This window comes from Thunnus albacares, chromosome 15, assembly GCF_914725855.1.
Source record: "Thunnus albacares chromosome 15, fThuAlb1.1, whole genome shotgun sequence".
NCBI classification, from domain to species: Eukaryota; Metazoa; Chordata; class Actinopteri; order Scombriformes; family Scombridae; genus Thunnus; species Thunnus albacares.
The window spans coordinates 28,226,338-28,358,837 of record NC_058120.1 but is presented as its reverse complement, the minus strand read 5'-3'; the positions used below and the strand labels follow the sequence as shown (position 1 = coordinate 28,358,837).

General features: G+C 38.0%; 1 protein-coding gene across 1 annotated transcript; it reads left to right on the top strand.

Annotated features, from left to right (window-relative positions):
- Positions 1–53,334: 53,334 nt before the first annotated feature.
- On the top strand, positions 53,335–107,044 carry prkd1 (protein kinase D1). Its single transcript, XM_044375859.1, has 21 exons — positions 53,335–53,691; positions 71,048–71,186; positions 80,154–80,285; positions 81,127–81,296; positions 82,260–82,283; positions 82,718–82,928; positions 83,922–83,999; positions 84,954–85,155; positions 85,250–85,373; positions 86,459–86,536; positions 88,745–88,912; positions 89,218–89,329; positions 91,039–91,091; positions 96,141–96,213; positions 96,531–96,637; positions 97,284–97,445; positions 98,483–98,581; positions 101,916–102,076; positions 102,156–102,262; positions 106,035–106,120; positions 106,738–107,044. Exons 1-21 carry the CDS (start codon positions 53,425–53,427, stop codon positions 106,966–106,968), a joined length of 2,784 nt encoding a protein of 927 aa, XP_044231794.1. The 5' UTR covers positions 53,335–53,424; the 3' UTR covers positions 106,969–107,044.
- Positions 107,045–132,500: the final 25,456 nt, after the last annotated feature.

The following is a 132,500-nucleotide window of genomic DNA, read 5'->3' as shown; positions in this document are numbered from 1 at the left end:
TTAAAATACAACACATTGTTAAAGATGAAACCAGTGGTTTCCAACCTTTTTGTCTTTTGACGTCTTACAAAAAGCAGTGTGTAGTCGAGGTCACATTTCACATGTCTATGAGTTGTTAACAGCTCCACCAAATAGTGATTTTTCCCTCTAAACTTCTCACATGCTTTCATTTCAATAAATGTTCAAATGATCCAATATTTCAGCAAAAATCAAAGATTAGAGAAAAAGTCCAAAAACTGAAAACAGATTTGTGTATCAGAACTTTGTTTTTTCTTCTTTCCTCTCCCATTAATCATCTCACGACCCCTCAGATTTATCTGCTGACCCTTTGGAGGGGCCCAACCCCTAGGTTGGGAACCACTGGACTAAACTAGCTAACAGTAACATGCTGCTCTAACACTGATGCTTCACTATTAATAATCTAATGATGTCATACATAATAATACATCAGTCAGAGGGACCAAACCACTACTTTTACTGCAATACTTTAACTACATCAAGCTCATAATACTTATGTACTTTTACTTATGTAGGATTTTTCATGCAGGACTTTTACTTGAAATGGAATATTTTAGATTGCTGTATTGGTACTTTTACTGCAGTAAAGGATCTGAGTACTTCTTCCACCGCTACATACAGTAGATAATGTAGATTTTCTCACTCAGACAATGATTGACAGGTAATCTAACACTAGACAACAACTAAACCCATTCATGTTTTCTGGTTTAATATGGCACAAATGTTCACATATACATTATTTTTTTTATAACTCACCATCTTTTTAATCTCTTTCTGTTGCACAAACCTGAACACAGATTTTTAAAGTTTAACATTTTTCCGTCTCATTAATCTCAGGTGGACATACAAGGTTTCAAGGCATGAAGCGTGAAGCCTGCAGAGGGCTGCGACACCGAGGCAGTTAATTTGTCTGCAGGCTGATGAAGCTGTTATTAATGTTGTCAAGCTTCACTGCACTGTGATGCACAATATATTAGTCACATTACTGAACAGGTTCCCTCTGGTATTCACTGACCTGTCACACACAGACGCTGCCTCCCCTCAGTGACAGCACACATAATCATAGGTATGACACGGTGACGATGCCTTTAATCAGACCTGTAAAAGAAATGGAGAGGAACTTTTTTTTTTTTTAAATGATAGTGGGAAACTGGCCCTCTGCCCCTTTCAAGATCTGCCAGTTCAATTCCCATCTGACACGACACATCTGACCATATAAAATAAGGTACATAATGATATGGATGACACGCTCAGTGGCAGGTGGAAACCACACAACTGCAACAAAGGCATGTTCTTCTGTGAGGAAGAAAAAAAAACATACATGAAGATTTAAACAAACCTAAACCTTAAATAAAGAATCTCACCCTAAAAATTTCATAAATACAAAAGTGTTTACTTTTTAAATATTAAAAAAGCAGATAAGTGTTTATTTTTCTGTCGTGGCGGCAGAATAATATGTAAGACGGAGGCTGACAGGGCTGCTAATGTTGTCAAGCTTCGGTGTTAATGCGGAGATGGGATACGGACGCTCTGGGGGAACAGCTTTGCCTTCAACAAACACATGTCATCTCCCCGCTGACATTGTACCCCGACACCGACATATAGACGATGACAGAGATTAATGCTGTCAAGGCTTTTATTGGCTGTGGTAACATGGGCGGGAAATAAAATCAATCTGCAGATCAGACACAAGTCAAAACCACAGAGAGTCTCAAGACTTTACATTAAGGTTTAAAATGAATTATACAACTACTGAAACTACTGGGTTAGGGTAGGGGTTTAGGGTTAGGGTTAGGGTTAACAACTACTGCAACTACTGAACTATTATACCCTACTGAAATAATTGATGATTAATATTTGTAGTCTTTCTGGCAGAATAACTGACAGACATGATGATGATTTCAGTATTTCTACAGGTTTTCCTTTATGAATGATTTTTCAAAGCAAACTCTGTTTTTAGACTGATTTCATTCCTTCAAAGTGTCAATTTATTGCAGAAACTGTAAGATTGCTGCAGATAAATAATCTATAATTTTCATTATTGTCACAATTGCATTATCATTGTGGTCAACTAAATGCAGAATAAGGATAAAGAATAAAGTGAAACTTGACTGGTTTGTTATTGTTTATTTCATGTGTAGTTTGTGTTCTTATTCATTTATATTCTGCTGTGTCACATGACTTGTGCAGCCGAAGGGTCATGCCGGGGTCGTAGCTACCACTGAAATTCTGTTCTTTGTAATATCTTTGCAAATTTGAGGGCTTTGATACCAAATTTAGACTGTAGTGTAGGGAGACTGAACCATTAAATTAATTTAAAAAGAAGTGTAATATTCAGATTTTTTTTTAAAATACTCACAAAATTATAGAGTTTGGTGCGTGGTTTGTCAAAAACTGATTCATTGTGGGGTAAAATTGTGATTTAAAAAAAAATATTCACAAAAATTGTACAAAGTTTGGTTTGTTGTTTGGTCATCAAAAACTTCAGGTTGGTGTAATACTGCGATTTTTTTAAAGTCACCGGCTACAAGTACAGAACCAGTGTAATAATTTACCGACTACTGACACAGAATGGGAACAGTAGTTCACAGGTTGTTGGTCTGGACTGGTTTTCCGTGCCAATAGTAGTTTGTTCTATTGGTATGGAATGGGTTTCCAGAATTTATTACCAGACCTCTTGGGCATTTTAGTGCCGTTAAACCGGACATTTTTCCCACATTTTACTGTTTTAACCCAAACCATGATCTTTCCCTAACCCTAACCAAGTGGATTGGTGCCTAAAAGTAACCATTTTTGAATTAAAAATACATGATCTTGTGCAATCAATATCAATGTGCATGCGTAATAATTCCATATCATCAATAAACAGACAATTGACACAGAAGAATCCATACAAACATACCAACTACCAACATAACAGCCACTTGCTGTTATGTGTGAAAATTTAAAAAAAAAAACTAAAATAAAGCAGAGAGAGGGAGTAAAATGTACCAGAACAGTAAAAAAACTGCATGATTTGATTAAAAATAGTAGTTTCAATACTTTGTGTTTAATCAATTTTTTAACAAACTAACTGTCTTGCAGCAAATGTTTGAAGAAATATTTGTTGTTTTCAAGCAAAATAAACTGGGGGGAACATGTGTGTGGGGGGTTCAAGGGGTCCCATGGCTAATACTTGCGTCGGGGCCCAGTAGCAGGTGAATCCAGCCCTGTATGAATGACGGGGGCTCGTCCATCCATCCAGACAGAACAAATTTATATCTTATATCTCTATAATTTCATATAGACAATACATCACCAAAATACTGATGAATAAAAAGGTGAACTGCAATTTTAATTATGCTCATCAAGTTGCGGTGTTTGTCATTTAACATGTTATCCTTTTTGGATCTTTTATGTCTGCAATTCATAAATAAATCATATCATATCCTGTTTGTTTTTTGTCTTTTAGTAGCTTCATGTGTGCTTCACGCTCTTCTTCCTGCCATTAACATCGGTCCACTCAGCTTTTAGTAACGCCTGGTTGTGTTTCTTTCTCTGGGAGGGTGTCAGGTAATAACAAAGGGCTGTTTCTGTGAATTTGAGGGGTTTATTTTATATTCTACAATTACAAACATTTTCCACATGTTTGTTTTTTTTAAAGGCTGATTCTGATATTTTCTGATTTTTTAGGATTAAATATAAGCAGAGAAGGCTTTGATACAACATTTAGACCATGAGATATATGCAGAACTGTTAAATGACTGAAAACAATGTGTGATATTCAGATTTTATTTAAAATATTCACAAATTTGCACAGAATCTGTTCGGTAGTTTATCTATAATGCCTCAGTCTGGGGTCCTGCTGGAGGAATTTCTCACTATTTCTCAGTTCCAGACTAAAGCAGCTGCTGTTGGTCAAAATATGAACAGGCTTGATATTAAACTTCTTCCTGCTGCTTTCACATTTCTGCTCCTGCTGTTTCTGTAACATGATTCAGATTTTATTTTGAGCTCTGGATTTTTCTGCATCATTTACCGCCCTTCCTGTTTGCTTTAGTCACTGTCATTCTGGTTAAATACAACAACCCTAAATAAAACACACAGTAAACACATGTTTCTCTGCAGCCTGTAGATGGCAGCAGAGAACAGAGAATGAACCATCTTATATTGACACATGTATTCAGGTATATCTTACAATTATAATTTATTTTAAATGCAACATTAAAAACAAAGATTAAATAGTGTGAAATGAGCATGTTATGCTAAAATTACATTAGATTGTATACATTTCATATACTTCATTAGCTTATAATACATAATTACTTAATCCATTTATTAATATAATAAAAAAAGTGAAAGCAAAAACAGTGAAGCATTGCCAGTTCAAACTCTACAAAAAATATTTAAACCTTAAATATATTCATGGTGAAGATTTGCATAAGTAAATGGAGCATACTTATATAAAAATGTAATATTCAGTGCATACATATAATATAAACATTTATACCAATGTTATATAATGTCATATAAAAAATAAATATAAATCAAAGTGATAATAAATCTGTACGCATTGATATGTTTTTGTTCATATAATATCCTACCATGCAATTATTAATTACTACTTGTTATATTTGACACATAATTAATATGTTTAATTATATTTAAATCTGTCAGAATAGAAAATGTATATATACATTTACATTTTTATATATATTGATATGCAAATATCTGATATTCATATATTATAGGCATATTTACATATATTAAAAATATATGAGAAATAAATATATTTATTTTATATTTTTAATAAGTTCAAATAAATGATGCATGACTGTGTCTTTATCTAAATACACGCAGAATAGAATATGTACATATTAATAAATATATATTTCAAATGTAAATTAATATTTCTATTATATAAAATAATATGTATTATATTTATATTATAGATACATTTATACATATTCTAAATTATATAACAAATTATATTTAAACATTGCGTCCATTATTGTTATGTGAAAATGTGTGTTTGTGTATTTATCTAAATACATACATTTTAACTGTAGTGCATATGCAAATGTTTATATACAGTATGTATCTATTTTATTGTGCAATAGTATTTTTTTCAGGGTTATTATAATTAATTTAATTGTTTATACATCTTTTTGCAGAATATGCTCTATATCTACAGTTTAGAATCTACAGTAAACAGGAATATAATATCTGTTCATTGCTGGTGTGATTTATTGTGTCTGGTTTAGACGACAGACGTGGCTGAGAGAGAGAAAGAGAGAGAGAGAGAGAGACGGAGGAGGGATTCAGTTTGTTGTGTTCTTCGTCTCTGTTTCGTCCTCTATCGTTTATTTTGTGTGTTTACAGTCAGATGGAGTAAACATCGCTGCTGTTTGTTCCCTTTACGTTTACAACAAACAACGAAGCCTGCAGGCTGCTGCTGCTGCTGTCACTGTGTTTGTAGTTCAGACGTCCAATTATTACACAGCACCAACCTTCATCCAATTATTACCCAGCACACACACACACACACACACACACACACACACACACACACATACACACACACACACACACACACACACAGTCTATTATCATCTCTCTTTATGTGACGGCACTGAACAACAAGAATTATACACCTTAATTAACCAGCCAACATGTCAGTGTATTTATAATAACTACTGACACAGAGAGAGAGAGATTCAACAACTCCAACACACACACACACATACACACACTGTCAAACACACTGTAAAATACAGTTAAATATACTGCAAAAAACACTAAGCCTACACAATACACTGTAAAATACACTGTAAATCAAACTAATAAAACTACACTGTAAAAAAACAACCCGAGGAACATACTCTATGTCTCAATTTTATACTAAATACTAAAACAATAATCTGAACACTATGTAGCTCATTGATGGCTGTTGTTCAGCCATGCGGTGAAACAATGGACCAATCAGAGATTGGTGGTGTAACTGAACATAGAAACTCAAGAAACTCCTGGATAATGTGATGATCCTACAGGTTTATGACCACCAGTTTTATTTACAATTACAGTTATAATTTTTCATTTAGCAGACACTTTTATCCAAATCGACATACATCTGAGAGCTGATACAACACAAGCAGGGATCTAGTCAGGAGAGAATAACACGAGTAAGAGCCATAAAGCTAAGTTTGAGTCCAATAGGATGTAGATGCCAACAGATGGCGCACAGAGGCAATGCATAGAGTGCATAGAAGCAGATTTTTTTTTTTGTTTTGTTTGTTTTTGTCTCTATGTTCAGTTCATCAACTGCAGAGGCGTTCATGAAAGAGCTGGGTTTTTAGTATTAAAGACTGAGAGGAACTCTTGTACCACCACCTTTCATTGGCAGAGCATAGTGAGCAGGAGGGAATGTAGACCTGAATGAGGGAGTTCATTACACTTTAAACTTTGTTGTTATTTACACTTTATTTCTGAGAAATCACGTTTTGTCCGTTATTTTGGTGGACGGCTAACAATATGACAATACCCATGAACCTCAGTGGCTGTTGCTATGGAGAAGGAACCAGTCAAACTGTAATCTTTAGCTTCTGCACGCTGCTAGCAACGCACGTAAACAAATATTAAGCTCGGATTGGATATTTCTTCCAAAAAAGCATCTTGGGAGTCATAGTTAATGCCTACCCCAAAACTTTGGCACTTTATGCTCGAAAGAGGAGGACCGCACACAGACGTTTCATCAACTTCTTCTTTATTCAAACAGCTTTAAAGCCCAACGTTTCTACTTACGTCTTCATCAGGGGCCAAACAGGAATAATGGGTTTAAACTAGGACTGTCAATTGATTCAAATATTTAATCATGATTAATCACATGACTGTCCATAGTTAATCGCAAATTAAGTGCAAAATTTACAGTAAAGGGACATTTTTCAAGTGTTAATACTCCCAAGATATGCTTGCTTTATGCAAATGTATGCATTTATAATTGGAAATCAATTAACACAAAACAATGACAAAGATTGTGAAACCCCTTACAGGTGCAGCATTTAGCTTTTTAAAGATTTGCTCAAATCATAACTTATAGCAAACTCAAGCCCAAAAGGCAACAGATGGGCACATTGGCCGGACAAATGTTCCATTACTTCAGTACTGATTGAAGATCACTCCCTGGATCCCTCACTTCAAAAGCAAATCACACAATGTAACTGTGTCCAACCTCACATGGGAAACATAAAGGCTCACAAAACATCCCCTTGTGCTGCGGGATAAAAACAGGATAATACAAAATAAACCAAACAAATAAAGTGAGCAGGAAACAGTGAGAAGGGAGAATAAGAAAGAAAATTACTCTTGCTCTCATCTCACCCTCCACAATGGCCTGAAAGCTGTAGCTCCCCATTTAGCTATTGCTGCTGAAAGCTTGATGCTTGTAGGTTTGTCAGTGGGTTTCCCTCACACATTATCAAGCGTGGTTTAGCAACACTAATGAGGCTGCTTACATTAGCATTAGCTGTGTTCTTCACTAACAAATGGTATGTAAGACTCAGTACAAATCAACAGTATTAATTAATAACTTTGGTTTTGTCGACAGACCCATCTGACAGAGCTGAACTTCTCATTCAAAATACCTTTTTCTTCATCCATTGCTTCTTGCTAGTTGTCATCCGACTTAAAGCTAGACGGCTAAACTACAGGTGAGGCAAAGGCTCAACATAACAGGATCCTTTTTCTTCTTCTTCTTCTTGTTTTACAGCAGTTGGCATCCAGCTTATCGGTGCATTACCGCCACCTTCTGCCCCAGACTGTGGATCAGACAATAGACATAAAATCTAAATCCCCATAACAGAACCTGCTTTAATGGTGCCAAAAAAATTAGAGGCCTTCCAGGAGATTTTCATGACGATCCAAACAGTGGAAGAGAGAAATTAACTGTCAATTCAATTCAATTCAAAATACTTTATTCATCATCAAGGGGCAATTTGAGGCAAGTGAGTTTGCAAACAAGTACACATATGCAATTAATTTACACATAAATACACTCACAAATACGACAACATTAGAAATAATTGAAATACATACAGATTAATGCCAGTGGCCGGTCAGTAGCTGGCCAACAATTTCCAACACCACAAAGGCACTTATCATGTCAGAAGAGTCAAAAGTGCAAGTGCATGTTTCTGTCTATAAGGTAAACTGACCATTTCTTGAATGGAATTTTTACTTTGGGAACCAGGGGCGCCCAAAATATCTCCTCCCACTTCGAACTCCATTAAGAATCTACCTACAAACCTACATCTGTGAGAATCTATGACAGAAAAAATGGCCACAAAACTGGCAACAAGCATGAGAGGCTAGCAGCTTTACGTGTTTTAAGTTGACAGGATAATAATAATAATAATAATAATTTTGTACAGATGTAGATTTATTATACAAGATGGATGGAAAACCCCAGGAACGTGAATAAAGTCTTGTATGAGAGATGACCCCCTTGTGGCCATTAGTGGTGGTGCATGTTGATGAAAACTGTACAACACATGCTCTAAGAAAAAAAAGACATATTGCACGAACACTTATAAGAGAGCAATGAAACAGCATGGTTAAAGAGGATGTATCACACACATTTCCGGCTCTTCCAGCTCCCCATATTCTGGAGCTCTACTGGAATATTTTTGCATGATTTACAGTTAAAAAAACTCCTTATTTATCTTCTACTGGTCCTTTATGCAGCCCCTCAGTTCAGCCTCTGTCTGAAACAGGCCGTTTTAGCTCCTATCTCTTTAAGGCCCCGCCTCCTGATGAGCCCACTCTGTTCTGATTGGACGTAAACAAACTATAGTAGCAGGATTTCACTTCTTTTTCTCCTTCTTTACTCCAAATGTCAACTTCTAAAATCGATGCATACATGTCAGAGCTGAATCACATCTGAAATATGAGAGTGCACAACGTGAACAACCTCAGCAACAAAGATTACAAAACAAATAGATGTTCATGGACATGTGTAACGAGCTGATGTCATCTTTTTGGAAAGCCAAAAAAACCTTTGCCCTGGATTTTGACTTGCAGGCAACATTTCTAGAAACATTCACCTCAAGTTTTGGAACTTTAACCATATTTAACATCCGACATCAGAACAGAATATAAATAACAGACAATCACAAAAAAAAAGCAGAGTATATCTCCTTTAAACAGGTTCTACAACCCACTTTTCACAATATGAACATACAGTGCTGTTGTCACGGCAACGAGGGGAGTTCATGCACACGCTGTTGTTAACAAAGCTGAGAAGACGAGTGTGTGTCTGTACACAGGTCAGAGAATATTAGAGTTGGTTTTGACAGTTTAGCTAACACACTCATTCTCACACACACACACACACACACACTTAAGGTTGGCTTAATGCTTAATGGCTATGCCAATTAAAACTGACTACATATGTGTAAATAAATCTATAGTTTGCATAAATAAACAGAAGAAATCACCAGTATGCTCATATACAGCTGCATCTTAACAGACACAAAGCAGTTTTGTTTATTTTGCTGCTATACTTGAGTTTAAGATCATCTCACTTCCTTTACTTGAGACGGGGGTCATTCAAAAGCTTAAACTAAAAGGAGATCAGTTTGAAAGAGAAAGCAAACCACAACAACACAAACAACAAATAACCCTTCAATAACATAACAACAGTGACAACAGCTACAACAAAAACACAACTGCAAGGATACAAAGACCCTTATTGTCACCACAGTTACATTTATACTTTTCAGTTCAAACTACATATAATCACATGACATTGCATTTCCCTGTGCTTTGGTGATATGTTAGTGTAAATGCAAGAAGGTATTTAAACTTTAGAAGAATTTAAAATTACAGTTGCAAGAAACGATATTCAGCTATATCAGTTGTCAGAAAACAACTATTTGCCATGTAGAGATATCGCAGAGTGATTGCGTCCTAACCAGTGAATGATGCCGGCGTCGGCCACATGTGCATGTTAGTGCATGTGAGCGTGCATGTGAGTCCCTCTGTGTCCTCCCATGGATGTATAATAAGAGCTGGACTGCTCAGCCTTGCAGCCAATTTTTCCCAGTGGTCACTCGCGGTATTGCAGCGAAAACCATTGTAAAAGAGACGTCTGTAAAACTGCTGACAGGACGCCTCGAACTGCAAACAACATCAATTATGTCTCTTTCTATGATGAACTTTTGATCCATGGAGGTTTTATGTTTGTAAAACTTTCCTCGAGCCGAGAAAAGCGATTTAAAAATCCATGACATCATCACAATGTAAAGTCTATGGGCGGAGTGGGAACTCATGGGCGGGGCCAGCGGGGGAAACACTACTGTGCATATTCAGCAGGCCGCACAACGCAGAAGCAAACCCAGAAGCTAGAAACTTTTTTTTGGTGTATGCGCCAGGCGAGCAGTTCTTATAGAATGGGCGCCATTTTTAGTGCGGTATCCAGCTCTTAGAATACATCCATAGGAGGACACGGCTGTTTCCAAGATTTTGCAATGTCAAAAAGTTGTGTTACAGTATATAAATATTTAGTTTCACAAATTCAGATAGAAAATGTAAGTATCTAGTATTCATATTTTATGTTTTATTAAAACAATTCAACCATCCATTAAAGTTCTGGTATGACGGTAAACAAGTCGACTCCCAAACCGTCTGAGCGTTAATGAGATTATAACTGTGATGTTATTAATGAATTTCAAATTGTCTCTTAATCCCTTAAACTATTATTACTGAAAAAAGTAATCACATTACTGTTACACTGAGCTAACATAAGCTGAATACAGCAGCTTCACTGATTTGGTGAACAGAAAATGAAATGTAAGAAAGATTTTGTGGTTAAACTCAACCTGAGCTTCGTAGTTTTCTTTGTCGTAACTTTTACAAAACATGAACATTTGACATCACAGAGATTTAGGGTTTTATCTGTGTGTGTGTGTGTGTGTGTGTGTGTGTGTGCTGTTAAACACAATTATCCCCGTTTTAACGTCTTTATTAATGTTTGCAGCAATATTTCATGTTTTATGTGGAGAATGTTTGAATTGATTCTTTTGCTGCCATAGCAACCAGAACAAACAATACCATCTGGTAATTAATTTATCTCTTATTTTTGTATTACTGTGTGATATTTACCTGTCACAGGTCACGTTGCATTTAGAAGCAGACGTGTGTTTTAAATGAAGGACAAATTAAAGTGTAATCAATATCTGTGTGAATGATACTTGATTATATATTATATATTATATCTTAATAATCTCAGTGGGATGTATTTAACCTGTGTGTCGACCTTTATAAAACACACAGTGATGTACATGAACATTTTAGTGAATCCCATAATTTTAATGTTTTAAAATAAACATGTAAAAATATCTTTCTGTATAACTCTTCTTCAAATGTAAATATCCGTGGATCACAGGGTTGTTTGTTCCAGATGTAATCAGGCTGCTGTGACCTTTGACCTATTGTTGCTTGAGGAGTTGGGAAAGTGCAATGACTGAACACTACTAATACTGGCATTTCACTGTTTTCTTTTCAAGTCTTTATAGTATTATATAAGTCTTGAATTGTTTTAAAAACGCTGTCATATCACTGACAGAACAGTTGGTGGCGGTAGTGCGGCGTTTCATTGGAAAAGGAGGAAGACGAAAACAACAACAACAACAACAACGATGGCGGGCGACTTCATGCGAGTGTTGTTCTGTTTGTTGTCTACGTTGACAGCTTGTTTAGAGGTAAACGAAGCGTTCTACCACCTTTTCTCTGCTCAGACTGTTGTAATCTGCTGTAATAAACTAAATGTCAGGAAGTCGCCATGGAAATGGAAACATTTTCTTCTTTGCTGGTTTTCTGTAGCTGACATCCGCACGTGCTCAGTAGGAGGAGAATTACCTATTTTAATGATTTAATGTGGGCAGAGATGTTTGCAGAAACGAACTCCTGCTGTGGATATATGTGGACGTTTTTGCTTGAGAACAGTGTTTTAGAATATAGCGGCTTAATGTAGACATGGTGTTAATGCAGCTCTGATACAGTATTATGTATTGACTATATCAAAATGTCGATGGATTACATGCTGTCTACTGTGGACAGGCAATCTGAATGGACTCCACAACTACTGGTTAAATTTTTGTTTCTGTCGTGTCAAGTTTGTTCTTATGTAAGTTTGTATTGTCTACTGTTTCAGTTATTTTTTTCTCATCTTTATATTTGGCTTGTTTTGCTTTTTTCTTGTTGTATTGATCGATAGGTTTTTAAATGACAGTTGGTTTTATTGGTGCTGTTGTTGTTGTTGCGTGAACACCAGGAAGACCAGCAATCACTTTGTGGAAGCTGATGGGATCCAAATAAAGAATAAAGTGTAAATACATTGTAGAAAAAAATGCAGATCATAAATAATTTTAAACATTAAAAACAGTAGCTAATTTCATGAAAATCTATCGGAAGGATTATAACTTTAAAGCAGTCATAAGAGCTTTACTGTCATGTTGTTGTCATAGCAACGTCATCCTTTCCCTTCATTGATGGGGTTTTATACTGTTAGCATCATGTCATCTGTGTTAAAAGCCAAAAACTGCTTTTAAATGCTTTTCTTCATCGAGTAGTTATTGATAGATAAGATAGATTACATCAGTTTGTTCATGTATAAACACTAAACTTTGTCTTAATAAAAAGTCTCCAGCCTCCCTCCTCCTGCTGCGTCAGGTGACTCCCAGCCCATCTGTCTCCTCTCCGCTGGGAGACGGAGGTAGGAGGAGGGAGGAGGAGGGAGGAGGAGGAGGAGGGAGGAGGAAGAGGAGGAGGAGGAGGAGTGGAGGTAAATGAACAAGTTGCCACATGTTTCAAGGCTGCGAGGTGAAAGTGGCTCTGATGCTTTTAATTACACCTGGACGTCAAATCCCACAGTCTCAGTGTAACCAATGACAGAGAGAGAGAGAGAGAGACAGAGAGAGACAGAGAGAGACAGAGAGACAGAGAGAGAGAGAGAGAGAGAGAGAGAGAGAGAGAGAGAGAGAGAGAGAGAGAGACAGAGAGAGAGAGAGAGAGAGAGAGACAGAGAGAGAGAATCAATGACTAACGTTAATGAAAACACACACAAAAAAACATTGAATCTGAAACTGTCTCCTAAAAAATGTTGATATAGGACTAATTTTTTTTTTCAAATATGTTTTGTAGGATGTATAATTCTGCCCAAATTACTTTTTTTATCAGAAAAAAATGACTTTTCCTACATTATAGCTGCTGTCACTAGTTATGAACTAATCTGGCAATTATTTTTTTATTAATTGATTGATTTTTTGGTCTCTAAAATGTCAGGAGATCATGATCATCACAAGTTCAAATCTCTTATAAATATATAAAACAGAAAAAAAACAGCTAATTCTTATATGAGAGAAGCCGGAAACATAATATTTTGCTAGATAAATAAATGAATGATTAACTAAAATCTGTATATTGTTTGTAATTAATTTTCTTCTACTGGCATCTAAAGTATGATGAACGTCTTTACGGTTCTGTTGACTCAAACTCAGAGCGCTACACTGACGTCAACTCGCGGTTTAAATAAAATAAAATGAAATGGTGACTTGATGAATGAGACATGAGGTACACATCAACTTTTTCAAACTGTGTTGTGGAGAGTTAGATGAGAAGATTGATTCCTCTCTCATGTCTTTACGCTTAATATGAAGCTGCAGCCAGCGGTGGGTTAGCTTAGTTTATCTTAGCTTAGCTTATCTTAGTTTAGCTTTGACTTTTCCCCTGAGGTTGGTGTGACGCCATGTGATTGAATGACAGAGTTTAACAGCTGTGATGCTAGTAAAAATTAAATAAAATTATAAAAATCTATATATTAGTCTATAAATCTTTTAAAGTTTTGTCTGCAGGTCACATGACCTCACATGTGAACCGACTAGCCAGTAAAGCTTCAGCTTCAGTTCAACTGGACTGAACTGAAAGAAAAAAAATGAATTTCCAGACTTCAAATGTATTTTTTTAAATGTTTTCTCCTCTATATTAAAGTTTACACAGCTGTGACGGTTTATTCTGTTACAGGTTTGAACTTCAGTCTGTTAAATAAAACTTTACTTTTCGTCTATTTTTTTCCATCCATCCCTCCTTCAGTTTAGGCTTTATGGTTGTCTGCTGTTGTTTTTTAGAGCTGCAACATTACTTTTTAAACAAAAATGAAAAATTATTTTCTGGTTCCAGCTTCTCAAATGTGAAGATTTTTTGGTTTTCTTGGTTTTCTGTGATAATAAACTGAATGTTTTTGGGGTTTTTGACTGTTCTTGGCCTGTGGGACATTATATCAAGCAATTTTCACTATTTTCTGAAATTTCCCCGACCAAACGAAGAATCAATTAATATTTGGATGATTGATTGATAATTCATTTTATGAATCACTTTAAATAAAGTTTGCATCTCTTCCTTCTCTTCTTCTTTCTCCCTCATTCGGTCCTTTTGTTGCTTTATTGTTGTCTATCATTATTTTTTGTTGTTTTTTCAAGCAAAAAAGCAAAATATTTGCTGTTTCCAGCTTCTAAAATGTGAGGATTTTTTTGGTTTTCTTCATCTTTTGTGATAGTAAACTGAATATCTTCGGTCGGACAAAACAAGACGTCTGAGGTCATCGACTTGATGATGCTGTGGGAAATTACAAAGGTCATTTTTCACTATTTTCTGAATATTTATAAAAGTAATTGTTAGTTGCAGCCCAAAATAATGCAAAATAGTGATCATAAATAGAGTTTACGTCCTCTTTACTGTTTTTAATCAGTCTCTTCCTTCTCATCTCTCCACTTCTCCTTTCCTTCCATCTCTTCCAGTCTTTTCATTCACTCTGATATAATTGGTCTCAGTGTGTTTTTCTGGTCGTATGCTACATTAATTATCACAGCAATCAGACCGGGGACAATATGGCTTTATTTGTTCCTGCGGGAGAGCAATGTCAGAGTGTGTATGTGTGTGTGTGTGTGTGTGTGTGTGTGTGTGTGTGTGTGCAGACAGGTGATATTCACATGCATGTTAGATACAGCTGAGCACTTTTATGGCTCATTATAAGCTCTAACAAGGCTTCAGTAGCTGTATGTGTGGAGCCTGCTGGGAGCTGCTGTGAACACCTTCTCTCACACAGGGCAGCTGAAAACACACACACACACACACACACACACAAATAACACACAATACACACAATACACACAAACACACAATGGTAAAGAAAACAATTACAGTGAGTCAGTGTGTGTGTGAGAGAGAGAGATGTCAAAAGTCTGCAAACAGTTTTCAGATTTTTCTCTTGTTTTCTTTCTGAAATCTCTCACAAAACATGTTTATATGCACTTTAATATGAACTCTTATTATATTTTGCTATTTGTCTAAAACTTGTTTATTCGTATACAAACCTCACCTGAGACGACACCTGAGACTGAAGCGATGTTTTAAAGCACGCAGTTCAACACTTGACGCTATTTTTCTAGTTTTGTTAGAGCTGGTTTGTTAGAGATCGGATGAGTGTGATTGGCTGAAATACCTGTCAATCATAGCACTTTTTTTTTTCTTCCAAGAGACATATGTGGACCATCCATCCAGTTCATACTCTGACAGAGCAGAGATGTACAAAACCTGATGGTTCAACTCCGTCAGTCTCCAAGAAATTTATATTTATATTCTACTAAAGTGCAGCAGCAGAAACGTTTAGAAGGAAACATAATGCTGCTTTACTTGACTTTACTTTTGGTTCAACTGTTCTGTTTTGACGTCCCTCGCTGTGCTTATGGCTCATCTCATAACTGTGACCGCCGACATCCGCGTTAGCCGTGTGCTAACATGTAGCTGCTAACAGTTAGCGATGCACGTGTAACGATCCGCATCGTCTTCACACAAATACAGTCTGCTGGATGGTAATATGAGTCTCAGCTCTGTTGATGTAAGCTACAGATTGGTGAGATAACAAGCAATGACAGAGAGGCTGATAAATACATGTAGAGTTTGGTACAGTTTGGATGCGTCTGGTATAAATGTGGACACTGTTAGTGGTAATTGTGACCAAAATAAACTCAGTTATGAGAGGGAGTTTGTGTAACCTAGTTTTATTTAGCAGAGACATAAAGAAGTTAACAGTCACTCTTAATGTTATTTTATTTTATAGCATCTTTTAAAAGTTTCATAGTTTTGCTTTAAGGTCTGGTTAACTTTAGGAGACCTCTGTCGTCATGGTTACAATAATAACAACGTAGGGATGACTGTGGTCATGTTTTTTTTTTTCTTTTAATGTTGAGAGTCAGTAGGAAACAGGAAGCGAACAGTGATGTTGTGTAAAAGCGGATGTAGCTGGAGGAAGCTTCCTGAAGCCGACCAATCAGAACAGAGCGGGCTCATCAGGAGGCGGGGCCTTAAAGAGACAGGAGCTAAAACGGCCTGTTTCAGACAGAGGCTGAACTGAGGGGCTGCATAAAGGACCAGTAGAAGATAAATAAGGAGTTTTTAACTTGAAATCATGCAAAGATATTCCAGTAAAGCCCCAGAATATAAATATAGAGCTGGAAATGTGCAGAATATGTTCCTCTTTAAAGTCTGATCCATCCATCCACAACAACCTCCTCCCTACGAGGACTTTGTTGCTCTATAATAACTTAATTAATACGACTGCTAGAGGGCGCTGTTACTTGAACATAAATATACAGTATGATGCTTTGGGTTGTTTGCTGAAACTACCAACTATCATATTTCTCAGGAGGACAGTCTAACAACGATGCACAGAACAGAAAAAAAGGATAATACTTAGCTGTTCGTCAGTGAACATCGATTGTAAAATAGAACGATTTTTGGAAACAGAAGAATAGAGCAGAAGAAGAAAAACATAGATAGATAGACACTCATGTGCTGCACACACACAAACACAAACGCACACACACACACTCCAACACTCCAACACCTGTGCTAATGAAGCTGAGCTGCAGCACACATCGTCCTTGAGTCTGTCAATCAAGTGCTTACTAATGGGCCCCTGCACACACACACACACACACGTACACTTAGTGAGACACGTGCAAACACTCAGTAACATGCACACACACTCTCACAGCTGTACCTTCCTATTGAGAGAAGGATTTCATTGAAAAGGCTGTAATCTGCCCACACAGGCTCTCAACCAGCAGGATAATAAGAGAGGGGAGAGAGAAGAGAGGAGGATTCATTTAACAAAATACTGTGAGATAAAATGAAAACATGTAGAGAGAGAGAGATAAATAAAAGAGATATAAAGAGGAAGGAGGATGTCAGAGTTACAGTCTGAGATTTGAAAACCACATTCCTGATACTATTTAGGGTGAACGTTTTATCAGCAGCAGCCCTTCAATGTATTTAAATTCTGCAACTTCACCTCTATATAGTGGTTTTCATTGTTACTGGCAGACTTAAATGACCATATCAGTGGTTTTGGATGTTTAAATGAGAACTTTTAGCATCGAACCAATTTAGCATTGAACTTCTATAACGTTATTGGACCCACAATGAACAGGTTTTACAGAAAAAAAGTATAATAATTGATGCAGCAGAACCACGTCATTTTTATTCCACATGTCCTTCTTCCTTGTTAAAACCTGGTGCCTACATTTCCCACAATGCAACTGGAGATTATAGTGTATTATGCTAGTAGCGGCTAACCTAGCCTGGAGCTGCTAGCCTCTAGCAGAGAGGAGGAGCTACGGAGGTCTGCTGACCTCACTTCCTCCTAACTCCACAACCCCAGATTTTTTTTCAAACTTGTAGTCTTCAGCCCCAACCGACAGCGACTCAAGTGACATCACTTGAGGTAATTTGTCAGATTTCCAACTCCGTGTCCTAGAAATTATTGTTCAGATACGACTAAACTGCAACAGCAAGAAACATTTTGCTAGAAGTTTGATGCTGCTGAATTATGTTTTCTCTCAACATAATGAGAAAATTCTGTTAATTGACATATTTGGCAAGTTGCAAAAAAGTTGATACTGAATGTTTGGTGTCTGTCCCCCATCCACCGCAGCCTCACAACGATATATTAAATGTGAACATAATCCAGGCAGAGATTATGTTTGTCAAAGCAACATAACTGGGAAAACAGTTTAGTTGTATATGAACATAATTTCTCGGAGACGGAGCTGCAGATTTCATGTGGAAACATGCTGAGGTTGAAAATCCCTGCAGTTCTCCTTTATGCTAAATAGCTAACATGTGTTTAGACTACAGGTTCTTCTTTAACTGCCCAGTAACGGCAAAAAAAGTGCAAAAAAACCCCCCAAAATACAGTCTAGCAGTCAAACTGAATGTCACAAGTCAAATATTCCCTTTGTGCTGGAGGAGGGAACACACGTGTTGTTATGCGTGTGCAGTGATCGTTTCCCTGTTAGCGATGAATGCTGCATCAGAGGACACACAGAGCGAATCTCGAATGCAAAACATCCGTGTGAATGAATTGTTAAACCGAGCGCACAGACTGGCAAATCGTGACCTCCGTCCCGCCAGATATTAAACACAAAGAAGGCGAAAAAATATATCCAGCATACTTGGATCTGCAGCAAACAACATAAAAACATGTTTGCATTTCATACAGATGCGGTAACAGATGTTTTGTAGCTGCGCTTCTCTGTGATCTCCCATTTTAAATGTCAATCCAGCCGGTCTCGCATCTCATTAACTTCAAATACAACTTAATATAAAAAATAAAGCTGTTTATTTTGTCCGACGATGTTGTGATCTTATAATAATGATTTTAATTTGCAGCTCAGCAGCTCGGCCGTTACTTCTGGTTGACAAAATTTCATACTTTTTCTCTTATCTGACAACAGAAATAGAAAAATATGTAAAATTCAGCTGCTTTAAAACCAAAACAGCAGCTTCCACATCTCGAGTCTGAAGTATCTGAAAGATGCTTTGAAACTGACTCCCGTTCAAAATACTTCAACTTCTGAAATACTGACACAGTCGTTTGTTTCAATGAGTCTAAATCTCTAAATTCAGGCCCTCTAATAAATGCGCTGGTGGTCATTTTGAAAGATTAGAAAACTTTACATGCAGAATATGGTTAAAACACAGTATATATGATCACAGAGAGCAGAGGGTTAATAAACCTGTTGTATGAGCAAAAACCCCACATGATGTCTCTCACTCTGTTTCTGTGTCCTTTTGTAAGAAGCAGCGAGAGATAAAAATAACAGAGAGATGTTAATGGGGTTCTCAATATATGATGAGAAACTCAAGAGCAGCGTCTCTCTCTCTCTGGCATGGTTCAGCAGAAGAAAGTGAGTGAAAGAGAAGAGATCAGAGAGAGAGGAAGGATGTGTGCGACAGTGGCGGCCGGTGACTCAAAAAATTGGGGAGGACGGGAGGAATCTTACAACAAGCCGCATCGAACTATATCGTTGACCCACCTGATGAAATCGGAGGGGTGGGGGGGCAATTTTATATGCCAATAAAACAATTTGCTTGAGTGGTGAAAAGGCTGTAAAGACATTTAGCATCAAAGAAGTGCTCATTTTAGCCGTGGAGTGGTTCAAATGTGTCATTTTACCTACAAAGTGAAATTCAAATTTGTAGTATTGTTCTATTGTTACAACAGATTTATGTTCTCATCAAAAACAGACAAGATATCACATGATTTACACTTGTTTCCTATATATTTTCTTAGTATACAGAAATATAAAAAGTAGCATAAAGCTTATAATGTGATACAGGAACAGATCAGTGCTGAATACTAGAAATATTCACAGATCTAAAAGTGTATGTTCACATCAGAAAGTATTAATGCATGTATCAAATACATGACTTACACACTCTTATCTATGTGCACGACATACAAAATTGCATTTAGCAAGGAACTTTTGCCCCTGGTCTTAAATGAAAACAACATTTAAGATGTCCAATGTTTAAATAAAATAAAATATATAAAATATTCAACGCTCAGTTATTGCAATATGAGACATGATACCGTCCTCTTTTAAACAGTGAATGTTTCACACGCTGCCCTTTCTCCTCCCGCCCTGCAGGTGTTGCTGTTGAAGCATTTTAAACAGAATTTCACTTATGGATTTTTTTCCAATGAAGAGAGAAAAAATACTTTATAAATAGTATAAATAGTAGATTTGTAATGGTTTATTTCAACCAAATATTGTTTTTTTAATATTTTGATCTCCCTTTTGCCTCTCAAAAAACTAGAGGATCAACCTCCTCTGCCTCTATGGACCAGCCTCCACTGGTGTGCGAGCTTGTTGAAACACACACTAACACACACACACACACACACAGAAACAGAGTGTGTGTGTGCAAGCTGTTTGTGTGACAACGCGACAGTTTTGGTCGTCCTGCTGGTGTGTTGTCGCACTTTTCCTCCGACACACAAACATCATCAAAGATCCTGAAAGCTTTCAGCCGCCGTATGCACTCAGACATCAGACTGAAAACAGGAAACAAACTTCCAAACCTCAACACGGAACTTTTCTAAGATGTTCTTTGGTCAGAGAAACAAAACAAAGTCACCTGATGATGCATCAGCTGATCCATGCCGGAGGTTTTGACTTTGTTAGATCTTCATTTGTTCTTCATCTGAAACCATAATGTCAGTATAATAGAGCCGAAGTGAAACTGGAACTTCCAGGAAAATTATATAAGGTGCGTTTCTGTCAATCTGTTTTATTCACATTTTAAAATTCAGGCATAAAAGAACTAAATGGAAACGCAAAAATTCTCAAAAATCCTGAAATATTGCAAAAAGTGTTTCCTGTTGTCTGAGGTGTAACATCAGCACAAATGTAAACAGACTGAGTGAATAAATGATGACGTACATGAATCATGTGACTTAAACGACACTGAAGAGCTGAAAACATCAGATCTGTGTGGAGCGATGATGAGGAGACTGTAACCTTCCTCACATCAATACATGAAACTAACAGAAACATCATATTTCCATCATTTTTTCCATCATTTGAGCTTTGACTGTCGCTCTCGTGTCGTCTTCTTCTTCTGCGACGGTTTAATGGCACCGACTGGAGAATTAGCGCCACCAGCTGCTGGCTAGTGATATTAGTAGTAACATCCGATCTAATATCGTTTATTTAACATTTCTACAATCTAGTAGCCTTTACCCAACAGCGTTTCCCATTAATCTCTAGAACACAGCGGGTTAAACATCACAGCTGGGTTGATGGGTCACAGTTAGTTCAGACGTGTCTGTAAAAACAGCAGACTGAAAGAGACTGTCATCCCAAGAAAAACAACACAACAGGTCGTAATGTCAGTCGCCAAACAATGAGATATAGTTACGTTTGAGTGACAGCTGCAGTGCTGCAGCTCAGATGACGTTTATATATGTGGAAAGATTTCCTCATTCGGAGGAAGAGGCTGGATGGAGGCAATAATTAAGTTTTCTAATTAAAAAGCTACGATCGCCTCCTAACCTCAACCCCGTGGTTATTATTGTAGCCATGACGACGAAGGTGGCCTAACTTTAAGGAAGTAGTAACTTTAACCCACCACATGTGTCTCTAACCTTAACAAAGTGATCATTTTAACCCCAAACCATCATCGGTCCCTAAACCAAACCAGACTTTAACCACAGCGTCGTCACATCATAAAACATCGTTATTGTTTAACAGTGACGTGTGACGGTTTTGGATTAGAAAACGCTGCTATGTATATGTGTCGTTCTGGAGTCACGTGATCAAACCGCGTATCTGGTTGTTTAAGTTGGAGAAGTTGTTGGAATAGAAACACGATGAGAGAGTTGGTGAATTTTCTGGATGTGACTAAGTAACTAAGTTACGATGATGCAAGTATTCTGAGGTCGTATATTGTAATGGGAACTGTAGTTTTTTGTTGTTGTTTATGCATATTAACGGTTGTTTACCTTTATTAAAAGTGGAGACGATAACTGTGCTGAAGCACACAAAAACAAACATGCTGAAGTCTAAAAAAAGAGATAGATTTCTTTATTTTTCACTATTTTGTGTCATTATTTGACAGATGACACGCTTGTGTACGTCTAAATCTGTGGGGGATGAAGTGGGATTTATTCTCATTTTCATATCATTACAACAATTAAAAACATGATCAGAACTGAAGCTAAACTCTAAACGACACACAAAATTCTTCATTTCAGATTTTCATGAATATATATTTCCATATTCATGCTCCCCGGAGGAGGTTAAACGTGTTGTTTTCAGTGACTTCCTCCCTGAAGCTTTTTAACAGGGCGGCGCCTCGTTCAACTCCCACACTGATCCGTATCGGTACACAACAGCGCTGCGTTTGCTCAATAGATTTTCTGAGTGGGTGTGATGGCGTGTTTAAGAGTACAGCGGCCGCCTGACAAACAACAACAAGACGGCTTTAATGACAGAGAGAGAGACACACAGAGAGAGAGAGAGAGAAGTGGCAAAATGGCAGGAAAAGAAGGCGAGGAAGTGTGTGTGAGAGAGAGAGAGAGACTGAGTTTAAAAAAAGTAAAGGAGGGTTGTCATGGTAACACGGTAACATGGTTGGTTGTTTAGATGTCAATCAAGAGGGATGCAAGGAGAAGAGAAAGAGAAGATTATAGAGGTTTTAGCTTTTATTTTAAGGCTATTTTGGAGGCTGTAGTTTGTGGTGCTGTTAGTAATAATAATAATAATAATAATTATAATAACTTTATTTTTGTGGCACCTTTCATACAGAAAAATGCAGCTCAAAGTGCTTCACAGAAAAGGAAATTACATGAAATAAGTGCTTCACATCAAGAAAAAAACATAAATGGCATAAATTGGATATAAAAATAAGAAAATGTACATAGAAGGATAAAATAGAGTGATGAAATAAAATAAAATAACATAAAATGAAATAATTAAGAGTAAAATAAAGTTAATAATAAAGTTAAGACAGAATACATAGGATGTAATAAATCATTCAGTGACTTTTTGGATTTATATTCTTGATACTTCCGTCTTGAGGATTTTGGTTTAAAGGTTTTTTTTTTTGCAAACTTCCACTCCTGAACCTGTTACCTGTCACTTATTTATATTTATTACATAATATCCTGGTTCACTCATTTGTCACATCCCGCATTGACTATTGCAACGCCCTCCTCACCGGACTCACCTCCAAACTCAACAGCAACAGACTGCAAATGATTCAGAACTCGGCCGCCCGGATCATCACCACTGTTCTCATCCAACTTCACTGGTTCCCTGTACGATACCGCATCCACTACAAAAACCTCCTCCTCACCTATAAAGCTCTCCACAACCTAGCCCCTACTTACCTCCGCGACCCTCCGCTCTACCTCTACTAGACTCTCATCCATCCCCACGTCACACCTCAGTACCATGGGTGCCCGAGCCTTCAGCTGCTCAGCACCCAGGCTCTGGAACCCCCCCCCCCCACCCCCTGTTTTTATACTGATGTTTTGTTTTAATTGTTTGTTTTTCTATTATTCTTTTATGCTTGTATTTCTTGTAAGGTGACTATTACTATTATTAATATTGTTAGAGATGTGGAATGTATTTGACTCATGCGTGGCGGTTCAGTCTTTATATAAACACCAGAAAACGGTGACAAATGTCCGTCACAGTTTCCTAAAGCTCAAGGTGACGTCGTCAAACCGCCTGTTGTCTTCAACCAACCGTCCAAAATCCCAAAATATTGAATTTAATGTCACTTAAAACCAAGAAAAGCAGTAAATCCTCATGTTAACGATTATTTTTCTGTTTATTGACTCATTGAGTTTTCGACTAATTGTTTACTTTCGACTTTGTTTACTTATCTCATTATATATCTCACCCTCAAATATTTATATTTTACTACAAATAATTTAAAATATATTTAGTAGGAAGTGTGACTGTGATTTTTTTTTCAGGCTCTGATTTAATTGTATTTGGCCTTGATATGCATATTTTACAACAAATACTTTATTATTAATTTGGATACACTCTGTGGGCACTGATAATGTATTTCATCTTGTTTATATATGAATGTTTATGTATGTCGAGAGGATGGAAACGAAACCTTTTTCAATCTATTAAATATTTCAGTGGCTAAAATCCAGTGTGTACATGTTTCTATTTCTCATCTCATTTATACTGTTTTAATTAGAGCCGACTAATGGATGCATCAGACTTAATAAGCTCATCATATACAGTATGTGTTGTATGCAAAATCTTAATTTGTAAAGGATGCTGCTTTGGCAATACTGTACATATGATGACAGTATAATGACAATAAGTATATATATATATATATATATATATATATATATATATATATATATATATATATATACATATAGTGAGATAAGTGAGACAGAGACACAAACAAGAAGAAAGAGAGAGTAGTAATTGGTGTGAGGCTGTTTGGGAGGCAGATGAGAGCAGACTTAACGAGCTGAGCCTCCAGCACCAATTAACCAACAACCTACAGACGTGTATAGAAGACAGCCACCACAATTAAACACACACACACACACACACACACACACACACACAAGGTGAGGTGTCAGGAGGAGGATGTTTCTCAGCTGGTCAGATGAGTTTTTTTTTTTTTCTTCTGATCAAACTAGAACAAAAAGATAAATGAAAAGTCTTTGAAACTGTACGAGACTCTACGAGCTGCTGCAGGAGGACGAAGCTTCACCGCATGAAAGTTAAAGTCATGTGATCATATGTTCATGTGTTCATATGTTTATGTTTTCTGGTTTACTGGTTTTGCTGGTTTTCACTTTCAGTCTCTACTTCTATTTCTCTGCTTCTCGAAGTCTCTTCATACCTTCAAATATGAGAGTTTTGTTTTTCTCAGAAGAACCAGCAACTATTTGAAAATGAAATAAATACTTGATGTGAATTATTCTATTTAATATTTATGATGAATTATACATATGTAGCACTTAGACTAAAATATTAATTACAAAATGCTTTTTTATGTGAATTCTGACGATGTCGAGCAGAAACACAGAAACACAACAATGAGCTTTAACAGCCTCATAATCTATAAAAAAACAACAAATACAACACACATTTTACATTTACAGCTTCACGTTTGGGTCTCAGAGTCGCTGAGGATCATATGTCGAAGGTTGAAGATGATGAGCTAATAACAGTTAATAAATCATTTTGTCATGTTCTTTACATTATCTTGTCTACTGAAAACAAACTGTTTTGTTGTGTTTGTGTCTTGTTTATCACTTTTTGACTTGTTCCTGAAGGCAGAAGCTGCATTTCGTCTGTCTCGTCTGTCGCTCGGTTCGCAGCAGGAGGCTGGAAGTTCGTCTGTTAGCGAAACAAAACACCAGGACGCTGTCAGGAAGAGAGAACGTTTAAATTCAGCCGTCGTTCTTAAAGATAACAAGCTACTCTGTTTTCCTGGTCAGCCGATAAAACGACAAACATTTTTTCTCCTCGATGGATGCTGCAGGTTTTTATATTCTGACCTCCAGTTTACAGTATTTTCACTTCGTTTCTGAGTTTTGACAAACGGCTAAGAATACGACAATACCCATGAGCCTCTGCTGCTGCTGTTGCTATGGAGAAGAAGAAGCCAGTCAGATGAATTCAAAGCGCTTCGTTGTTGAGGTTGTAAACAAAACAAGTCACCATAGTTACCAAATTCACTCAAAAGTGACCCAGAAATGAAAGGTGAACCGATCAAAGCTGCAGATTGTAAAACTCGTTTTCTCAATATCATAATTTTTTTAGCGGCACATGTGACTGAATTTTAAGCTCGGTGATTGGCTCGGTAGCTTTTGTACTGATAATTCAACCAGGAGAGTTTCACGCTGATCTGAACTGTAGAAGACAGAACTGAGTCATGTAACGTTGTTCAAATGATGTGATTTTTACTTCATTTTTACTCTATTTTCACACGAGTGAATAGGCGCCATCTTTGAGTCCAGCATCCAGCTCCTGTGGTCAAGACGGCTTTCTATTGGTCAACTTTACGTACTTTATTTTACTGATCATACTGATCTGATTTCATTGGCAAGCTGATGTGATCCGGCTTTTTATCTGAAATATTATATATATATATATATATATATGTATATGTATATAAATACATGAATAAAATATATAAATTCAGTCGGTTAATTTGACTAATTACTGGAACATAAAGACGACACACTGATCATCTCCTGTATGTCTGCTTCACTGACTCCACTCTGACCTGAGGAGGGCTGAAAGCTCTAATTATCACCACTGCTGTGTTACTGTGGATAAAGGTGTGTGTGTGTGTGTGTGTGTGTGAGAAAGAGAGAGAGAAATGATAAGGGCCTGTGGGAGAGATAACAGTTATTATGGCTCTCTGTGGACACCCCCTGCCCCCCCACCCTCCACCCTCCACACACACACACACACACACACACACACACACTAGGCAGGTCAATTTACAGCTAGCAACTGTAGACTTGCTCGTGTCCCGGCGGGCTTTATTACTGTGTGTGTTGGGCCGTGGACTGATGGCTCACTATGGCCTTCACACACACACACACACACACACACACACACACACACACACATACATGCACAAACAACATGGGCATTGTGGGCACGGAGGTGGGTAAACAGCATGCAAACACACACACGCTGACAAGCAAGAAAACATGTAGAAACTTATGCAAACATGCAGTAATGTGTGCACACAGTCTGGTAAACAACACGTGTGTGTGTGTGTCCAGGAGCAGAGGTGAGTAAACAATCATAAAACACTCACACATAGTGACAACTAAACACGCGTGTAAACCAGCAAAATAAAAACACACACACACACACACACACACACACACAGAAGCTCTTTATGCACACCACCTAACAAACATGTTATGTCATCGTACCGCTCGGCATCATGGGATGGCGCTCAGCCTCGCCGCTAACCTGCTTCCTCCTCGCTGATTTGTTCAATTACTCCGTGTTGATTCAGCTGCAGCAGAGTTCTTATTCTTATCATTATTATTATTATTTTTAAAGCACCTGAGTGAAGAACTTTTAACGTGATTATAACAGCTTTTAAATTATTCTCATGTTTTGTTTTTGTTTGTAAGAAACATATAAAATAAATAAATAAAGTTAAGTTTTAAGAAGTGATTTAAAAGATGTTACTGGTTCCACAGCCTCAGTGTGTATTTTTATACCACCACTAGTAATAAGAGGAAACTTTATTTATAGAACCTTTTAAAACAGTGTTATATGAGAAAAACAAAAACAAAATCAGCACAAAAAATTTAATAAAGTCCAGAAAATAAACAGAGACTAAAACAGAATCAAATGTCAAAAAACACAATAAAATAAGAGAAAATAAACAAATAAAACAACATAAAACAGCAGAAGTGGAGACAAAAACATTAGAAAAGAGGTTTTATTTAAAAAGATGAGTTTTAAGAAGTGATTTAAACGATGTTACTGATTCTGCAGCCTCAAAATGCAGCAGCGTGTATTTAATACAACCACAAATAATAATAATAATAAGAAGAAACTTTATTCATATAGTAACTTTTTAAACACACACTCTCTCACACACATTCATACACGGATGGCTGCCATGTAAAGTATCGACCTGCTCATCAGGAGAATCTAATGCATTCACACACAGCAATAGAATAAAATGTCAAAACTACAATAAAATAAGATAAAAACAGTAAAATAAACACATAAAACACGAGAAAAGAGATTTTATTTAAAAAGATACATTTTAAGAAATGATTTAAAAGATGTTACTGATTCTGCAGCCTCAAAATGAGTCATTGGAAATGATGCAGCAGTGTGTATTTTAATCTTAGACTGTAAAAACAAAATATGGATGTAGCCACTGTGACGTCACTCGTTGGTTTGTGAACTGCTGTTCTGAAGCCTCAAGTTTAACGATTGACCATCGCCATCTTGGATTTGACCATCACCATGTTTGATTTTTGGAGCCAGAAGTGACCATATTTGGGCGTTTACAACCTAAGGTTAACAGTCTTAATGCTAATGCTAATTTCGGCTATAGCGAAAAAACAGACCCGAAAACCATTAAAACAAAATGTGTTCACCGGAAAAACTGATCATCCGACTCCTTAGAGGATCTTTAATCACGACCAAACTCTGAACAAGACTTTTTGTAGGCGACAAAAATGTTACAATTAATTTTCATGAACTGGAAACACACTGTGAAATAGAAGCAGCTTCGCCTTTACTCTGTGAATCTGGGGTTACGCCATAGTTATGTTACGTAATTAACGTTGTCACCATGGTAGCAATCACAATGTAGCCACGGCGTAAGGCATACACTGCTTTATCTTCAAATAAACGGAACCATAATTTACATAACGAACATCATGCTGTATTGAATAAGACTTGATACTAGTGATTGAGACCATAAACTCGTTAGGAAACAGTTTACTGGGGTAATAAATCAAGAGAGAAGAAGAGTCATTTTCTCATAGACTTCCATACAACCGGGGGAGTCGCCCCCTGCTGGCCAGTAGAGAGAATGCAGCTTTAAGGCATTTCCGCGTTGGCTTTGCTTTTCAGACCCGATTGATTGATTTTAATACACAGCCATCACATTGCATCGTGGGTAATGTAGGCACCATGATGTGTGGAATAGAAAAGACAATCCCGCTGGATAAAATATTATCCTTTCTATTTTTATTATTTCTTATTGTTCATCAGTGCAATGCTGAATCTGTGGAGTTCAAATTATCTGATCATGTTTTTCAGGTCTGTTGGACCGGATCACAGGTACAGGTGTTTCCATTATTCTGTCCACCCCTTCATTATAGCTGTTATCATCTCCTCCATCATCATCTGCACCATCATCATCATCGTCATGAATATTAAATGTGTGTGTGCGTGTAGATAACTGACAGTTACAACTTGATCTCTCTCTCTCTCTCTCTCTCTCTCTCTCTCTCTCACACACACACACACACACACACATATACACATACACACACACACACACACACACACACAGAGGACCAATTAAAGTTGTTTGTCAGAGAGGGAAAATAATTAAAGATGCTTTGTTGTTGCTGCTGCGGATGTCGCTCTGTGTGTGTGTGTGTGTGTGTGTGTGTGTGTGTGTGTGTGTGTGTGTGTGACAATATGGTTTCATCTGGCACTCTTATTCAATTTACTTCCTGTCTGTCTCACTTCAATTCAAATTCAACTTTAGACACAACAAATAAGTTTTTAAACTTTCTTTGCTACACAGACGAGAAAAAAATCATCCAGATTGTTTTTTTTTTTTTTTAATTATTGTCTGTTACTATTTATTTAATGTCTTATATGTAATTAGTTTTGTAATTTAATTGTGTTCGCTGTAATTGTGATTTTGCATTTGTATCATTTATTGTAGTGTAAATTTAATTGTCATTACATATACATATATGTATATACATATACTACAGTAGCTTGTATGAATGTTATTTATAGACATTCAAGAGAAGCGTCAACAAAAAAACTGATGTGACAATGATGCAGTTTTTGAAAAAAATGTGTAAAATGAATCATAATATTCACAACATTTCAGGATTGGTTTTGTCAGAAGCTGAATAAATCAGTTGTATAAGCTGTTTACATATTTAATCTTAAAACATCTTTATAATATTGTTTTTTCAGTAACATGTTTTTACCTTACAGTTATTTTATCTTTTTTTATTTAACTTTATCCTATTTTATTGCATTTATCAATGTTTTATTGTTTTATTGTCAGTTATGATTCTTTTCTTTTATGTTGCATGTATTGTGCATGAATTGTGCAATAAAAATAAAGTTTATTATTATTATTATCATTATTATTATTTAGAACCATGTTGATATGAAACACAATATCCTGATCTTTATTCTTTAATTAATCTGCAAAAGTTATTCATCAGTATATAAGTGTAATAAAGCTTTGTCTTTTTTGCTATTATACAAACACACACACACACACACACACATACACACGCACACACACACACACACACACACACACACACACAGATACACACACACACACACGCACACACATACACACACAGTGAAATAAATTCATAAATCATGTGTTTGTGAATTGTTTTGACGGAAAACAGTTCTGTGTGTGTGTGCGTGTGTGTGTGTGTGTGTGTGTGTGTGTGTGTGTGTGTGTGTGTGTGTGTGTTTCCAGTGGGAGGTCTGTTTCTTAAGCACAACACAATCACTCAAACATTCATAACAGGCTGATTAAAGCGTCACCTACCCTTTATTGTTGTTGTTGTTGAGTGAAAATGTTAAATATTCATTATGGATAAGAAATATATAATTCAATATCTCTACAATCACAGCAGGCACCAAATATTCTGTGAAAAAAACTGTAGTTTGTCACATAAAGTTTAATTTTATGTGGAAACAGTCATTCACCTCCTGTTTGAGCCTCTGGCTTTGTGTATTGAAATATGTATCAGTGTTTGTAAATTGATAAATGATTCCCAGCAGGATGGATCGCAGTCTGCAGCGCACACACACACAGCAGGCTCATCAGCTGATTTATGTTAGTAAAGAGAAACGTATATGAATCGTACAGGATGTGCACATTTTACACTCCTGTGAAGCCTCTGCTGCTGCTGCTGCTCTGACAGCAGGACGCTGCACTGAATGTGAAACTTTAAGGACTGATGACTGTCTTTTATAATTTTCATTTTCACAGTAAGCATGAAAACAATGATACAAGAAAGCAAATATACACATACATACTAGGGACGTGCAGAGAGCCCAGTATTTGTATTTATATTTGAATAAAAGTGGACAGAGGCTTAAAAATCCTGTTTTTGTTTTTATTACGCTTTTAATTTCAGAAAATTAAAGTGTTACATTAAGTGTTCATGAAGCGTGTGTCAGTAGTTCCGTTTTATCTCTGGGGAACACTCCCAACTCTGGGACTGATGTCCAAATTAGGAAATGTGCGTCATGCAGCAGGTGGATGTGACTCCCCTCATTGAGACCTGCTGATAGACGTCATTTGTATGAAACAAATATTCGTAAAAAAAAAAAAAAAAAAAGCCCACTATTTGTGCTTTGCCGAATAATGTATTTGTATTCAGGCACACCCTACTACATACAGTATATTAGCGTATACTTTGTATTTACACTAATATTTGTATTAGTGTATGCTGTACATGTAAACCACTTTGATCAAAATTCCTGCGCTGCACTGTATGAGTTGTGCTATATAAAGGAAACTGAATTGCTTATTTTTAGTTGGACCAACCACAGAGCAGCTCTATCACCCCCGAAAGTCTGTCCGTCACTGAGTCTCTGAGTCTCTAGGCATCCTTCAATATCAAGTACGTCATGTTCAAACTAGCGTACTTGCTAGTTCGGACTCGGCAAGTTCGACTCAGGAATACAAACTTCTGAGGACGGGAAGACGCAGTACGATCATTCTGCAACTGGAACAGCAGCTGCTCAGTTTCAACACAACTAGCTGACTGTACTGTGACAAAATAATCTCAACTCGAAGCATACAGACGGAGAGGAAGAGGAGGAGAGAGGAGCTCAGTGCATCATGGGAAGTCCCCCAGCAGTCTAGGCCTATAGCAGCATCACTAAGGGCTGATCCAAGGCGAGCCTGGTCGGCCCTAACTATAAGCTTTATCAAAAAGGAAAGTTTTAAGCCTACTCTTAAACATAGAGAGGGTGTCTGCACCCCGGACCAAATCTGGAAGATGGTTCCACAGGAGAGGAGCCTGATAGCTGAAGGCTCTAAAGACTGTAGGAACCACCAGTAAGCTGCATTCTGGGAGCGCAGTGTTCTAGTGGGATAATACGGTACTATGAGCTCTTAAAGATATGATGGTGCCTGACCATTAAGGGCTTTGTAGGTGAGGAGAAGGATTTTAAATTCTGTTCTTTATTTTACAGGAAATGGGAGAAATGTGATCTCTTTTTCTAGCTTTAGTCAGAACACGTGCAGCTGCATTCTGGACCAGCTGGAGAGTCTTTAGAGACTTGTTAGGGCAGCCTGATAATAAGCAATAATCCAGCCTAGAAGTAACAAATGCGTGGACTAGTTTTTCTGCATCTTTTTAGGGCAGGATGTGCCTGATTTTTGTTAGTGTTAGCTCCACTAACACTGTTTTTCTCACAAAATATAACCTCATTGACAGAGAGATGCAGTGAATTGTTATTCAGTCTGTAAACTGTTGCTTCATAACATAAAACACAATTGAATACAGACTGATCTGTTTATTTTAATACATTTATATTTATATAGATGTGTGCATATGGAGCTCCAGAGGCAGCACTGTTGTTCTGTCCAGTACAAACATGAAGCTTCACTTTACATTCAGACAAACTAATGCGTCAGCTACAATTGTTAGATTTCTTCCATGAGTTTTTAACTATATCTTTTAACCGGATGAAGGATTTTAGTCATTAGATATCTTACCTTTCAGAGAAACAAGCTGAGCAAACGTTAGCAGCAGCTCGGCTAACAGACGCTACCAGACGTCCTGTTCCCGCTGAACAGCGTCAGAGAAACACTGATTTTTCACGTGAAACTGCTTTATTCAGTGTTTTAATCACCACGTCTGAACACTGTAGTAATCCTAACCCCCCAACAACTCCCATGATCCCACGCTAACACCGTCATCACACTCCGTCTTTTGTTATATTTTGATAGAGAGACACCATAGTGGCTAAAATTACATATTGTGCTGCTTTAACCTGGCTCAAAATCTCTACCATTGCTGTCAGTTGGTTTGAAATGCATTCTGGGATACTTGGCTGTCTCAAGTCCACACAAGTCAGCTCCTGATGTATCCTCGATAAACAGCGGAGCAAGAACACATCTGGCTGCGACTGACGATGTTTCACAAGAACACAAGAACGCAGATTGACAAACGCCTACTGAGTCTCTGACTGAGTGATGAAGTTACACGATTGGTCAGACGGTCGAGTGCTGGAGTTTCCCCATTGGCTGTTGCTCTTTCATAATGATTTAGTGTGAACAGTTTCTATTATTTTTTACAGCGTGAGCTCTGTGATGAACCGTTGTGTCGTCTGCATGGTTTGCTGCGTATTCACCAGTCTGTCTGCTTTGCTCTGCAGGTGGCTTATTGGCTCAACTGGGAACACCTGGCGCCAGTGTTCGAGCTCACAAAGCGGGCTCATCGGGAGGCGGGCCTTAAAGAGACAGGAGCTAAAACGCTAAGGGGCTGCATAAAGGACCAGTAGAAGATAAATAAGGAGTTTTTCACTGTAAATCATGCAAAGATATTCCAGCAGAGCTCCAGAATATAAATATAGAGCTGTAAATGTGTATGATATGTCCTCTTTAACTATAACACACAAGTAATTAACATAGTGTTCATTTACTATAATTAGTAGCTATATTATCATTTCTGTCAAAACAAATTTGCACTGAAATACATAAGACAGATAACAGATCAAATGGCAGCAAGTTACCACATTCCCTCACTTTTCTTACCTGATGTTTATGCATTTTATTTAGTTTTTGTTTTTTAAAATGTTTTTTTATCTTGTTTGTTTGTACTTGATGTACTAAATGTCTCATAGTGACGCAGTTTGTAATGTTTGTTTTGAAAAGTGCTTCATAAATGAATCTTTACTTATGTGAGTGAAATCTGGCTCACACAGTTCATCACCATGTTTTGTTTTTTCCACATGAAAAACTGACAGGTTGTTGATTTCAGTCATTTTAATTATGCAGAGATTATGTTGTTGTGATTCCATCATGTTCAGTCCGACGTTCGGAGGTTGTGTTTGTGTGTCTGAGCGCCGTCATTATTCTCTCTCAACAACAGCACGTACTGCAAGTTTCTGAATTACAGCAAACAGAATTTCTAACCTTAACCTGTGTGAATCCAACACACACACACACACACAGTCATCATTGTGTGTGAATATATCAGGGTGACAATGACGCCCACTCCTCCATGCTAGCTGTTTCCCCCGGTGAGTTTTATGTAAATATTGACGAGTGTCAGCGCCTGCAGCCGAGCCGCAGTGCAGGAACTGTCAGCTTTCATGTTTCATTTCCTTTGACATATGTTGATCATGGAGAGGATGGAAGTGGCGCTGCAAAAGGTGACAAGTCTCGTAAGTAATTTTATCTTGTGTTGAAACCTGTCAGGTTGGTTTACAGCTTTTGCGGAGAAAGACAAGTAGACTCTATTCGTCTGTTTCTTACAAAGTGCAACTTGAAGTCGGTTTTCCTCCTTTGTGACTGCAGGAGTCCACAGCCGCCTGTCAGAAATAACACAACAAGAGCGGAAGGTTTCAGCACAGTCACTCTAAAACACTGTAACATGACAGTATAGACGGCAGAGTTTCTGCTTTCAAAGGACTCACAGCACTGTGAAATGCTCCCATTGAAAAATATTTGATTAATTCTACAGGTCCTTCAATTTTATATTAATTTTGTGGAAAAATTTCAGGGTAATTTGCAAGTATTTTATGGTTAATTTTTAGAACATTTTTAAAGAGAGAGTGGTGTAGTTATATACAAATTATAAGAAAAAAACATAATTCTTAATAAAGACAATTATTAACAAACATACACAGGTTTCAGTTTGTACTTTTATGTGTCAAATGATATATTAGCATGTGAGTTTTTTTCAGTAATTTCCTAAAAGTAGCTGCTTTAACTTTTCATTCTTTGGACATTTCTTTGAAAGCGTTACGTAATTTGGTAGCATACAGGAAATGTGTTCATTTAAGAGTTTTTAAGAAAAACGACCTAATATGCTAATGTATTGTTTGACACATAAAACTACACACTGAAAACCAATTTATAAAAATGATTTACAATTTAACGGCATTACGGCACTTACCAACTGAACCAGCATAACAACATAATTTGTACCAAATTGCACCATCATCTCTGTAAAATCTCCTACAAATTAACAATGAAATACCTGAAAATTACTCTGAAAATATCCATGAAATTGGTATAAAGTTAAAAGACCTGTAAAATAAAACGTTACCAAGTATTTTTCTTTATTTTTATCAGATGTTTCTGTACCTGATGAAACATTGTGTTCTTACTAAGTGCACTGAGGAAAAATATCTTTTTAAAGGGAGCATTTTACAGAGTCTTGAATCCTCGGGAATTAAAAACACAGAGTTATTGTGTAAACCGCTGCAAGACGCTTCTCAAGCTGATTGTCTAGAAGAGTGTTAAACTCCTGGACTGCTGCTGATTGATTTTTATGAGTGAAAACACAAACGTGTTGGAGAGTGGAGAGTTTTCAAAGCAACAATAAACCAAAAACCATCAGTCTAATCATTCATCTCACCAGCTGATCTCACTATATATATCTTGTTGTTCCAGATCCTGGTCGCTGAGCCTCGGAGACGCAAACACGGAGCTCAGTTCTGCCTCTTTCAGAGATTTATTCAATTATTTTGTTACCTCGGTGATATTTTCTGTCAACAATTTAGTTTTTTTTTTTTCTTTTTGCTCGTCCATTTTGGCAGTTGATTTTTCTTTTGTTTTTTATGAACTTGAGCACAAAAAGAAAAAAAAGAAAAAAGTAAAAGTGGGATTTCAGCCAGGAAACTTTTGTCAACCCTGATTGGTGGACAACCTGCTGCCCGTCCTGAGTCAACCCATTTGTTAAAACTGTTTTCTTTTAATCCAATTTTTTGAATTGTGCTTTGTTCTAAATGCTTTTACCATGAAGCACTTTAGTTTGAGAAGTGCTATATAAATAAATCTTTACTTACTTACTTTTTCATTGGAAAGGGCATTTCAGAACATTTTTACTATTAAGTACTGCATTTACCTGAAGTCTGGCTCATGTATGGTCGACCCCGGTTGGTCTGATGTCGACATGCTGCTCAGAATGTAAATGTGAGAATTAAATGGAGATAAATTTAGTGAAAATGTAGCACAGACTTGTGGATTTTGCCTGATAACAGTGGTTTTGGTGTTTTGTAGGTGAAAATACATCTAAAAATGGACTAAACTAAGTGTTCTAAATTATAACTTTCATTCTAATAGCATTTCATAACTATATTTTATCCCCCGGTAATGTTTTTTTTCTTGGCAAATGTGGCTAGAAAGCAAAAGGCTTTTGCAGAAGTTACAGTGAAGTGAATTACCATCACAGTAATGGAGGTTTGTTTACTTCCACAGGAAAACTGCTGTTTGGCAAACCGGTCGAAGTCCAGCTCGTTTTTTTTTTTTTCAAAACTGTAATGTTATGGTGTGTACTGTTGCCATGATGATGAAGATTGTGTAACTTTAAGAAAAGTATTAAAAAAAAAACGTTTCAAGTGATCATTTTAACCCAAACTGCGATCTTTGCCTAACCCTAACCAGGTCTTAACCACAGCGTTGTCACACCATTAAACATCATTATTTTAACAGTGATTTGTAACGGTTTTACAGTAAATAGACAGCTAGTTTATTATTATTTATTTAGCTCTTTATCCTCATATATGAGATGATGGTTTTTCATCACAATGTCCTTGAAGTCTTCAGGTATTAAACTGAGAAAAACAACAAATCTTTAGCAAAGTGTGAACCATCAACTGTATGTGTTTAATACATGACTTTAATTAATTGATTTACTACTAAAGTAAAACTGAAAGCAGTGAGGAACACTTTTTTTCAGATGTGACTGTTATTCCAGAGTAAACAGCAGGTGAAGTTAAATCATCTGCAGCTCGTCACCTTTTACAGCGTAGGTTTGGGGATGTGATGCTGCGACCGACAGCACGGAGAGGCGACAGTCTCAGAGATGATTAAATAAAGACTGTTTAGTAATTTATTCCAAAGTGTTGCGGTGGAACATATGTCGTGAGAAAAATGTTGTTTCTCCTGAGGAGGCCTTTTGTTACACACTCGTTAATATACTTTAAAAATAACAAGTGAGGACGGAGGTGCACGCAGAAATCCCTCCCATCGAGCCTCAAACCGCCCGTGACTGTGAGTCGAATCAGCCTGTAGAGAAATATTCAAACAAAGAACTGTGAATCATCCACAAACTCTCTGTTATTTAGAGTTTTTTGATCAGTGACCTCAGTGTGAGTCACAACTTAGATCTTATTTATCACAACTTAGATCTTATATTTGTAGCTTCTACTTGTGTAGTTTTTGGTTGTATATCAGTTAACATAATAACATTATACCTACAATGTTTTTAGGAAAAATAGCCATCGATGGACACAGCAGCAGAACTATTTGGGTCCCTGCTGAAAGACTAGAACGTGGCGCTACAGAGCTACACCAAAAAATAATCAATTATTCTTTTACTTGTTATTTCCCTTTCCGTCTACATTGATTATATCCTTAAATTTTAATCCAAAGTAAAGAAAAAAATGGGATAGTTTACACAGAAATACACAAAAAAAACTGGAACTTTTTCTTGACAAACAACCATTTTTTATCAATACTGAGACTATTGTGACACTATTTGTGACATTTTATTCACCAAAAGTTGTTTAAATTTCTCTAAATCCATATTTCCTTAAAGCCCGGATTCCCCGCTGTCCTCCAGGCTGCTGCCGAAACTATTTACATTAAAAATGTGCATAATTAATGAGCACCTACTCCAGTTGGCTGGAGGTGTGGCCCCCCCATCGCTTAATGAATAATGCAGCACGTTTACCTGGAGTAATGAGTTTGTAAAGAAGTTCACTCTTTGGCATCCCTTCAGCTGATGGGTTTATAAAGCAGCTCACTATTTGGTATCCCTGCTACTGATGGATTTATATAGCAGCTCACTTTTTTTTTTGCATCCCTTCTGCTAAATGGATTTTTGAAGTGGCTCACTATTTGGCATCCCTTCTGCTGATGGGTTTATAATGCAGCTCACTATTTGGCATCCTGCCTGCAAATGGGTTTATAAACCAGCTCACTATTTGGCATCCTGCCTATTGATGTGTTTATAGAGCCACTCACTATTTGGCATCCTGCCTGTTAATGGGTTTATGAAGCAGCTCGCTATTTGGCATCCCACCTTTTGATGTGTTTATATAGCAGCTCACTATTTGGCATCCTTTCTGCTGCTGGGTTTATAAAGCAGCTCACTATTTGGTATCCTTTCTGTTGATGGGTTTATAAAGCAGCTCACTATTTGGCATCCCTTCTGCTGATGGGTTTATAAAGCAGCTCACTATTTGGCATCCCTTCTGCTGATGGATTTTTGAAGTGGCATCCCTTCTGCTGATGGGTTTATAAAGCGACTCACTATTTGGCATCCCTTCTGCTGATGGGTTTATAAAGTGACTCACTATCTGGCATCCCTTCTGCTGATGGGTTTATAAACAAACTCACTATTTGGCACCCTGCCTATTGATGTGTTTATAGAGCTGCTCGCTATTTGGCATCCAACCTGTTGATGTATTTATAAAGCATCTCATTATTTGGCATCCTGCCTTTTGATGGATAGCAGCTCACTAATTGGCATCCTTTCTGCTGATGGGTTTATAAAGCAGTTCACTATTTGGCATTCCTTCTGCTGATGGGTTTATAACGCAGCTCACTATTTGGCATCCTGCCTGCAAATGTGTTTATAAAGCAGCTTACTATTTGGCATCCTGCCTATTGATGTGTTTATAGAGCCGCTCACTATTTGGCATCCTGCCTGTTAATGGGTTTATGAAGCAGCTCGCTATTTGGCATCCCACCTTTTGATGTGTTTATAAAGCAGCTCACTATTTGGCATCCTGTCTTTTGATGGATAGCAGCTCACTATTTGGCATCCTTTCTGCTGATGGGTTTATAAAGCAGCTCACTATTTGGCATCCTTTCTGCTGCTGGGTTTATAAAGCAGCACACTATTTGGTAGCCTTTCTGTTGATGGGTTTATAAAGCAGCTCACTATTTGGCATCCAACCTGTTGATGTGTTTATAAAGCAGCTCATTATTTGGCATCCTGCCTTTTGATGGATAGCAGCTCAGTAATTGGCATCCTTTCTGCTGATGGGTTTATAAAGCAGTTCACTATTTGGCATCCCTCCTGCTGATGGGTTTATAAAGAAGCTCACTATTTGGCATCCTGCCTGTTGATGTGTTTATAAAGCAGCTTACTATTTGGCATCCTGCCTTTTGATGGATAGCAGCTCACTATTTGGCATCCTTTCTGTTGATGGGTGTATAAAGCAGCTCACTATTTGGCATCCTCTCTGCTGATGGGTTTAGAAAGCAGCTCACTATTTGGCATCCTTTCTGTTGATGGATCTATAAAGCAGCTCACTATTTGGCATCCCTTCTGTTGATGTATAGTAAATATTAGCATGTAAACATTTGTTTATCTACATCATGTACATTTTATTATGACAACACTGATCTTGTATATTTTAGATGCTGAATAACTTTGGAAAGTTACATTTTTAATAATATTGTTTATTCTTTTTCAGTAAAAAGACACTGAAGGTTTGAGCTGCATGAGTGTGTGTGTCAGTGTGTTTGTATTAACACACTGACTGGAATATATTATGTTAATGAAGGTCCTTACAGGTACATATAAGTATAAACATGTTTGTGAGTTTGTTTGTGTTCAGTGTTTGAAGACGCAGTTTCAGCAGTGAACCAAGGAGGGCGCTGTCACATCAGACAACCTGGAAACAAATAAGATATTTATCAGGAGGCTTTCAGGTTCATTTACAGACAAACAGGCTGAACACACACATAAACACACACACACACACGCACACACAACAGTACACAGAGTCATGTAAACTCAAACCTACACACACAAACACACACACCGAACCTCACACACACATACAAACCAATAAGTGCTGTTATTTTGGTTAAACAGCACATATTTTGTGTCTACATTTACACACATGTACAAAAATGAATCCTTTTGCGCGCGCACACACACACACACACACACACACATGCCACAGACTCATGTTCATGAGTAAACAGTAACCAATCAGCACTGTTTCACTATTTGTTGCCTGATTCAATGTTTTTCACTAGTTTTTTCCATCCTCGCTGTCAGTTATGTAAATGTTTCATTAACCAGCTTCATGTCAGAAACGTTGCAACTTGACAGATGAGACGTGTGAAAAACTCAATTATTAAAGTTTTAGAGGTGATGTAGTCAGGACTGCTTCAATCAATCAAACACTAATATTAAAGGGATCCTTTTTAAAAAAAAAAACTTTTTAGAGCGATGACAGTTATTATCAGCACATTTGTTAACATTTCAGACCAACATGTTCAGATGAAATCTACACATATATGTAATTATATATGTACATATACATACATGTACAGACAGGTGACAGATTAAAGGAAAAAACTGGTCCAGGTCTGAATGCTGGACTCCTCAATACAAAGTTATTCTGACTGATCGGCTTTATCCTATGATGAAACATTTCTATCCTGATGGGAGCGGTCTCTCTTCCAGGATGATAATGCACCAATTCACAGCACACGAGGGGTCACTGGATGGTTTGACGAGTATGAAAATGATGTGACCAGTCACCAGATCTCAACCCAGGTGATCATCTATGAGAGATTTAGGGCTGACATGTTAGACAACGTTCTCCAGGAGGGATGAACATCATTCAGGTTCGGTGTCAGTTTCAGTTTTGTGTTTTATGGTTGAAGCAGTGTGTCCAAATCTGATGAGAAGAAAACATTTTTCTGTCTGTGGGAAAATAAACCCACACACGGCATCTCAACGACGCCACAAACATGTTTGTGTTTTTTTAATGTTTTGTGAAAGTGAGGTACAATTTCTGAGAATGTGAAAGTAATTAAGACAAACTGTAACATGTGGGAGGCGTGACCTGTGACCTGCAGACTGACACGTTTGGGCTTCCTGCGGCGGGATCCAGCCTCCTCCCCTCGCCCCCCCGCCACCGGTGCCCTCTGACTACTGTTGTACCTCGCCATGCGCCGGCGTCGGCAAACTTCCCCTCAAAACATTTGCACAACAACATACAACAACGACACCAAGTTTACTGGGAAGAGACGGCGGCTTTTTAGCACTTTGCCGCATCTCGCACACCCTACGGTGACGGGAATAGCACCCATGGAGGGAGGAGGGGGCTGTAAAAATGTAACGACGGGTGGTGGGTGTCAAATCTGTCAGAGTGTGCGTGTGTGTGTGTAAGTGTGTGAGTGTGAATGAACAGTGTGTGTTCGTTTTGCCACAATGGTGTGTGAATAACTGAGAGTAACTGAGTCGTGTGTGTTTGTGTGTGTGTGTGTGTGTGTGTGTGTGTGTGTGTGTGTGAGGTGTCGCAGAGATGCAGATCATTCGAGGCAGACAGACGCCATGTTGGAGGAGAGAGAGGAGTCAAACCAAGATGATATACGGTGATATTTTTCTTACTGTCAACAAATACCTGAAAAAGAGCAAACGACGTATCGCTCAGTACCTTTTAACCTCTGTACTCTGAAGATGTAAATCTTTAAAAACAGCTCACAAACATAAAGTTTAATGTTTTAAAAAGCCTCAGTAATTTCCTAAAACAGCTGTTCCCTGTAGTTTTTATCCAAAAAACAAGAGGAAATAGAGCATTTGCTGGGGACTATTTTCAGCGGCGGATGAATCCACAAATCCAATTCGATGCTCTGGTGAGCGTTTCTGGCAGCAGGACAGTGTGTGCTGGACTGAATCTAAATAAATTACAGTGTGTGTGAAACAAGAATTCCTTAAATATTTCTCCTTAAGTTACCCTGAAAACACATTAAACCCTTTAATCTGACGTTAGAGTCCCTGAATGTGTCCTTTCATTGAAAAGGCAAAACCCAAAGCTCATAAAACTCCACATGACTACATGACTTTCCCTTCATTTACTAGTTAACTTGCTGCTGATAACATCAGATTTATGTTACATCTGTTCTCTGTTTTGTCTCCTGCACAACAAATCTGTAGCAAAATGTCAAGTTTATTTACAGAATAACATCACATGTAAATGTGTAAAAGACATCAAATACATTTCCAAAAAGTTTCAACATGAAAGGCTCAGCTCTAGAGCGGGTTGTCCGCTAATCGGAAGATCGGCCGTTTGACCCCCGGCTCCTCCAGTCCGCATGTCGGAGGCAAAATACCGAACCCCAAATTATTCCTGAAGACTGTTCCATCGGTGTGTGAGTGATTAGAAAATCCTCCTGATGAGCAGGTTGCCACCTTGCATGGCAGCTTCAGCCATCAGAGTGTGAATGTGTGTGTGACTGGGTGTATGTGTGTTTGAATGTGTGTGAATGTGTGTGTGATTGGGTGAATGTTGCATGTAGTGTAAAAGCTCTAGACTAGACTGGAAAGACGCTTTATAAATGCAGCCAATTTACCATTTACCATACACATGATGTAATGTAAATCGACCATGTGATTAATTCTTTTAATTTTGTATTATTTCATATTCCTCTTGTAATTTGTGTTCTTTAATAACTCTTCATGTATACATCTTATGCAGCTCACCTGTTTTTTACTTTTGTTCCACTTCCTGTTTTGTATCTCAACTTCCTGTTGTTTTTTTTTTCTGACTATGGAAATAAAAGTCAAATAAAAGTCAGAGCACATGTTTGAGGAGGTCATGTGACCTGACAGCAGCACAGACATCAGATTAAAAAGACATCCAGCGTTAACTAATTAACAGCACAACTAGCGAAGTTTATATTGCAGCAGCAACAATATTGAACTGATAATTATAGTGATGATGCAGGTTATTAACAATATTTCGTTATGTTAACTAATTCAAACTTTTCCCCAACTAATATAACATAAAGTATTGATAACATATGTTGGAATAATCATCTTGTTGCACATTAATAATCCCTCATCATGTGAATCTGGACTGTGCTGTGTAATAATGTGACTGTGCTCTCTGTGTTTTGGATGAAGAATTATTGTATTAACATGTTTTGACAGCTTCTGTTCTGATATCATATTGTTATAAACACATAATAAAACACAAACACATTATGAGAAGTCACATGACTGTTATAACAGTGACATTATCAGCTGATCCCGGTGCTTTGTGGGAGAAATGTTTGTCAGACTGCTGTAGAATAAAGTGTACGTTACTTTATGAAACAGGTCAGATATAGAAACATATTCCTACTTCCAGCACGTCCTTGGTCAATAGGTTTATTCCTATATGTATATCTGTGTGTGCTAACAGACCGCAGCAACGCTAAGCTAACGGAGATCTGAACAATAAACAATAAGGTGAAAATAGTTTGCAGTGAGGTGAAGTTCTGTTCTGATTTTCATCCTGATTTATTTGGTTTTCTTGCCGTCACTCATGTGCTCCGGCGTCTCCTCGGTGTCTCATAGTTGTGACTTTCGGTCGATGTGTTTTTCACACACACCGAGCAGCGATGTCAACGTTTCGTGTCCTTCAGAGTTTCTGGACCCGCAGATGGACGGAGAGTTCAAACTGTGTCTGTCTGGTCTGAGCTGTTAGCGTCACACTTAGAGTTCACACGTTTCACACTATGTGGAAACAGTTCAGCGAGGGTGTAGATCTGGTTTTATCTCCGGTAGGAACATTTACTGTCAGACAGCCTGGAATAAACAGTTGTATATGTAGACATGTACACATAAAGAGTCTAACTGTGCAAAAAGTCAACTTTATTAAATATGTATTTGCTGATATAACTCACCTGACACCAGACAGCTTTTTAAACTCCACCTGAGATTCTGCAGCTCTGTGTTTCTTTCAGTTTGTTGATTTTGAGAGAGAGCTGCATCAATCCTCAAACCTTCTTTAAATGATTTCAAAAACTTAACTTCTACTTGTTTTATTTTTAACTGGCCAGAACATTCAGTCTGACATCAGAGCTCACCTGTCTGAGTCTCTGATATCACACATTCACAATAAAATCAGTTGGACGGGCTGCGGCTAATTTACCTTATAAATAATGTTCATGTCATAAATGATATGAAGTTAATATAACTAGGGATGCTCGATATTGGATTTTTTGCCGACATCTGATATGCCGATATTTCCAGCTCATTGTGGCCGATTGATGCCGATATATGCACATATTTTTTCCAGCTGGCTGAGGAGACTATTATGCATGCAAGCATAGATTGTACTAAATATGATCAAGAAAGACAATATATGAAGGAAGAACTGAGGAAGACTGGAGTTCAGGAGCTCAGCATTAAAACTTTAATGAATCTGCCAAGTGGGAGCAGCAGCAGAGTTTTCTTTGAGTTTATTAGACAGACAGGATTAATGTGCAGGATTTAATCTCTGGTTCACACTCCGGACCAGAGTTGGCGGTAATGCACCTGATACGCTGGTTGCCAACCACCGTTATAAACCAAAAGGAAGAAGATGAAGTTTTTTATGTTTCAAACAGAGTGGTACATCCTGTCAGCCGAAGGATTTCTTATCAGTGCAGCTGATAAGACCTGCTGCTTCTTCCCACTTTAACCTGAATAACGAACCGGGGCTCAGTGGTCCAGTTGGATCCAAATGGAGAGCCGGGGCTAACGTTAGCTGAGAGGCTAGCAGAGCGTTAGCCGCAGCATGACCAGAGGAGCCAGCTAGCCTTCACTAGCCTCCCAGCTAACGTTAGCCCTGGCTCTCCATGTGGAGCACCGAGCCCCGGTTTGTTATTCGGGTTAAAGTGGGAAGAAGCAGTGGGTCTGACGGGCAGCTGAGTGAAGTGCAGCCTGCGGAGGAAACACCGGGACCGTCAGGGTGAAACAGTCCATCAAGGGAGGAACAGTCAGGCGGCGGAGGACATGGCGACATATCGGCCTTTCATAATCCGCAGAATTTGCAGATGCCGATATTTAATTTTAGAGCTTTTATTGGCCGATACCGATGACGTGCCGATAATATCGTGCATCCCTAATTATAACTCAAGTTAAGGAACAAGACCACACCAAGCACTCTCTCACTGATTCAAACACATGTGCCTGTACCTTGTCTCAGTTCTCAGGACCCTCCAACCCAAAACACCATTCTCCTCCTCTCTCTCCTCTCAGTGGTTTTGCACTGTAGCCTCACAGTAAGAAGGTCCTGAGTTCCATCTCCGGCCGTTCTTAAGTCGTGAGTTTGCATGTTCTCCCCATGTTCACGTGCATTTCCGCCAGGTGCTTCAGTTTCCTCCCACCATCAAAGACATGTTGGGATCGATACTTCCATCTCAGGAGTTCCCCTTCTCCCTCTTTCATTACAGGAACCACTGGGAGACGTGTCCACACACTGAGTCTTGACCGGCAGGTTCCTAGATGCTCCAGCCACATCACAACTCCACTTGCTTCCCGTTCATCTGCATCCAATCGACCCCTTTCATCCCACCGTGCACAACCTCGAACAAACTTCGGCTCCTGTTCATGTTCATCTTCTCAAATCTTCTCGACCAAGGCCTATATAATAACTCGACTCTCCACTAGTTGAAAAGGGGAGCGACAGCTTTAAATAGTAAATATTTCTCCTAATAATTTCAAAGAAGATGAATGTTTGGATTGATTACAGATCATCTTCTGCTTTCAAAAGGTCCTGAAGTATTCATTTGCATTAATAAAATTAAATGTCTGAGCAGCAATCACAAACACCTCAAATTTAAATATAATATCAACTGATTATCGTATCGAATGTCGATCGATATTCATCTGTTTCATCCAAACACACAAACCTGGAAACTCCACATAGATCTTACTGTTAACATCATGTGGATCCTTTGAGTCTGATCAATCAGCTGATTGGCTGTTTCTCTCGTGGATGATCACCTGACTGAAATGATGCAATAACGTGTCGGAGGACAGTTACAGAGACAGAGGTTTGAATAAAGGGCAGCCCTGACAGGATAATAATCATCTGCATTAATACAGCATGACCCACATACACACACACACACACACACATACACACACACACACACACACACACACACACACACACACACGCAGTTGTTAGGATCTCCATAGCAACAGCTTCATTGAATTTATTGTCTGTCCTATAATCTTTTGAGCTGCATTTACTGCTCCAAGAGCCGCAAGACACACACACACACACACACACACACACACACACAATCTTCTGATTTTTTTCTGACTATAAATTTTTTTGTTCAGCAGGAAACGGTTATTTCATAGATTTATGAGCGCAATAATCCGGCTTGTTGTGAGAAATAAAACAACACATTACAGAAGCCTCTGAGCAACAAGCGACTTGCAACAAAACAAGTAAACCATTTCAGCACAGCTGAAGTTATCAAGGTCTGCTGTCAGAACGGTGCCTGAACACAAGAATGAATCTGTCTAATAACACTTCTAACAGACACCATTTGTTCAGCCTGCAGCTAAAGATTAGTGTCCAAACACCATGAAGCCGACTGCAGTGATGTTCTGAATATCTTATTCCTCTGTGCCTCCATTAATCCATTAATCTATCAGATATATCAGATATATATAATACAGTTTTATTAACATCAAAATTTAAGGCAATTAGAAAGAACATTAATTCGTTTTTGGGGTCTCTTTTTTGTTGCTGTCTCTGTCTTTTCATAGCCTTTCTTGTCCTTTTCTGCTCCCACATTTACTTCTCTGGGATTCTCTGTGAGTGTCTAAGCCCTAAATGTTTGTCTGTCATCACTGTATCTGCTGCAGGACTCAAGTTACAACGTTAAACACACACAAATGCAGTTAGCAGCAGGTGCCTTTTTGCCTTTCATTGCTGTCATTTTTTAAATAGTCAAATGATCTTAAGTCACTAATAAGGACATTAATTATTGCTAACAACCGTGCTAACTGTGTAATTACCGTATTTTCTCTAATAGTGGCCGGGGCCTTTATTTACCTCAACTGCAGAGGGTACCAGGCCTTTATTGGAAGCAGGCTTAAATTAGAGAGAGGCCTTTATTCCTAATTCCCTCTGTTTGATAAGTATATTTACTCATACTCATTCTTGTTACTGCATTATGCTATTAATAAAATTAAAAGCTTTCATTTCCTGACTTTTATTGTGAAACATTACACAAACATTTCAATATAACTTATGTGAAGTATGACCGGTCAAGTACGGGAGGGGAAATATGGCCAGTGTCAGTTAAAAGCTAAACAAATCTGAGGTAACCTTACGCTGGATATAAACATTAATAGCCAGTTAACAGCACAGTCAAATATCAAATATCAATCAGCTGTCTCTCTAGCTCCAAGCTAACTTTCTTCCTCCCACCTCCAGCTAGCCGTGCTCTCCTCTTGTCAGCTAACAGCAGCTCACGCTTCTGTCTTTTCCAGTATCTGATTCTTTTCAGGTCAGTGTCAAAATCTCTTGCAGCTTTCGCTTCTTAATTTTCCTCCGCATATCGCAAAACTCTCTCTTTGAATTTGACGTCAAACTTCCGTCTAGTGGCTGCCATGTTCACTCTCTACAGTGTTGTGGCATCGGTGTTATGGAAATTTTAGTCACTGACACATGCACAGGTCCTATATGGTACTTCAATTATAGCTACCGCCATCTCGTGGCACTTGTACCTTACTACAAACCACAGTCACATTATAACAGGCACCAAGAGGAGCGGGGCAGACATTTCTCTTCATCTGATAACATTAAAAGTAAAGTTAGGCTTTTGCTGTCTAAAAAAGACAAGAGAAAAAGAGAGAGAGGGGGCTAGAGAGTGAATGAAGAGATGGAGCTGGTGAGAAAGCAGTGAATCAGATCAATAAAAAAAATATCTAATTGTTTCACAGCGGTTACTTTCTAGAGCAGAAATAAACACACCCACACCCCCCCCGCACATCACCGTACAACCCTGCAGAAGTGTGCAGCAACACCTGATTTGGTCTGAATACAGCCTTAATCCACCCTTGTTTTTTCTCCCCCCCCGGTCTGTAATTGGGGCCGGCCTTTATTTGTTCGTGTCGACCACACCCCCAACCATTATTTAATTGAATACCGGCCACTATTAGAGAAAATACGGTAAACTTTGCAAGCTAGCTGACTAGCATGTTAGCTAAGACGAGACGAGACTATTGATCCTCAGAGGGGAAATCCACATATTACAGCAGTGCAGGAAGAACTATGAGTAATAAAATACAAAGTAAGAAGTCAAGTAAATGGAATTAAATCTATATACATTATAAACATTACAATACTTAGGCCATATACATGAAGTTGTGGATTGTGAAAATGAAAAGGTTAATATGTGCAGAAGTTAAGGTTCTGGTAGCTGTGGCTAGTTATATATGTAGATGTTATATAAGTGAAGTAGTGAATCAAAATATAACTAAAATATATACAGTAGTATTACCTACACAGACCAGCTATATTTCTACGTATTGTAGTTTGTGTTCAGTAGTCGAGTCCAGATAAGATAAAATCTGACTTTAACTCCATTTGTGTTTGTATCAGAGTCATTCTGAATGATTTAGATAAAATAATCAATTTGGAGATTTTAAAACTTCAGATCGCGCAGCATTTCATGATATTTTCAGCTCCTTTAACCACAGTCACAGAGCAGTGAGGTCACATGGTAGAGAGGCGGAACATGATTGGTCCTCCTGTCTACATTTCCAGCACTGATCGGTTCTTTGCAGATGATAGTGTCAAGTTTGAGATTGATTTTTATGATAAAAGGGGCCAATAATGCAGAAAACAAAAAAATAAACCTACACAAACTGGTGATAACTTGTCAAAGAATAGTTTCAACTCATTTCTTGATAAAAACGACAGATAGAACCTTTTAATTCTAACCCATGAAATGTGTCCCCACGTTTAGATGTTGAACTTGAAGTTACAATAACTCAGATATGACTTGAACTCGACATCGTGCCTCCTCAGGTAAACCTCCTCTGTCCTTGATCATCAAGCAGAAATAAGGGAATTGGAACGTCCTTCATGATAGCGGACGGGGGTCAAGCGAGGAACGATGAATCAAGAGAATGTGGATGTTCTCAGTCAGCCGCCTCCAGTGTCCCAGTCGGACACTTCATCAAACTACTTCTGCTAAAAAACATAATTCGTGCCTCCATAAACAGGTTTCATGCCAGGAAAACGTCCTTCTCTCCTCTCTCTCTCTCTTTGCCGCTGACAAATAAAGTTCTCCGGTTGTGAAGTTTCCTGCCAAAGCTTCATCTGCTCTGAGTCACCATCATACCGTTTTAACACACGGCTCTATAAATAAAGGACGATTACTACACTGTACATTTTCAGCCTGGGTGGATCCACAGGGGAGCTGAACCCTGGCAGAGTGAATCACTGACAGGAAAAAAACAAGACGGCGGATCTGTCTGGTAGCTGCAGAATTTACAGCTTTGTATGTGATGATGTATCGAGATTACTGGATCTCAAACACACACACACACACACGCTGTCAGCAGATCTTCTGATGGGATTACTGCTGCACGTCACGTCCTCTCAGCTGTAATCTGATTCTGGAGCAAAAACACTCCTGTTTAATGTGTCATTCATTTGGTTTACGAGAGAGAGCGACAGGTATACTTGAATCTGTTCCTTGTTGACGTTATTTCTTTTTCAGGTATTATTACTGTATGTATGGATATTTAAAGGCAGCAGTGTAGGAGTGGTGGATGTGGGGGAAGCTGGTGGGAGGGAAGATGTGCACAGTGAAGGTTTTTACCCAAGAAACAGTAAGTTATGACTTTATTAAGGTTAGAAGACCTTCGTCATGATGGTTTTAAAACAATGTTGACTCTCGGTTGGAAACAGGAAGTGATGTTTTGTTCAATAAAAGTACACATACACTGATTATGAGACATCTTGAAATGAACAATAATTACATGTAGATTATATCTAAGAAGGTTGAGTCAGGAGCAACTGGACTTGTTGTAGATTCTTGAGGATGTTTCGCTTCTCATCCGAAAAGGTTTCTTCAGATCTGAGACGTCCTCAGATCGAGTCCTGTTGCTCCTGATTCAACCTCGTTAGATATATTACGACTTCACAGATATATTCATAGATCTGAATCATAGAGTATTTTTTTATAGGTGAGGAGGGGATCTTTAATAAAAATGAAAGTGTTCATATCATATTAGAAAGAAAGTAGCGATGAAGAATATTTCAGTAGCTGTCAGTGAATTTTACCGTCTCATAAAAACACGTCTTTGCCGCTTAAACGTTCAAGATACTTGAGTTGATATTCTTGATTTCTGATGTTATTTTTATTATATTATTGACTCTGGAAATAACCAAAGGACCAGAATTGGAGAAAAAGACATTTTTTTATTGACAAAATATAATACTGAAATTATATCAAAGCATTAAAAATAAAAAAAACCTCTTATTTAAAGTTCCTTTCCCTGCTGCTCTCAGCTCATTGGTTCCTACTGAAGACTTTAAAAACAGATCATAAATATGTAGTTTCATTTTTTTCACATTATCTTTTATCAAACAAACAAACAGGAGGAAACGGTGCATTTGTTGGGGACTATTTTCAGCAGCGGATGAATCCACAGTTGGTGCTCGAGTGAGTGTTTCTGGCTGCAGGACGGTTTGTGTGTGTGTGTGTGTGTGTGTGTGTGTGTGTGGGATTGAGTCAAAATAAACCACAGTGTGTGTGTGTGTGTTCACGATGATGAAGAACATGTCACCCAGTGCAGCGGTGACTGACGTGTTTTTAATTGTTTTTGGACAATAACGAAGCTCAGATAGAAGATCATTACCAGATGTTTCCTTTAAGCTATTAAGAAGTTACTAATATTAAAAGTGATATTTGAGTTATGACACTATCAGCTGTTTGTTCTGTTCTGCACACACACACACACACACACACACACACACCATATGCCACGATTCTGGCATCATCCTTGGTAATAAATGGAAGTAAATGGAGGCAAGGTTGAAGCGTAGGAGGGTCGGCAGAAATGTTGTCTATTGTGTGTGTGTGTGTGTGTGTGTGTGTGTGTATGTGTGTGTGTCTCCTAGCAACCAACACCCTTCACTCTCTGTCTGTGTTGAGCCGACAGCAGCAGCGCTCTGAGGAATCTGCTCTCAGATGCAACAGGTGTGTGTAATAAATTCAGAAGTGAGCATCTGCCTGCCTATAATATATCTTTACATAGAGACGCAGGCTGTTTAGATACAAAACCCTGCGTCATTCAGTGCAGTTGACTCGTTTTTCTCCTCGATATGACTCGTCTCTCTGCAGATCTGAACTCAGAGATCCTACTCAGACCAAAGACCCTTTACAGGAAGTGGTTTCGGTCTATTAGTTTGTGGTAAAAACGTGATCCCACCTCCATCTGATGGACTACAAGGCTGCAAGTTTGTGCTATACAAGCTCCCATAGCCAGATGCAGCTTTGCATGCTGGGATGTTGTTGATGTGTGAAATGAATCAAGAGGTTTCCAACAGCAGGTCTGTGAGCCAATAGGAAGAGAGGAGGGACTAAAGATGTGAGGTGCATCACTTCCTCATCTGTATTAGCATCAGTACAAACAGGAAGCTTCTTCTACAGTTAATTTAATTCCCTTTTCTCTCAGAACGAGAAGCTAACAGAAGCTTCTGTGTAAAAAAAAATCTGCTACATGTGAAATAAAAATGCAAGAAAGTCACATAAAGAGTGAAATGTTCAGTTATTACTGGGCAGATATAACTGTTATCTTCAGTCTTTTATAAAGCTGTTTGATGCTAACATTAGCATTTTAACATTAGCAAGGCGTGGAAAGAGGAAACGACGAGATGACGTCATTAAAAGAGCGACGGTCAAAGCTCAAACGACGGAAAACATGATGAAAATATGACATTTCTGTTAGTTTCATGTATTGATGTGAGGAAGGTTACCGTCTCCTCATCATCGCTCCACACAGATCTGATGTTTTCAACTCTTCAGTGGCGTTTAAGTCACATGATTCATGTACGACATCATTTATTCACTCAGTCTGTTTACATTTGATTTTTATCCACATGACTACTTTTACACCTCAGAACTGAAATTTTTTGTTTGTTTTTTTTTGTTTGTTGTTTTTTAATTTCCAGCTTTTCCGTCAGTTTTTACACGTAAACAGAAAAATGTGACAAAATGTTGCAGTTAAAACTTTTCACAATTTCAGTATTTTTAGATTTAGATTACTTTTAGGCCAACAAAATACATAAATGATAAATATTAGATAGTATTTTATTTATTTTGGGGAATAACATTATAATGATTATTTTCATTATTGATCAATCTGTAGATTATTTTCCCGATTAATTGATTAGTTGTTTGGTCTATAAACATGTCGATCAGTATTTCCCAAAAGATGAAACCTCACATGTCTTGTTTTGTCCACAACACAAAGATATTCAGTTTAACTGTCATAAAAGATTAAAGAAACCAGAAAATATTCACATTTGAGAAGTTGGAATCAGAGAATTCAGACTTTTTTTTCTTTAAAAAATGACTCAAAACGATCAATCGATTATCAAAATAGTTGGTGATTAATTTAATAGTTGGCAACTAATCGATGATCGAATCTAGCTCTAGAAATAAAACAAGTTGGATTTGTTTTATTTTGCGATTCTGTAACTTCCTGTTAATAATGAACGATGTAATTTGGTGCTAATAGTCGAGAAATGGAGATAAAGTTTTAAGACATTTATTTGAGTTTGTGGAGTTTATAAGAGGGATTTCTTTAAAAGAACTACTTTGTTGTAATAAAACTTGCAGGAAGTAGAACTGGACACTGAACTCAATAAATAAAATGTGAAAAATCCAAATAATTGTAAAGACTTTTTTGTTGCTGTCTTCTGGTTGGTTGATGACTCATGACGTCAGTATTTATAAAATCTCCTGAATCTAGAGGTGCTGAATATTTTTAAGAGTATTTTTTCGTGAAATTGAGGAAAATAACATAAATTAGCCTAATTAATTAAAAAAATAAAAGAAAAATGTTCCTTGTTGAAACTGTTTTGGTTGCAGATTTTAGTCAAAAGGCAAAAAAAAGATGAAAAAAAAAACAAGTAAAACTCACTTTGAACTCACAAACTGAGAGTCAAGTCTGCAAATGAAAGCATCTCTGGATCAGTTTATGAGCATCTGTCCATCCATCATCCATCAGTCCTGGAGGTTTCCCTCTCTCCTCTCCTCTCCTCTCCTTTCCTCTCCTCTCCTCCCTCCTCCTCCTCCTCCTCTCCAGCCACTGTTGACGTCCACGGCTCTGTCACCCGCATCACCGGTTTCCACGCTGCTCTCTGGTCCAGTCATGTAGTCATTATGGCTCTTTTAATTCCCTCCGTATCCACAACCCTCCTCTGTTTGTCTCCTCTCTTTTAGTTTTGTTGTAGTTCGCCATTTCTGTCGGAAACTCTTTGTTTTTTTTTTTGTTTTTTGTTGTTGTTGTTGTTTTGTGCGCTTTTCTGACGCTTTGGGGAGTTTTTGGTTCTGTGCGTCCGAGCATCCCGCACCTCTCCGCGGTTTGAATCCCTCCTCCGGCTGCTGCTCCACCTGGCTCCCCGCTCCCGCCGTTCATTACCCTAATCAATCACCCGCGCGGTCATTGAGGCAATCATCGCCGTGATTCCTAATTGTTTCTTGGCAGGGTTGGAAACCACCGGGGAAAAGGCTCACATGAGTGCGCCTCCGCTGATCCGTGCGCCCAGCCCGCTCCTGTTCTCAGGGGGGACAAACAACACCAACACCGGCACTGGGGGAGGAGGAGGAGGAGGAGGAGGGGGAGGTGGAGGAGGTGGAGGAGGAGGAGGAGGAGGAGGTGGAGGTGGTGTGATCTCCTTCCACATCCAGATCGGACTGAGCCGGGAGCCGGTGCTGCTGGACGCCGCAGAGCTCAGCCTCAGCCAGGTCCGGGAGGTGGCGTGTTCCATCGTGGACCAGAAGGTAACCAGAGAGGGTCAAAGTGCCAAAAATACTTTTAACTCCTGGAAAAGTTATGAAGTCTTTCATTCCAGTTGATGGTCAAGTTAAACTAAACGGCAGTAAAACATATTGAAGTATCTAAAAGAGCTCAGTGTTAAATGTCGGTGCATTAAAGGTGCAATCAGTCATTTTTTTTAAACCATAAAACCGAGACAAGTCCTGCAAATTAAACATTAAAATATGTTGTTTGTAACTGTCCTTTAGAACAACATCAAGAAGAGTTTTCTGAACAATATTCAGCAACTTTTACAAATCAATCTGTTGAAAAATTCACAATATGTTTTACGATGTGACAACACTGTGGTTCAGGTCTGAGTAGGTTTAGTTAAACATCCGGTTTGGGTTTAATTGATACTTTGTTAAAGTTAGGGGACATCTGTTGTCATGGCTACAATAATAACCGCGAGGTGAAAATGAAAAGAAACAGATGTTGACTGTTGGTTGAGAACACGTCGCTGCTAGTTTCTACTGGTGGTCACTGGCGGTATTGCAACAACAACAAAAAACAACATTTTCCCCAAAGACCTCCGTTATAAAAGAGACGTCTATAAAACTGTTGACACCTCCAACTGCAGAAAAGGTCAATTATGAATTTTTAATCCACAAAGATTTTATATCTGTAAAACTTTCCTTGAGCCTAAAAGTGATTTTAATTATTCTGTCATCCTGATGTAAAGTCTGTGAGCCGAGCGAGAGAAACAAATATTCATCAGCTCGCACAACGTGGAAACATTTTTGGTTCATACACCAGGCGAAGAGTTTTTATTTGAGTCCGATATCCAGTTCTGATAAGATAAGAAAAGACTTTATTGATCCCAAGAGGGGAAATTCCCATGTTACAGCAATGCAGGAAATGAGGAAAAGAACTAAGAGTAATAAATACAAACTAAATAAGAAGTCAAGTAAATGGAATTCAATCTATATATGTTATAAACATTACAGTACATAGGCCATATACATAACCTGACTTGTGAAATGTAAAAATAAAAAAAGTTGTGCAAAATATGTGCAGAAGTAAAGGAAGTTTCCATAATACATCAATGGTTGGAAACAGGAAGTGAAGAGCAGTCTCCTGTGTTAAAGTCACAGTGATAATAATGTCACCGGAGTCATAATTACAATGCTGCTGTCACTTTAATGTAAATATATGTCACTTTGGGGTATTTTCTGAAATTGAACATCACAGCAGGAGGCGGAGAATGAAATGTTCTCTGTGCTCTTCGGTGACTGAACTCGACGTTTTAACCATCAGGACATGAGAGGATCTGCTCTGTAATGGACATGAAACACATATTGATATCATCCAGTGTGATTCACACTTCCCGAGGATTCATTATCTCTGATGTTCATCACTAATAAACCTCCATAAATCCACTTAGAAACCAGATAAACATCACATTTTGAAGTTTTCTTCAGTATCAAAATAATCCAGTGATAGTTGTCTGTACATCCATAATAACTAATTCAGCAGAGATCTAATGGAGAATATTTGACGGATGGTTTTATTTTTTTCTGTCATCATATTGGTTCACAAACAGGCAGATATGTCGGTGTTGTAGCGTGTTGTAGTGGAAGGACGAGCAGCTCCAGAGATCAGGATTTAGAGTTTTTAGAGAAAAACAGTCAGACGTTGCAGCTGAATGATTACTGGGGTGAAAAATGAATGATTGGATTAAAATCACTGACCAGCAGGTGATATTAAAATCACCACAGCTGCCCTACAGACTCAATGAATCCAGTCTCATATTCATTCATTCACATGTAGAATTAAAGAGTTTAACATCATTAAATGGAGTTAAAGATAAGTTTATTTGATTAAGTTTCCTCCATCAGACTTTGTTCTTTACACTTAAACATAATTTGAACATTTGATCATTTCTGTCATTTTTCTACTGAAGATGGAGTATTGTGTCTCAAATAGAAACCATCATCTCCTGAAGCTCTTTAGTACTTTATGCATCTAATCATCAAAATATCAGCCGAATGACTTTATAGTTAAACCTTTCTTGTCCTGTAAAAGATTTAACAACATATTTAAGAACTATTTAACCTCCAAAACGTTGATATTGGCCTTTATCAATTTGCAGAACGTGATATATATTAAACAGAGAGCAGAATAGAGGACGTGTTTGTAGCCATTTATACCCGAATGATGAACAACTTCGAAATTAACAATCAGCCTTGACGTTAAAAAAACATTTTGCATCCTTGTGTGTGAAGAAAATTTGTTTTTATTACCAGAAAGTCCACAGCTGGAAACTTAAGACCGACATTTTCCCCAACATGAGATGGCATACTGGGAAATATTGTGTATATGAGGGCATGCTGGGAAACATTATGTATATGAGGGCATGCTGGGAAACATTATGTATATGAGGGCATGCTGGGAAACATTATGTATACGTGTATGAGAGGGGGGAGAGAGAGGAATATTCAATAACTGACATGTATGGATAATGTGCCACAGGCGCTGCCGTCTATAGTAACAACTCGCTGTCAGTCAATGACAGAACTTTAACCTCTGTGACCTGCTGGACCTTCATACGGCTGCAGATTTACTAACTCCGCATGTGGAAAATGATCTCCGGCTTCACTACATAGGGAGGGATGTGCAGAGATCCCAGTATTTGTATTTGTATCTGTATTTGTCGAGGCAGCAAAATTATTTGTAAATGTATTCGAATAAAAGTGGAAAGAGGCCTATAAATACTGTTTATGTTTTTATTACGCTTTTAATTTTAGAAAGTGTCAGTAGCTTCAGGAGTGATGTCCAAATTAGGAAATGTGCGTCATGTAGCGGGTGGATGTGACTCCCCTCATTGAGACCTGCTGATAGACGTAACAGTGGAGCAGAGGAGAGACACTGAGATAGTGATGTAACTGACCTGCATGCAGTTTTTTTTTTTTCTTCCAGAAAACAAATCATTTTTAAAATATTTGAATGAAACAAATATTCGTATAAAACCCCACTATTTGTGCTTTGCCGAATAATGTATTTGTATTCGGGCACACCCCTAGTGCATAGTGTTAAAAACAATACAGGACATTGATGAGGACAACGTGGTTTAAAATGCATGAATACAGCAGGAATAAAAATAAAGTACAATAAAGTAAAATTAGAGAAAGTTTATGGAAAAAATAAAACCATCAAGAGAGCAAGAAGACAGTGAAAGTTACACAGAGGATGATGTTTGACTCTTCTTCATCTCATCTCACGCAGCATCTTTGACTCACCTTCAACTCTCCGGCTATCCTGCTGAATGTCCATATATATATTACATATATTACAGACCAGATCCCGTCATTTCCTCATGGTTAACATACCGTCCAGGAACATGAGTTCAGTTATTTAACCCTCCTGTTGTCCTCGGGTCAAATTTGACCCATTTTCAAATGTTTTTATATCAGAAATATGGATTTCTTTCATCTTATTGCCTGAAAATCCATACCACACACTTTGCAATAAAAGTAATGATCACTACTTTCATTGAATTTTGGGTGTTTTATTAAAATTTATAGCATCTGTGGACTTTTGTCCTCCCGAGTCAAAATTGACCCTGGAGGACAAAAGTTGTATTGTTGACGGGAGGACAACAGGAAGGTTAATTCCACGCCTCCCTTTGTGATGTTCGTCTTGTCTGAACAGAGCTTTAAGTGTCAAAGTGCAGCAGGTGTGAAGGATCATTTATAATAATCTGGGAAGCTTTACTCTTTATATTTAAATCATTTTGTCTTTTTTCAAGCGTATAGTTAAAAAGAGAGTAACCTCGGGGACTAAAAGTTTCCACTGCATCTCATCATCAGTACAAAACAGGCAAATTATTTCAAGATTTCTTTTAAAATTTTTGGAGTTAACCTGCCGATTTTTTTATGAGCAAATAAAAACAGCTGGATGGAAACGCATCCCAGATTCGGCACTTTCATCCGGCCCACGTACCGCGTGGAATGATGTCACCATGGCGGTCTGCTCTTGTTTCCCAGATCTGGGCCACAAGCAAAACGTATGTCAACCAAGAACAAACCAGATAAACCAGAACTGCTCCACATCCAGAATACATGTACCTGAGAGCATCTTTACCAAAAAAAACACCCACATTTGATTTGGGATATTTGGGCCATATTTGTTATTTTACATGTCGTCGTCCGCTACCGTATGCTCTCTGGGATTGTTTGTTATTGCTATATTTAGATTTTAGGATTCATCAGACAGCTCTAGTCTTCCTCCAAATTAAATTACAAAATACGTTACTTGTCCATGTTTCTATCAGAGGGACGACATCATTTGTCTGTGTCTTATGAAACCGTCACACATCACTGTCTGACACATAATAATAATCTGTTTTGAGATGTGACGACACCGTGGTTTAGGTTTGGTTAGATTTAGGTTAGAGTTGGGGGGGGGAATCATGGTTTTGGTTAAAGGCACAATATGTAATTTCAGCCGCTAGGCGTCTCAATCAAAACAATAACAAAAGACGGAGTGTGATGAGGGTGTGAAGTAGCAAGGGATCATGGGAGTTGTTGTCTTCGTCGTTAAATAACCAGCTTCACCAGGATAGGATTACTCCAGTGTTCATCATTCAGGATGTTTTTACCCGCAGAGGTCTCCTCCTCTCCAGAACAAATGGACATTCAGATTAAAATCGTTAAAATACTAATTAAAGCTGTTTCACCTAAAAAAATCAATATTTCTCCGATGATGTTTGGTGACCACCGGACTTCCTGGAGGGGCTGTTAGCCGAGCTGCTGCTAACGTTTGTCCAGTTTATTTCTCTGATAACTTAAGATCCAGACGTCCAATGACTAAAATCCTTCATCTGGCTAAAAGATATAGTTAAAAACCACCTAAATTTATCATGAAAATGTGTCTTAAAACTGAATAAAAGTCCATTTATAACAGTTTGTGTGGAACAACCACAACGCCGATGTATTATCTTGTATGTGTGTAAGTTACTCTTTGGTAGACGCCATTGTAGCGGACAAACACAGCGCCGCCGTATGCATCTGGTGTGTGTTTACTCTTTGGTAGAGGAGGTATGACGCCATCGACAGGCGACCAAATGAAACGGTCCGTTACTTTGATTAAATTACAGATTTCTCTGGGTTTGAACATTGTTGGAAACATTTGGGATAATAAAATAACATAGGTCTAGTTGTTTTTAGACATTTTAATGTGGAATAATTACATATTATACCTTTAAAATTGCTGCAGTTGGTTGAGGGAATGATCGCGGTCGGGAGTGAAGAGCGATCTCCTGTGTTAAAGTTCCCTCTGTGGACTTTGTGGCTCTATAACAACATCACATAATTTCCTCTTCTGCTCCTCACAGAGAAGACTCAGGAGCACTTATGTTACTTCAACATTTCTAACTTGAGCATAAACATGTTGTTTTTTGAGGATTTGCTGAAGAGTTCTCAGGAGGAAAGTTCGAAGCCTCCAGAAACATCACAGAACAAACACATGAACACACACATTTATTCCTCTGATGGCTTCCAGTGTGTTTAGCAGTATTTTTCCCTCCATGTGTAAAGTTTACAGTATGTGAGGCTGGAAAAGCAGCAGCGATCTGCTCCAGCAGCGTTAGTCAGCGGTGACTCACTCTCTCGCTTCTCGTTGGAAACAAGATGAATTCTGCCTTTGTTCGCTCGCTCTGCAGGGGTTTCTCTGTTTTTCTGGCTTTTGCTTTATGAACCGAGCTGAACCGCAAAAGCTGTTGCCAGGCGCTCACAATTAAACCGTAGAGAAACAAAGACAGTGTCAGTGTCCTTATGAATGTGATAGATGTCCTCTTTCTCACATAGACGAGGAGAGAAAAACCAGCGAGCGGTTTGTGAATGTGAGCTTGTGTTTTTCACACAAGTAACAGTGTTGTTGTTGTTGTTATGAATGTGATTTTTCTCTCATCTAAAGACCAGAATCTGACAAAATCTAGTGTTCATCAAGCATCTTTTTCTTGCATATGCCAAGAAAAATTATCCTCATTCATTCAAAACTCTTTTATCCCAGTAAATGTGCTGCAGGTTTCTGAGTCTTAACAGTTTGACTCGTACGTTGATTTTTGGGGGAGAAGATCAGACAGGAAGTAGTAGTCAGGAGTGAAACAGGATTTCAGGATTTGTGGTTTTCGGACATATCACATGTGATGCATTCAAGGACACATGGTTTTCGGATGTTTAACATATGATGCATTCAAGGGCACATGTGGTTTTTCGGACGTATCACATGTGAAACTTCAGGGGCGCATGTGATGCATTCAAGGGCACATGTGGTTTTGAGATGTTTCACATGTGATGCATTCTAGGGCACATGTGGTTTTTGGACGTATCACATATGATGCATTCAAGGGCACATTTGGTTTTCGGACGTATCACATGTGAAACTTCAGGGGCGCATGTGATGCATTCAAGGGCACATGTGGTTTTGAGATGTTTCACATGTGATGCATTCAAGAGCACATGTGGTTTTCGGACTTATCACATGTGATGCATTCAAGGGCACATGTGGTTTTCGGATGTTTCACATGTGATGCATTCAAACTCAGGACCAGTTTATGATGGGATCCCGTTCAGGATCAGGAAAGAATCAGGATCAGGATCAGGACTGGGAAGAGTTCAACATCTGAATGTGAAATGGGTTGGGAAGGGGATCCAGACGGAATCGATGGGAGATGGGACGTGATCCGGATGTGATTGAGATGGGATTAGGACGAGATTATAATGGCTTCATGACAAGATCAGAGAGAATCAAGACTGGATTGACCGTAGATTAAGATGGATTGGGATCAGGGTGGGATCGACACAGAATCGGGATGGGATCAGAGCAGTTTTGGGATAACAGCGACGGGATCGAGTTTATAACGGTGAAAGAATCCGAGTCGATTGGGATAAGATTAAGACGGGATTGATTGTGGTGATGTAATCGGAAACGGGGCAGGAATGAGTTTAGGATGGAAACTGGTTGTGAAAACCAGTCAGTGGGACAGTTTATTTCTTCCTGATCTGTGTGGGAACAAAAGTCTCAAGTTATTCTTTTATTTTCTGGGTGAAAACAGGAAGAAATCAATTAAGACTGGACAGGACAGGAAGAATAATTCAGTCCCATGTTGTCTTAAAACACCTTCGTTGTGTTGATAAAAGCCCAAAATAGAGATAGAAGTATTCCCTGTCTCACACACACACACACACACACACACACACACACACACACACACACACACACACACACACACTATGTGACGTCCATTATCTCTGTTCAGATTCACTAATCGTCTCATTTCAGGTGAAAATCACCTCATTTCCCCACAGTGAGACTTTTACACCTGAACGCTACATACATACACACCTGAACCTGAGAGCGAGGACGCTAACGGCTTGACACTGTGCGACACACACACACACACGAACACACACAGGTTGTTGATTAAAGTGTTTATTAGCAGGTTTCTGTGTATTCTATAGAGATATATAAAGTAGAGCAGGTCACCTCCACACCTGTTCACACACCGAACCTGCGTGACATCACTCACAACATGCAACACTTAACACTTCAAATAGCACCAAATGAACTGATTAACGCTGCTGTGTGTGTGTGTGTGTGTGTGTGTGTGTGTGTGTGTGCGTGTGTGTGTGTGAAATGTTCCTTAAGGTTTTTCAGGAACTCAACCAAACTGTTTCTCTATAAAAGTTTCTCTTCAGATCTGAGGACCAATCAGAGCTCAGACTGAAGTGTTTGGGATCTTTAGCTGCCTCCTCATTGGCTGTTCTGTCAGGTGAAGGTCAGAAGGTCAGAAGGTCAGAAGTTTAAACACAACTGTCTCGTTAGTAGTTTGCTGTTGATATGAGACTCTGGATTAGAGTTGTAGATTAAATATTCTAACATTTTGGGAAATATCCTTGTTTCCTTTCTTGCTTGTTCTATTATTATTATTATTATTATTAAACATGTCTCTCATATAGAATTTGTAAGGAGATACAGCAGCACATTAACTTTCTTTGTGAACTCAGATCTTTTGGAGCCGGTAGCCAGATTATTATTTTTCTGTTTTTTAAATCAGTTATTCAGTTTATTGGCCAACCTGTGGCACAATCCTTTCACATAGTTCATAACAAGAGCAGCTCAGACTTGCTAACAACAGACTTGTGTAACTGTATGTTTAATCTGTGTGTCGACCTCTTGGGTTAGGTTAGATAAACTTGCTTTTAACTACATGTTTGCATGTGCCTGATGTCTGCCTCACGTATCCTGCGTCCCTTTGGAGCGTTGGTCGTGCGCTTTCTCAGCAATTAACGCTACACAAGATGCAATACGCACATGACCATTAGGGGCAGTATGGGGGGAGTATGGGGATGTGACAGGGTCAGGGGTCAGTAAACGCTGTCTTGAGGTGAATGTATGTAGAAGTGGTGCCTGTAAGTCACAGCTCAGGTTTCAGCTGCCCTGATGCACAGTTAGTTTGCAATGTTTTTTTTTTTAACTTTCCTGACGAACAGGGCTGCAACTGCTGATTATTTTCATTAACGATCATTGTCCTGATTAATCAATTCGTTGTTTGGGCTATAAAATTGTGAAAAATGTCGATCACACCTGAGGTTACGCCCTCAAATGTCTTGATATTCAGTTTACTGTCATAGAGAATTAAAGAAACCAGAAAGTATTCACATTTGAGATGCTGGAATCAGAGAATTAGGACTTTTTTTTTTTTTTAAGGAAAAAATGACTCAAAACAATTAATCAATTATCAAAATAGTTGATTAATTTTCTGTCGATTGACTAATTGATTAATTGACATCAGCTCATCGTGCATGTCCATAAACAGCTGTTTATATTTGGAGTAAAAAAGGAGCCGGAGGAAGCTTCCTGAAGCTGACCAATCAGAACAGGAGGCGGGGCCTTAAAGAGACAGGAGCTAAAACGGCCTGTTTCAGACAGAGGCTGAACTGAGGGGCTGCATAAAGGACCAGTAGAAGATAAATAAGGAGTTTTTAACTGGAAATCATGCAAAGATATTCCAGTAGAGCCCCAGAATATAAATATAGAGCTGGAAATGTGTGCAGAATACTTGTTTTATTCAGAATGTGGCCATAAAGCCTCAGGAACATGTTTCTGCTTTTCAGAAAGACCGAAGAAAGAAAGAAAATATTATAAATTAATTTCCTGAAAGAAAAGAGTGAAGGACAGGTGAAGAGAGGATTTTTTTTTTTGCCAATAATGACGCAACTCTGTCGAACGCTGTGGTGTCTCTGAACACACACACACACACACACACACACACACACACACACACACAGACACCTCTGCCGCTCTGTAACAGTAATAATAAAGCAGTATGTGCTGTGTTTCTGTCGGTAGCGGTTTCTTCTTGTTGCCTGGCAACTGATGATGATTGCGGCTGTGAAGTGTCCTTCTGAGGGCCATTATGAGACACACACACACACACACACACACACACACACACACAATGAATGAAACAATGTTTTCTCTCCGTCTCATTGTTCTCTCTTTCATCTCTTCTTTTTCATCCATTCATGTGTTTGTATTCATCTTTCTCTTCATCTTATTTCCCTTCGCTTTCTCTCGTCTTTCAAGTTTTCCTTCCTCAAACAAATATGTGGTAGTGTATTATATGTGTGTGTGTGTGTGTGTGTGTGTGTGTGTATTCAAAGCCGGATATATTAAACATGTATGTATATTAAATTCATTACCATGAACACACACACACACACACACACACTGTCCTGCTGCCAGAAATACTCACTAAAGCACCAAACGTGTATTCATCCGCTGCTGAAAATAGTCCCCAATAAATGCACGATTTCCTCCTGTTTGTTAAAAACTACAGTGAAAACTGAACTCCAGCTGTTTCAGGGAACGACGGAGCCTTTTTTAAACATGAAACTATATATGTGTGAACTGTATTTAAAGTCTTCAGTAGGGACCAACAGGTTCGGGGTGTATTATGCTGTTTAGTGTGTTTGTTTAGTCCAGTAACTTGACTTCCTGTCAGGCTCTTGTGAAATGGTCAGAATTATTTTCTCTGGCATTTTTCAGGCTGTCTCGTCTTTTCGAGCTCCTCATCATGTGTGACAGCAGTAATTGGCTGTTTGACAGATGATTCAGTCCTCGCTGTGTTTCTGCAGTAAAGACGTTGAATTTATTTCCTCTGTGGCAGAAAACACGTCACACACACACACGAGGGATAATATACAGCGAGCGGGGTCGTTATTGTGAAATGAACCCTGACAGAGTGACGCAGGACACATCAGACAGACTCGCTGTATTATTATCCCACTTATTACACGGCTGTTTACTAAAGAAATCAATCAATCTGACACAAAATATTGATTTAAAAATGATTTTATTGCCTCCACTTAAAAAAAAAAAAAGTCCTTTAGATTGTAATGTAATGTAAATATCTATGAAAACTCTGTAGCCTTCTTAAGATTATGACCTTTCTGTCATTCATCTCTATGTTTCCTTCTTGTTGCCTGGATCGGACGACAGGATCTTGCTAAACATTTCTCTTTCTGTACTGGTTTGAGCCCAGTAGCTCATCTGTGTCCAGTCACTGACATTATCTCTAATGTTTTTTTTTTGCCACAAGGTGTTGCGAATGAGCTGTAGTTGGTAAATTTACCGGACTTCTTTCTGCAGATTAATATGACGGTCTGTTACTCATAGCAGCGGCCTGCTATCCATAGAATGGCGTAATTGACCAATCAGAATCAAGTATTCAACAAAGTTGTGCAATAAGCCTTCAGAAACTCCTGCAGGTTGAACTGAGATAACCAAACATGTTTAGTGCTGACTGACTCTAACACACTGGAAGAAACTTGCTAGCCTAGCAACATTAATGCTACAAAAACCCAGAATGCAACACTCTAACTAACTCTATATTTGCAGGCTTGCAACTGTCTTGTAGTCTAATACTTACTGTACGATATTTACTGAACTATAACACTGTGCAGACATGCAGGCAACATTCTGCAGCTAAATTCACTATTTGATGTAAGACTGGTTATATGACTTTATAAAAAATGTACTGAAGACCATCTTTTACAGTCTAAATGTAATTTTAATGGTGAAATCCTTGAATGGAAAAAGTCTCTTAACATTAATGAATAAGTTAAAATAAACAGACATACTGGGCTAAATGACTGGAAGGTATTATTTGAACACTTTAACACAGACTGAGTCACTCGATGCTTCAAACTGTCCCGTTTTTGTTTCATATAATGATCATTATGTGGAAAAATAATTACAGTGTTTGAATTCTTATTGAAAAGGATTTAATCATTTTTCTTTTTTTTTTTTCATAATAATAAAATAAATTCTCACGAACCCCCTCTGCAATTATGCCAGCTGACATGTCATCCAACACAATGCTGCTGCTCGCCTCCTCCTTCAGTTGGGAGGAGGGCTGGTTCACTGGTGGGAGGGGGAAGGGTGGGGGGGCACGGCTGCTGAGCCTGGGAGAACTGATTCAGTATGAAAAGCTGCTAAAAGTTTGCCTGCGTTGATTAAATGTCGGCTAAACGAGGAGCTAAATGTAAACACTCTGTCTGAAACAGGCCTGTCTCTTTAAGGCCCCGCCTCCTGATGAGCCCGCTCTGCTCTGATTGGTCAGCTTTCAGGAAGCTTCCTCTGACTCCGGAGGCTACTTTACTCTTAAACTTTTTCTCCTTCTTTACTCCAAATGTCAACTTCTCAAATCCATCCGTACATGATGGAGCTGAATCACATCTGAAATATGAGAGTATAACAACACATAGAAACACCATAGCAACCACCTTAGCAACCAAGGCTACAGAAAAGAGGGATGTTTATGGGTATGTGCGATGATCCGTCGTCAGCTCGTCTGTGAGGTAGAAAAAAAAAAGTCACGACGGAGCGTTCACAGCAGGTTAAAGCCCTGAATTTTGACTTGCAGGCAGCATTTCTACATACATTCACCTCAAGTTTTGGAACTTTGACCGTGTTTAACATCCGACATCAGAATATAAATAACAGAAAACCACAAAAAGCTGAATATGGCTCCTTTAACAACATTCTAGGAGACAGCATTGTTCTTTTTCTAGTGTAACGCAGCTCTTAACCAGTTTGCAGTGTCACAGTCCTGAGTTTCATACTCACGACATCCAGCCTGACAACCCTCAACTGGAAAAACGTTGACAGTAAACATAATCTGAGCAGCAATTTATGTTCTGTTGAAAAAGTATTTTGTAAAAAAAACAAATTAGTGTTTTAAAAACCTGATTTTTATAAGACAGAGTTGCTGTGAAATCTTCTGTAACCGTTCATGAAGATGTCTTTTTGTCCATCATCACACAGCATCTCTCTCTCTCTCTACAGTCATATATGTGTCTCTCACTCAGTCTCAGATCGATACTTGGAGTATAAACACCTTTGTCACACATGTAAAACACACACGTAGCTGTGGAATAACAGTGAAAATAATGATCAAACACACACACACACCTTTATAAATGGCATCATGCAGCATGTCCCGTCGTCATGGTGATAGCCCTCTCTCATCCCTATTAGGTGTTCCAAGCAGAGACCTGTAACATCACTGCTGCTGTTGTGTGAAAAACCTCACACTGTATCTCCAGTTTGGGTGATTTTCAATGTTTAAGGAGGTTTATCTTCCTCTAAAGTGGACGGTTTGGTTTTCATCCGACAGCGTTTATCTTCACTGCGCTCACAGTGAGAAATCTGATCTTGTAAATAACCTGAAGAACACTCACAGCAGCACATTTTCTTCTCTGTCGAACGAGACGGTGATGTTATCAGTCAGTTAGTGCTCCTCAAATCTGTCTTTTATACTCGATATGTCCACGCAGTTTAGTCAATCACTGAATTAAATATTAAATGTAGGACGCTCTGGACTTTTAGTCGGTTAAACATCTCCTGTAGATACAAACAATGTCATCAAAATGTCTGAAGAACCATGAATGTGTTTGGAAAATTGTTTAGAAACGGCTCCAAAGACTAATAACAGCAAATTTATAATGTAGTAAAAAGTCAAGAGGTTGTGATCTGCAGCACAACAAGCTAGTGAAGCTGTAAACAGAACCGCGTTCCTGCACGTGCTCAGTAGCGTCTTCCTTACACAGAACTACTCTCCAGAGACTGAAAACATGATCACTGTTATTAGTCTTTGGAGCCGTTTCTAAACAAACTAATGTGACCAAACTCTTCATGATGAAGGAACATGTCACCCACTGCAGCGGTGTGACTCACTGACGTGTTTTTAATAAGATATATCAGGCTTTGATACACACACAATACTTGTTAGTAGATCAGTTCATTGTTGGTTTGGATCCAAACATGAGATTTGTTGACAAGAAGAAAAATGTAGAAACTGTCCAGACTTTTAAGGACCTTTAAGATAAATAGAGACCAAAACCAAAAATAAAAATATTTGAAATAAATGAGCTAAATCAAAATGTCAAAAATCATTGAAAAAAAAGAGCTTCATTAGAAAGATACCTAGTCTGACCAGTAACATACTGGTGAAGTCTACTGGTCAGAGTAGGTCAACGATGTGTGTGTGTGTGTGTGTGTGTGTGTGTCAGTATTGATCTCTTTTTTTTACATCAATGTCAGCTGCGATAAACACCACACGGCCTCCTTTTAAAGGAACATTTCAGTTTATTACAACTAACTACTCACATTAGACTCACCGAGTTAAAGGAACAGTTCAACATTTTCTTTCTGTCTTTTTTTTCTGCGGTTCAGATGAACATCAGTTTTATATCTGTGTGTTCAGTACAGAGCTTGAGTCAGAGGGCGGTTAGCCTAGCTTAGCATAAAGACTGGAAACAACTAGCCACCTCTAAAGCTCACTGTGCGTTTTTCACATTTAAACAACGATTTATAAACCAGTTTGTGGTTTCAGGGCCAGTTATGTGCCGTAACTGTGTGTCCATCTGATCAGCTTGCATCGATTAAAATACCTCCAGCTCCTAACTTCTCCCTGAACGGGGAGGTTGTCTCTCTGCTCAACTAGTTATCCATGAAAAATAGCAACAAGCATTTCTGCTGTTTGCAGCTGTACGAGTGCAACTCTTAATCCCTCACAGACTGTTCATATCATTATCTCCTCATAATTAGTCTCTCTACCAAACTGCTGAACCACAAATCTATTTTCATTCATAAATACCTCATCAGTCATTAACTCTTGGGTGATTAATCCTTTATAAAGCTTTCAGAGAGCAGAGAGAGTGTGTTGTTTATTTGTTAATGGAGAAAAAAACATTCATGATAATCTTACAGCAATAATGTTTTCAAATAATTCGGTTCATTAATTTTCAATTCATTTTTTAATAAATATGGGTCCAGTTTAACCCCAAACTCCCTCTACGAACAAAAATGTGCATCAGCTGCACAAAAATAAAATAAAAATGAAGAAAAAGTTGAAATATTATTAGTTAATAAATATATTCTAAACCACTTCAGGAGGTCATAGAGGCCATAAAACTTCAGGCTAAAGATGTTGTGTTTAGGGTGTTTTCACTGCTCTCAGATTTGACCTGAAACAGTAGTTTCAAGGGTTAAATTAACATATTTCTTTGATCGTCATGAAAACAGTTAACTGCTGCCAACAACCGTTAGCACAGTCTGAACTAAACTTAATTTTATTTGTGTCTGTTAACAACATGTTTCACTTATTCAGAAACTCTCAAGGACATTTATTGAATTACAGGAGCTGGACATCAGTTATATAGTTTAGCTTAACTTGATTTGTAAGATACTGAGCAAGAACTTCAGGTTTACAGGTGCAGTCTGTAGAATTTAGTGGCATCTGGCGGAACTGACTCGGCGGAAATGTAATATAATATTCATAAGTATGTTTCAATCAGTGTTTAATCACCTGAAAATAAGAACTGTTCTGTTTTTATTACCTGAGAATGAGGTTTTATATCTACAGAGGGAGCAGGTCCTCTTCTACGGAGGCTGCCATGTTTCTACAGTAACCCAGAACGGACAAACAAAATCCTTCACACTGGTCCTTTAAAGTAAACAATCTGCTGAGTTACTGGTCTGTTGTGGAAACCATCGAGACTCCAGTGACCTTCATGCCTCGCAGGGCAGGCAGGCAGAGAGCTGTTAGCTGAATATGCTGCATTAGTACATTCAGTCCAAAAAAAAAAAAAACCTGAATTGAACAGAGAGGAAGTGAAGAATCAGCCTTGAGTTCTTGCTGCCATGACAACAAGAGCGACACTGCTGCCATGGTGACACCACACACACACACACACATAAGCATGTATCTATGAAGTGTATTGTTGAGGATCTTATTGAGAGGTAGAGAGAGTTGAAGGTCTCTTCTTCATCATCTTCTTCTTCAGCTAGTTTATTTACCCTTCTCTCCCTCCCTCTTCCCTCTACTTTCACCATCACACTCTTCTCCTCCTCTTCTTCGTTAAATACGACTGATTGTTTCACCTCATTTACGTAAAGTTCGGTCGCACGTCACCAACGAATCCTTGAGCAGATACGTGGTTTGATCGTTTTCTAATCCGACGTCTCTATCAGCTGTAACACGCAGGATGTTGATGTTACACATCACTGTTAAACTAGAATGAATAACCATCTCTTTGTTAAGGTTTCCTGCTGATGAATCAGCTGCTGAGAGTGTTTCTATGTTTTGTGCCTCCAACAGGAAAAAGCCAATTTGGCTATTTAGTTATTAAAAAAAGAGGCAGCAGATCCTCACTAAATATCCTCCACCCACATTAACTCACATTAACTCTCATTAATTCACATTATACATATTAATCTTCCTCCCCGCACAAACAGAACTTGCAACTTTTATTACTCTCACGCTGCACAGATCATATGACTCTGCAGAATCTGTGAGTCTGGAGGCTTAAAGTATCACACACAGTGAAAGAAATACAATAAAAAGAATAAAAGTTCAAATTAAATGTACTCTTAATAATGATAATAATACTTTGTATGTGTCATTGATGTGCGTGTGCATTATATTTAGTTAAATTTATGATGTTTCAAGACCTTTTGAAAACCACAAATAACACAATTTAACAGCTGTTACAGGATCACACAGGCCCAAGTAGAAAAAACTGAATTATTTATCATTTTATCACATTTTTTTTCCAGCAGTAAATAACAATAATTTCTAATAACATCATAAATTAATGCGACCTGAACCAAAATAAACTGCAGTAATGGATGCAGGATGGATTGACTAACCAATGAAAAATAATTTATCAATTAAAAGTTTTCAGCGTGTTTGACATTTTTGGTCACATATTAATGAAATGTCAATAATTAACAAACCAAAATGTCTAAAATATAATAAATCCTTTATTGATAAGACTGTTTATTATGTTTGATTAAAGTACATGTTTATACAGTTCATGACATAAACGTGATTGTTTGTTCACTCAGGGTTTTATTCTGATATTTTTATTAGTTCATCACCTCCTGATGACAAGTTGAAGGATTTATTCATCTGCTGATGAAGATCAGAGCTCGACTTCCTCTCTCTCTCTCTCTCTCTCTCTCTCTCTCTCTCTTCCTCTGAAATTCAGATTTGATTGACAGCAAAGCAAAGTTTACAAAATTAGTTCTTCACACTTTCATTACTTCAGTGACAGTTAATGTTTATTTATTTTATTTATGAATATGATTTAATGCTTATGTGTCCTGATCATTTTATCTTAGTTTTCTTTATTTGTTGCCTTTATAGTCTGTTAAAGGACGAGTTCACAGTTTTTCACGTCTGTCAGGAGCTTAAATGAACATTGAAACATGTTTTTCTTGCTGTAATCTGTTCATACTGACCGTTATCTGAAGCTAATGTGAAGCTTCAGCGTCCAAATGAGTCAAATCAAGTAGATATCTTTCAACGTTAGTCTTTTTAGTGCCAAAGTTCCTCTTTTTGTTACTATACTTCCACCCGCAGCTCAACAGGGAAACACTGTCCGAGGAAACACAAAGAGGGAATTTGATGCTAAAAAGACTGTAAATGTGTCAGATATCCACTTGATATGACTAACTCACACTGATGAAGCTGAATAGAAGCTTCACAGAGACTTTTAAATGCATTGAAAGCACATTTAAAGGATCTTTTAATATCCAGTATGGACAGGAGGAATGATTACAGCGAGGAAAACCTCTTTCACTGCTCATACGGACAACTGACTGCTGGTTTAACACACTGGAAACACTGGTCCACCTTTAATGGTCCAGTTGTGTGTCTGAGGACCGGCGTCTCATTCAGTTTCTCAGTTTGCGGTCTCTCGCTCTGCTTGGATCACCTCCCTCTGTGTTTTCTCTGCTCTGTGTCAGTTACCAGAGTGCGGCTTCTACGGGATGTACGAGAAGATCCTGCTGTTCCGTCATGACCAGAGCTCAGAGAACGTGCTGCAGCTGCTGCGCTCCGCCTCACAGATCCAGGAGGGAGACCTGGTGGAGGCCGTGCTGTCAGGTACGAGGTCACGCTGACATCACAGGTGGGAGGAGGGGATGATGATGATGATGGTGACAAAAATAACACCCCCTGCTGGGTCCCCATTACCATCGGGGATGCACGGCAACGCAGGGGTCTCGGAGAAGTAAGTGAGGTTTGATGTTGCATAGTTTTCATCGATCTGAAAGTACCTCAGCACGTTCTGCCTCAAACTGCTGCACCTGTTTCTCTCTCTCTCTCTCTCTCTCTCTCTATATATATATATATATATATATATATATATATACATATATATATATATATATGTATATATCATAAATATATCAAACAGAGTCAGTGTTCTGTGTTTTGAATCGGTTGCAGCAGGTTGTATGTATGTAGCTTCCTCTGATTCTACAATATCGAGCAGGTTGTAGATTAAAATGAGCTTTTTTACACATTGTTTATTTTACACCATCAGTACAATTTTTCTAACATTGCAACCGACTCCTGACTTCATAGACATTTTACAGCAGTTAAACCTGTGTGTGTGTGTGTGTGTGTGTGTGTGTGTGTGCATGACGTGTTGTGACATCACTGAGGCTCAGAATATCCCATCAAAATGTTTTTTATATCTCCGTAACTCCGACGGTCTCCTCTGTCCATTCAGATATGGAGATCTGTGCTGGATTGAAAACTTCTGGACATAAAGACTTTAAAATTACAACATCTACATTTTCTTCTAGAACATATACAGTACTGCTCATATGCAAAATGATGACATTTCTGAATAGCCTAACAATATATGACATGAGACTGTAAATAAAAGAAATTAAAAACAAACAAAAACACCTCCAGGTTTAAAGAACAGGTCCTAATAATAATAATAATAATAATAATAATAATAATAATAATAACAATAATAATAATAATAATAATAATTTCTGGTTTGCTGTCTGGCTGCCGTCCAGCTCAGGACTCAGGTGTTCACACGATGCTACGCTAACGGCCTGACAGCTGCTGCTCCCCAATTTCCTGCCTCTCTGTCACCACCCAGTACAGTGTGTGTGTGTGTGTGTGTGTGTGCGTGTGTGTGTGTATTTGCATAACGCTTGTCTGCTACTTTGTGTGTTTGTTTTAATTAATATTCCATATTTTTCATGTGCATTCTGCTGTGTGTTGCTCTACTTCAACGATAATTCCAGTTTATTATCACGTCAGTTTTATTTACATTTCCATGGCTGCTCATAACAATTATTTCCATTATTGATTAATCTGCTGATTATTTTCTTTATTAATTGTTTATTTATTAATATCATTTGTTCATTTCTTTTACATACATTGTTTATTGATTCTTCATATATGTTATCAATCTATGAGACACAACATACGGTTAGTTTGAGTGACAGATCATCTAGTGGAGGCGGAGCAGTGATGCAGGTCACATGACGTATATGTTTGTTTCCTGTTCTTCCTCCTGAGGTTTCTTCCATTTCTTCCCTGTTAAAGGGTTTTTCAGGGTTATTATTCTAATGAGAATCTGAGGACAGAGGATGTTATATATTGCTGTAGAAATAGTAAAGCTCCTGAGGCACGTTTGTGATTTGTGATATTGATTTTTGTTTATAAAATATCAAAAAATTGTGAAAAATTTCCATTATAATTTCAAACAGCCTAAAGTTTAGTATTCAAATTGCTTGTTTTATGAAACCAACAGTCTAAAACCCAAATATATTCAATTTATTACCATACATGACAAATAAAAGCTCATAAATAAATAAATTCTCATATTTGAAAAGCTTTAATCAATGAATATTTGACATTTTTGCTCAAAAAATATCTATAAAGATTATCTAAATAGTTGGACATTAATTTTCTGTCGATCGACTAAGACAGATAGAAATTGTTCATTTCAGTATGAAGTCCAGAGGTTTGATTTGATTTGTGGCGCAACAAGCTAGTGACGCTGTTAACAGAACCGTCTTCCTGCACATGCTCAGTAGCGTCTGCCTTCCACAGAACTACTCTCCAGAGACTGCAACGTGATGCTGTTATTAGTCTTTGGAGCCGTTTCTAAACAAACTAACGTGACCAAACTCTTCATGATGAAGGAACATGTCTCTAATCATCTCCTCTTCCTCCTTCTCCTGCTTCTTTTTTTATCACCATTCTCCTCTTCCTCTTTGTCTTCCTCACCCCCATCCGTCCTTCCTTCCTTCCTTCTCTCCTTTGCCTTCTTCGATTTCTTTTTCCTCCTCTTACACTCCTCCCTTTCCTCCTTTTCTTCACCCCCCCTTTCTCCTCCTCCTCTTTCTGCTCTCCTTCCTCTTCCTCCCTTAGTTCTTCTTACTTCTCTCCTTCCTCCATGTTTCCTTTATCCCTTAATCCTCTCCTCCACCCATCCTCATCTTCCTCTTATCCTTCCTTTTCTTTGTCTGCTTTTCTCCACTCTTTCATTCCTCTACTCCTCACCCTCTTCCTCACTGATTCCTCTCTTCATCTTTGTCTAACTCTCCCTCCTCTTCCTCCTATCCTTGTTTACCTTCCTCATTTCTCATCTTTCCGCCGCTCTTATCTCCTCTTCATTTATTCTTTCTCCTCTTCCTCCTCCTTCATTACCTTCTCCTTCCATCTACCACCTTCTTTTGCTCTTCTTACCTCCTCACCTGCTCCTCTTCCTCACATTCCTCCTCCTTGTTGTTTTCCATCTTGTTTACAATCTGCCACCATCTCCCACTTCATCCTCTACCTTTTTCTCCTCCTCCTCCTCTTTCTCCTCTTCCTCTTCCTGCTGACATTTGGTTAAAAACACTTTTTGTTAACGGTGCTCTGCCAGCGCCGGCGACAGCTCGCTCCTGTCGAAGTGTGGAGGAAACAAACAGGAAATTAAGTTTGTACGGTGTAACAGGCAACTTCAGCCAAGAGACACACAGCCAGACAGCGTTTATTGGCTGCAAGCTCATTAACAAACTCTTGTTTTATAATCAGGGAATATGTTGATTAAAGTTGTTTACAATTCACAAAAAAACCCAAAGGAATATGGGAATTGGTTTATGTTTTTAATAGAGTTGTGACGTTTATCTGTGTCCCCAGAATGCTTCGTTTGCGAGGTTTTTTCTACCCGAGCTGACGTCAGATCAATGTGCATATCCACTCTGTAGCTTAAGGTTGTTATTAAGGTGTTTATTTGGACTCCTGACGCTGGCCAATCAGAACAGAGCAGACTCATCAGGAGGGAGATTTTACTGGATATTCACACAGAAAGTGAGATGTGAGCGGCGGCCTGTAAGCATGTTCTATCTGGACGTTTCTGTCCACAGAAGCAGCCGTCTGTCAGCAGGACACTGCTTCACCAGGCTGGCTGACAGCAGAAACTTACTGAACCAAAATAGTTTTCACGTCAGCTCCACGAGAGAGAAATTGAAAAAATTTGCATTTATTGATTAATTGTTTTTTTTTCCTCACCCGTCGTAGTGGGCGAGGAGAGTCTGCTGTAGTGACACAGGTCAGCTAACAGGCAGAAGAGGAGCCGATCAATCAATATAGATACTGTTAATAAGTTCAAAACAGCTTTCTGTGCTCGGATTCAGTGTGGACTGATACATTTAACCCTCCTAATGTGTCAGAAAAGGGTTTACACCTTTAGTGTTTAGTGTTTGAATTCATTATCAAGCACTGAAAAAAACCCATTATCATTCAATAAAATGGTTTACCTGCTAAGTGACTTATTATTCATCAATAACCATAACATATATATACACTTACTTTGGTATTTTATACACCTTACACCACATTTAACTTACATTGTACAAATCATTTTTAGGTTAAGGTTATGGTTAGGGTTATGGTTAAGGTTAGGGTTATGGTTAAGGTTAGGGTTAGGGTTATGGTTAGGGTTAAGGTTAGGGTTATGGTTAAGGTTAGGGTTAGGGTTATGGTTAGGGTTATGGTTAAGGTTAGGGTTAAGGTTAGGGTTATGGTTATGGTTAGGGTTATGGTTAAGGTTAGGGTTATGGTTAAGGTTAGGGTTAGGGTTATGGTTAGGGTTATGGTTAAGGTTATGGTTAGGGTTATGGGTATGGTTAGGGTTATGGTTAAGGTTAGGGTTATGGTTAAGGTTAGGGTTAGGGTTATGGTTAAGGTTAGGGTTATGGTTAAGGTTAGGGTTATGGTTAGGGTTATGGTTAAGGTTAGGGTTATGGTTAGGGTTATGGTTAGGGTTAAGGTTAGGGTTATGGTTAGGGTTATGGTTAAGGTTAGGGTTATGGTTAAGGTTAGGGTTAGGGTTATGGTTAGGGTTATGGTTAAGGTTAGGGTTATGGTTAGGGTTAAGGTTAGGGTTATGGTTAAGGTTAGGGTTAGGGTTAGGGTTATGGTTAGGGTTATGGTAAGTCTCCAGGAAATGAATGTAGGTCTACGTAATGTCCCCAAAAGTGACCTAGGTCAACGTGTGTGTTTGAGTGTGTGTGTCCATGGGGTGCGAGTGGAAAAGAGAGAGTGGGGGTGTGAGCATGGGATCATATTTGCTGTGTGCCACTCTACAATTGAATTCAAGTAGATATGCTTTCTTGGCATGACACCTAATTTTAATATTATTACACAATATTATTATACAATTTTTTTATAGGATTTCATTACTATTATTGTTGTTTTGTTGTAATTTTTGTTATTCATAATGGTTTGGCAACGTTTACTATGTATTTCTGTGCATAAACAACCCATAATTACTACCGGGTCAAATTTGACCCATAACACAACAGATGTAACTTTTTTTTTAAATAGGCATTTAAAAAAAGAAAAATGATCAAAATGTGTTTTATTGTATTCAGTAGGCCGTTGTAGAGGATGTAATGAAGCCTTGTTTGGATCAGAAAAAACTAAAAGTATATTTCACACATCTAAACTTGAAAACAGGTCAAACTTGACCCTAACACAATAAAATGGAAGCATATCTGTTAAGACTTACGAGTGATGGACGTCAAAAATGCCTCTAAAACCGTTTTCTATGTGGATTGAGGCAGGATTAAAGACTTCCTGTTTCAGACAGAGGCTGAACTGAGGGGCTGCATAAAGGACCAGTAGAAGATAAATAAGGAGTTTTTAACTGGAAATCATGCAAAGATATTCCAGTACAGCCCCAGAATATAAATATAGAGCTGGATATGTGCAGAATACGTCCTCATTAAATGACCTCATTACTGTTACTGAACATAGAAACTCTCCAGAATAACATAATGATCTTATTGGTTTATGATATGAACATCAATTTCAATTATTCCAACTTTGTTTCTGAGAAATCATGTTTTGTCAGTCATTTTGGTTGACGTCTCTAAATACTATAATACCCATGAGTTGCAGCTGCTGTTGCTATGGAGATGATGCCAGTCAGAGGTGTGAATCAGAGTTTAATGGATTCAAAACACGTTGTTGTCTCCGACCTGTCTGATTGTGTTTCTGACCTGACAGGCTTCTTTTTTACATCTAGATATCAACTCGATGAGTAAAACGTGATTATTACTGAGAGAAACGTTTAGAGCTGCGACGATTAGTCATTTAGTCAAACTATTTGTTGATTAAAAGACGTTCACTGGGCTTTAGTGTTAGTTTTGACAGAAATCTGAGAACATCTGACCTCTCTGCTCCTTATTTCAGCTTAAAAGACGTGTTCACAATGTTTCCAGTGAGTCTACAAACATCAGTCAGGTGTTCATATGAACAGTGAAAGAGGTTTTCCTCGCTGTAATCATTCCTCCTGTTCATACTGGATATTAAAAGATCCTTCAAATGTGCTTTCAATGGAAGCGTCGGAGGTCAAAATCCACAGTGTGTCCACACAGTCATTTAAAAGTCTTTGTGAAGCTTGTATGAGGCTCCAGCAGTGTGAGTTAGTCATATTTCATATTCCCTCTTTGTGTTTCCTCGGACAGTGTTTCCCTGTTGAGCTGCAGGTGGAAGTATAGTAACAAAAAGAGGAACTTTGGCACTAAAAACACTGTAACGTTGAAAGATATCTACTTGATTTGACTCATTTGGACGCTGAAGCTTCATATTAGCTTCAGATAAACTTTGAAATACATTTTTGTCCTCCATCGCTTCCATTGTAAGGTCATTATGAAGGGATCTTCTAATGGTCAGTATGAACAGGAGGAATGATTACAGCAAGATAAACAGCTTTAATGTTCATTTGGGCTCCTGATTGTTGCTTTAAGATGGATTTGAAAACTGTGAACTTGTCCTTTAAAAGCTGCTTCACCATAATCTAACTTTATTGTCCTGCTGCACACAGTTACATTTTACTCTTCACTGAGCTAAACAACTAAAACATGAATGTCATTATTAGCACGCTGTGCCGCTGCTGGTTTTACAGCTTCTCCACCCGCAGTGTTTGTTTTCTGGTTGTGGGTTAACAAGCTAGCAGCGATCGCTCCTTAACGCTGCTAATTCCACCACAGAGAACACACACATAAACATAAGGCATTTATATTCAGACAAGGACTACCTAGGAAACCCTCACACACCCACCCACACACACACACACACACACACACACACACACAAAAGTCATTTTCTGAAGCATATAATAACAGTTCGGGAGCTTGTTCAGACTTCCAAACGTATGTTGGTCCTCCAAACAAAAGGCATAAACAATAATTTGAATAAATGGAGGTAATTTCCTGCAGCAGAATGTCTAATCAGAGCCGTATTCTACTGGAGGACCACAGCACAGGACGAGAGAGTGTGTTTGTGTGTGTGTGTGTGTGTGATTCAGAAATACATGCAGAGGGAGAGAGAGACATCATCGAAAGAAAAAGAGAGGAAGGGGAGCGAAAAAAAAACCACGATACCCCCCCCCCCCCCCCCCCCCCAAACTACCCATCATGCCTTGCCAAGCATGCTGGCCAACCAAACAAACACTCGGTCCATCTGCACCCGCTAAGAGCCTCTCATACGTCCCAAACATTTACAAAATACCCACTAACAACCCATTCATTACTTTTTGTCTCTGTTGTTGTTTATCTCCCTCCTCTCTTCTCTCTCTCTCTCTCTCTCTCTCTTAATCTTTAGATAGTCAGCGGATCAAATCTGGTGATATTGTGTGTTTTTCTTCTTCGAACCAGCAGTGAATGGATCCTATAAACAAGTATTGTGTGTATATGTCTCATTCATCTGTGCTGTCGCCAAAAATCTATTAAAAAAAACATGTAAATGAGCCACACTGATGCACTGGCTGACAAGTTCCCTCCTTAAACTGATTTTTACCTTAAAATTTAATTCATTTACCCATTTAATAATGATGAAATTAACTTTTTAAACATATATATATATATATATATATATGTCTATTGGGGTTTGTACAAAAAGTATAAATACAATTAGAGTCTGATGTGTCAGTGTGTAATGTGTTATTGGCTCGTAGTGATGAACCTACAGAGAATTATTGGCTTTACGGAGCTTTATAGTGAATTTCAGCTCATTGTTTATCTGTAAGGCTGCAACTTAACTGTTTTGGTTCACTCTCAGCGCTCTCATAGCGTCGTTTTGGGCTCTAAAAAGCCGCTATACACTACCTGCTCAGCACCAAACAGACACAGTTAGCTGTAGACTAGCTGGTGAACATAGTGGAGCATTTAGCAGCTAAAGAGCCAGATATTTCCCTCAGGAGTTGGTGGAGAACAAAAACAGAAGCTAAAAGAGAGTGAATATTGGACTCACATTCACCAGGTGGACAGAAACACGACTCCACATGAATGATAATGTTGCTCCGTAACTGCTGGATGTGGAAATAAAGCAACTGTTTGTTCAACATTTCAACTTAAAAGGTGATGATGTGAAAACTAGTGGACAAAACATCAGTTATTGCAGTTTTAAACATTTCATTGATCTCCACTCCCAGGTCTTCCTGCCATGCTTCTCTTAAATGGTCTGATATCACTGTGCAGTCGAAATGTGCAAATGCAATGTTAATATTTGATTCAGCTCCTTTATTCCTGAAGAAATGTGAGTTAGGTCAATTAAAATGTTCCTGTAATTGTTCCGGTGTGGGGGGCGGAAATGTTATTAATAAATAGATCTCTTAATGAATGCATGCCAAAGTAAAAGTACAAAGGTATTAGCATTGAAAAATAAAAGTACTCATTATACAGAGTGGCCATTTTCAGAATAATGATTATTATTTGATTGGATTATAATTATTGACACATTTACATTTTCATCACTTTAATGTTGCAGCTCACAAAGTTTGGGGATAATTTTAATTATTTCATATGTTTGGTTCTTTGCAAATTTCCCCCAAACATACATAAAGTCTTATCTTAATTTATAATAATACATCATAATTTAATTGTTGATCATATTTTGTATTGTAGTGCAGTAAAAAGTAAAATGTTTCCCTTTGATTTGTAGAGGAAGTACTTGAGTAAATGTACTTAGTTACTTTCCATCACTGGTTGTTGGACACTTGGTTTGAGTTTTGAATGGATGTACAGTTTGTTAACTCTAAACTGTGTTTTTCCAATAACGATCTGTCTGCCACAAACATGAATTAAGACAAACTGAAAACTCTACACAGTCAAACAGATGCTTATAAATCAGCTAATCACTGATCAGACTGCTGCACAGCTCATTAAAGCAGTAACAGAGTGAGCTGTCTCACCTCAAACAAGATGTTTTTTACTCACTTGTTGCAGCAAATGTCATTAAAATCCAAATGTGACTCAACTGCCGTCGGTTTTGAGGAGCTTCATCATTACTGAACTCAACTGGGGTTTAACACAGGATAGTGGATTCCTTCCTTCTCAGGAGGAGTTCTCGCCGCTGCCAGCGAGTTCAAACTGAGTTTTTGTGCAAACAGCTGGAGGATGTTTTTGACTCAGATAGCCGTCATGGCCGCCGGCCCAGATAAGCAGCTGCTCGTCTCCACTGTAAAAACATTCAGGAAAATGAGGAAAAAGAAAAATCCGTTTTGTTGGATTTAGTCTCGTCTTTATAACTGCTTGTCTTCTGCAGCTTCGGCCACGGTTGAGGACTTCCAGATCCGTCCGCACTGTCTGTTCGTCCACTCGTACCGAGCGCCGGCCTTCTGCGACCACTGTGGAGAGATGCTGTGGGGCCTCGTACGACAGGGACTCAAATGTGAAGGTATGTATGAAGAGGCCAGCAAATAACCAACTAAAACCATAAAGTGTCATTCTTACATTTCACGAGTGGTTCAATTTACTGAGGCTTTCTAGATCTGATGGTTTTTATTGTCAACAAAGCAGCTTCTACATGTCAGTGGTTGTTTTAAACAGCTGCTGCAGGTCTCTGTCCAGTATTATCTTCTGTTGCAGTAGGCATGTTCCCATCCACTCGTTTTATTCTCATTTTTAATTTGTGGAAACACAGAAAGTTTTCCATCGTTTTAGCTTTGACTGTCGCTCTTTTAATGACGTCATCTCGTTGTGTCTCATCTCTTCTTCTGCAGCAGTTTAATGGCACCGACTGGAGAATCTCCTTATATTCACACAACAGAAATGGACGGAAACTTACATTAATTCGCATTTTATTTTGCTGATATTCTGGAGATAAATTCGGATGGAAACTTGTCTACTGTAGGCTGTAATATCTCACATGAGTCATGGAGCGCTTTGCTTCAGAAAGACATTTTTAGCATCTAACTTCATGTCAAAGCGTTTCCTCTTTATTTCTGTCACAGTGCAGCTGCTGCTATGATGGATTCATGTTTTCTAATTCAACTCCTCTAACACAACGACCGACACTGATCAATGTGTCTGCTGGTTTCTGACAGCAGTGACCTCAAACTCTTCTTTTCACTCTCTGGGAACATATTTGTGAATGAAACGTAGCAGAACAAGTCACCTTATATGGACATTTTAGGGGCGTTAAGAGAGTTTGCTGAATCTGACTCGGAGAGTTTTAGAAGAAGAAAATGTTCTGGCATGAGGCCCGATGTGTTAATAAATATCTTCACTCTCCGCAGGTTGCGGTCTGAATTATCACAAACGTTGTGCCTTTAAGATCCCCAATAACTGCAGCGGGGTGAGGAGGCGTCGCCCGTCCAACGTCTCCCTGACGGGGGGGCTGGTCAACTTGGCCCGGCCCCTCTCTGCCGAACCCTCGCCCCCCCACTACACCGACGATGCTTTACTGGTCAGTACGCTGAAGTTTAAACTCCCAACATGTCTGAATGTTAGGACGTAACTAACACCTGAAACATTTTTCAGTAGCAAACATATTAGTTTTTTGAAGAAAAAATGTGCTAAAAAGTTATTTTTATAGTGTATTTTTTAAATAAAAGCTTAAAAATAATGGAAGTGGAAGTCTGAGCATTTATGTACTTATGTTATTATTTTATTGAACAGGGACCATACAGACAAGCAAAGCAACATATACTGTACATACTAGGGGTGTGCCCGAATACAAATACATTATTCAGCAAAGCAAATATATTAAGCAAATATTTTTACAAATATTTGTTTCATATAAATATTTTAAAAATTATTTGTTTTTGAAAAGAAAAAAAACATGTTAAATACCAGCGCACAGGTCGGTTACATCACTATCTCAGTGTCTCTCCTCTGCTCCGCTGTGACGTCTATCAGCAGGTCTCAGTGAGGGGAGTCACATCCACCTGCTACATGACGCACATTTCCTAATTTGGACATCACTGCCGGAGTTGGGGGGTGTTCCCCAGAGATAAAGCTGAACTACTGACACACGCTTCATGAAGACTTATTGTAACACTTTAATTTTCTAAAATTAAAAGCGTAATAAAAACAAAAACAGGATTTTTAAGCCTCTGTCCACTTTTATTCAAATACAAATACAAATACAAATAATTCTGATGCCTCGACAAATACAGATACAAATACAAACACTGGGCCATCTGCACATTACTAGTACAAACATACGTATACAGGACGTCTAGCTGAGGTTTATTTGCAGCCTTCGTCCCTGATTAGACTTTTCAAACTATGTTCATGAGACTCACATGATAAACTCCATATTTGTGAGTAGTTGTAGTTGTGAGGGAAGTAAAATAAAAACCTATCAATTGTTTTAATTTGAACCAAATTTTAATTATCTTTTCCTTGTTCCTTTCTCACCATCTAGTCGCCAGTCAGTCCCAGCATGGAGGTAAGTCCCACTTTTATCCAAAAAACTACTTAAAAAAAGAGGATATCTATAAGGAACTGAGATGTTATTACAGTAAAAAAACAGCTTCTGTTCATGTAACAGAATACTTTTGACATTTATTTCAGTCATTTTTACATTGTTTTAGTATAAATATGAATCCTGCAAGGCTCATTTTTGAGGGTGAAGAAAACAAAAGCAAAGCAACAAAAATGATAAACTGGTGACCAGACGTTAGTTTCTAGTAAAAACACTCATTTACAAGTAAAAGTCACTTTGCATTCAAGATCTTAAGTAAAAATACAGAAGTATTAGTTGTAAAATTAACTAAAGTAAAAGTAGCAATCAGGCCCTCTGACTGTATGTATTATCTATAAGTGTAAAATCTACATCTGATAAATATCTACTAAGCTTTGTCTCCGCCTCTCCTCACACAGCAGAAGAACCAATTAGATTACTTCCCGGGACGAGAGCGGCGCTCCAGCTCGCAGTCGTACGTCGGACGTCCCATCGAACTGGACAAGATCTTGCTGTCGAAGGTCAAAGTTCCCCACACCTTCCTGATCCACTCGTACACGCGACCCACCGTCTGCCAGCACTGCAAGAAGCTGCTGAAAGGCCTCTTCAGACAGGGGCTGCAGTGTAAAGGTGAACTTTTACTGTCAGCAGCAAATATTCAATACGTGTTAATATCTTTAACGGCTGCTGATGAAAGAACGCAGACAATAAAAAGAATCAAACATGGCAGCTGGATCAGGTCTGAAGTCATGCAGATCAGTCAGTCTGATTTCAACGTAAAGTTTAAACTTTTTATAACGAGGTTTACGCACCAGCCAATCAGAGCTCTAGTGCAATCAACCAATATGTTGTCATCTACTTAATGTCATTTTTAAATGAATTAAATCAATGAATTCTTTTGACTTGAAATGATGAGTTGAATGAATAAACTGCTCATTAAATTAAGTTTATATCAGCAGATTTCCCAGCATGCATTGTTTAAGAGTTGAAAACATGCATGATGGAAACTTGCTGTGTGTCTTTAACACATGTAAAGAAATGAAAATATGTATTAATAATAAAAACAATACCAACCATGATAAAGGTATTAAATCCAGTAAAATCCTTATTTCAATAAAGCAGAAGCAGCTTTGTTAGTTTCAACTTAAAAAAAAGTGGAAACTGAAATCTGACTGTGATGTTTTAGTTTATTGAACTAGTGAACTGAACTCAGTCGGTTTTTCATGACTTTGGACTAATTATTCAACTTTAGTTCAGTTAACTCCAAAATCAATAAACATATTTAATAAAATAAATAATAAAATCAACTTTTTGTTGAATCAGCATCATTTTTTACAGTGTACAACAGGAGCGTCAAGCATCCAGACCAGGACAAAAATGTGGTTTTATGTAATAAAAATGTTAGAGGATATAACTTTAATGACAAAATAAGCTGTTTGTCCGGTGCAACAATTGATAGGAGACACACCAGATGACAACTCGGTTGAAGTGATGAAAAGATCTTCCGATGAACTAAAAGAAGATGAGACTGTGTTAATTTGATCTCAAAGAGCAAGAAAACAAACAAACATATGGTGTCTGTTTCATATTAACGAATGTTCCGCTTCCTTTTCTTTCTCTCAGATTGTAAATTTAACTGTCATAAACGATGTGCTCCCAAGGTGCCAAACAACTGCCTGGGAGAAGTTTCCAAAAATGGAGGCAAGTTTCAACACACACACACATGCTAATGCTATGCTAATGTGATTCTAACCACCCTGACCAACACCTTTACCTAAAACTTCAATCATAAAGACGAGTTTTAACCCTGAAACAGCCCTTTGGAGAAGTTTCCCGGGTTTCGTCACTTCCAAGGTGTAAAACTTGTGTCCTCACAAAGATAGAAGAGCAAAAACGCACACAGCTGTTGTTTGAAACCAGAGTTCATTTTGAGGCTCTTCCTGAGGCTCTAGCTTTCTCCATCTTTGTTGTGTGCAGTTACCATGGTTACAGGTTCATTCTATCTATGCGACTGTGATCTGACAGACTCTGACTCTCCTGTTTGAACAGAACGTTCCTGCTCACTTATCATCACAATCATTTGTAGTGCGTCTTCATGTCTTGCTGAGCCGAAGACAATTTTTCCAACAAAGATTAATTCTATCCCAGTGGTTCCTAAACTTAAACGAAAGAGGACTTATAACTTTTAAAGGCTTGAAGAGATGAAATACAATAAATAAAGCAAACATGAGTAGAAAGCCTGAAAAAAAATCTGAAATATGTTTTCTGTTGTCCTATCCTGTCCAATCATCTGGCGACCCCTTAGATTAATCCAGTGACCTCTCGTGGGGGTCCCGACCCCCAGGTTGGGAACCACTGTTCTATTCTTGTCTCATTCTCAGATGGATTAATCCATAAATGTGTAACGTTACTGAATGAAGATGCTTCATATTAACAGCAGAGCAACAGGTCAAACAGATGAATCAGCTGATGAACAAGAGATTTTATTGGCTGCTGGAGGAGACTGTTTGACCAATCAGGAGCCACAGATGCTGCAGCTCGTTTAAACAGTCATTAGGTTATTTGTCTGTCTTTCACATCATTGTTTTAGTCTTGTCTTCCTCGTTGGTGAACTCTGTGTGAAGCTACAGATCCGGGTCTGTCTCTGGTCTGTAGAACTCCTGAGCCCGGGGGCGGAGTCAGACGTCGTCATGGTGGAGGGTTGCCTCGACGACCACGACGGAGACCGAGGCGGCGGCCTGCTGGATGACTTGGATGAAGCGCTGACATCAGAGGGGGGTCTCCTGCTGGAGGCGGGGCCCAGCGACCTCTGTGACCCGCATGACCCCGACCTGGACGAGTCCAACCGGGCCATCAGGTACACAAACACACACACACACACACACACACAGTAACACACACACATGTAGACGGGTCAGATCTGAGGTTGTGCTTTGCCCCGCCCCCTATAGCCCGTCAACCAGTAACAACATCCCTCTGATGCGGGTCGTCCAGTCCGTCAAACACACTAAGAGGAAGAGCAGCAACGTGATGAAGGAGGGATGGATGGTGCACTACACCAGCAAGGACACTCTGGTACCCGTCTGTCTGCTCACCTGTCTGACACTTTAATGTCTGTCTGCTCACCTGTCTGACTGTCTGTCTGCTCACCTGTCTGTCTGTTTAACTGCTACCTAATCCACCATTTTTGTTGGATTCTGCCTTTTTTATTATTTTTTAATTAATTAATTAATTAATTAGATATAAATTAAGTTATTTTTTGTTATTTAGCTTTGTTTCCTTCCTTAAAATCTTTTGATTCAGACTAAAAAAAGAATAGAACAAAAGTCTCTGTTTACATTATGCATTATAATGAAAGTAAAAACAACAGTACTGCTAACCTGTTATATACACACACACACACACACACACACACACACACACATATATACAAGTAAATAGAAGTAAATGCTTTAATTTTAATTTCTTACAAGGTTTTATGCTGTTTTTATGCCACATGCAGATTTTTATTAGTGCAAATTTTTTTTGCAAATCTCCCTTCAAAAATATGTTGAATTATGATGTAGTTCTGAAATAATTTGTTGATCAACAGAAAATCAATTGGGAGCAATCTATTAATCATTTAAATCGTGATTATAGATTATTTTGGAGGAGTTTTGCCTTCATTCAATAGTAAGAGATGCAGAGAGAGAGGAGATAGAAAGAGGAGAATGAAACTCTGGTTCCAGCTTCTCAAATGTGAATCTTATATGTAAATAAATTAAATATCTTTGGCTTTCGGACAAAACAAGCAAAATGACGACGTCACCTTGGGCTGTGGGAAATTATATTTAGTATTTTTCACTATTTTCTGACATTTAATAGACCAAATTCAAAGTTCCTTGCATCCCTACTTTAATGGGGAACTGAGATGTTGCTCCTCTGGATCTTTCAGCTCCGTGTGGAAGCTGTAACAAGATGAAGGTGATCTGTGTGTTGAGTGATGTCAACACTTGTCTGCTTAACGCTGACTCGTCTTCATCTTTCTTTTATCCTCCACTGGACACTAATTATCTCTCTTTTCTCTCTCTCTCTCTCTCTTTCTCTAATTCATTTTCTTTCATTCTCTCCATCTCTTCATAACCTGCCGTCTCATCTTCATCTTCATCTCTGTGTTTCAGAGGAAGAGACATTACTGGCGGCTGGACAGTAAATGCATCACGCTGTTTCAGAACGACACAGGAAGTAAATACTACAAGGTAAGACGAGCTGGTCTCTGTGTATTTGGAGTTTTTTGCTCATTTTTTTACGTTTCCTTTGTTGTTGTGTAAGACATGCTGCCCTGAAATCATCACTAAACAAATTTAAGTGTCTTTGCATGAGTTCAAACTACTATTGAACTGAACAGATGTCTGTACTTGAAGTTTAGAAATTGCAGGTTAACGCTGAGACAGCAGGAGACACTGTGATAGTACAGAAAAGCAGAACAAGCTCATAATGAGCTCAAGATGCTTCTTTTTGATCCATCACAAAGGTAGTGACTAGTTTCTATTTGTGCTACTAATTTAAACCAATTTAGCATAAATTAGAGGTACAAGGTACAGTATGTGTGCAGATATATGGATACAGTGTTGTTTGTCAAGAATTTATATCTGGGGTTCAAATTTGTACTTTTGCAGTTATAAATTATAAATGTACAAAAATTGACATTTATTTATTTTACAGTCGTAGGTCCCCTATTATTTAGCCTATATATTAATGATCTCCCTCAACAGTGTCATGATGCAGAGCTACAAATGTATGCAGATGACACTGTTGTGTACACACAATGCAAAAACAGCTGCTGCAAAGCTAACGATTGCATTGGAAAGGATCACACATTGGCTTGATCAATCATGTCTGAGTCTAAATGTAAACAAGACAAAGGGTATATTTTTCTCTAAGACTATGGTACAACCTCCGAACGCTGATATTCTCATCAAAGGTGAAAAATTGACATAGTCACTGATTTTAAATATCTTGGTGTGACACTGGATCCAAATTTGAACTTTAAGAAACATGTTTAAAAAAAAAACGGTTAAAACTATAAAGTACAACTTAGCAAATTTTAAACATATTAGAAACTGTCTCTCTTTGGACGCAGCCAAGATATTTATGCCGCTATGATTCTTTCCTATATGTCTTATTGCATCACATGTTGGGGGCAGGCTGGAGAAACAGCCATAAAACCTCTTGAGTCCGTCTACAAACAAACTCTAAAAACTCCAGTAGGGTACTGGAGAAATACAATTTACTGAGCTTTGACAATTTTAGATTATTCTCAAATTTGTGCCTAGTTTATAAAATTTTAGATGGTTTGTCCTCCTCCTCTATGTGACTTTGTGTTCACTCGCTCAGTAAGTTCTATTAGATCCTCCAGAATATCCTCTATACAAGATTGGACCATTTCCTCTCACTGCATTCGGGCAGTCAGCTTTCTGTGTGAAAGCCACAACTCAGTGGAACGTCCTACCTGATTATATGAAGAACTGTAGTTCAATCAATACATTCAAGGCCAAATTAAAAAATCAACTAAAGACGAATCAGCTGTGTGAGTCTAGTTTACATTATTAATTTTTAATTGACATTGTGGGTGTATGTGATGTGCTGTTGTGTGTAGCTTTGTATTTTGTATGGTGTGTTCTCTGTGTTTTTTTATTTTTTGGGGGTTATTTTTGTTTTTTTTTTTGCTTTGTACTGTTTGTTGTTGTGCTGTTGTATATTTTGATTATAATGGACTACGGATGCAAATTAGCTTCAAGCTAACTCCGGTGCAGTGCATCATTTATGCTTAATACTGCACACTGTCCTGTTCAATAAATCAAATCAATCAATCAGTGAGATACAAACTGTGGAAGCAGTGAGGTTTTATACTTAAAGGAGGGCAGAAGCTGTATGGAGTCAACTCGATTTTAAACCATGAACTGGTCGCGTCTGACTAGTTTTAGAATTGGGACAAATTTCTGTCAGTTGGTTGTTGTTTGACATGCAGTTTGAAGTCATTATGTCCAATAAATCACCTGATTGATCAACAATCTGGTTGTTGGATGATCGGTTGCATTTCTGGCAAGTTAGAAATTTTGTCTGCAGTTTGAGCAGCTTTGAGATCAGATTTCCAAAGTGGCTGCTGTCAGAAGATTGTGAGTTTGTTTTAATATGATTGGAGTATATTTGACATGTTGTGGTTAAACTGTAGTCTGACTCAGCATCACGTCAGATCGTCTGTTGCTCCACATTTTTACTTTCTGTTCATAGTATAATTACACAAAGTAACGCTGCCTTTCTCTCTTCTTGTCAACATTGATGAGGACACGGTCGTCTGGAGAGATATGAGCATGAAAGTCGTAGCTTCTGTTCATGCAGAAAGAAAGATTACAACGTGCTCAACATTTTCTAAAAGGTTACTGAGATGTTCCTCTTGTCTACAGGAGATCCCTCTGTCAGAGATCTTATCTCTGGAACCTGCTCAGACCTTCTCTCTGCTTCCCGATGGAGCCAATCCCCACTGCTTCGAGATCACCACGGCCTCGCTGGTTTACTACGTTGGAGAGAATCTGCAGAGATCTGATTCATCTGTGACGGGCAGCAGCGTTCTGGTGAGACGGACTTACTGTCACATGATTTTTTCATTCTGGAAACACTCTGAAGGTGTTTTCAGGATTTTATACGACTCCTTTAACATCTGGAAGAAAAAATAGTCCATCACCTGCACAATATAAAACTACCGACTGGTTTCAGATCAGCGGGGTGGGGCAGGATCTTGTACTGACTGGTTTAACTGGCTGGTTTCAGACCAGCAGGGGTGGGGCGGGATCTTGTACTGACTGGTTTTACTGGCTGGTTTCAGATCAGCGGGGTGGAGCAGGATCTTGTACTGACTAGTTTTACTGGCTGGTTTCAGATCAGCGGGGTGGGGCAGGATGTGTCTCGGATATGGGAGATGGCCATCCAGCACGCTCTGATGCCAGCCGTCTCTACGGGAGTTTCTCACAGTTCTCACCGCAGCGGACACAGTAAGACCTTGAACACATCACACTTAGTAAAGCACCACTTTGACATTTTTGGTAAATATATTAATAATCAAAAATAATAATAAATATTATATGTGTTGCGCCTTTCATACATGAGATGCAGCCCAAAGTATTTTGCAAAAACCCCAAAATGATCACTTATTTATCATCTCATGATAATAAATGAATGATGACGACACAGCAGTTTACAGTGAGAAGGAAATATCACATTATGCTGATATTTGCTCATTTAGTCAAATGTTATTGGCATGAAATTTAGTTATTTGAGGTATATAATGTGTTTTTTTCTGTGAAATGTAGTGTCAGGTCAGATATGGACTTATGGATTGGACTTTTTCTCTAATCTTTGATTTTTTGCTGAAATATTGGATCATTTGAACATTTATTGAAATGAAAGCATGTGAGAAGTTTAGAGGGAAAAATCACTATTTGGTGGAGCTGTTAACAACTCATAGACATGTGAAATGTGACCCCGACTACACACTGCTTTTTGTAAGACGTCAAAAGCCAAAAAGGTTGGAAACCACTGGTTTCATCTTTAACAATGTGTTGTATTTTAAAAGCTTGTTATATTATCCATTGTGTCAAATCTTCATCTGAAAAGTAACTAAAGCTGTCAAATAAATGTAGTGGAGTAGAAAGTACAATATTTCCCTCTGAAATGTAGAAAGTAGCATCACATGGAAATACTCAAGTAAAGTACAAATACCTCAAAATGTTACTTAAGTAAATGTACTTAGTTACTTTCTACCACTGGTAACAAATGCACAATTAAACATTTATTTCAAGTCAACTGTCAATAACAGGCGTTTATATTCATTCATAAGTGAATGTAGATGTCAAGATTGGCAAACGGATGCAAATGTGTTGCTTTAAATTATTATAAACTCCTTATTGATTAACACTGATCATCGTCACTGTGCGCAGACAGAAACATCACCTGTAGACGCACAGTAGGAAGCAAGTTGTAGATTAGTTTCTTAACATCGGCAGGGGAAAAAAAACAATCATCTCTTCAATCACCTGATCGCCAATCAGCATGAGCCTACTTATAGGAGAAAACACACAAGCTGACCGATCACAGTTCCTGTCATCTCCATGTTGTATCTCTGCAGCTTGCCTGTTTCTGAGGAGACACACATCAGCTAGCTTTAAAGATACGCCTACCCTTTAAACGGAAACAAAAGCTGGATGCTGTGTCTTCTCCTCAAAGTTAATATGAAGCTATAACAAGCTTCACTCTCTTTCCAGACGTTATTATAGCAGAGAATCTATTTGGGATGAACATGGATGAATGTAAATGTCATTTTTAACAGTGTCCGTAACACATTTCCTGCTCAGGTATTAACGTTGATGCTGAATCCTCCTGCAGGCTCTCAGATCCCCTCAGAGCCGTCAACTCCCACACAAAACCCATCAGAGATATTTCAGACCTTCACTGACGTCAAACTGATAGTGACTAACGCTGCTCTGACTCCGTGTTCCCCTGTGGGGAGAGTACATAAAAATAATACTTTGTCCTAACTGCCAACAGTTTTATTGTTAAACAGAGTATATATATGTTTATATACCCACATATACTCAGTTAAATTATCTTTATGATGATTGGTTGTTTGTATTTTTTACTGTAATCATGATTCACTCTGAATGTTTTCCTGCAGTTTTAACTCATGTTTGTGTCTCATCAACAGAGGAAATTTCCATCAGTATTTCTGTCTCCAACTGCCAGATCCAGGAGAATGTGGTGAGAAAACACACACACACACACACATAAAACCTGCTTTATTCATATTTGACTTTCTATACAAAACTGTCTGATTGTACAGATGTTGAGCACATTTCTGTCGAGCTTCGTTGACTGCAGTCTAAACGAACCAGGATGAGTTTTCCCACAAGTACCTTAAGATGTGTCTGTTCTGGTCTGAATCATTGGATGAGTTGATTTGATTTGATTTGATTGATTGGGACAGTGTGCAGTTTTTAAACATTACAGATGCAATGCACCGGAGTTAGCTCAAAGCTAATTTGCATCCGCAGTCACCCCAACAATCAAAACATACAACAGCACAACAACAAACAGTACAAAGCAAAAAAAACCACAATGTCAATTAGAAATTAATAATGTAAACTTGTCAAATTAAAAGCAAGACTACCTGCGCTAATGAGAAGACCATAGATGGAGTTTAGACTCAGTGGTCACACAGCTGATTGGTCTTTAATAGATTTTTTAATTTGGCCTTGAATGTATTGATTGAACTACAGCTCTTCATATCATCCGGTAGGGTATTCCACTGAGTTGTGGCTTTCACAGAGAAATGCCCAAATACAGTGCGACAAAATGGTACAACCTTGTATAGAGGATATTCTGGAGGATCTAATAGAACTTACTGAGTTCCTTTTCACACAGAAATCACTAAAATCCATATGAACACAGCAGGAAGGTCCCGAAGAAGCTCCGGTAACACTTTATTTTACAGTAATTTTCTTAGTAATTTGCAGGTATTTAACTTTTAGGACATTTTACAGAAGTGGTGCAATTTGGTACAAATTATAAGAAAAAACTGAAAAATGTGTTAAGTTGGTTTAGTTTGTAAGTACCTGCTCATTATATTTGGGTTCATATGTAGTTGTTAATTTGTAAAAATTCTTATTAATTTAGACTCTTAACAAGTCTTTAACTTACAGAAATATTTATAGTTTTCAGTGTGTAGTTTAGTGTGTCAAACGATATATTAGCATATTAGATTATTTCTTAAAAATTCTATAATGAGCACATTTCTCATATACAACCAAATCACATAACCCTGTCAAAGAAATGTCCTCAGAAATAACAGTTAAACAGCAGCTATGTTTAGGAAATTAATGGAAAAAACTAAAATACTTATATATTGTTTGACACACAAAACACTGAAAACTATTTTTTTTCTGTCAGTTGAAGAATTGTTAAGAGTCTATTTAAGATTTTTTTTCCAAATTAAGAACTATAATGATATAATGATTGGGTACTTCCTACATTGTACCAACCTCTCTGTAAAATGTCTCTGAATTACTCTGAAAATTTCAGTAAATTAGTATAAAATTAACCAACTGTAAAATGGAGCATTACAGAAGCTCCTATCTGCCCAAAATACCAACAAGACATCTTACATGGTTGTCAGTCCAGGTTGGTCCGTGATTCATTCTCCAGCTAGCTGCTAGCTGCTAGCTGCTAGCTGTTGTTGATTTCACTCATCAACATCCCAGCATGCAAAGCGCTCCTGCCTACAGGAGACGTTTAGCCGGATCATGTTCCCACCATAAACAGACCAAGACCACTTCCTCTAAAGGGTCTCTGTGTGGTTGTTTTGGTCCGAGTACGATTGCTGAGTTCAGATCTGCACAAACGAATCGCACCAAACCAACCAGACTGAACTACACAGGGGGGAAAACACGCTTAAGGCTAAGATATTAGCGGAGTGTTGCACACAGCTAAATTGGTGAAATTTGGCTCAGGCACAGTTCCAACTGCTGCCACTGAGACATGAAGTCTGATCCAATTTGAGTTTAAAGCAGCTTAAAGTTCTATCGACAGCCTCTAGCTGCTCCAACTTCTCTCTAGAAATACTGAGTCAATCACTGTTTTCGAGTCATTCTGGTCTCAATCTCTAAATTGAGGCCCTCTAATAAGTGTGCTGGTGGTCATTTTGGAAATTATCGCTCCATTAATAACACTCACACTGAGTCGCACTAATGTCACAACATTCAGTGTTTCCAGAGCGTGAAAGGTGACATCCTGTACTCCTCATTTGGATGCTCCTGGCTCCAAACAGAAAAGATGGTGGCGACCATAAGCTGCAACTCTGAGCTTCAAACTGACTCCAATGAACTGATGGGTGACATCACACCTCGTTACGTCCAGCTTTATGTACAGTCTACGGGTTTGAAGGTTTTTCAGACACCAAATACAACATCTCATACTATGTCTACATTAAGCTGGCTAATTCTAAAACATGCTCGTCATGCATCCACAGCAGGAGTTTCAGCAAAACGGGTAATTGGTCTCCTGCTGGGCATGTGAAGAAGAAACCGTATACTGTTTCTGTTTCCGTGGCGACTTCCTGACACTTAGTTTATTGTGAGCAGAGAAATGTGGTAGATAGCTACGTTAAACCCTAAACAAGCTGTCTAAGTAGACAATAAACACAGCAACACTCGCATGAATGTTTCTTCTTCTTCTTCCTTTTCAAATGAAACGCTGCACTAACACCACCAACTGTTTTGTCGGTGATATGACAGTGTTTCTACAAAGCTCCGTTTCCCCCCGTACACACTACAACACCAAACCAGCGTTTTCACATTTACACACTCTGGAGGACGCTTTGGAAAAACTCCATTTTTGGGGAGAAATACGCCATTTTAGTCTGGACGGAGGCCAAAACGGAGAGAAAAAGATGTGTTTATTTAGCTAGACTAGTGTGGATATGGTCTCAGTTTATGATACTGTGAGACAGTCAAGTCAATTTTATTTATATAGCACCAAATCACAACAGAAGTTATCTCATAGAGCAGGTCTAGACTACAGAGGCCCAACATTCCCCCATGAGCAGCACTTGGTGACAGCGGCAAAGAAAAACTCCCCTTTAGAAGGTGGGCGGCCACCTGCCTTGACCAGTTGGGTCGAGAGAGAGAAAGAAGGAGAGAGAGAACACTTGTGTTTGATGACTCTGAGTCACAGGTTTTCTCCAAGCAGGTCGATGTGTATTAAAACACTCATTTATGCATTTACATCATACAGATTTACATGAGGCTCAAACGTCGGCAAACTCTCCTCATGCAAATGTAACTGCAGAGAACATGACGTCCCATTTCAATGCAGACATGCACTTCGCCGTCTCCAAGGTGAGCACGTCTTCAAGCACCACAAATGGAGATTACTGTGATTACTCACTCAGCCAAACGGTTTCCATAGTGATGGATGGTAATTAGGCAGTGAGCTGGGGGGGGGGGAAGAGGGGAGGGGGTTTATAATATTGTATTTCTATCCAACCTTTGGTTGAGGTGTGATATTAGGCTGTCAGCTAAGAGGGGAGAAAAAGGGAGATGCAATTGCAGACAAATGAAGGAAAAAATATTTAGCAGTTTTGGTGTCAAAGCTGTGGCAGATCACTGAGATCGCTGTGTAGTTACACTCGGCGAGGAGAACAGTAGGTCCTCCGCTAGAAAACCTTTCCTCAAAACTCCTCCAGCAGGTTGTTGAACCCACTTTCTGTCAACCTGTTTCACCTTTTTCAAGCTCAGTTGTGGCAGCTTAACAATGTGTGACCTGAGACTTTCATACTGGAGACGTTTATAACTTCTGTGAGGATTCACAACCAGGAGGGAGATAAAGTGACGGTCAAAAGAATGAATGATTCACTTATTCATGTGAGACAAGAAGGTCTGGAAGTTTGGACGTAGTGAGCTGCTGTAGCTGCAGGCTAGCGCTAGTCAGTCACAGTAGAGTTGCAGTGTGGGAAGAGATATTTTGGGTGCCCTTGGTTACAGGAGTAAAAATCTCATTCATTTCTCTCATAGACTACATTAGTGACTCACAGTTCTCTCTCTTTTACGGTTTGGATCAACATGAAACTCTCCTGGTTGAGTCATAAGAACTAAAGATGAACAACTGTGTTAGAAAATATCTGATTCTTTGATAAAAAATAAATATTTGAATGTAACAGTTAACTACAACTCCCAAAGTGCATTTTTGCAAGAAACATCCCATCAATAAGCTCAAAATTCTGTTACATGTGTCACTAATGGTGGGCAGAAGATAAAGATTTATCAACTATGGCGCCGTTTTTGTTTTTTTTTTTTGTTCTCAACTGCAATGACGAAGTGTTTTGATTTCGCTACCACTCTGACTGGCTTCTTCTCCAGCGGCCGAGGCTCATGAGTATTGTAGTATTTAGAGCCGTCCACCAAAATAACGGACGAAATGTGATTTCTCGGAAACAAAGTGTAAATAATTAAAACAGATTGATCTGATTGTTGTCTGTTGTCATCCAGGAGAGTCCTGAGTTTCTATGTTCAGTGACATCGAGGAGATTGTTTACATAAAACACTGAAACGGGAATACAAAATGAGAAAAAATAATCCGAAACCAGCGGCTCCTCACACTTCTGAACTCTGTGGTTCCTGGAGCTTCTCTCCATTTCCTGTCTACTGTTCTGTTTACTTCCTCCTGGCAGTTTGTTCACTATTGTGCACCGTTTCCTTCAATAAAACCTTATTGAAGATTGAACTGAGGTGAGGACGTTCTCTTCTCTGATTGGTCAGATGTGTCTGAGGTGGGAGCGAGAACATAAACACAGGAAGAAGGTCCTGAAGAAGCTCCTATCTGCCCAGTATATGAAGAAGACAACGTACTCGGTTGTTAGTCCAGGTCAGACGTCGATTCAAGCTCCGTCCAGCTGATAGCAACTGTTGATTTCACTCCTGCCCCAGGCTACGGGAGCCGTTTAGCTCAAACTTGCAGCCTTGCAGTCGGTCAGATGTAGGTCGGATCACGTTTCCGCCACAAACAAACTGCTCCAGAATTAGTCTAAAGAGTCTCTGTGTGGTTGTTTTGGTTTGAGTACGTTTGCTGAGTTCAGATCTGCACAAACGAATCAAACCAAAGAGGAAAACGAAGCAGAGTCTCGTTGAACCAGACTGAACTACACAGATCTGGAAACACAGGTGTTGAGTCCACTGACAGGTTTCACACCAGCCTGAAAAAAACAAACAAACTGGGAAAATCTCCTTTCAACTGAACTACTGTTGTGTTTTTCAGGATATCAACTCTGTGTATCAGATCTTCCCGGATGAGGTTCTGGGCTCAGGACAGTTTGGCATCGTTTACGGAGGTAAAAACACATCTCATCACTGGAGACATGATGTCTGCAGGCTCTGATGGAAGGGATGGTTTATATCAAGTGTCCCTCAGATTCTGTTGCGGTTAGAGTTACGGTGAAATTAGAGGTTAAGCTCAAAATATTTTCTTTTCTCCACTGAGCTCAATTAAATGCTGAGACACATATTAAAATGAAATACTTAAAATCAAACCCCTTGAGAAGCTTTGACAACCCTTTGTGGGGTCGGGACCCCCAGGTTGGGAACCAGGGGTGTAAATAAAATGTAACAGTGTTTGTTGATGGGGGGTTTTTTGTGTGTTTGTCTGCAGGTAAACACAGGAAGTCCGGCCGAGACGTTGCCATCAAGATCATCGACAAACTCCGCTTCCCTACCAAACAGGAGAGCCAGCTGCGCAACGAGGTGGCCATCCTACAGGTACACACACACACATACACACACACACACACATACACACACACACACACACAAACACACGCAGCAGCGGTGCTGCTCAGGAGCCTGTCGGCAGTGAGTGAGACTTCCTGTTGTGAACGACTTCATTACCGTGGCAACACCGTAGGGGTGTGACATCCTATAATGTTCCAGCGCTGCTCAACCTGCAGAAGCTGCTGCAACACACTCCTGCAGACAGACTCCTCCATCCTCCTCTGTGGGAGTCTTTAGATAAAACTTATGATTTGATTTGATTTAAGTTCTTCCATTTCTTGAACGCTGCCAGTTTTATTTAGTCATAAAATAATGTGCTAAATACAGAAATCAAAATGTTTTACTAACCAACTACCACCAACTACAGGTTCACAATGTTTCAAGTGTGTCTTAAAACAACAGTCAGGAGCCCAAATGAACATTAAAGCTGTTTTTCTTGCTGTAATCATTCCTCCTGTTCATACTGACCATTAGAAGATCTCGTCATAGTGACCTTACAATGGAAGTGATGGAGGACAAAATTGGATAAACTCTGTGTACTGTAGTCATCAAAACCTGTAAACTACAGCAAACATAGAGTATCTATACTGTTAATGATGATGATGATGATGATTCCTCATCCTCCTACTCGCAGAGCCTGCACCACCCGGGCGTAGTCAACCTGGACTGCATGTTCGAGACACCGGAGCGAGTGTTCGTCGTCATGGAGAAGCTCCACGGAGACATGCTGGAGATGATCCTGTCCAGTGAGAAAGGACGACTGCCCGAGAGGATCACCAAGTTCCTGGTCACACAGGTGACACACACACACACACACACACACACACACACACACACACACACACATACACACAATTTGTTTTTATCAATGCACCGACTTTTCCACCTCAGCCGAGTGTAAAAACGCTTTTTTGAAAATGTGAATAAAACCAATCATGATTTTAAGGCTGCAAATAATGATTATTATCATCATCAATTAATCTGATGATTATTCTTTTGATCAATCGATTAATTGTTTGGTTTATAAAATGTGTAAAATATATATAAAATAGTGAAAAATGCCTTTTACAATTCCTTAAAACTTAAATTGATGTCTTCATCGGATTAAGAATCCAAAACCAAAAATATATCAATTTACTTTTCAGTCAAGACAAAGAAAATCAATACAGAGACTTTTTGCTTTAAAAATGACTAAAACAATTATTTGATAATGAAAATAGTTGCTTTTTTTGACTAATTGACTTATTGTTTCAGATCAACATGATTTATTGTCTAAGTTTCTATTTATCTTTGTTGCATTTTCTTCTTAACTAACTTTTAATCAACATCACATTTTAACAACATCAGTGTAAACGTGTTGGGTTGAGATCTACAGATAATTTACACCTGTAATCCCGACTCAATTTACAGATGACAAATGGATAAAACACTTCATACACAGCAGAATTATAATCGAAATAAGAGGGAAAAAATGATTAAACAGTTAAAGGTTAAGTTCATATCTCGGTAGATTTTAATTAATTTCAGTTAGATTTTTAAAAAGCTGTCCAAATTTGCTGCATCCAAATGGCACCATACAGTTGCCATGGCAACTGCCCATTTTTTTTCCTGTATCAGGAGATGGCCTTTCCTCCAGTGTCTCATCAGGTCAAAACTTCCATTTGTACACAAGAAACTTCCAGATTACATTTCTGCAGCCCAGAGGACGAACCTGTTAGAATCTAATGACCCCGTTTTTTTTTTTTTTTAATTTGTCAAATTAGATTTCTGTGTTGAAAAGATTTTTATAGTGAATTATAACTGAATTATTTTCTGTCTGTGTGTCATCGTCAGATCCTGGTGGCTCTGCGTCATCTGCACTTCAAGAACATCGTCCACTGTGATCTGAAACCTGAAAACGTCCTGCTGGCGTCTGCAGACTCACTTCCACAGGTACAGAGTGTGTGTGTGTGTGTGTGTGTGTGTGTGTGTGTGTGTGTGTGTTTACTATACTGTAGATATTGATTGTATGATTTCTAGTAGTTATTTACAATAAATATCAAATGACTGAATTCCAACAAGCCAGGACCAAAGTACAACGTATATATTGTAAAAAGAAAATCTTTCATCTTCAGATCTAGAGACCATCATTAAATAGTGCAGACATTCTGAATTAATTATTGGAAGCTTACCATATATTACTGAAAAGTCTAAGTAAACACTAATTAAACAATCTACCTTGCCTTCTTTTCCAGGCTTTTGAGATAAAGTTAGCAAACTTAAATACATCAAAATTAAACAGCCATTCCAGTTTTTGCTCATCTGAACACCAAAATATTTCAGGGTTTAGTCGAACAATTTCATGAAACAGTAACTCTCTTAAGTCATCATAATTTGTACAGTACAATAGAAAATGGGACTCACTTTCCACTTCACCAAAATCACAATTCTCACACAATCTATTTTCCTCCAGAATATTTTTGAATCGACTGACCTCATTGGCCAGAGGAAGAATACCAACTCTCAACTGTGCAATCAAAGATCTTTGTCCTCTAGATAAACGAGATGTTACATATAATTCAGGGCCAAAATTCTGTTTGATAGGCATATTTGTTCTTAATTTTGCCTTTAACAGAACATTTTCAAACCATTTTTCTGGGTCATGAATGAGTCATTACTGCTTGAGGGCTGCATTTTATTCAACATATTAGTTTATTCAAAAGAGCAACGAGACTCAGAGTGTAAGACTGATGATTAAGAAATCACATCATTCTGCACAGAGAAGCTCAAACATCCTACTTCAGGGACAAAAAGAAAAACACATTTTTAAATTTTGATTGCAAGACAGCCAGGAGCCCCGAGTCAGCCGACCTGAGGGACCTGGAGGTGGAATAAGGCGTTAGAAGGTCTGCGATACAGGAGGGGGGGGGGTCAGCCCATTTAAGGGCTTTTTACACAAACAGGAGAACCTTAAACTTGACCTTGAACTCCTTTAACAATGTAGTGTGTTTTAAAAGTTGATGTTATTATGTAAAATATTAATTTGAAAAGTAACTTAAGCTGTCAAATAAATGTAGGATAGTAAAAAGTACAATATTTCCCTGTGAAATGTTGTGGAGTAGCAGTATCATGTAGAATAAAATGGAAATACTCAAGTACAAATACCTCAAAAGTACAACACTTGCTCAAGTTCAGTACTTGAGTAAATGTCCACCAATGTCTAAAACACATTTTTCACATTAGGTGTGTTTCCATCCACCTGTTTTTATTTGCATTTTCAATTAGCACATAAAAAAAAAACAAACAGTGGAAACGGAAATCTTGAAATATCGCAAACATTTTTTAGGCTTGGCTGAGGCTGAAAAGTTAGTGCATCAATAAAAGCATGAAACGAAACCATCATGTTTTCCATCATTTGAGCTTTGACTGTCGCTCTTTTACTGACATCATCTCGTTGTGTTCTCTTCTTCTTCTGCGACAATTTAATGGCACCGACTGGAGAATTAGCACCTGCTGTTTATCTGCTAATATTCACACAACAGCAGGATGGAAACGTGCATTAATTTGCGTATTCTTTTCCTGATTTTGTGAAAAATTTGGTTAAAATTTGTGCTAAATTTGGACGGAAACCTGACTAAAGACAAATTCAGTCTGCAATATTTGACTCAAAAATTGCAAAAATCTGTGATATAAGCTCCACAAAATCAGCAGGTATTCAAGGAGATGAAAGTCAAATTTATAGATTCAAAACTCCAAATGCATCAAGACAAAACAACAGTAGTGATAAAACGACCCTGAAGACTGATGATGGGAGCTATAAGATACAGACTTTATATATACATGCATACAGGGAGGAGATGAAACAGCAGGATACAAACAGGTAAACAAAAACAGACTCAGACTGTCAAACAGTCCATTAACCGTCAGTGCGACTATTAGTAGCTTTCTGCAGTTTTCAGTCTCCTCTCCAGAAATAGCTGTTTGTGTCAGACACACTGAGTGTAATGATGCATCAGGCTGGTTGTTAGACTGTCAAGTCCTCACACTTTTCTTACTGTGTATCATCTGAAGAAGCAAACAACACACTGACGTGTTTAGCACTGATGCATAAAAGTTAGCTTAATTAGAGTTTAGCTGTAAGAGATCAGACAGCTAATGTGAACAAGAATAATCCAGCCTTTCTATGATTGTGTTTATAATGTTGGAAATTAAACTAAATCTGAACAAATTTGGCCATAAAGTTGCAATTAAAAAGAGAGAGAGAGAGAGAGTTAGTGATTCAGTTTCTCTTCTGTGAAAAAGTTACAATTAACATCAACACCAATGAAAACAGCTGTATGATGTCAGGTCTGAGAAAATAACCCTGATGATGTCATAGTGATGTCATCAAGGTCAGTTTAGATATTGAGATTACAGATCTATAAAAACTATTAATACCTGTTTTTTTTGTTTAAAACTTTTGTATGAACTGTAACTCTACACCTCTCCTCTACCGCAGTTTATTTTTTTTTAATTTTCTTCTTCAAACCGTAAAATAAAGTTTTTTTTAAGTAATTGTTTTGATATGTCAATGAAGAAAAATAAATGACAGATTTTAAACAGAAAGCCTGTTTTTACAGTCTGTGGGTGTTTTAAAGGTAGACAGTGTCTTAACCAGGGGTTCTTATTCATTTTTCCTTTTAGACCCAAAATTGTAATTACAACAGTAAATACAAAGAGGAACAGGATGACACTGTTGTTGTTTTCTAATGTATAAATTTGCGTTTCAAAAGCTGACGCTGTTCATTTTAATCTACAACGGAGATAATTTATCTATCGGCACTGTTCTTTAGATGCGGTGGAAAAACGGGAATAAACAAAAGAGATTTTTAGTTCCTGGGATTAGTTCATCTGATTGAAAAAAGGGAAAACATTGAAAACGAAGGCTCATGAATGTGTAATTAACCACCACCAACATCTACATGAACCTACTGTCAATAAAGACAAAAACATAAATAAGACAAATTAAACATAAATGTAGAACTTCAGTAAATCATCTCATATATAACAAATCTGGTTTTGCATCTTTGAACATTAGTGACTGAGTGACAGAGAAAAACTACAAAATGGCAAAGAAAGAAAAGCACACTAAAAAAAAGTGCTTGAAAGTACATTCATACATTCAACAGCAGGTATTTTAACATAAATCAACGAGACAGACTGGTGGCTGCACTTCGCCCCTGCAAATCAGCTGCAGGTGAGATTTAATTCAGATGTTGTGTAACAGACTGCCGTCCTCTTGCCACAGGTGAAGTTATGCGACTTTGGATTTGCTCGAATCATCGGTGAGAAGTCGTTCCGGCGTTCGGTGGTCGGCACGCCGGCGTACCTCGCTCCGGAGGTCCTGAGGAACAAAGGCTACAACCGCTCTCTGGACATGTGGTCAGTCGGAGTCATCATCTACGTCAGGTAGGACGAGATGCGTATGTTCTTTAATGTTATTTCTGTATTTTATATTAAACTCACCGTTTCTCTCTGTGTGCTGCAGCCTCAGTGGGACGTTCCCATTTAATGAAGACGAAGATATCAACGATCAGATCCAGAACGCTGCCTTCATGTACCCTCCACACCCCTGGAAGAAAGTCTCACAGGAAGGTACATTAAGACAAATTCAAGCTGTAGGTGAAAGTAGACAAGTTGCCACCATTGCCAAGAAAACTCTGCAATCTTGAACAAGCAGTTATATGTTAAAAATATCGTCATCAAATGCCATTAAAGACGACATATTCTGCACATATTCAGGTTTACATTTATATTCTGGGGCTCTACTGGAATATATTTGCATGATTTACAATTAAAAACTCCTTATTTATCTTCTACTGGTCCTTTATGCAGCCCCTCAGTTCAGCCTTTGTCTGAAACAGGCCATTTTAGTTCCTGTCTCTTTAAGGACCCGCCTCCTGATGAGCCCACTCTATTCTGATTGGTCAGCCTCAGGAAGCTTCCTCCAGCTCGTAAGGCTACATAAACAAACTATAGTAGCAGGATTTCACTTCTTTTTCTAGGTATTCACTCGAAATATCAACTTCTGTACATATCCGAGCTGATCTATTTCAGATCTGAAATATGAGAGTGGACAACGTGAACAACACATGGAAACACCTTAGCAACAACCTTAGCAACTAAGGCTATGGAACGGACGGCTGTTTATGGGACATGTGCGACGATCCGTCTACTCATCGGCAAGGTAGAAAAAAAATGAAGCGTGGGAGCGTAGGGAGCAACACGCTGTGGCCATGTTGTAAAATGTGTACTTATTACCACCTTTGGACTACCAGCAGAAAAAACAAAAGGTGTAAGCTACGTTCTGCTATCGCTCCGGAGTTTGTTGGCAATAAAAATAACATAATAACAATAATAATAATGTTGTTGGCAATAAAAAAACGATTAATACATGTAAAGTGCTTCACAATTATCACACTTAAGGTACTCTTTAATTTGTCACCTGTATGTATGTGCTCCTTAAAACAATGTTAGAAGTGAACATAGATACAATCAAAGGCAGAAAGCACAGTAAAGATGTAGTTTCAAAAGTGCCGTAACTTTAAATTTAACCCTGATCAGAATCTAAATTAAGCATCTCCATTAAATAACTTTATTCGTGTTTGCATGTGGGCAGAGGACAAAATAAGTTCTGTAACAGAAGCCCTTTCAGAGTGATCTTTGAAAATGCAGATCTGTTGACGCACTCAAGAGTTTATTCTATGACATTTAATCCTCCTGCGACTGACAGAAAACCACTTGCGTTTATTTTCAACCGGAGCTGGAGTTACTCCGGTGGTATGAGGAGGCGGAGGGAAGGTTAAGAGCACTTCAGGGGATCCGGCTGAGCAGCAAGTGAGTCAGGCTGATTTAAATCTGTCTCATAGTCAACAGGACAACTGCAGCCAACACACACACGGCGGACGCATTTAGAGACAATGATGGCAACAACATGAGTCACGCAGCAGCAGAGAAAGGCTTAAACACACTTCAACACACAAGGACATGTTGGAGATAAATAAATAATAACCTGTACTGATGTTTGAGGACAAAAAATAACCACCGAGTCACACAGAGAGGTGAAACAAACTATTCATCTTTGATCACTTTGTATTTGTTGGTGGAGGAAGGCTCATTACAGAATGACATGGTACCCTTCGGGTTGAATCATCCATCATCCACTGAGACACTGATCTAAAAAAAATCAGCTCCACTGACAAAAAGTCAAAGCTACAAAACTGTAGCCATGGCAACTGCAGGAGTAAAGTCAACTACAAGTCCCAGAGAGCTTTGCTGGAAGAATGATCCAATCAGAGAGCTTCAGATTCACGTTCACGCTATGTCGTATGGATGGGAAAGATTGGAAAGTTATCAACTTGTGAGCGTTCAAACAACTCAGGAAGGTTATATGTTAACTGAGTTGGTCATATGAGGGTTTAAGATACTGTGCATTGATAAAATTACATTATGTCCATTAAATTTGGTTTTAATTGCACTGAATGACGGACTCTGGCTGATGTGAGGCATCCATGTTTATGTGATTGACAGACACTTCCATATTGTTAGTGCGGTTCCATTCAAAATACTTTATTGTTGTCCAAGTATGTTACAATACAATTGTTTCTTTTTTCCCTAAAATTACTGCTAATTTTTTTTTTGTTTAAACTGAGCATTTTTGTCAAGGAAATCACCATTTTTCCCTATAATTATTACCAATTACATTTCTTTTCAGGAAACTTTCTAAGAAAATAAGAGTAAATTTTCAAAAAATATTTAGTTCCATTCACCTATTTTTGCAATTTTTATTCGTATATTGAATCTTGTGCTTGTCTATGGACAAATTTTCACAATTTTGCATCAGACTACCCAGGACAAGTTAGCAACTACTTGGAATTAATTGATTAGACATGTACCAATTGAACTGTTTCTATTTTCCCTAAAATTACTACTAAATTCTATACTTCTTTTCAGGAAACTTCTTTATTATTAGACATATCAAAAGTACAGACCTGTAAACTAAAGTGTTACTGGAATATTTATTTGAGTTTGAACTGAGCTTTTTTGTCAAGGAAATTACACTTTTTCTTTTAATTATTACCAAATTACGTAATTAATGCCAGAAAACTTTGTAAAAAAAATCAGTCCCATGACACATTCACCTGCTGCTGCAAATTTTATTCTTCATATGTGGTTATGTTAGCAACTACCTGGAATTAATTGATTCCAACAGTGACATTTGTATTTTCCTTAAAATTACAGACAATTTCTATACTTCTTTTCAGGAAACTTGTTGGAAGTTATTTGGTATTATAACAGAAGTTCCACCTGTAGCTGTAAAATGAAGTATTTAAATAAACATACTTCATAAAAATGAAGTATGTTTATTTGTGAGCTTTACTGTCAAGGAAATATAAATATTTCCATATAATTATCACCAAATTACGTAATTCTTTCCATGAAAATTCAGACCCATGGCTCATTCACCTATTTACCCGTTCTTGGAAATGTTGTTATTCAAATACTGTATGTTGAATTGTGTGTTCTTGTCTGTTAAATAATTGTGTATGTTCAGCTGACCTGCTGACTCAAAGATTATCCAGGGAATTAATGGATTCCAATTGAACCATCTCTATTTTCCCTAAAACTACAACCATATTTCTATACTTCTTTGGAAAGGAAACTTGGAAGAAATATATTAGAAATTACAGACTGGGTAAAATAAAGTCTTATGGGTTTCAAATTAAACTTCACGCAAGGTGACAAGTTAGAGTTTTCCCTAGAAAAGTGTGATCAATTTCAGAGAAGTAATGAATTTATTATCATGGGAAAACCTTCAACACCAGTTTGTCCGGGAGATTCAGATATCTTGCTGTGAGCTGAAGTGTTGGACAGACTGACATCGCCATCCTTTCGGCCCCACAGATTAAACATGGGTCATGTGACAAAGAGGAATGACCTGCTGTCGCAGAGAAGCAAGGGAAGGACTCAAGAAGCAATGCGGTTCTTGGAAAGAGTTGGACAGACAGATTTGGGGCTTGAGGTAGCGACGGTGATGGTTGGGGGGGTCTATTCATGTGTTGGTCCATTCACGTGCATAATGCCAAGTGAGTCTCCTATAGACTACAGGGGCCTCAGGGCCCCAGAGCTGTTCAGGCCGCTGACCCCTGAAGAAATGTTAACATCATGTTAGCTTTGCTCATTAGCCCCGACTGGCCCCTCACCACAGGGGGGGGCCTCAACCCCACATCCTCTGCCCCCTGCTCCTCTCCTTCATTCCTCCATCTCTTCCTAACTCTTTTTACCTCAAAATTTTCTCGTTCATCAATTCTTCCTCTTAAACTTCCTGCTTTGTGTTTTTATTTGTTCATTCTTTCCTTCCCTGCAGCCATTGACCTGATTAACAACCTACTGCAAGTTAAGATGAGGAAGAGATACAGTGTTGACAAAACCCTCAGTCACCCTTGGTTACAGGTAAGACATTATTAAGACCATTTAAAATATAATGTTTGTTTAAGCAGCTGAGATTAATATTCATGTGACAAAGAATTTCAAATCCAGCGAATCATGTTTACATGATTCTTCAACCAGCAGACTCACCTGGACACCAAAGACTGATGAGAAAGTGGAAGAAACTAAACTAAGATTAACAACTAGATACTAGTGTAAATACTAGATGAAAGAAGAGATAAAATCCTACAAGGAAGATGACTTAAAGATAAATAATAGACTTAACAGAAGACTAGTGTTAATGAATACCAAACTGAAGCACGTGTTCTGGAGTAAAGAGCAACATAAAACCTAATTAAAACAATCTTTACATGAGAAAGATGAGATTAAACACTAGATTTAAGAGTAAACAATAAGAGTTTGCTTGTTTTCCATGTGACGGTGGCTGACAAAAGTATTCATACAATGAAATACTTTTGAATTTATTCAATTTTAGACTAAATGAACAGCATACTGGTGTTTCTTGAGTTCATTCCTGACTTGGTTCATTCCTGACTCCTGGTTTTTCTGCTGCTTATATTACCACCTATATTTTTTGGTTCGTTGTTCTTGTTTGAGGTTGTATTTGTTTCGCACACCAGGACTACCAAATGTGGCTGGACCTGCGGAACCTGGAGTGCCGGATGAACGAGCGCTACATCACCCACGAGAGCGACGACCTGCGCTGGCATCACCACGCCCAGCTCAGTGGCCTCGACTACCCCACCTACCTTGGCAACGGTCCCTGCAGCGACGGCGGACAGGGGATGGAGCGTTACCGTGAGCAGGAGGAGGAGCTGGAGACCCTCAGCGAGAGGGTCAGCGAACTTTGAGGGTGGGGAGTTCACGTGAAAAGTTTTGCAACAACACGAAGAAATAGCGACTGTAACAACACAAAAGCACAAAATTAGAAAAGAGATGTTTTAAGATCAGTTACAAACTTTTACAAAAAACAAACAGTATAACATTAAAATATAACAGATAGCAGATAATTAAAATTTCCTTCACAGTCCATTAAACCAAAAAGCAAACCAAACTTATGCTGTAGACCTGCTTCTTTTCTACGGAAGTGCATTGCAATTAAATTAGAGATGTTATCTCGTAATTATGACTTTATGATTTTGTAATTATAATAAAATATCTCTGCGATGTAGCTTCAGCTAGATGTCCTACAAGACCCTTATCTCATATTCAAGATCCTTGTTTCATAATTTTAAGGTAAAGATGCTGTAATTTTGTAAAATCTGTTTGTATCACAAGGTTAGATCTCGTAATTATTTCATCTAGTGATTACAAGATCCTTGTTTCATAATTATAAAATAAATATTTCATAATTATTCTCTATTGTTTATGAGAGCCCTGTTTCGGAATTACAACATAGACACAAGAATAGTTATTATTTTTAAATTATAATAGCCTTGTTTCATAATCACAAGGTAAATATTTTGTAATTTATTATTATTATTTGTATCTTTCTGTAATTATGAGATACTTGTTTTGTAATCATGAGGGAAGGATATTGTGTATTATATAATTATTTTATCTCATAATTACGAGATCCCCGTTTAATTATCACAGGTTAAGGATCTCATAGTTAGTTACTTATTTTATCTCGTAATTACAAAGTCCTTGTTTCATGGTTACAAGGTTAGGATCTTAAGATTTGTTTTATCTGTTTGCATTACAAGGTTAGATCTCGTAATTATTTAATCTCTTGATTATGAGACTCTTGTTTCATAATCATGAGGTAAAGATGTTAAAATTATTTTATCTCTGTTAAGTCATCACAAGGATCTTATAGATATTTTATCTTGTAATTATGGCATCCTTGTTTTGTAATTTCAAGGATTTTACAAATAAGGTAACAATATGTATCTGTATTGTACTGGTTAAATAAGCAAGCAAATAGATAAACTTACCATGAGAATTATACCTAATACTTACGAAACAAGGATCTCGTTATAAGAAGATATGGATCTTGTGATTATAAAATGCTGAGTCAAAATGATAACATAATACATTTATCGATAAAATAAATACACGGTCCATATCTCATAATCTTAAGTTTTGTTTGTATTGTCTCTGTTAAACAAAATAGGTAAAATAATTCATTCATAATTACAAAACAAGGATCTCATAATTACGTGATCAAATAATTAAGAGATCCTTACTTTATAATCACTTGATAAGGATCTATAATTATGAGTTATATAGTTATGGATCTTTTGATTGTAAGACACAGATCATTCTGAAATGCTGAGTCATAATTATCAAATAATAGATTTTTTCTCTGGTTATTGTAATGCAATTTACTTTTCAACCTTGAAACATAGTTATTTATCAAAAGACAATCAGGAAAAAAATCTGAAAAGCATCTTTCATTTATATTTGGAAACCATGAAACTTCCCAGTTTGTGCCTCTCTCCTAATCATCACTTTTCTTTTTGAGACTTTGTACTGATGATTATGGTCAAGTTACGGAAATAAGCCACAACTGTCATGAAAATTAAATGAGTATATCATGAAACAAGGAGGCAGGTCATTAATCTAAATTTAGGAAGGGTTTTAAGACATAATCCATAATTTTCTGGCTCTTTGCTGGTAAAGTAAAGTAGAATTTTGAGCCATTTCTACGGTTGTGCTCTCTCAGTCACCGTACATTTTACTTATATTTTCTATTAGTTTTCACCCTGTATACAATACATATTTTTTTGTGTTTAAACAATAAAAATATACATACATGAATCAACAGTGAAAACAATTACTGTGATAAGCACCATGACAAAGAAAATCATCCCTCAGCCCTGGCAGAAAAGTCTTTTTTCGTGTATAAAGTGAAAAATTAAACTAAAATTAAAACTCTACTAATCACAGTTGACCTTCATAATATAAATATAGTTCTTGATGTTTTCCATTGTAGGGTAGCAGTGAAAGGTCAGGGTCAGGGTTTCATTCCAAAAACAAAATATCCAAAATAATTAAATTATTTACAGATAAACCAACTGCTGCAGCCATTAAAACAATTCATTACATGGAGTACTCTTTGTTTCAGGTATAATGGATATGTAGCATTTTGGAATGAAAATCCTCAGTTGCTCAAAAATCAGTGCCAACAAAAAAAAACCAAAAACACCAAGAGAAAAATATTTATCAGTATTTTTCTGGTTCTCTTTTTCCGAACACTGTATCCACAGTTATCTAACACCGACAGAAGTGTTCAGATGTTTTTGCATCACCATGATTTATTTATTTATCTATTTATTTATTTATTAATCTTTGTGAGATTTTAATTTGACAAATCCAAGGCTCTGTCTGGACAGTAGCAGAGCTTTCAGTGTGTTTTGCTAACTGTGGTTTAAGAACTAAATGAAGGCAACTGAACATTCAAGTCTTTTTTCAGAGAAAACATTGACTAAAATCAATTTTAAAAAAAAAGAGGAAAACACCTGTTTTCCAAAAAAACAAACAGCATGTTTGGCAGCATATTCACCTGAATGCTGATAATGTCTTCTGTCAACAGTACAAATGTTTTCAGTTTTTCAGCACATTTACTGTACATATAACCGATGTACACACTGTTCTAGCTTTTAATGGACACAAATTCAAGGCCATGATCACTCTGGAAGCTTTTTGTAATCGGTTTTGTTTTTATCTCCAACTTCTGCCTTGTAAAAACTTTTCAATGTTGAGAATTTTAGGAATTTTACCTGGAGTCAAGTTTCTCAGTTTTACCTACAGAACACTACAAGTACTGTAGGTAAAGCTCTTAAATAATGATAATAATGATGAAACACTTTTTGATAGTTAGCTGATGCTAGCTAGAAACGATGAAAACATGTTTCTAACTTGCTGTTTGCTTTAAATTTCAGTAAAAGGAAAAAAGCTTCTCACGTGATCATGGCCTCAGTTAAACTCTGTTGGTCTAGTGTTGCCTTGCTTACTAGTAAACATACAAAAAAAACTGTGGTGGTGGTGGCACGTGATGTGTTAAAATTCCGTTAAGAGCAGCGTTGCCAGATGTACAATGGTTAGCATATTTGTACACTTATTTTGCCCTTTGTGTGATGTAAGATCAATAATGCAAAAAGTCCCGTAATGTACAATAATTCGATCATTTTAGTGACATTTAGTATCAGTGCAGGGTAACATGTATGCGCTACATCCACAAGTTGCATCAATTTCTGCCTTCCAATACTGCAGGGAATTGAAAAGTCATGTCGACAGCGCCGAGGAAAGATGCAACAAATTGGACACTAGCCTAGATGTCTAGAGCAACATCTAAACATCTCACTGTCTAAATAGCTTCTAACATGCATGTTTTTTCTCTGATATGTCTCCTTCGTTAAGATATTTTAAATTAGTAATTTAGAAATGTTTTTTGAGTCGCATCTCTGAACGTACATCTCCGGAGTGGGATATTACGGCGCGTCCATGAGCGTAGCAGCAGACTATGTTTTCTGAAAAATTTGTTCTCTTGGTTATGACTTATGTACAATCATTTTCCTCAAAATACGATCCTAAGTGACTTTCCACTGTCATTGCTCGTGGCACCGGCATGTAACTTTAACACATTATGTGAAGCCACCGCCTAGTGCAGCGTTAAGAGGTCGGGGTCATTTCACATATTTCTGTAAGAAAAGGCTGGAAAATGTTTACCTTCAAATGTAGCAACTCACATCATCAAAGTTTAACTTTCAGACTACATGATTCTCAGCCCAATAATGCCTCAATGACGTTCGTACGTGGGGTGTGATAAACAACAATTTGTATTGGGAGTGACGTTAGCATGTTTTTTATCCCATGTAGTGTATCATAGTGGAAGACAACCAACGCAGCATGTGGGATTCTAATTTCAATCAGTGGATTTACTCACAGAAGTAAAATAAATCCACACAGAGTTTTCTCGTGGACTTCCAACCGTAATAAACTTTTAGATGCAGATTTGCGCCATTTACCACTTTCAATCTGTTGTGATATTGTTGACCTTGAAGGCAATAAAGAGCCAGGGAGTCAAAAATGGAGGAAGCTATCACATTAGCCATGTCGTGTCATTAAATTGTATATAATCATGCTATTTAGCTTAATTAACTCCAACGACCACTAGTCGGCCCTCTGTTCCTTTCTTTAGGTTTTTGCTGTGTCAGGAAGATCTCATGTTTACAAAAATACGGAGTCTCCAAATGTCATATTTGGAAATCTGCCTGGAACGTTTCATGAAAATAACACTGGTGTTCAGTTTACAGCCTCGTACTGCCTTCCACCTTAACACAGATAGGTATTGACACTATTAAAAAAAAACATTTTTATTTTTTAGGTGGATAACATTTTTAAATCTTTACTTATTTTAAAGATGTTCTGCTCTGTTTCTGTATCACCTCAGGAGTTTCTGACACTTTTTTAAGACACTTTAGGAGGTTTCCTTATTTACGCATATAGTCACTGTGGTTCACGAGCTACAGACATTTTCATTTCTGTAATTGGGTTATTTCAGGTGTTTTTGACATGGTTTGTATAAAAATATGAGGCAGCAGTTTATGTCTAGAATATACTGAAGAGATTTTTTATATGTTACCAAACCAGCGAGCTTGCCAAGCCATCAAGACACTAGTATGTTACCGGCTAGCTAGCATGTTAGCCTTCACTTTCCAGCTACAGTAACTCACTAACAAGCCCAGCAAGTAGTCACTATATAATCTGTTTTTAAGGATTAGTATTGCTGTACCACTTTCTGCTCCTACCAGGCACTAAGCATGTGTTTTTATTTTCATATGGAAGGCTAAAGGGAACAAAACATTAGCTTTAGTTCTTTTTTTTTTTTCTTGTGATCATGTTATGGTTTTGTGATCTCAACTGACGGTTATTTTCACAAGAACACGACATAAGAAAATTAAACTTTAAGCTTATTTTGTTGAAGTAATTGCACATAAATCCCATTTGGATTTCCATATTTCTTGCTTCCATGCAGTAAAAACTAAAACATTTGATGATTCAAATAATTATACTCTGGCAGTTTAGCATTTACAATGTCAGCGTTCCTCCTACAGTCTCTTTCCACCAGAACGTATTTTGGACAGCTGTAGTGATCTTTGCAAATTAATTTTAAAGTTTATAGTTTATTGCCCTAAGTGCTGCTCAGTGAATGATTCAGAAAAAGCCTCCCGTCATGCTATCTAAGTCTGTTTACCGATAAGCAAGGCAAAGTTGAACTGTTGAACTCCTCTCACACAGACACAAAAAGAGAACAGCATGTATCAGGGTTATTATATTATTATTGTACTGCCATAGATCTGAAAAATAAGGGCTGTTTCTCTGAAGCCTTCATGGCCTTGTCTTCTTCGTGCCTCTCTTGTTGATCAATGCTTCTTCTGTCTTCTCTGAAACTGACATTTCACCTATACCTATTACAATACAGGAACAGAAATGTCACCTGTATTGTATGTTTCTCTGTAAAGAGGTGACTTACCAAGCATTTGTTGAAATACTTGTTTTATAATTGTGTGTACAAATGGTCCAGCAGTGGTGTGTGTGTGTGTGTGCGTGTGTGTGCGTGTGTGTGCGTGTGTGTGTGTGTTAGCTATTGTAAAGAAGCTGTACATTAATGGAAGTACAAAAGCTCTGGGTGATTGTGTCCATGCAGGTACCATCTGCTTCTGAAGGTGTATAAAAAAAAGGAAAGGTGACGTTATACCAGGTGATCAGGTAACAGTTCTGCTCATGTTTTCACAGACAAGAGGACTTTCTCAATACAGAGCACACCAAATTCAAACTCATGTCCTTGGGCGTTCAAACTTGGCAAGTTGGCATTGGGAGACGAAACTCTCAATAACATAGTACATTAAATTTGCAATTCGGACAACAGCGTTCATGCTGACATCACCTGCTCAGGTGATTACACTTCTACCTAACATTAAATAATCAACAGTTATACATATTATCCTCATTGCAATGTATATTTACAATATACTAAATAAATTATTATACACTACGCTGCCTCTTTTCATTTTCATCAATAAATATCAAACTTTTTATTTAAGTGTGGCGACATCTGTAAATGTAAGGAGCTAATATTATGCTGTTATACAAAGATAACCGTAAAATAAATACATGAACCTTAACTTTACCTACAGACAAACCAATTTGGCAGCAACAAATATTAGATTTAAACTCTTACAGTTATTGCACAAAGGTTATCCTACATTTAAAACACTATAAAACATCAGAACCACCAGTAAATTATCGAAGGGCTGCTTAGATAAGACTGGTTTCACAAGGGATGACAACGGCTGTTGACTATTTTGATAGATGCTAGCTTGCATGCTAGCTGTCAAGATTACTGACTGCTAGCAAGTCTGTATATTTTTGAAAACATTGAGATGGAGATTTGAGGATCCTGAAGTCTCCACTCCCCTTGTAACCCACCGTAAAATGACAACAGATTGTAAGGAATTAAACAAATGAGATACAAAATGTTAATCAGTTAGCTGTAGAGGTGTTGGTAGCTAGATTTTGTTATCTTCTAAGAGAACCAGGCTAACGGTTTCCCACTGCATCAAGTCACTCACTCAGTTCAGTTCTATTTGCACCAAATCACAACAGATGTTATCTCAGGGCACTTTTCACATAGAGCAGGTCTGGATCGCACTCTTTATTTTACAGAGACCCAACATTCCCCAATGATCAGCACTTGGCGACAGCGGCAGGAAAAACTCCCCTTTAACGGGACTAAGCTAACTAGCTAGCTGGTAGCTTCATATTTACGGTACAGACACGAAAATGGTATTAATGCTGTCATTATAAGTGTATATTAAGTCTACACTTGCGGTCCAAGTTTACTACCATTAATGTCAGCAAAGTAACCTTTACTTTTAATTACTTTTAAAGACTTTTAGATGAGTAGATTTTTGAGACAATCTGCAGACAATCCTTTGAGATTTTAGTCAAAGTGCAAAAAAATATATGTAATAATTAAAAGAGTTAATTACAGGTTTAATGATGTCAAAGTGTCCTTGAGCAAAACCCCAAGCCTTGTTTCCCCATATACTTATGAATCCTGGTTTAAAAATATTAAAGATGAGTAGTTTTCAGTGGGTTTCAGCTCTGTGTATCTGCACACTGAGACTAGAAGAGTTTCGGGAAGTTTTCCTCAGACGTCAGAGCTGTTAGCCTCCAGTGTTGAAGTGTGTGTCTCCATGTGCTGAATGGTTGACTGTTTATGTGGCTTCACTCCTCTGGTGTCTGTGCTATGAACAACCTGCCTGAAGTGCTCACAAAGTGTTTGCTATCTGCAGGAACTTTAAAAATGATTTTTTTTTTTTCTTGATTATGTTTAAATAAACATATTTTAAAATCAATGTGGAGATGATTTCTGTGGCATTCTGTTACATATCATGTCATTCACATAAATGTTAACTGTCGATGATAATACAGTAATAATAAACTGTCAGGTGGGTATTTTTACCAACAATATACTCATTGGATGGCAATTTCTCACCTCAAATGCTTTCAGAAACATATTTCAGTGAACTGGTTAGCTGCTATTTGAGAACGCTGGTGACACGGTTGCCATTTTGGAAACGGACCATGGATGTATAAAGAGAACTGGATACAGGGAGAGCGCCAGGCTTTGAAGCAAATTTGACATAGCAGCCAAACAACATCACGTGATGCATACTGGCCCAAAAAGACTTTCTCCCATAGACTTACATTGTGAAAGAGACGTCTGTAAATCAGCGGATACAGTTTTTCAAGCGTCTAGAAGCCTAGAAGAGCCGCACGATTGAATTATTTAATCCCTATTCAAATTAGCCAGATGGCTACACCCGAAGTAGCCGACTCAGCCGGCAAAAGTCACTACTGCGTCTGCTTTGTGGGCCGCACAGACGTGGAAGTTGTTGAACTTTTTTGGCTCCATGCACCACTGAGCAACTTTCATAGGAATGACGCTGTATCCAGTTCTCTTCATACATCCATGGGAGGGATTCACATGTACCAACATGCACGTGCGGCCTGATCGGCTATCAAAACAAAGAACAGAGAAGCTCAGAGGGAGTGTGACTTCGTTCGCTGCTCAGGTTGCCATTACTCCACTATATCTTTACATAGTAAATAGTTGTTTGCTGACATCTAGTGAGGCTCAGTGTCGTTTATTTCACTTTTAACTTTATCTGTAGTTTTTCAGGGATGTGTTATGTTTAAGGTTAGAAAAGATGGTAGTGAGACAGAAAACCATGATTTTCACCAACTTTTGCATTGGAAGTGAGGTTTTAGTTTTAAATTCTGAACTTAGTGCACCCACCATCCATCCTGACCATCTCCCTGTGACTTCTGAACATCACAATTGCCAGTCAATGTTATCTAATTGTTCTGGCAAACTAATTAGTGTATAAATGTCATTTCTAGGAGATGGGGATAAGCAGAAAACCAAACAATTTAACCAGTGGTCAAGTTTGAAATCATGCAGGGACAGTTTTGTAATTGCAGAACAAGTTTCAAGGGCAAGGAAGAAGAAGAATGGTGAGTGTAATCGTTGTTTTGATTACCCAGTATAACCCCTGGGACACACTGGAGCAGCGCGTGTGCGTCACGGAACCTCTTGTTTTTCATTTCGGCGCCCATGTTAACAGGTTAAAGCAGCCACACAGCCCGTGTGAGACACGCATATCATGTGCGTCTCACGCGAGGCTGCTGCGTCGCCCCATCTAGAGATTCGAGGTCTCGCCCATTTCTCAGCAGAAATAGACAGGGAACACGATAGAAAGATAGAGCTGCCAGTGGCAGAAGCGCCACAGCGGACACGCTTCCTGTGTGGACGCTGCAAGCGTGAGAGATGCAGCAGTTCAACGATGCACACGCACTGCTGAGGTTCACGCATCCAGTGTGTCCCAGGTGTAAGGGACGTGGCGCTTTGGTTAATTTTGCTTTCAATACACTGAGACCCATTAACCAGTAACTACCTGGTCAATTTTTAAGTGAGTGAGGGTTGAAGGATCCTGAAGTCTCCACTGGTTGGATGTTAACCTCATGATTCCAGTTCCTCCTTCCCACAAAGAAATAAGCTAGTTTTCCATCAAAATGTAATGAAAATTTTGACCATATTTCCAATACCTACATTAGCTTTTTACCTACACAAATACTTTTACATCTCAGACAAGTGTCAAAAGTTTTTGTGACATTTCAGTTTTTTTTTTTTTTTACATTTTCATTGTTTCCACTTAAGTTTTTTATGCGCAATTTGAAAATGCCAACAAACAGATGGATGGAAACGCACCTGTCCCCCTCGTAACCCACCATAAAATGACAACAGATTGTAGGAATTAAAGGAATGAGATATAAAATGTTCATCAGCAAGCTGTAGAGGTGTTGGTAGCTAGATTTTGTTATCTTCTAAGAGAACCAGGCTAACGGTTTCAGGCTGCATCAAGTCACTCACTCAGTTCAGTTTTATTTATATAGCCGACACCCATTAACCAGTAACTAGCTGGTCAATTTTTAAGAAAAGTAGTGATGTATCTTCCGTTTGTGAGGGCTGTCCAGCAGTTGGTGGTCAGAACTAGCTAGTCAGGCCTGGTTGACTTTTTACCCCTTTTTACCCCTTTTTCACCTCCAAGTGTTTTCAATGCATTTTTACCACAGTAGCTCTCGGTGGCATAACGTCCTCGAGCTTGAGGTACAGAACTAGCTCTTTAAATCTCTTGCCCTCTACCACACTGATTGGCAGCATATTGTTCTCAATCATTCAGCACCTAACAAAGTGATGGCCTAACAACAAATAACACCTACGTTGTTATTAAAGATAGACTGTTGGATTAGCATGCTAGGCTAACAGTACGTGAGCTGTGTGACTTTATATCCGCGTTGTGACGTCTTCCAGAGCACACAAAAACCATAAACACACCTGTCACATGTCTATAATGCACTATAAATGGTTCTTATGTCAGCCATATGCGGCTATAATGCACTATAAATGGTCTACTAAACTATGCTAAACTATACAGGATAAATGACCCAGTAGGCCCACCTTCATCTTGTTGAAAGGGCTGAAAGGTTTTACGTGATAAATTTGGAGCAATTTACAATGCCTTCCCCTCTTGAAAATCCACTGAATCTTTCAATAGACCAATTTCAATGAGCACAAGTTCTTCACCAGTGGAGGACGTCTGGCTTTAAGTATAGCCTCCTGTCTGGTCAGATGTTTTGTTGTGGTCCACTCCAGAAGCCTTTCACATTGCCTGAGTATGGCTGCCCATGTCTGTGGTGATGTTAATCACATGTAGCCCGATGGAAGCTGCTGTCAATAATATCCAGGATGATTGGTTTGTAATTTGCCCCATTAGTGGAATTTGCCACTGTAGTTATAAGCCACTACTTGTTTCCATCATGTCATGCTTCCTGCCAACATAATAACACATGTGTTTCCCCTCCTATGTGGCCGGGTAACGTCACATCCCCATTAAGTTAACCCTAACCCCTGGAGCACAGGAGTATTTAGGACGGCTCGCAGGCTGACTGGACGGGACCGCTGTTGGACTGGACTGCTGCCTAGCAATTTGAGCCATGGTGCTCTTCCTCCGCAGCATCTGTATAATTAATTCATAGCCCACGCAGTGGCCACAGGGTCGCCAACCAATGCTGGAGGGCTTGGTGGTGGAAGGCTGGTTTGATGCTGGTTCGTCTTCCCTGTCAGCTGATTCCACAGGTTCCTCAGGGTGAGTATCAGATTGAAATTCTGACGTCTCATCTGGTACCACTGGGTCTTCAAAATCCCTCTCGAGTCACGAGGTCCAAGTCCAAGTTACCATTGCAGGAGACTGTTGTAACTTAGCAAGTGCCAGCAAGTTGGCCTTGCGTTTGGCATTATGCAGATGTTGCAACCTCTGCTCACTCTGAAAAATGGGTTAGAGACTACATTTATGTTACCATCTGTGATGCCTGGAATATGTTCTTTATGTAATAATAATATGAACTTACAGTCAAATCCTGATGCGCGTTTTCAAAAGTGCTTGTCCAGTTGTTGCAGCTGTTTCTTGCTGCAGAGGGGGTAATCTAATTTCCCCATGAACCTGGATGCAACAGTGAATCAGTGGCATGATTTACAATTTTTTTTTTTTTTTGCTGTTTATACTTATGTGTATACTGTTGTCCCCTATTGGATTATTGAAATATCTATCTATCTATATATCTATCTATCTATCTATCTATCTATCTATCTAATAATATTACTACTTGTACTTCTAGTTCTATTATAGTATAACTCTTACAGTACTACCCACATTATTATTTGATTTGTATAATATTATAATTCTTAACTATTTGTAATACACTACAGCTTATATTTTATTGTTTTATTGACGACACTTTACTTTAAGTCTCCCTGTTTAGCATAATCAACAACTATAACTCCTTCATAAGTGTTAATGAAGATAACGAATGACAATATAGTAATTCTGCACACATAAAGATGCTTACAAATGCTCATAACTACATAAATACATATAGTGATAAGTGTTATGTTGACAAAGAGATAGCAACAGTAACAATGGAAATAACAGTAAACAGTCAGTGTGTCTGTTTTTCATTCATATAATTCATAATATTCATAATCATTTCCTCAGTATACACACTGTTATTCTTATTTACATTTTGTACATTTCTGCACTTTTTCTGACAAACTCGAATAACAAAATAGTCGCTGGATTCTGAATTTTTACAAGAAGAGGAAGAAAATACAAATCATAATGTTTCTGCAGGTGTGTGTTGGCTCTGGTGGCAGATGGCGCCACAAGATGGCGCCCCATGAGAGGCAACTGGTTTCTCTTTCTGTAAATGTGTGTGTATGTGTGTGTGTGTTTTGTGTATCATTTTGCTTGTGTGTGTGCTTTTCCATGAGGATGTTGGGAGTTTTTTGTGTGTTTTTTAACAGGTTTTGTCTCTAAGTTGTGTGTGTGTGTATGTTTTCGTGTTGCCATGGTTTGTGTGTATTTTTTGTGTGTGTGTGTGTGTGTGTGTGTGTTATCTTTGTGTTTGTGTGTGTGTGTGTGTGTGTTATCTTTGTGTTTGTGTGTGTGTGTGTGTGTGTGTATTTCTGTCTTTGTCATCTATTTTGTCTGGTGTATTTTCTGTGGGGTTTTTTTTTTGTGTGTGTGTGTGTTTGTGCTGCCGAAAGCGCCTCCCAACACCTACCGCGGTGCTTGTTGGGACACCGGGGGCCACATGAACACGAACACACACATTTAAGAAACAGCAGACAACAAAAACAAACAAGCCTCCCTATATGCCAATTAAAAAAAAAACACAGAGAGATGGAGAGAGAGAGAGAGAGAGGCGGGTTTAAAACAAAAAAATGAATTATTTTAGAGACTCTGAGCGATTAAAGACAACAAACCATTTGTAGAACGAGCATCTGCGAGGCTGAGATCCTCCCGATATCACCTTCCAATCATAAATATGAAACATTCAATGACAAATAATCAAAGTAGAAGATTCTCGTGTGAAACTAGGAGATGAATTTTAACAAAAAAGTGTAAAATACAAACAGCAGACAGTTTGTTTCTGTGCAGCAGCAGGGAAAAAAAAAAAAACGAGCTTCATGTTTTCACACCGGTGTAACACACACACACACACACACACACACACACACACACATACACACACACACACACACACACAGTGAAACCTGTCACATGTGTGTAAATGAGTTGTTGAATCAAAGCAGCTGCAGGAAAACTGAAGTGAATCCTCTTTGTCTCCATCTAACATCCACACATACTATAATAATAATGAACAATAGTTATTTTTAACAATAATAATAATGTTAAAAATGATTTAAAGCTGTTATATAGCCGATAGACAAAAAATACCATGTTTTAGGCATTTTTAAAAGTATACTTTATATTATTTTTACAACCAAACAAATATATTTATTTAGTCCGAGTTCAGTTTAAATATATAAACTGTTGTTTTTGTTATTATTACTAATATACTAACAACATCTTTACATTTTGTAAACAGCTTTTCATTAGTGTTTTAATTTAATAATTCAGTATATTATTAATAATATATATTCCAGTATGTGGGCCTATATTATGGAATATGTGGAATATGGATGCACAGTTGTAATGAAAATGGTGAAAATGATGAGTAAAAAAAAAAAAATACATGCTGTATAACATATTTAATATACATCGAATATATAAATATAAGTATTATAATTTATTTTAATGTTTGTTCTTTATTATTATTACATTGGTATTATATACAGCTCGTAAAAACACTAGTTGTGTTAATATCAGTATTAGTTATAATAACCAAATTACCAAATGTTCATTGATACTAATAAGAATAATGTCTTTTTTTATTGAGGCAACTGATTAGTAATCTTTAAAAAGTTAGAATCATTCTAATAATTATTATTGCTTATATTTTTCTGCCTATGTATGTTTTAAAAATAAAAATTAAACAATGTGTCATAACATCACTCCTACAAATGATGAAACAAAAAGGTTATTTCAATTACATTTACATCATAACTAATGATCACTCTCATAATAATAACAATAATAAATCAGGACACCTATTATAATAATAAAATAAACAATTGATGCACTAATTTCATTACAAACAATTAAAAATACAATAATAAATATTTCCACAAAACAACAATATCAGTGCAACAGTGTATTTAACATTATTAATAACTTAATTTTAATTTGGTCATGTTTTTTGTGAATTTAACCTGTTTACATTTTACAATTATAAAATTGCACATATTTGGTATTTTTATCATGTTAATCCAGTATTTTTGGAGTAAATATGTTTAAATGTGATTACAAAATGATAAAAGAGTAAAGCTTTCGGTATTTATTCATGAATAGTCCCGGAAGAGTAATTGTTCATGTTTACAAATAAAGATAAACAAAAAAACTAAATAAAATGAAGTATGAAAAATCCAAACAATTAAAAAAAATAGATACAGTCTTTATTATCATTGCCATTAGTATTAGTAGGAGTGTGAAATATTTTCTAAAAGTGAATTATATTTACCTGTATGACCTAATTTTACATTTTAATGTCCTATAACAGGTGTATTCTTTTTTCCATTTGTGTAATTTTTTTTTTTTTACGCTTTTGTTTTTACATTTTCAGGCACTTCGTCGTCTCCGACTCGCTGCAGCGTTTTGACATTTGTCCTGTCAAGCCGTTTGTTTCTTCAGTCTCTGCAGCAGAAAGAAGCTTCAGTCTGTTCAGCTGAAGAAGAAGAAGAAGAAAAAAAAACACACATTCTTTGTGTTGAGACTCTCGTTAAGCGTCTGCCTGCTGAGGCAGCAGCCAAACCGTAAAGAAACCTACATATAACACCTCATCAGTTATTCTATAGCATGTACAATGAAAGCACCGCAGGGAATTAAAGCTGCAAGCATGAGAACCTTCAGGTTAGACTGAACACGTCTCTGCAGCTTTAACCTGGAGTTAAAAGGTGTAATTTAGAAATAAGAATACATGTTTTGTACAGAGAAACGAATAAAATATTTATTATTTGTAGTATTTATTAAGATTTAAAAAATAGATTTGTTTTTAATATGTACATAGTGTTCACAGATGATAAAAAAAAACATTGATTTTGAGTGGAAAGACGTCAGTATTTTGGTGAAATACAAAGAAAAAATATATTCACTCCATTAAACACAACAAAGAAACTTCAATATACATTTTATTATGATGCATTTTTACATATATTTGTCCTTATTATTCATGTTACTACACCAGATTTTATTTATATTATACTTTTTGATTTTTGCTCAAAAAAATTCACAACAATATCTGTCTCTTAATTTCCTCTAATTCTTATCCAGTGAATATTTAGAGATACAGCATGAATAAAAAAAAAAAATACCCAAACATTTACAGCTACAGCTTACTTGCAGACGGGCCTTTAAAAATATAATGCTACATTTATTCTTTTTTTCATTATAATAATACTAATGTTTTTAATTTAAATGTCTATATTTATTGTCTTTTCTGTCTTTCTTATCTCTATTTAAATTTTGACATAAATGAAATTATAATATCCTTAAGTACTGAAAGATTTTACTATGTAAATGTATTATTTTTGTCTTTTTAATATACACATTATACTAAGCATTAAAAATACATACATTAAAGTGACGAATAGCCTTCTGCTTTGTGTTATTCTGTGTGCTGTTTTATGCATTTATTTATTTATTTACTGCTTCACTTTAAGCTCCTTTTTTCCTTTTCATAATCCCCTTTTTTCCTGCTGTGATATTTCATTAATCCTGTTTTATCTGTGTTTCATAGTATATTTATAGATGTAAATATGAGCTAAGATCCTATTAATCTCTGATACATTAAGTGTTTGGTGGAGTTTTGTCATTTATTTTTAATTCTTTGTTTGTCTATAATTATATTTATTCAGATTTTTTTTTTTTTTGTGCCTTTTTTTTTATTCATGCATGACATTAAACGCTGCACAAACAAACCAGTCTGAGCTCTCAGATGATCTCCATCGCTGCCTTGGTGTTTCTGCCGCTCGATGGTTTTACTGTCTCTACCTTTTATCTCTATTTTTACATGTTGTGTTCTCGTGTTATTCAGAGCGGTGAGGCGAGCTGTCAGCTCGACGCCGCGAGGCAGAAAAGTCTGCAAACCATCAGCCACCATATGTCTCTCACTCTCTCTCTCTCGTTTTCTCGCTTCATTGCTCTCTCTCTCTTTTCATTCCTTTCTCTTCTTGTGTTCATATATTTCCCCTTTTTTTCATTTTCTTTCCTCTTTTTACTCTTAATTTTTTAATATTCAAACAGGTTTACTGGTATTGTAGGCCTATAGTATTACTGAACACTGTATGAAGAATTACTGAACAGTGTAGGACACATTTTCAGATCCAAACCAACATTCAACTTATTCCTCTGTGCTGTAGAGCCGTGGTTCCCAACATAGGGGTTGGGGACCCTCACAAGGGCTCACAAGATACATCTGACAGGTCACAAGTGATTAACAAGAGAGGAAACTTAATTCTGCTTCATAAAATAGTAAAAAAAAAAAACACAAAATACTCAAAATCTAATGTTGATATTTGACAACTCTGCTAAACCTTGGATGTTTTTTAAATTTAGGGTTAAGGTGAGGGAAAGGTTGAAGTTATGGTTAATAAAAAGGTGAACATTAATAACAGGTTAGGGGTTAGGGTTATGGTTAGGGTTATGGTTAGGATGTGACAGGATGTGAACTCCAGTTTCCAGCTTATAAGTCAGAAGCACCATAAACCCGTCCAGCACTGTGACCTCCACACCTTCAAGGTGTCAGAATGTGTCAGAATGTTTATAACCTTCTTAAATCTACAACCACGCCCACTTATTCAGTGATTGGTCATCAGTGTGGAGGTGAAGAAGTAGGCGGGGTTTTGTTGTATTAGTTCACACAATTGATAAGTCACTTTTCTTGTCTTTCGATGTGATCAGACGTCACTTTTTACTTGGACTGGATTTATACCTGCCCAGGTTCATTTTGTTATTATTGCAGATTTGTTATTAATGTGCAGCAGTGAAGTCAAACAGCTCCTCCGTCCTCCATCGTGAGACTTTAATAGTTTCTGTTGAGCTCATTTGTTGTAATGTTGTGTTTTATCAAACTGCAGACAGAAAACTGAGGGACAGGTTGTTATTATTCCATCATAGGAGTGCTGTGAAGTTTTCATTTTCAAATATTTGCTTCCATTTCCAATTTATTGATTTTTTCTGTGTGTAAAATGTCAGAAAAACTCAAGTGAACATATTCATGCTACCAGAGTATTTTAGGCATAGGGTTAGGGTTAGGGTTAGATCCTAACCCATTTTTGCATAGAAAAGTGACTTAAATGATTATTAAATTATCCAAATAGTCTCTTACATGTTTCATCACATCTAGCGAAGCAATTATACGGCGCGAGTCTCCTATTCAGTGATGATATGTGAAATGAAATAAGGTTATAAGTTACCTGGATGTAACTCTGCTTCTATGAATATGTGTCAAACTGTTTCACAAAGTAAATTAAAGAATGAATGAAAGAGTTACTGTGATGAATATCCCCATCATGTATGATACATGTGTACAATCTGTACATGTGTAAAAGAAAAAGTAGTTAATACACGCAGCCTGGACATGCATGTTCTTGTACAAAAAACAAATATTTATATGTATATGATAATCCTTTTTGTGTTGTTTTATTTACTTTTTTTGGGGGGGAGGAAGACCACTAAGAAATTTGAAAGATGCCAGAATTTTTCTCTTTGTCTGTTTTCAGCCTCTTTTTACGTTTTTTGGTTTTTATTCCTTGTCGCTGTCTTGCTCCATTTCTCTCTTATCATCTTCTCTCCCTCCTCTTCCTCCTCTCACCGTCTTTCACTTCTCTGTCTCTCTGTCTCTGCGGCTCCTTGTCCTCTCGTCTATTCTCCCTCTCTCTCCTCTCCTCTCTCTCTCTCTCTCTCTCTCTCTCTGGCAGTCAGAGTGATGATGGGTTTGTTGCCGTAGTAACTCCTTCATTCAGCCTCTTTCTCTCTGTTGGCACCGGCAGCATCACCAAATGACGACACACAAACACACACAACAGTTTTCCCACGTCGAAATGATTTAGTTGAGTCTGTTAGGAAACAAAATGAGACTAGACAACATGAACACCCCTCCCTCCGTCTGTCCACCATGCTTGCTCACATGTTGATTACACACAGCAGCAGAAAAGACAACAGACCAGTAAAAACAAAATGAATCGAGCCTTACAATTATCACCCTGCCGCCGAGTCGCTTCTCATCTCAGAGCTGCAGCTGCTTTTTTTCCCCCCTTTCGGAGATGTTTTCTGGTTTCAGAACGAGATGAGATGAAACTTTATCGATCGTCACAAGGGGAGACGATGAAAATGAACCGATACAGATGCAGAAGATAGACAATAAATGAGAAAAAGGCAAGTCGGGGCAGGTTGACAGGAGACATCTGCCAGAAAACACTGAAATACTGTTAACAAAGAAGAGAGATGTGCTGATAGATGTTCTGTGTAGTTTCACGTTTTCTTCTTTTTCATAACTGTCCAGTGTTTTGAGCATCAGTCATGTGTTCAAATGTCTCAAATGACCTCTAGCAGCCGTGTTACATATAGATAATGTTATAGAGCTGCAGCACCTACTTTACTTTACATTATATTACATTAATGGAGAAAAGCTTATAGGTACGGAGGCCTTGACATGACCTCTAAAAAACCTTCTTGGGCTTGATATTTAAAGGACGCATTCACAGTTTTTCAAGTGTGTCTTAAAACACCAGTCAGGAGCCCAAATGAACATTAAACCTGTTTTTCTTGCTGTAATCATTCCTCCTGTTCATACCAACCATTAGAAGATCCCTTCATAATGACCTTACAATGGAAGTGATGGAGGACAAAATCCACAGTCCTCCTTCTGTGCAAAAAAATGTATTTCAAAGTTAAAGCTAATATGAAGCTTCAGCGTCCAAATGAGTCAAATCAAGTAGATATCTTTCAACGTTACAGTCTTTTTAGTGCCAAAGTCCCTCTTTTTGTTACTATATTTCCAACTGTGACTCAATGGGGAAACACTGTCCGAGGAAACACAAAGAGGGAATTTGATGCTAAACAGACTGTAAATGTGTCAGATATCCACTTGATATGACTAACTCAGACTGCTGAAGCTGAATAGAAGCTTCACGCAGACTTTTAAATGACTGTGTGGACACACTGTGGATTTTGGCCTCCATCACTTCCATTGAAAGCACATTTGAAGGATCTTTTAATATCCAGTATGAACAGGAGGAATGATTACAGCGAGGAAAACCTCTTTCACTGTTCATATGGCAACATGTTCTCACTCCCAACTCGTCACATATGGAAGCTTGGTCAGGACCCTCTGGCGTCACTTTTTGACGCATTCGGTACCCCTTTAGCGTAATTTTTCAACGCGCAGTATCATGGTAGTCACTGTTAAAAAATATTTTATGGTGTGACAACGCGGTGGTTAAGGTCTGATTAGGTTTAGGCACAAAAACCACTTGGTTAGGGAAAGACCATGGTTTGGGTTAGGGTTAGGGTTAGATCATGTGAAGTACATCACCTCAGAAATGTTAATATGTTCCGTATTACATGTGTTGAAATGTACATATTCAACGTATCTGTGGTTTGCAGAAACATAAAATGCCAACGTTTTATTCTGGCGACCAGGCTGAAATTTGTCACCTTATATATAAACGTCATCGGTCTCATAGCGTCTATTTCAGACGTTGTGGGAGCTCAGCAGAGGTCTATCGGACTACCCTGCACGTTAAAAAATGACGCCGCGGGGTCCTGACCCTGTATGTGACGAGTTGGGAGTGAGAACGGGCTGCATGTGGACACCTGACTGCTGTTTTAAGACACACTGGAAACACCGTGTACCAGTCGTTTAATGGAGGGTTGTTCCATGGTATAAAAAAGAACTAAAGGCACTTCGATTGAATGTACACTGATGCTGCTAAGAGAGAAACGGGATGAAATCTTCGGTCGTCGATCCAGAGCGGTTCTTCTAGACTTCACTGTGAGACACGTCCACCAATGAAGGACGATTCGGAGCTTTGGCGGCCAAAGACAAATTTAGGACCATCTTCCTAAAATGTGAGTAATGCTACGACCCACAACTGCAAATCAACCAAACAGAAGACGACATGAAATGATGCAGAATACACTGGGCAAGAAGAAGGCCCTGAAGAAGCTCCTATCTGCCCAAATATCAAGAAGGCAGCGTACCATATTAGCCTGAATACCATACCCCCTCTTCCAGTGTTAGTTTTTGGAAAAATACTTCATTGAAGAAGAGAGTGCTCATCCTCATAGAAGTGAAATAATACCATCTATCAGTCAAACATTCACACTCGCCTCTCCTGCAAATTAAACTGGGCGAACCAAACATCTCCGACTAGCTGCTAGCATCAACATGCTAACATCAACATCCCAGCATGCAAAGCTGCTCCTGGCTACAGGAGCTCATTTAGTGCAAACTTGCAGCCTTGTAGTCGGTCAGATGGAGGTCAGATCACGTTCAAACCACAAACGAACTGCTCCAGATTTGGTTTGTGAGACCAGACTGAGACCGCTTCAACTAAAGGGTCTCTGTGTGGTTGTTTTGGTCCGAGTATGATTGCTGAGTTCAAATCTGCCCGAATGAATCAAACCAAGGAGGAAAACATCATGTTTGCTCTTGTTAGCAGTCTGGACATGTTCACCACTGCATCAGAAGATAAATGGAAGTTATTTAAGTCCTGATGAATGAGAATAATGGACGACATGGAGGTGAAGAAAGTCAGAGTGGTGACCTTCATTTTCTCCATCAGGACTCATCAGAGTGGATTATCTTTGTCCACCAGTCTGTGTTTAAATCCTCCTCCATGTTTTAAGAGTGTTTCAAGTTACTACCACTCCTGTCGTGTGATTATTAGCAGATAAACAGCAGGTGGCGCTAATTCTCCAGTCGGTGCCATTAAACTGTAGCAGAAGAAGAGAAAACAATGAGATGACGTCATTAAAAGAGTGACAGTCAAAGCTCAAACGATGGAAAACATGATGGAAATATGACATTTCTGTTTGTTTCATGTATTGATTGTGAGGAAGGTTACAGTCTCCTCATCATCGCTCCACACAGATCGGATGTTTTCAGCTCTTCAGTGACATTTAAGTCACATGATTCGTGTACATCGTCATTTATTCACTAAATCTGCTCACTTTGCACTTTGTCACAATATATAAATATAATAACCTCAGCCAAGCATAAAAACTTTTTTGATATGTGTTCAGATTTTTTTATGTGTAAATTGAAAATGCAAACAAAAGCGTCACCAGTCGGTTAACTCCAACAGAGTCTCGCTGTAGGCAGGTTTAAGGTTGTAGGATCCTTGAAGAGGCTCTAGAGATACGTGAAGAACTTCCAGGGATCCTCAAGGAAATTCTGAGGCTCCTCGGGTGAATTAAGCAGTAACGTATGTTACCATGGTTGAGCTTTGGACCAGAATGAACATCCAATCAGACACCAGGTTGTGGCTGAATTTATTTAATTTTGTTTAGACTCTGCGTATTATAGAGTTTGGGAAAGTTTGAGATGTCCATCAGGAGGTTGAAATGCCTTTTGAGCAGATACCAGTGGTCCTTGAGGAGGTTTTCTGGGGTGAATTAAGCGCTAACAGTTGAACAATGAAGCAGAACCTGACATCCAATCAGAGAGCAGGATTCTCAGTGGCTGTGGCTCATTCAGTTTAGTCTCTGGATTTTCTCTGAAGGCTTGAGAAGGTTGTCAAGATCCTTTAGAAGGCTATACGGGTCCTTGAGCAAGTTTTAAGGATCCTTGAAGAGTTTGAACAGTAACATGCTGCTCCTGTGTGTTCAGACAAGTGAATTTCAGAGGCGGTGCAGTTTTGTCAGTGGAAAAACATCCACACAAAATTCAAATGTTTCAAAATGTTTGACATATTTGAATAGTTGCAGATGAATTTTCTGTCTTTTCTTTTTTTTTTTAGGTTTTTAACCTCGTTGGGCCTTTGTGTGAAAATTAACTCCTGTCATCATCACATGATTATACAGTTGAGAACAAAGAAAACTCTTAAAACACATGATGTCACATTATAGACGTGAAGCAACGTGAAGTCTTTTTGAAGAAACTTTTTAGGACCAAACTTGAAGTCTTTTATTCTACAAGTAAACAAATCATTTCAAGACTAATTTGATTTATACTTTTATAAACCAAAACAAACAACAATCATCAGTTTCTGAGACATAAAACTATTTCATAATATATTAATCTGCCTGACAAATCGTTTTGTCTATAAAATGTTAGAAAACAGTGAAAAATGACTCTTATAATAAATGTTATAATCTCATGGCAACATCTTCAAATGTCTTCTTTTGTCTTATCAACAGTCAAAATCCAAAAGATACTCAGTTTACTGTCTTGTTTGACACATAAGTGCTTCAAATTCTCACATTTTAGAAGCTGCAACCTGCAGATATCTGACAAAAACAATTGTTTGGTTATCAAAATAGTTGACAATTAATTTTTCTGTTGATCGACTAATCATTCCTCTACATAAAATTAGTGTCAACAACTGTTTTTTTGGCGTTTAAACTGGGATGAAACCTTCAAGTGAAAACAATCTAGCATATTAAACTTAACTCAATACTATAATGAAACCTGAATCTGATTTGTTTGATTTTTAAGCGATAAAAATGACAGAAACAGGTTTAAATATGTCTGAAAGTTTCACTCTCTGTGTGATCAAAGTTGTCTTTTTTTTTCCGTCAGTCAGATTTTCTCCTCAGATGCAGACTCTCTCTGTGAGGCTGAGCAGCTTATTTTTCTGTGCCCGACGTTCGTGAGGAAAATTCCTGAGTCAGGGCGACATGTGGCCTCTTTCATGTTCTGTCAACCGGATCGATTTTGTATCACCGCTGCTGTTTTGCTGCCGGGGGAAAGGATTTGAAAGGACTGTCGGTTGTGAATACACACCAGCCGAACCGTTTACGCTGTTTACTCGCCACAACAACTCCACTGAAAACCTATAGATCCGTGTGTGTGTGTGTGTGTGTGTGTGTGTGTGACTGTATCATACTGGGATAAAACTGGTAGAACTACTGATTGATTTAGAAAGTGCTTTTTAGACTAAAACAAATACGGTAATGAGAAACCATCAGGACATTAAACAGAACGGTGGTCACAAGTAACAAGCATGAAATATAAAAACATAAAATAAAATATTTTGCAGCTCATTTTAATTTTTAACTGCACTTAAAAATACTTTTGGTTGCTGAAGGTGCCTTATATCACTTCCCAAAGGTCAAACTGATGCTCCTGCTCCTTTTTCTCATCCTGACAGTTCATTCAGCTTCATCTCGACTCCTAGAAATTACATTTCTATATATTTATTTATGTATTTATTTATATATATATATATATAGTGTTACCACCTGGCTCAAGGCTGGCAACAAGAAGGGAGGACACACACAGATATATCAGTCAAAAGTAATTTATTTAACTCAAAGACATAATATATCAACTAACTGGTGGGGTGTGTAAGTCGGAGCAACATCAGCAGTGTTAGTAATGTATGGATGAGTGAAAATTTGGTGTAAAGAGCGTTGGATGGTGCAACAAACCAAACAAAAGAAGGCTGAGAAAGAGAGAGAGAGACTCCAAGAAGGGCAGTCCTTTTATGCCCTCTGGGAAGCCCAACCCAGATGGGCAGGTACAAGGTAGACCTCTCAGCTCCACCTGCTAGCTGGCTCCCAGTATCTGCAAAAAAAATGGGAGTAGAGTAAAACGAGCAATCAGGTAGAGTAAGAAGGCCCGTCACAATATATATACTCCTAACTTGTTTCACAATTACGTTGCGCTGACAAACGTAATCACTTCCTGGATTATGTTCACAGGTAACATTTTATTGAATGAATGAAGCTCTATATCAGGGCTCTCACTTTTTTATTTGAAATTTGAACTTCTGTTTGAACGAAGGGGAAAAATTAAATATTCAAACTTTAATGACCTGTTCAAATTCAAAATTTACAGTCTATGAACGCAACAAATCGTTTGCCTTGTGATCCAGCAGGGGGCGTTCTTAAAATTCACTACCAGCTTGATCTTTCGTCAGTAAACTGAGCTAACGAATAAAAATGCAAGACAGTAGCGAGCAAAGCTGCTCTCATCAAATAACGACGGCTGAAGAGCAAAACTTACGATCTGAAAAATGCACTTTTTTGAGAAAACTAAAAAAAACTTGTTTTCTTGCAGAATGCTATTTGTTAAGGATACCCAACACATAATACACTGTTTTTGGTCTATATTATCATATTATGTATTAACAATACCGACTAGATATTAATTCCTTCAAAGTGCAGACAGGAGCTTTTGCACTTGAAGAGGTTCTACAAAACGATGCTCTAAATTAGGTTAATAATTAAAATTAGATTAAAAATGAAATTAAGTTTGTTTTCAGGTAAAAAGATGTAGTAAATGTAATAGTTACTACATTGTAGTATACTAGGGTCAGAATTCCTTAAATTCAGTGTATTTGCTTCCTCGTCCGCTGGAGATGAATGTTCAGTGATTCCTGTTGTAGCCTCTCTACACATCCAGGGACTCTACGTCGTGTTTTTGTTTTGTTGTGTGACTTTTCTGTCACAACGAAGGGCGGGATTATCTTGAGCAAAACACGTCCTTGTTCTCATCATCCAAAGTGAAATCCGCCAATCAGAAAATTCTGCAGATAGGAGGTTTTGCGCTTTGGTCGTCGATAATCACGACACTGAAGCGCCCGAGAAGAAGCGTGTGAAGGACACCAAACATGAGGCCAACTTTGTGAAAAGCAGCTGCTTTACTGTACAACCACAACAAACCTGAGGACTCAGCAGCTGGTTTACACACAGGTGAGGCATCAAACCAGCAGAACCTGGTCTGACACGCTGCAGCTGAATGACATCACACATGAAAACATAAAGACTACATTTAACGGTGAGACGCTCTCAGACCACTGATGGACATCGCTGGCCATGTATGCTCACCACAGTCACAGCTAACTGTATCTCTGACACCTTACAGTATATAGGTTGTGTTTGACTTAGTTAATTAGTTCAAAGTCGTTCAAACTTAAGTTTTTGATAAAGTGACAGCCCTGCTCTATATTAATGTACTGCTATGGAGTCGTAGGTCAGAGGTCGGGGTGACGGTGGACAGCAGAGAGCGAGCTTCACATCCTGAGTCCTGTCTGTGTTCAGGTTTAGAAACGTAAAGCACTTTTATTGAGATTAATGAAAGATTGTGGTTTGAGTTAAATATCAACATGTTGAGCTTCAAGTCAGACTTTCAGTATTAAACTTAGATCATAACTTTAACAAAGTGCTGCCAGAAACAGTTTAACTAAGCTGCCAGATATTCTACTACAAGACTGGATATTCTGGTGGAAAAGAAAGAACTAGGTACTAGGGGTGTGCCTGAATACAAATACATTATCTGGCAAAGCACAAATATTTGTTTCATACAAATATTTTTAAAAAATTATTTTTTTTTGGGAAAAAAAAACAACAACATGTCAAATACCAGTTTGCAGGTCGGTTACATCGTTATCTCTCTGTTATATCTATCAGGGGTAAGTCCCTGTTGTTCTCCTTCTCCTTTCCACAAAGTTCGGTTGTAAAAATAGGCAATAAATGAAAAGTACAAAGCAAGAATCACCTTTGAAGTTCTTCTACATGTTACACGGTGTGCTGTCTGTGTGTTATGGGTGTATAAATAGTCAGACGTCTGCCTGCAATGAGTGTATGAGTAAAGTTTTAGCTAGATTTTTAGCAGTCAT

Coding starts and splice junctions, on each gene's coding strand:
- prkd1 (XM_044375859.1), top strand. CDS start 53,425: ATGAGTGCGCCTCCGCTGATCCGTGCGCCCAGCCCGCTCCTGTTCTCA. Junction 86,537..88,744: donor CAGGAAGTAAATACTACAAG/GTAAGACGAGCT, acceptor TCTTGTCTACAG/GAGATCCCTCTGTCAGAGAT. Junction 97,446..98,482: donor CCAAGTTCCTGGTCACACAG/GTGACACACACA, acceptor TGTCATCGTCAG/ATCCTGGTGGCTCTGCGTCA.